At 37.2% G+C, this 144,179-nt stretch overlaps 2 protein-coding genes across 4 annotated transcripts in view; both read right to left on the bottom strand.

Annotated features, from left to right (window-relative positions):
• Positions 1–11,783, bottom strand: part of GPR37 (G protein-coupled receptor 37) — a 13,349-nt gene extending 1,566 nt beyond the window's left edge. Inside the window, exon 1 of the mRNA XM_013199198.3 lies at positions 10,540–11,783. Coding sequence (XP_013054652.3) covers positions 10,540–11,193 — 654 coding nt within the window. The 5' untranslated portion in view covers positions 11,194–11,783. The remainder of the gene's footprint in view (positions 1–10,539) is intronic.
• Positions 11,784–52,199: 40,416 nt separating this feature from the next.
• POT1 (protection of telomeres 1) lies at positions 52,200–125,712 on the bottom strand. Of its 3 annotated transcripts, none has more exons than XM_048080819.2 (20): positions 125,594–125,712; positions 117,265–117,398; positions 112,953–113,025; positions 111,408–111,493; positions 106,032–106,142; positions 105,188–105,235; positions 103,873–103,987; positions 93,901–94,031; positions 82,849–83,139; positions 78,820–78,975; positions 71,453–71,613; positions 70,637–70,725; positions 69,691–69,729; positions 69,143–69,299; positions 64,752–64,957; positions 61,761–61,896; positions 59,956–60,050; positions 58,345–58,436; positions 54,858–54,963; positions 52,200–53,878 (listed from the first exon to the last, which is right to left on the bottom strand). In XM_048080819.2, the coding sequence occupies exons 2-20, from the start codon at positions 117,385–117,387 to the stop codon at positions 53,766–53,768; spliced, it is 2,328 nt and encodes a 775-aa protein (XP_047936776.1). In that variant the 5' UTR covers positions 117,388–117,398; positions 125,594–125,712; the 3' UTR covers positions 52,200–53,765. The 3 variants fall into 3 exon arrangements, with proteins under 3 accessions (XP_047936776.1, XP_013054658.3, XP_047936777.2); XM_013199204.3 differs by lacking the exon at positions 125,594–125,712 and adding an exon at positions 118,190–118,367; XM_048080820.2 differs by lacking the exons at positions 52,200–53,878; positions 54,858–54,963; positions 58,345–58,436; ... (1 more) ...; positions 61,761–61,896; positions 125,594–125,712 and adding exons at positions 61,903–63,875; positions 118,190–118,865.
• Between the last annotated feature and the right edge of the window lie 18,467 nt (positions 125,713–144,179).

Genomic DNA, 144,179 nt, shown 5'->3' with positions numbered 1-144,179 from the left:
GTTAGTCAAGCATGCAGGGGATCATAATGTCAAAACCTTAAATATTTCCAAAGTTTAGGAACACTGTGGATTAAGCATTCACTGAATGGAAGAGCGCCCCACAACTGCTGTTGTGGACTTGGGTTCTTAAGTGAAATTTTGATCGGGTATAGGTACATAAAGCCATCCTGGGATCTCAGTTCTAAAAGATGATATTTGAAATCTTCAGACTTCCAAAACCGGTACAAAACTAATCTTGTCTACAGTAGTTAGGCTTTAATAATTTATCTTCAACATTTCACCTAGAAAAATTTTCAGGAAAATCTAGGCCAAATTTCTTAGTAGACATCCTGTGCAAGAATATATTGCAGGCTAGGAAAAATGGCAGAATTTCTGATGTTTATATGATTTAAAGGTGGATTGGACAGAGCTCTCAATTATATACTGTAAGGAGCAAGTACAGAACAATGCGTGTGTCTTCTAGCTTTAATAAACATAATTCTATGCATGAATAGAAATCTTGTACTGTCATGAAATATAATTTCCTATCATTTTATCCTGTTTATAATTAAATTTCCTAAAAACAAATTTGCAAGAAGACTATATACATTTTGGACTAATCCTATTTCCATTAAATTCAACTTCAGTTCAAATTCAAAGCAGAACTCCCATTAACTTCAATCAGAGAAAGATTAGGCGCTCTGTTGCATTCTAATTCATTTATTTTCTTGGGTTTGTATGCTTCTGTTATGCTGGAAATGTGTTGAAGCAAAAGACAAGAAACTGTTAAATAATATTCCTAATAAATTTAAAGAATGCTTACTTTTATCATGCGTAAGCCACACATCTGTGCAATTAACTGGGAGATCTAGGGTAACATTAGGCAGTTTGCTATAATTTTTGCTTACTTAAATTTGATGCTTACTTAAATTTCATATTGGTTTATTTCAAAATACACTCTAATTTCTAACATAATTTTGAATTATTCCTGTTTATGCATCTGTTGTATAAAGTTCTACAAAGATAGACAGTGCAATTATGCACAAATATATAAACTTATTGTTAATTTTGGCCTTTTATATTTAATGGTCATATCAGATTGCTAAAATTGAATGTCACTGAACAGTATTAGGCATTTGGTATTACAACTGTTGGACATTGCCTTAGTTGGGTAATTTTTTGAAACAGCTTCCTAAAAGATAGAATGCAATCTTTTATTAATTAACCTGCAATGGCAGGAATAGTTAATGGTGACAAAGCAGTACTGTAAACATTTTTAATAGGCAAACCTATTGATTCAGGGAGTTAAAATGTCGGACAACATTCAAAGAAAGCTTGGTAAATACCAGTAAAACATAAAAACAGCTAAAGACAGATTACAGTTATAGGGAAATCTTAATGAACAGTGAGCATTAGCAAATGAAAGATAATTTCCATGTATCACTGCTGAGAGTCAAATTTCCAAATCTAAGACCAGTGACTTTGTTTGCAAAACATTTCAGTGTGTGTGTGCAGTCTTCAAATTCCTTAGAGTGACAGCAAAACCTTTAGCCAGAACATCCAACTTGAATAACAAAAGGGTTGGGTCTGAGTTCTCTACAATTACAGGAGACAGAGAAATCATTGAGACTCAGAATTGAATAGGGATTGAAATAAAAGTCAGCAGAACAGATGAAAATCTGAGTTTTTGTACATTAATGTTTTCCTTCTCAGCTCTTGTTCTAATGAGGCAATGTGAGCATCTCCCCCCTGCTCTCCAGCACACACACGCTTTTATTGTTTTAGCACTCCATTACAAACAGGCTGTTATACAGTAGCTAAGACATTAAAACTCTGCAGCTGTTAAGGTTGGTCTAATGAAAGAAGACATGTCTACCATGAACAAACGTAACCTACGGGGCTCCTGTCACATTAATTGACCAGCAACTTGGAGGCTTGAGACAGTGAAATAGAGCAAGAGGAAACAACTAAAACAGTGGAAGTCAGCTTTGAAAATTCTCCCATGGATTCACTGATCAAGCAAGATTAAAAAAGCAAGTGCTTCTCTGGAACAGGCAATGGTTTCCTATTTTCTGTAGATTAATGAAGTTAATGATGCCATGGAAAAGCCTACAAAAAACAACCAAACAGAAAAACAATTCCAAGCAGATGAACAGGGATTCATTCCTGCTGACTTGTTTAAAGGAAGGGTAGCAATTCAAGGGTCTGACTATTTGCCCTCCTTTATTTCTCCCACATTGTAGAGTATGAGTAATAGACCACAAAATCAATGGGTGCTGCTCGTAAATTATGTGGGCAAGAACTGGGACATGCATTCTGCATGTACATACAATTCCAGTTTGTGGGTGTTTCTTCCTACCAGTCATACTAAGAATTAGATTGAAGATGAAAATGTGAAAGAAGCCAGAGAAGTTTCCCTTTTATAATCTGCTTCATTGCTCTGGTATAAATAACCACAGAATGAGTGCGAGTAGATAAAGGACAAATTATCCCTTTTTGAAGTAGTGTAAAGCTGCCTGTAGTTTAATGGTGCTCTTCTTGTTGTAACAGCCGAGTTTCCAATACACATTTGCACTCAATTCCAACAACCTAGCAGGAAATGAGGCAAGGCAAGGGTGAATAAGGCTCAGTAGTTTTTGATGATCACTTAGTTGTCTGATGTATTTCTGTATGTTCCCTATGAAGAGCCTCCTTCAGCCTCTAAACATTGGGGTGACACCAGTTTATTTTTCTCTTACTAGATTATATTAGAAAGACACAGATATCTAACTGAAAGACCCTTAATCTACCTGGAGCACATAGGTGGGAAGTAACCTCAACTGAGCTGGACAGAGAACAGCTATGTAAGGGATTACCTGCATACACATACAAAAGAAGGCATTGTTGTTACAAGAGAGTCTCTTAATACTGTTGCTCCTTTAAAAGAATTGACAGGGATGTTACCAGGCACAGTGGTGTTCCTTCAAGACACTGTGTTAACCTTCAGCATTAGCTCATCAGCTGTTAGTCAACTGTGTCAAAACTTATTTGGGGAACTAAGGCCACTGAAGGCAACAGTAACTCATGAAATGCTCAGCTTAATTGCATCAGTTCTCCTCTCCATCCCTCCAACATACCCGTTCCCCTTTCATGAGCTTTAACAATTACCAAAAGGTTCCCAGGCCTTCCCTGGCCTGTCCTACTTCTCTTCCTGGCTGTGGTCCCACAGTGCTTGGCCCCAGCCCCTAGGAGCAGAGCCTCCAGCTGGCCAGGGAAGCAGTGCAGGTTTAGTAGGGTAAGCAACAGCAGTGCAAATAAGACTGAATTCTCAAACACTAATACCTGTTTGGCAAGATCAAGGGAATGAAAACAAAAAGAAAAACAAAACAAAACAAAAACACAGAAAGAAGATCAGCAAAAGGTCACAGGTGAAAAAGTCAATGAAAAACCAATTCTGCGAGCTAATGACAAAGTGAGGTTGGGTCACTCAGTCCAGCAAGATGAAGACCAAGAAATGATATTGCTGCTGTCTACAAATAAGTCTATGTTGAGCTGTAAATGTTGTTTAAGCTGAAGGACAATGAATATAGCAGAATATACCAATCGGCCATGAGCAACTTGAGGAAATGAGAGGTACCATTAATCATCCAAAGCATGATGTTGTGGAGCACACCTTCTGATGGAAAAGTGAGGGGAAAATGTTAAAATAAAGAGAGATGTAAAGAAGTGGCTACTTCTACCAGCTGAACTGGATTTTCTTTGTTACAAGACAGGAAAAGTGTCTAAACATTTCCCTGTAGGAAACAGGAAAGCTAAACTACAGAAAAGTTTGATGACTACCACCAGCCCAAATGTCTCTGAGCTCTCAGTGACAGCCCCCCTAAACTCTTTCTACCCATTTCTGTCATACCATATATATATATATATATATATATATCTTTTTTTTTTTTTTTTTCCCTGAATCATTACAGTCTATGGTCTTATTATTGCTGTTCTATACCCACACCAAATTTCATAGCTTTAGGACATGTTATGCAACAAACCACAGTGACTCTTTCAAACTTTTCAGTTTTACATAAGATAAACAAAGCTAGTACAGACTGAAATATTTGTCTTGTGCTACTCTACACTTACAGTAGAAAGTCCAGTAATAAGATTGGGCTGGTAAAAATAAAAGGCCATCCTATTGCAAACAAATATTTAATTGTTTAATATAATCTAGATTTCTGGGTTTTGTTTCTTCATTTAGGGAAAAAAAAAAAAAGGAAAAAAAAAACAGACACATAACGCCAAGAATGACAATCGTTACTACAAAAGAACAAAAATACATAAATATAATCTCTTTATATTTCTTATATGAAGTTCTATGAAATATTCATAGTTTCATAGTATTCATATTTGTTTTAAAAATAGGGAAGGGTCACTCAACTAGTTAAAATACTGATGTGGTGTGGCAGAAGTAATCCAGGAGCTAAGGAGTACTGGGGCTGGGATACCTCTCTGACATTAGTATTTAGCTTAAGCATCCTGGAGGAAAAGACACCTAAAGATAGTTAAGGTGACGTAACTATCTGAAAAGCTAAATGGTAATTCAGGAAACTACTATCATGGAGATGTTCCACACACACAGAACAATGGGTACAATACAGCTGTTTCCTTTGTAGTACTTTTGACATTCACATCAGGGAGATATAAAGCATGTATGCTCTGCGTGTTTCCTATCCTTCTATATATTGTAAGAGTAAGAATGTTCAGAATTAACTTCTAAGAGCAGCTCTTGAATTCTGTTTGAAGCAAAAGCCAACCAGATTATCAGGGCACTGGAACTACTCATTATAGTACAAGACATGTTTATTCAGAAAACTGGAAAATCACAGAACACAAAGGGCTTTAATTTTTGTCCATTTTCCTATTTGAAATCTACCATGCCACCTTACAAGTAAATTAAATTTACATTTTTTTTCTTTAAGAAAAAAATGAGCACTGTTCTCCACTAACGATCACAGTCTCATCACTCTACACATGTGACTCCTGCAATAACTCTTCATATTAACATGGAACTATTGCTAAAAATCTGCCCCTTCCTTCTTTGTTGGAAAAATCTGGTCATATGGAGAAATGACAGCCCTGTGCTCATACTAGAGTCAACGGTGCTGGGATGGCAGATGTTGCTTTATTCTCTCTACACATATGTAACTTAAATATTACTGACCTAATTTTAAACCTAGTCTGACACAAATTCATTTCCATGCTGAAACGCCAAAGTTTAAGCCAAAAGCAATTTTTTTATGGACAATTTATAGCCCCTTAAGGGTTTGCAGAGGAAAGAAAGATTGACAGAACAGCAAACATGGCAGCTACTATCACCATGCTGTTAATACCTAAAGGGCAGAGACATATTAGCACTTCTGTTTAAAAAATATATATATATCTATTGTGTGATAAGTACTGAAGGTATTTTGCTCAGTAAAAGACACATGCAGCCATTGCCCTAGAAAACTTCCCGTATGAAGCTTTGAAATTGCAAACTTCTCTGAGGATCTTTGTCTATGATCCAGAGGGCTTTCTGGAGGTTCAGGAGGCTAACTCTGACTAGCGTTAAAGAAGAAACATAAAGAAGATACAGAACAACAAATGACTCAGACAAGACAGATTATACATAGCTTTTAAAAAGTCCCATAAAATATATATTTCATTTGCTAAAGTGAAACTTAAAATAAGGATGTCTTCTGACAGCTTTGGAACAGGCAGAGAATAGCCACTTCCATTGTGCTGCTGACTTGCCCCTACCAAGCAAAAGAAAGGGGAAACAGCCTTACCTCAGGATTGCCCTGGAAGGGTCAGCTCCAAGAAAGAAAAAAAAAAAAAAAAAAAGTAATTCATATTCCAGACCAAAACAAATAAATCCTTACACTTTCCACTAAGAATACTAATGTACTAATTGTGATAGCTTTCCTGAGATGGAAGTTACCTACCAGACCAGGGTGATGCCACAGATTGACTACTAAAAGCATAAGCAGGGACTAGGCACTGGATTTCAGAGACTTCCACAGTTAGCTTGCTCCAGAGTCAGGCCACTCTCTTAAGCACAATATGGTCTAGATGAAGGCATCTCAAACTTTCTCCTTCTCTCTCTCTCTCTCTTTTTTTTTTTTTTTTGGTTGGGGGGATGTGAGAAAGGCAGAAGACCTCACTCTGGGTGCACAGCTGAGTACCATGACTGGACTTGGAAATTTTCTGCTCTGTGCTGGACTGCATGAGACCATAAATTAGCCTCTGCAAACCCTTTTTCCAAACCCTTCCCCAGACCTAAATCCTTATTCCCTCACAGGTAGCTTGTCTCAGTCTGCCAACACAGAAGTGATGTCTACTTCCAACTACTGCCCCCAACTCATCGAGTTCCTCTAAGAGCAGAATGCACACAATTCAAACAAGCTTCTTTTTAAAGCCTGAAAGACAGCTTGTAGTCCCAGGTAACACAATCCATTTGTCATCTTAGCAAGCTGCTCCAAGCTTTAGGCAACTTACTTAACCTCTTCACTATTGGCTTCCAGCATTAAAATAAATAAATAAATAAAAAGCTACTTCACAGGACTGCTATGTTTAATAGCTGTGAAATATTTAGAAGCATAGTAAAGCTGTTTGTCTATATCCACACTTCTTTCTATTCAGGCTTAATTTAGAGTTGAGAAAAATGCAAACCATAAATATATAAGTAGGTGAACAGAAACTATATTGTCCTATTATTTGTTTTCTTTTTTCTTTTTTTTTTTTTCTTTTTCTTTTTTCCCAGTTCTTTTTCTGAAAAGACTGGGTATGCTTAAAGAAGGAGCTGCAACGGATTGGCAGGCCTGTGGAAAGAGAAGTAGCCAAAGCCGTTGTTTTTTGTATTGTTGTTTACCCTGTATCTCCTGATCCTGAGCAATGTTGACAAAAGTATATGGAAGGCAACATACACACAGACACGGCATGCAGATAAACACTTCAGACATGGTTGCCCAAAGCTTAACTTCTAAAAAATCTTTAGAAAAGTGGCAAAATCTGAAGAACTGAGCAGAGGACTAAAATGCAAAGGAGAAGCACATCTCCACACATCCTTATGGGTAAGTAGTTGCCCCAGTTTGTTCTAATTCCCTTTCCAGTGAGTGGACTCAGATCTACTCTGCCAGGACAGTGCCATCACCATAGTCTAGCAAAGTTCTTGGTGGAGATAATTTAATCCATAGGAGAATGAATTCACTCAGTTTCTTCCTTGGTCATGCATACAGCATTCCATATGCAAGTGGAACCATGACAGTTTTACAAGGTAGGTACAAGTTACCGAACTGTGATACAATATGTGACTGAAATGTCTGCTTAATATACTTGGTCACCGAATATCTTTATTAGGTATGGGAAAAATACCCTTTAAATAAATACTGTAAAGATTTTCCACTACTGGAAGCTCAACATTTACCTATTCAAACGTACCTGAAGGTATCATAAAACGTTTTCCCCAGAGTGTGTGCATATGTGTTATCACTGGCAACAGATGCTTTGTTGAAATTCTGCACAATACCCATTAAACAGCACAAATAAAAAACAATTGGCCACAGGAGGCTAAACAAAGAAAGCTCAAGGTTCCTTATTTGGATTACCTGAAACCTTTGAGCGTAACACAAAGCATGCTTGAGTTACACTCAAATGATGTGATCACTACATCAGTTCCTCTGGATACTCAGATGTTGCCCACTCCCTAGTCCTGTGCAGTTCTCAGAGTACAGGTTAGTATGACAAGAGAGCTCAGGCCAATAAGGCTCCTTGATGCTTGAAAGTGAGATGATATATCTGGATCTACAGCTCTGGGGGAGACAAGCAGGTCCATAAACAGCATATGAGGAGAGTTGGCATGCAAGAATGCGGTGCAGAGCATGAAACAGAGATAACTAAAGAACAAAACATGGGGTAAACTTATAGAAAACAGTGACAACAGGTTAAAATTTGTAACAGGTAAAATTCTTCAGGACGCTTCTGTTTCTATTCCATAAAGGTCTGGAAACCTCTCCTGAAGGTAGCTATCTACAACTTTGCAAGGAGCTAAGATTTCATTCTTCTCTCTTGTGTGAGAAGGGGATGAGCTGCTCAGGTGAATTACAAGGGAGAAGGCAGTGTCATTCAGCTGTTAGATGAGCACACTACTCACTGCTGTGAATAACCCTTGCAAGACCACAGAGCGTTGGCTGCTCATAGAGCAGATTTCGTGACATGCTCCACATCCTCAATGTTCCTGGTGGTGTCAGTGTCACTGGATAATGCCCGTGAGGTTAGGACTGCAGTCAGAAAGTGGCAAACTTTTGCTCTAACTCCCTACTCTGTCTCAGCAGGGTCAAATTCTGATTTCCAGGACAGAGCCCTTCTCACGAAACTCAAGGCAAGCCGGGAGGCACAATTCAGTATTGGTGCTCAATATGTGTCACTCATGCCTACAGCTCTTACAAGGAGGGGGAAATCCAGCCTTTAATTTACTGCTCCCCGGGTGATGAATATATTTTACATTCATGAGTAGGGTAGTTAATGGGTGATTAATATACTGTACATTCATGAGTATTATGTTTAATACCTATTGAGTGAAAAGTATCAATTCTGGGACCAACATGGTATCCCCCAAGGCTATCTCTCTTCGGATGTGTACCTCAGACACAAATCAATTAAATTTCCCCAGGAAAGAAGATAATTCTTTACTTTTAGACCCCAGTGATAATTCAAGATAAGACAGGCACCATTCTGTCGGTCCATTGTGATTAGATTGGTGCCAGTTCTTGAAAAAAGGTTCAACTGTAGGTATCTGACGAACTTTAAAGTGAAAAAATAAGGTGTCTTTAAAGTATAAAGGGGGATTGGCACCAGCTGAATGTTTTCAAGATTACAGTTTTGAATTTTGGCTACTACATATCAGCTCAGCTTCTTTCAGTTTAATTCAGTGATGAAAGTGTAAAATCCAGAGCATGTGTATATTGGGCAGTCCTGACAACATACCCCTTTTTGACAAGGCTAAAATATTTCCAGACTAACAACATGAAAATAAAACATGTTTATGTGATTCTAGAAGATTATATCTGTTTCTTACACATTTAAGTTAGTGATAACTTCATTATAATATGAAACTTTATGCATTTTTCTTCCAGTCATGAAGTGGCAAACTCTTTATTGCCCAAAGCTGAGCAGCATAAGGAACTAATTTTGAAAAAATGGTATGGCCATGCAAATTATTTCAGTTATTGACCTTTAATTAGAATCATTATTATGAAGAATTACTCCTATCCTGTATCTGGATGCACCAAAAAAGGCTAGAAAGTGTGAAATGTCACTAGAGGAAAATCCTGAAATACTTAAACTACACTAGATGTGTCCATTGAAATGGTTACCCTTTAACTGAAACACTAACTACTTATTTTGTTGGATAATACAGTATCGCCAGACCTGGATTCAGAAAATTTAAAAGCACCTAGCCAAGGCTATTATCAGTGAGTATTTTCAACGAATACATATTTCTTCTTTATTTCTTTCCAAACACAAATTAAGTATACTCTGAGTTTTACAAATCACAAAAAGTGTTATACTATTGGTCTTGAATTCTTGTTAATGTAGCACAGCTCCACCCTTTGTCCAATACGACCAGTAATAAAGTGTATCACACATGAAAGAAGTAATGGCAAGGTAGTGGCTACACACCTCACACATCTTTCTAAAGACCTTATTGAAAATATTGGTTGGCAGTTGTACCGATATGCTATGGAAACTGGTATTCTGTGTATTAACAAGATAATACCCCATCCCCAGTATCTAATTCTTAGGACAAGAGAATCAACAGTTATTTCCTCAGCTTTCAGTTACAGAATAAAGCTGAGCAGGAGGCTTTGGGAACATAGGAGAGCCAGCCAGCATTACGGGCTACCACCCCACCACCAAGCCTCTCCGTTCAGTTCCAGTAAATAAATAAAGCGGGCAACCTGAACGCTGCCGGCAGGACTCCAGCCAGCTGGCTGACAGCTTCTTTGACAGAGTCTCTGAACAATTGCCAAGAAGCTGTGATTTAAATGGAACTGGGGTCATTTTTTATTTTTTTTTTTAAGATAAACCAAATAAATAACTGTGAGATTTGAATGCTGAATTATAAATTAAAAGCACATATATCACATTGATGCTTATTTTTGCAATCACCTGCTTACAACCTATGCCAAGTCCCCCCTTCTGCTTTCCTGAATCGCTTCACTTTAGAGAAAAGGAAAAAAAAAAAAAAAAAAGAGAAAAAACACCACACTTGAAATCAAATTTTGAGAGGATTCTTTGCCTTTCGGGATGACTGGGAGGAGTGAAACTTCGGCAGAACTCTCACCAATGGAAGAGCTAGATACTCTCAGTTTGAGGCTGTGGGAATACCAGTGCTGCTGGACCCGAGTCGCGGAGTCCCTGCGGGGCTCTCCACCAGCAGTGCCCAGGAAACCTGAACCGGGCAGGGAGCAATGAGGGAGGCACAGAAGGGGTACCCGGAGGGCTTTGCAGAGGCAGCCAGGCCCACGCACAACCACCCACCACCATTACCTCGATGTACGGGACGATTTTGCAAGAGAAGTCTTCTAGGAGCCACTTCTTGGTGAGCTCCTGGAAGATGACCAGCGGCAGGCAGAAGAAGACGATGAGGAAGTCCCAGAAGGCCAGGTTGGCCAGCAGGGAGTTGGAGATGCTCCGCATGTAGTAGTTGTGGCAGACGATGCACATCACTGCCATGTTGCCCATGATGCCGATGCCGAAGATCACCACGGAGAGGCACATCACGGCGTAGGCTCCGTACGACTCCTCGGTCAGCGGGTAGAAGGGGTTGCGGAGCCGGGCGCGGCGCCCGGTGCCGTTACCACGACCCCCCGCGCCCCCGTCTCCTCCTCGGCCCGAGCCGTTCAGGGGCAGCCACCGGGGGCCCCCCGCCGCCCCCAGGCCGGCCCCGCTGCTCCGCGCCCGCCTCCGCCCGGGCCCCGCAGCCCCGCAGGTGCCCCCGGGCCCCGCCGGGGGGGCTCCGCGCCCGCGGAGAGCAGCGGCAGCCCGGCTTCCAGGGCCGGGGGGCGCCGTGGCCGGCGGAGATGGGGGGCGATGAGGGTTTTCTTGCAGCCCGGAGCCCGCAGCGGGGAGCAGGGCGCAGGCGGCCCATGAGCCCAGCACCTGGCACAGCAGCAGGGCGAGGGGAGCGCCGAGGGGCCGCATGGCCGGGGAAGGCGGGGGGGGGGGGGGGGGGTGGGGGGGGTCGCCTGTTCGCCTTTCAGAGGAGGCGGCCCCCCCTCTGAGCGGGGCTGGGGGCAGCCCGCATGGCTGCCCGGCCGCGGGATGCTCTCTGCTCGCCGCCTCCCGGGGCAGAGCCGGAAAGTTGTGGCGCCGTCTCCGCCGCGCCGAGTTAATAATGTAGCGGCTGCGGAGCCGGGAGGACCCCCCCCGGCGCTCCGCCCTTTCCCGGGACCGCTGCCTCCTCGCCCCGTGCCGCCTCTTTACAGCCCGCCGCCGCTGCGGGCAGCCGCCGGCTCCATTGGCGAGGAGAGGTCTCCGGTGGGAGACACCTCCCCTCTCCCCGGGTGATCGCCAGCGCTAATTCCTCCTCCTCCGGCAGCCTCGGGGGAAAAACAGGTTGCTGCACGGGGCTCGGGCTGTTCAGCGGCTTTGATAAAACTCCGGCCGAGATAAATCACGCAAACGCTCGCACGGCGGCGAAGTTGCTGTCGGTGGTGCCGGGCTCCGGGGGGCACAGCCCGGGGAGAGACTCCTTGGGATGCTCCCAGCCGGCAGCAGCTCCCGTCTGGCCAAGCTCTGCCCGGCTCGGTTCGGCTCTGCCCGGCTCGGTTCGGCTCGGTTCAGCCCGGCTCGGCTGCCGGCTATGCGGGCGCGGCGATCCCGCAGTGCTCAAGCGCCGCCCGGCGGTGCTGCGGGTGCGGTCCGGCCGCGGGGGGACAACGGGACCCAAGGAGGGGAACCCTCGGGAAGGCAGCAGGCTCCTGACTCCCCGAGAGCATCTTGCTGGGGGGCAGAGGGCGGCTTTCCCCCCGGGGAACCAAGCGCAGGGGTTGCCACTGATGGAGACGGTGCTGGAAACATCACCCCCGCGGCTGAGCGGCATCAGAAGCGGCCCCGGTTATTTTCAGTGCCTGGAGAGGATGCTCCGTGTTTCTTTCCCGTTCCACGTGTTTTTAAATGGTCTCTTTTCTTGTTTTTGTACTGTCTGGTAAACTTTGCAGCACTTTCTTCTTGCTGCTCTGATTTTTGTTTAATTCGGGTGACTTCATAGCTTAACAGATTTGGATGCACAAAACATTTTGTTGTAAGTAGCCTTAAGAATCCTCTGTCACTCTAGTTTCTATTTTAAGAGGCTTTGTGTAGCTTATTCCCAACAGGTTTAAAAGTTTAAAACTTTCCCCATAAAGCAGTTTGAGAAGCATTCATCTATATCTTTTTATTATTATTATTTTATTTTTTTTCCCAGCTTAAGCCATTTGATTTAGAGATCACAAACTTACACAAAGCTGCCAGAGCTCTGCGTTTCAGGGCCTGAAATCAGGACTGTGCATATAATAGTCCTCTAAACTCTTCTCTTGTGGGCCAGTCTTTAAAGTCTTTAGATCCCAAGCATGTGGGATGTGCTTGCAGGTTAGTGCTCTGACTTTTTGTGGTGATGATCAACAAAGAAAACCACGTGAATCTGCAGTAGTAGAAAATACACTTCATGTACACACTGAAGCCAACCTGTCAGATGCAATAAAAGAGACAAGACTGCTGCCACTTTTTCTCAGTGGGGTAGAGTCAAACTGTAGTGTCGAAAGGATCCTTTCGTATGAATTGTTTGTTCTTGTTTGTACAGACACAGCTGCACAACGTCACCCAACTGGCAGAAGGGTAGGCTTTGGGTAGAGTACTCACTAGGTTGACCTTGCCATCAGCAGAGAGAGAAAAGTGCCATCCTGAGATCCTTTATCCCTCAGTAACGTCAAACATGTGTGGTATAAACTGATGTCTGGAGATGCCACTCGTGCACTGTCCAACCTAGAAGGGACTTAGAAAATTATTTTTGTTTGAAAAATGGACCTTTCTGTGTCTAAAATTAGTGAGTCCTGTCCACTCAAACCCAGGTGTCATGCCATTCCACGGGGGTATGACGGTTGCACAAAACACTCGGGACACAAAGGTCTTCCTATTCCTGAAACTGTTCTCTCGCACATGGAGCTGGGTGTAATTGTGGGAAGCTTAGGGTGTTTCTAAGCGTACGAGAACAAGTGTAATAAATTTGGCACTGCTGTGCTGAACGTTCCTTAAAGTAAGTTAAGCAATTTTATTCTTGTTCTTCCTTAGCAATGTAAGTGTCGTCTCATGCAGTTAAATAGTCAAGCTAATTTTCAGGCTTCCTAATAAATAATATTTTTCGTCTAACAAAAATTTCTATAAAAAAAAAAAGCAGGAAAATAAGAGAATGGTAAATGGTTTTTTTTTATTATATTTTATTTTTTTTTCCGTATTTTTTCCTCCCATTTGATTCTTTGGAGCTCAGCTGGTCTATAAAAGGAGTTAATGATGATAATGAGCTTACATTTACTGCGCCTTTCTTCCTGAAGAGTCCCAAAGGGCATTACAAACAGATATGATAAATTCACTGCTTGTTCTTAAAGGATACTGAGGAATATTGCTTCTGGCTTTTATATGGAAGGAGCAGACAGCAGTTAGCAGACATATTGCCCTTCTGCATACTCCTGGAAGAAATATGGATCCTGAAGAAGAAGGTTAAGCAGTGTTTGGTTTACGTCACTGATCCTTTAATGGTGAGATAAGAACTGAGTCCTGCATAGGTTTTCCAGTGTCAGCATTCTATCTGCCTTATAAGAGAAATTGATTTCTGAACACAAAAAAGGCCTCATAAATTATTGTTCTCTGCTTACTATTTTGTCACATTTCTCTTACTTCATTAATATTTGGGTTGTTACAAAGAACAGCACATGCAAAAAAAGATTTGGGTTTTGTAGCCTGTAGCCATATAACCCTGCCTGAAATGGAGGATCTTGTCGTATTTGTATAGGAGTGATGGAAGTGTTCTTCTGGGCTTTTGTCTTGTTAAAACATTTACATAAAAGGGAGTCAGAGGAATGATATTCCCTAGAGGTTTCTTATCTCATCGAGGCATAGTTTTGTGTAGAGTTAAGATTGACACACTGTCTCTGCACCTTACCATAATTACTTAATTCTGCCAGTCTAGAAAGGCCCTCTTTTGATGGCTTTAAGAAGAATTACTTTGCTGTTATGATAATCCCCTGCTTATTATTGCTGCCCTGTAAGATGCTGAAAGTTAGCATATGAAGGTTTGGCTTTCCCAGTTTCTTTGATCTCAAATATTTAACTAAAAAATTGCTGCAATCTCTATAATTTCCAGTTTGTTTGCTTGTATTTTTGTTTGTTTGTTTGTTTTGCATATGTCCTGTGTCTTTCAAATCAGCTAGTTATTTCTTATGATAAGACATTCCTTTAGGATAAAGCTCGTGCTCTGTCATATTGTGGTGCTGCCTCCAGTTCAGTCAGGCTTTCACGACTCGTAGTGTGCTCTTCTTCTGAAGGAGTTATACATGTTTTGACAATCTTTCTACCAATTCATGCATCAGCCTAGAAATAGTCTCATGAACCACAAGCAGACAATTATATTTATATTAAAAAACAACAACAATATTTTTTCACTGCTAGATGAGGGAACTAAAACTAAAATTTGGAGATGTTTTTGCAGCCAAAAGCTATAATAAGAAATCTGATAAACATGTTCCTACATTAAAAAAAAAAAAAAAAAAAAAAAAAAGGAATTGGAAAGGTTTCCAAGCATTCATTCTTCTCTGTTGGTGTTCTACAACATTTCAGCTATGATAAAGAAATCAATATGCTTTCAATGCTTGCAGTGTGGGGTGCTGGTTGTTTTTTTTTGGCACTTCCAATACTCATTAACAAAATGAGTGATACTCCTTGCCTGAATATGTTACTGAGCTGCAGTAAGAAGGGATTAGTGTTGCCCTTTCTAGCCCTCCTCAGGGTTCATGTTCAACAGTTTATCAATGAAGAAGGCAAAGAGCAAATTACCAAAAATAGTTTTTGTTCTTTCATTTTAAACTACAATATGCTCAGACGCCTTACACTACACTCTCCTTCCTCATTTAGGCAAGTGTAGTAGGATAACTTTTTTCCTTGCTTTTGATAAATTGATCTGTTGACACTGTCCTCTTACATCTCACTGGGTTTTGATGTGTATCACTTTGTCAGAAACATCAGTATTCAGAGATAATTTATTTCTGTGATCCAGTATCATTGGGACTTTTTTTCAGACAGACCAAAATCCCCTAATCAATGAAAGGCTTTTGTTGTTGAACTCAGTTGCTTATATGGCCGAACCAGACTCAGTGATAGTGAATAAATGTTGAAAACTTTAAAGTTGAAATTCAAAAAGGAATTTAAAGTTTAAAGATAATATTGGGTATTTCTTGTAATTACTGGTGTGATTCTGTATTTACTGAGGTCCTTTAGGAAAACTTTTGATGACTCTTGGGTATAGATTGCTATTTCTTTCTAGTTCCACATTTTAAATTATAATACTCTTCCTTTTAGCCTTTCTCTTCCTCTGAAGCTTGAATTTTGTTTTAAAAGTTAAGCATCAGATGCTCATATCACATAGTACAAATAGATTTATTTTTAAGGTTATTCTTGTTTTAAGACATGATTACCAGCAACTTTTCTGTTATTGTTAGCAATTGTTAGCAATAAAAAGAAAAGTGATCTATATTACATGGAAAACTAAAGTGTGATTGGTACTTGAATTACTGATTTTCAGTCCTATTTTATTCAAATGACAGAACAATATACAGAATATCTAACAACATTCATTGTTGGAGACAGGTGAAGTCAATAATATTTTAAAGGTGAATTACTTGGAGAACAGGTTATATTTATATAATCTGAAGTCAGGGGAAAAGAGTATCTAATAGTGGTGAATATCCTTGATAGACCATGAGGGTGAAACCATGAGTCGTGTCCATCCGCATCTAATCATTCAGTTTCAGGCTCTCATGTTTAGCATCATGCCTTTCACCTGTGATCATCTTCACAAGTTTCTGTGCAGGAAGTATTCAAACAGATAAAAGATCAGTAATCTACAGTACTAGAGGTGAGATGTGAAGACTTTTTTTTTTCTTTGCCTAGCTATGAAATTCAAATTCTTTTCAGAACAAAAACTTTCCTTTTTTAGAGTTTATTCAAGATTTTTGTTCTGCAATTGACAAATGATGTAGAGAGGTGATAAAAGTCTTATGAGTACAGGTTGAACCCTTATGGATTTATTATTATTTTTTAATAGCAGCTGGTGTCAGCTTTCAATATAGCAGATTTTCTACAATATCCACCATACTGAAATTCTTTTGATTATCGTATTCTAGAGAATTCATAGAAGTTTTTGCTTGTTTTGCTAGTTGCTTTATATAAAATGAATTTTCCTATTCTTTCCAGTCTTTTTACTTTCCTCATGCAGAAAAATGGCCACGGTTCTCCTCACATTCTTGGTCTCCAAGTCTGAATATTTCAACTCATTTGGATTTGAATCATAAGCCCTCAAAACCACAACCTGGCATTCATGTCTTCAAGTCACTCTGCCCTTGTGATACAGATAATCATCAGTTAGGTTAGTCACTATTGCATTGGTTTATTATTTAATATAAACGTGAAGTTCAAAGGAAATTAAAAGTCATGAACTGTGTGAACTTCTAAGCTGTGCTCCATAAATTAAAAAAAAGAGATGTGAAGCCATAATAAATGTTTCAGAGCTGGTCTGGGAAACCCAATGGAAGAATGAAAGCTCCACCATTTCCAGTCAAACTGGAAAGTCCAAGGAAGGAGTAGTTCATAGGCCCAAAAGGTTTTGGAAGCACTGCTGTCCTTGGGATGGCCCAGGTGGCCCAGTGCTTCTTCCACCACCATGTGCGTTCCAGCCCAGATGGTGGTAGCAGTGGTTATCTCTTTCATTAGCTATGTGTAGTAAAGAAGAGATGGCACGTTGTTATCAAGCATGTGAAATCATTTTCTTCATTTAGTTCTCATTTTTTTTTATTGTCTTCAGTGCATTTCACATAGAGACCATTCTTCTGATGGTTCTGATGTAGCAGTGATTGCATTAGCTAATTAGCAAGAGAGTGAGAAGAGAGAGAGAGAATGGGTAAAGAACTGTACAGTGTGAATGCAGGTTGGAGTAAGAGAAAAGGAGGCATGATAGGCAGTGTGCGTGTGGCAGTTGGTGGTGGGGTCAAGGAATATATATGTCTCAGGGTGGCAGAGGCAGTTGAATTACATCAATGTGTTGGCTTTGAACAGCCAGTGCAGCTATAAAGAGAAATGAAGAAAGTGAGGGGAAGAGGTACAGGAGTCAAGGAGGCTCCGGAAAAAAAAAATAAAAAAAAAAAAAATCATCATCAGTGAGGAAGAAGGAATTCTCTGGAGAGAATATGAGGAAAAGAAAGACAGTTTAAGGAATAAAATGGAGCAGGAGGACTTACAGAGATGGTGTAGAAGCAACCTCATCCCTGGAGAGCATGGAGGAGACAATCTGTTGTTACCTTCCAGTGCTGTGGTCTTCTTCTCTCCCTCCTTTGTGGCCCTTGAGCTTTTTCTCAAGTTTGAAATGCTAAAATGTATTTGATTGTAAACACTTTAAACATTATGTTTGCTCCATGCATTGAGGGTTTTCTTCCTTCCTGTTGCACATAAGGCTACTAAATATGCAGCCCAAGCATACATTAGGTTTTGTGTCTAACAAAGTGCACTCCAAACCCTCATATGTATGCTGCCTTTCTTTCCTAAAGGTGAGTTTAGGTCACTGTTTTGCCTATGCAAGATATTTGGCTTTCTGTTGTGGCCTTGTCACTAATGCAGTAGCTTAGTAGCTTGATGCTGTCTTTTTAGGGTTTTTTCTTTCTCTCTCTCTCTTTTTTTTTTTTTTTTTTTTTTTTAGACCTCAGTTTGTTATTTTCTGCCTGTGGTTTTTTGAATTTTTTTTTTTTTTGCCAGTTTAGAGTTGCTCCAACTGTAGTTTCATCTGCACAGATCATTTACACGTTATTTACCTTTCCTTCCAGCTTTTTAATGAAGTCATTAGAACAAGAAACAACTTTATACCTTGCAGGAGACCCACTGCCTATCTCCCCACAATTTAGTGCAATCCACCGCCCTTTCTCATCAGCCTGTGTTTGTGATCCTTCAACCTGTTTTCAATTTACATGACAGTGCTTATGTCCAAAGCAATTTTAATTCATTTTGGGAGATTTAGTGAGACACTGTATTAAATCCTTTATTAAAATCATGCTGTGTATCTTTCATCCAGGATTTCTGCAGTTCTATCAAAAAAGCAATCACGTTTCCTTGGCACAACATGTTCCTTATGAACCCATGCTGCTTATTGCTTATTGTTCTATTATCCTTTGAATGTTTAGTGAAGTTTTTTTTGTTTTGTTTTCTTTATTTTTCTTTTTCCCCTAAGCACTTGTTCTGTTCTTTCGCATAACAGAATATACTTGAAATTAGACTCTTGTTTAATAAACCACTCTTCTTTCCTTTATTGATGTTTGAGGTTATACTTGCTATGCTATGTAACTTTTTAGAAATAATTTTCAAGGGCTTAGTATTTTCAGTGTGTACTCAGGGGTGCCTTTAACCTAGGCTATTTGGCAAGATGTTACTGTTTTCCTTACTTCTGTGCTACTTACAGCATATTTTTTATTACTGATTTTCTATCAAAACTTCTGCTTTCAGTAAGGACAAATAATAAGTACATGTATCTGGGAATCACGATTTTTCCTTGCCTCACTTCTATCAAATTAGCCCTACTTTCAGACTATGTTTGCATTTATTTTATACGTTTTAACAATTCTCTTGGGTATCATTAACTTCCTGGCTTTGTCCTGAAAGCCACTGAGCACTTTGGCGATGCTCTAACAAAATGTGTAAGAATGTATTTACTTTCCATCACCAAAAACATTTGACTTTGAATGACAAAAAGTATTCTCAATGAATGATTCTTTGGGAATGACTCTTTGGGAATATTTATAGATCCGGGTTCAACACAAGATTTTATGCTTTGCTCTTGCTCATACGAATTCTCTTCTCCAGTTCTTCTTTTCCTGAATACCAGCATACTCTGTATATTTTGCTTACTTTCTTCTTTATAAGTAAATACTTTGCCTTGGGGAGAAGAGTTATTTAAAACTCTATGATAGATTTCATACGCATTCTCCCTTTTGTGTCATCTTTTTTCAAAGTTATGCACAGATCCAAAGTCTGTTAAAGACAGAGAGATTATTCTTAATCACTGCAATGAATTTGGATCAGGCCCTTAGTTGTCAAATCTCATATTTTTTTTAGTTTGGGGTCCTCTTTTCTATTCTTTTCATTTTTCTCTTTTTTTTTTTTCTTCCTTACTCTCCTGCTTTTATATCCCATTGTAAATTGATATCGTCTGAAGGTTTACAATTACTACTACAGATCTACTAAGTGCATCTCAGCAGCTGGAATGTTATTTTTAGTGAATTTTCATGTTTTTCCCTTATGAGGGACTATTACCTCTTTTAGATGTAGCTTGATTTTCTATATTTGCATAATTTTCTGTATTTGTTTTACAGGCTGAAATTCTTGCCTTCTATAGCATTGTTCCAATTTGCCAGCATCTGTTAATGAGGACATAGTATAAAGCCACCTGTAATGTCAGAAGGTCATTGAGGAGAAGAGGCTGTCAGGGACGCCAGCTCTTCTGCCACTGGTCTTATGAATCACAGATGTCCTGGACCACACAAGGCTTCTGAGAGCATTGGTAAATGCTGCTTGTGCTCATGTTATATTAAGCTGTGCTTTTTTCTACCTAAATAGCATCAGCACTATTTCTGCTTAGGTGGAAACCTCAGCCTGCTGCATGGGCTAATATATTCTTCCCTTAAAATTGTCAGTGAATACCCTACTTTAAGCACACACCATCTCTGTCAAATGAAGTATAATCAGAAGGCACCTGTTACCTGTGCCCATTAATAGATTGCAGGATGCTTTTTTACAAGACAGGATATCTTCACATTGAGAGTGCTGTCATCCTCCATACCAGAAATATCTTCACTTGAGTGAACGACCAGTAAAATGGGCCAAATTTTTGACTGTAGCTGTTCTATGCTAATTAAGCCAAAGACACAGGGATGGAGTAAAAGCAATCTGCCTTTTAACTACTTTGATTCTAAAGCTTCTAAACACTGCTTTTTGATTCAGGGATGCTCACACAAGTGTGCTGTGTACCAGTATCTGCAGCCCTCTTTCCTCCTGGGGGGTGTCACAGAGCCATCCCAAATAGTGTTTGGCAATCAACAATTTTCTTAAATCAAGAAAATCTCACTTCTCTTGTTTTATCTGCTTTTTAATATATACTTCATGGTATAAAGGGACCAGGAAAACAAGGACAAAGATCTGGTTTGGTGGCTATAAAGAGCATTAGAAATGCATTACTGACCTCCCAAAGAACTTAATTCCATTGGAGCATGAAGAACCTATTCCTCTGGCTGGAAGAAGAAGCGGCTGGAAGAAGTGTTTAAAATTGCCTTAAAATGATAAGCCAAAATCCATCAAATAATCTAAAATCCCTTATATATATATATATATATATTTATATATATATTATATATATAAAACTATGATTCAAAAGAAAGCTAATAGCATTTATATTTTTCTCTAGTTTTCCTTGCAGGGTGTAAGTTAAGAATTATTTTAGTTTAATTTATGAAACAAACATTATCTGTTGATATGCTCATTTTTTGCTCTTAGCAGCCACTGTCAAACTGTATTTCATCTGGGTGCTGGCAAAAAAAAAGGCAAAGGAGAACTAGCTTGCTGCAGAGTCAAACACATATGCATGTGCATACTTGCATCATATATCTTCAGCCTGGCTGACTTGTACTTTACTGTGAGTGAAGATTTCTGTCTTGTCCCCTCTGACATTAAAAAAGTAATGGACATCAGGAGTGGTTTATGTGAAGAACTTAAAAAATATATTTAATGAATATTTTAGACTGGCAAGGGCTGTGCATTTGTGTTTGTGAGGATTCTGACGCTTTTTTTTTTTCTTTTTTTTTTTTTTCGATACAGCCTCATAGGTTAGCTCAAGCCACCCACTTGAGCATTGCTTAAAAGAAGGAGTTGCTCTTTCTTAACCACTGGCAGGGAAGGCTTTAGCTGGAGCCAGGAAGCAGAGCACAACCCAAACTGCCAGCTTGTTAGCAGGAGGAGCCTGCCTTCATTGAAGGCTTTGGATTAATGACTTCAGACAGACAGATGTGAGACTCTTAGGCCATGTGTGGGGGAGAGGGGTTCTCTTTGGAGGGCTCTGGAGTACTCTTGGTGGCAATATTCCCTGAAAAATGCAAGGCAGTAACAGAGCAGCTGTGAAGGGAGGCTGGTAAAATGGAAGGAAGAATATAAATATTGCAGATGTCTGTGTGGGGATGTAATGCACAGCAGCTACTCTGAGTCCATCCAAAAACCCTGCGCTTTCTTTATGTTTGCTGTACAAATTTTGAGCTAAAATGGGTCTCCAACATCTGCGTACAGTAACGTTACCAATGTATGGTTGTTGACGGCAGTGATCTGAGTTTCCCACGAGCCTTCGCTGCAGGAGAATGGATATCTTTGGGGTAGAAAATTTTATAAAACACCAGATCTGTCACAGCAAATCCGTCAGGATTATTTCCTGCACACTAGCTTTCCTGCTAAGCTATCAAAAATAAATAATATAAAGTAAAATCTAAACATCTTCATTAAGCACTTATAAATTAGGGGATACCCTCCGGGGCACAAGTGACAGTATGTGCATTTTATAATAAAATATTTACATATTCTGGGACAGCTGTATAGTAGAAGAAAGTATGATATTAAACAGCATTTGGAATGTAATTGTGCACATAGAAGAGCAAATAGAAATGGTACAGAGTATTTCATAGTGTGGTTATAAAAATATTATGGGAATATAAAAATGCATAACACTAACATCCTGAAATCTAGTCATGGATTTTCTCTTTTACAGATTGCATAGTCCAAATTAATATTCATTTTATTTGTGTAATAATGTATGTTGTAAATACATGTATGCACATATACTGTTCTACACAAACACATGCTAAGCCATACATTTGCTAAAGTATATTTATCACACTTTATTTTGTGTTGTATATTACCATTAAAATCAAGAAAGTAGAGTCATATTTTCCCTCTAAATTCATAACTCCAGAAATGGATAAATGGGAACAGATGTGATGTAGAAGGAATTTTATTCTGGAAGACTGTCATAACAGTATTAAGCTCTCCAGCTGACTTCATATTCAATGGTAGAAACTTTGAACAGTGGGTGGTGTATGAGCACAGAGGCACACCAGTTTAGAGCACAGCAAGTAGTTCTTAAATATAGCCAAAGTAAAGCCTGGTGGAAGATTTAGAAAAAATAAGCAGCAGCTGATGCAATAAATAAATAAATAAATAAAAATGCTGGCTGGACATAATGTGTCACAACAGCCCATCACATTGAGATAATGTACAGCTGCAATGACGTCAACTGCCCTGTGAAGAGTCCTGTGATGGGGTCTTAGAATAATTCAACTGAATCAAAATAATAAAACAGGCTCTGTTAGCATATGCAGCATGGTGATAGGCTAGGATTTTTGAGTATCTTTTCAAGGTAGATGACTTCTGCCAAGAGCATGGGTCTGCTCACGTTTTGGGGATGAATAACTGCTGATTCATTCAGTTAGCAGTGTCTTTCAAAATTTCCCATAGAGCAAGCCCTGCATCTACAAGGCCAGAAGAATACATCCTGCTTCATCAGCATAATGATGATTTTCCATCCTCTGTATAGTAATGTTCTCACTAAGAGATTTTGTATTTTAAGTATGAGAAGTAGCAAAGAGAGAGAGCCTTGAAAGGTGCCACATTTCAGATTCTTTTACCCTGACACATAATTACCCAGAAAAGCCAGTTATCCGCCCCCGTTTTTTAGACAGCTAGAAAAGGATGATCTTGTGGTTAAGGCCTTGGGAGATACAAGCTCAGTAACTTGTTCTGAGAAAACATTTTAGTGTGCCCTTAAGCAAACTCTTCTACTGGCCAGTCTTCAGTACCCCTTACTGATAAATCACTGTTAATGGTCTTCTAATTGGCTTGATATTTCTAGGCTCTTTGGGTTGTTAGTAGGCTTCAGCAGAACACCTATAAAGTGTCAAACACTTGATGTTCCAATGCTATTTGGGCCTTTGTGCATTACTAAACTGCACATAACAAACAGTGAGTTAGGCCACTGGAGAACAGCTTTGGAAACACCAGCAATTTCCTCTGGTTACTAAAATGAAATATTATTAGTTAGAAATATTATTTATTTTTAAAATTCCAGCCAAATCAAAGCAATATTAAACTTTTCTAGGGACAACGCAGGTAATGTCATCTGTAATTAATGCTGCCCTTAACTTTCATTTGAGGTTTTCATGTTCCTAGAAATTGGCCAACTGGGATTCAGATTCAGGCTGATTTTTTAGGCTGTTTTCTTAGAAAATTTCTAGGTAGAGTAAGTAAACAATCTATTGTTTTAATCATTATGAAGTGCTGACACCTGTTTCCTTTGGAAGCTTTCAAGCAAAAGCTTGAAACACATCGAAGAAAGGCAGAGAAAGAGGAGGTCCCTTTCTCTTGTTTCCCCAAAATGCTATTCCACTCAAGCTGTGTTTTATCTCTGTAAGATGCCTGGTGCACATCTTATTTTCACTGCAGATGCTCCAGCACTCTGACCAAGCCATACATGTGCCAACACCAGTGTTTGTGCATTGAACCTGAGAGAACAGCATCAGAAAAGTTTGGAGTGCAGGACTTTTGCAGGAAAAGCACCTAGAAGTGGGGGAACTGAGTGGAAGGGGACAGGAATGAGGATAAGGCTGAGAAAATGACAACTCATGAGTCTGGAGAAGGGGGACATGGGGCTGAAGACTGGGATCTGACAGAGAAAAGAGGGTATGTAGAAAACATGGATGGGATGGAGGAAGACTGGGAAGAGGCTGGGCAGAGGCTCCTAGGATCTGGAGCAGAGCTCAGAAATCCTGAATCTCAGCAGCCCTTTGCCGTTCATAATGTTGCCCTCAAACCCCCTTTTAACTGGAAAGCGTTATGGAGGATAATGGCTTTCTACTATTGCTTCAAAGCCAGAGAACTGTGCCAGGAGCATTATTATCTCCAGTCAAGGGTCTGTCAGTGGAATTCACCTTCCCCACTCTGAGTATTTTGGTCTCAGAAATATTGTGGATAGTATTCAGAGAATGTATAGGTCACATGCTCAGAAAGTATCTGAATGAAGGCTACTTTCTCACTCTTAACCACCTACAGCCTGTGAATTATTGAGCTGCTTAATGTATTTACAGAGCAGGGAGTAAAACTAACCTGGTTTATTTTGGCATCAACCTTCTGCATTTCTTAAACACTCAAACTTATAGATTTGAAAAGATTCTTTCCGAATTGGGTCCACACCCAAATGTGCACTTCCAAAAATAACTACCTACCTAAATGATGACTAACCATCCATGGGTTTACCCAGCCATATGTTCCAACAGTCCATTTCTTATGGTATGCCATTTCTGGAGCTCTGAAGAGGAATCCTGACCTTTCTAAAAGAGGTCCCACTTCGGATATGGGGCCAATTTATAGCACTCACAAAATATTGCTATTTGTGAGATTTCTGATCAGGAATTGCTGGGATCATAAGTTTTCAGACTTGCTTAAATCAAAACCTGTTCAACTGATTTTTCTTCAGCTTTCCAGACTCCCTGTGAGACAGAGCATGCAGAACAGAAGCCCCAAGGGAGCTTGAGAGAGAGTTCTGAGCAGTGCAGGTGACAGGCTTGAACAAAAGCCACCTGTCGCAGTTAAGAAGAAAAATCATTACAACATACACAGTATGGTACAGCTCAAATGCAAAGTGAAGTGGAGAGGTGCACACACCTATGCTGAATGGCAATATGTTCAGGAGGAAGGTATGGTGGTGTAATTCATCACTTGCCTCTCACAGACAAGGAAATCATCCGATGATGGCAAAGAAGTGGGGCCTGGTTGTCACTTCTCAGTCCCCAGCCGCATGTTAAAAGGGAGATGGGACACCAGGCATAGAGGAGAAGTAAAAATAGAAAAAAAAAAAAAAGAAAAAAAAAAAAAGATCTGCTGCAGTCCTATGCAAAACTTATACCAAGCTACAAGGGACAAAGAGGAGCTCCTAAGCCTTAACCCATCCTTGTACCTATGTGGTGACGCTGTATCCTCCTTCTCTAGTCAGCTCTATGAATTACACAAAAAAGGCTCAAGCATTTATGTTAGAAAGGTTCACACAAAATATGCTGCATTTAGAAATATTTCAGCCAGAAATATCATTTTCAGCCCTGCACAAACACAGAAGTATTCCAGAGGTGAATCTCCTTTTATTTTGCATTACTTATCATACCGTCATAGGACGGTTTAGGTTGGAAGGGACCTTAAAGATCACCTAGTTCTGACCCCCCGAGTTGGAACTATCAGTGTATCATTGGCAAAAGCCTGGCCCAGGCTCCTACTGCACAGCAGGGGCGAGAGGAGCAGGAAGAGCTCTTGCCCTGAGACCTTTTGGGCCACGAGCAGCAACCCCCCTGGACCCAGGAAGAGCTGTCTCAGAGTACCAGTTAAACCTGAAGGACTACAGCAGTGCTGAGGGACCACTGTCATTAGAGCCATGCGTGTACTGCAAAGGCAGCCTGGGCTCTTCTCTCTGGCTGGTGTTAGGGCAGGACCTTGAGGCACTGCGGGCTCCTCCCGGCAGGGCTGCGTTTTGAGTCCTCCCCTTGTGCACGCAGACATGCACCCAGACACAGACATGCTGTCTTGGGCAACCTGTCCCTGATGTACCCTGTTGGGAAATTACACTGTATGTCTGCTGTTAGAAAGAGCAAAAAATATCCATCATCTAATTTAGGGCAGGGCTGTGAAGGCTCGATTAGCGGCTTCCCCCAAAGGACTAGCAGCTCTCTGCCCCCATGCCTGCTGCATACAGCAAATACACACCAAAATAGCTTGTGAGCCATTGAAACGTGAGATCTTGCCCCTTCTAAGCAAAATGCCCTCCCATCTTGTCAATATACATTGCTAAAGATCTTTTTCTTCTGTCTCTCTGATTGGTATTCACAGGGAGAAAGAGAGGGGTATGTCAGCACGAAGGAGAAACAGCAGGACCTTGGCAGCAGTGAGAGCTGGTTAAAAATCCGAGTGCTAACATCTCCTGCAGCCCCTCCATGGGGTGATTTGTTGGATAAAATACCAGGGGACCTGCTGTTATTTCAGACACTAGCCTGTTAAATGAGTGACCACCTTATCAATCTAATTCATTATTGTGTCTGAGCATCTCTTTTTGATATATTTCCATCCACATGTTCTAGAATGCCTTTTATATCAGACTGACATAGACTAATAGCTTGGTAGATTATCCGAGCAAGCAGACAACAACTGAGAAAATTATTGGTGCCTATTAATGTGAGAATGCTCACTATTATGCTAATTGTATATTCACAAAAGAGCCAGGGGGCAAATACACTGTACCTTCACTTCACAAAGTGTTTCAGCTGACGATATTACTGATTAAATTTGAATTCACACTCTTCAAAATACTTCTGCTTGACAACAAATTTCTAAAAATATATTTGGTGATGCATCTTGGTACCAACTCTTTGTGGTCTGCAGTAATTTTTTATCCTACAGAGTCATTGTCAAGTTGGATGACCCAGCTCAGTGTGGCAGGACTTTGAGGAATGGTAATGTCATTTCATTAACATGTGCTCTAGTGTTTTATTTTTAAGGACAATGATGACCACACACAAATACACACATACACACACACAAATATGAATGCTGCATTGCCCCTGTAGAAATATGTCAATCATATTTCTGCAACTGGAACATTTTGTGTCACTCATGGGTTCTGGTACATAGCTCTGTATAACTGAGACACCAAGTTCCTAGTTTTTCTTGCTGTTTTTCCCTGCTGTATATAATCGCAAGAAGTGTAGGAGTGCCCTTTTTAATAAAGTATTGCTATTTCTGATATCTTAACATACAGATGATGTAAGGAAAGAGCAGACAAAAAAGTCTTGTCCTAAGCTGCCACGTTGGGATACCAGTGTAGCATCTTCTCTAGAGCAGAGGGCTGGAGAAAGACCTTCAGAAAACCTCTAATTCATTCTCCAGCAATGAGGTGAGATAAATATTTGTTGTGTCCACTAGACACTTGTGTAGCTCATTTCTAAAATGCTTCAGCAAAGATCCCCAGCCTGTGTGGGAGCAACCTCAGAAAACACAGGATTCTTGTTTTATATTAATAAGTCAAAGGAACCTGTGCTGGGTGGCTTGGAGATAAAGACAAAGTAAGGAGAGCAGTCCTGAGGCAAGATAATATGCCTGCAGAAAATTCTTTCTACCTTACATGCTTTTTTTTCTGAGGCTACAATAAGTTGGAAGGAGATATGATCACTTTCTTAACAAGCAACCAAGGATGTTCAAATGCTATTGGAAGATGCTCCCACTTGCTGATCATTCTGCTAAATTTTCTACCTGATATGATTAGGCAGGGCTGAAAAAAAAAATAGTAAAACTAAAGCCTGATGTAAAATTATTATTAAAATGGGAAAGGGGGGCAACGCATTCTTCTCTTTCCCTGGGATCATTGCAATTAATTCACAAGGGTTTTATAAATCCCCCAACAGCTTAGTCAGAATAAGAGTGAAATTTTTTAGCCATTTCTGCTGAGATGTACTTTAAAAAGAGAAATGATGTTTCATGAGATACTTTGGCAGTTCTAAAAAAAATATACTCACCTCATTGTGAGATTAATGAAGTTGGAGTACCATTAGGAATAACCATCTCTGAATATCCTCTAAGGATGTTACTGTTATTACATTGAACACTCAGCAATCCTGCTGTAGCAGCATAAAAATTAAACTGATGAGCTGCAACTTAAGTATTTAACAATAAGATATCTAGTGAACTATTCAAATATGCTGCAGTTTAGCAATTCACAGCTGTAACTAACAGAGAATGCAACAAGAAGTATGAGAGAGATTAGTGAGAAGCATGCAGTGTGAATGCTGGGGAGGGCATAATAGATGGCAGAAGAACTGAAGAAGCAAAGATAGATAATTACTGAAGGGACAAGAGACTGTAGTAGCTCTGAAGTTGACAGGTAGCAAAGCATTAAATGTCCGATCCAAAACCATTGAACTTGATGATACTGTATCCATAGCAGCCAATTTTCCTGTTATCTTCTAACAGCTAAGGTGCTTGCCCAGGAAGATGACTGTCCTCAGCCCAGTGCAGATTTTTTCTTCCTTCTTGTAGTCAGGAATGTAGAAGCTACAGGCACAAAACAAAGGGAGGAGAGAGCAGCTCCAGAACTAAGAGCTTAGATGCTCACCTTTTCCATAACAGGTTAGGGCCACGTACCTTCCACCAGGAAATAACAACCCTCATTCAGTTCCCTCCAGAGTCTCTCGGACACCTAACTCCTGCCTATGCCTCATCCTAGGGCAAGGACTCACCTGGGAAGCAAACAGGCACAGACGCCTTCTCTGCTCCCCAGGGAATTTTTTCACATTGCATTGCCCAATCACTAAGAAATAATCCTGGGCAGCCTGTGCTGTAGAAGCCTGCTGGGAACCGAGCAGAAGTTGAGCAGCTTGCTGCCCACCCATCCTTTAGGAAGATGAAGTGCCTTTTGAGCATAATTTGTAATAGGAATCTTTATGTGGGTGGAAAAGGAAAATTATTTGTGACAGAGCATATGAGATGCTTTAGAAGCTGCACCCCAGAATGTGGAGCTGCAATTCTGTCTCAAGGGCTCCATTCAAAGATTAAGGTATTTGGTTTTGGCTTGAACTCAGTCCAGTACCTTTTCATTATAAATGGGCATTTCAAAAAGCCAGAAAACAACAACAACAAGCAAACAAAACAACAACAAACATCAGAAATGAGAAAAGCATCTGACTGATCAGACACTTGATCTGACACTTGTTGATACTATTTTTCATTGCCTCCAGGCTATTTTCCCTATTTTCACTCAGGGAAATAACTGTGAGTGAAATCAGAATCAATCTGTTCAAGTTTAGCCAACAGGGTGTTTTTTTGCCATCATATTTAATTACTTGTCCATCTTCTGGAACCCCCAGACTGATGTATGCATATGATTATGTATCATATTGCTTTGACTGACAGGAGGAATAAACAGAACTTCATATCAAGATCAAAAAAAAAAAAAGGGCCTAAACATACGTATTGGATAGCTTTGAAGCTCCTGAAGCTCCTTTTTTCTCGGTCAGTAAAAATCACAACAAAAAAGTAAAATGCAAAAAAGTTTATTATAATGTATTTGTCATAAAAATAAGTAAATTATTGCAATATCGAAGAAAGTGTACTGTGCCAAGAATGGCACATAAATATCACTTTTAAAATGCAAATATTGAACATGAATCTCTTTATTATTATTATTATTATTTACTTATTTTTAACTCAGGAAAGCCCTTAAAATGCAAGGCTATATCAAAAATGTTTGTATATAAGTAATAAATAGTTTTAGAATGGTTAATAACATTAAGTTCCTAGACAAGAGCAAAGGACAGCTATTTTTCTAGCCTGAAGATCCTCTCTGTGTAATAATGAGCACAATTCTCATGTTTTTCTCCAACATCAATGTGTTTGCTATAGACACAAACTGAGCTTTAAAGAGGATTTTGCAGACAATTTATACTGTAGCTGGTTTTTGCAGAAGAATTTGAACGGAAATAAGGTCTATTAACATCCATAAGTACAATTGCCCAAGACAGAAAAAAACATAAAGAAGAGGAAGATGCCATTCAAAATGATGACAATCACTGTAAAAATTGTTCCTTCTCTGTTTTCTATAACAACCATCAGTTGGTATGAAAGTGATTTGTCTTCTTTATTACAATTATTTTGATCTATTTTGTGTCCATATTGGTTTGTTGAGATAAATTGGTGGACTTCTGGCACTTCCCTTCAGAAAGTAAGGGAAAAAAAAAAAAGAAAGAAAAAAAAAAGACAAGATTTTTTAAATTACGTGAATATTACAGAGAGTAAAAAAAAAAAAAAAAAAAAAGAGAGAACAGGGGAAGTTACCTTTTAGTCCTGCCAATTTCAGCAATGTTTTCCTGATTTGAAATTGCAGTGGTTCTATAAACCTCGGTCATGCTTGATTTTTTGCTTGACCTTTTGTATGAAGAGTCAGGTGAGAGGGAATCATCAGTCCCTATGAAAGTGTTAGACTAATGAACACAATTTTGGGAAGGGAAAGCAAGGGTGTGAAGGGTGCTCTAAATTTAAGAATTTATTTTTCCATTCCCTTGACTCCCATCCAGCGGGTGTTCAGTGCTTTTTACAATGTTCAGCCAATACAATCTATCCTATTGTGGTTTTCAATTTACAGTGCAAATGATTGACTCATGTTGCTAGTTAATGTAGTGAATATGTTTCCACATGTTTCATCTGTGTGCTTTAGGCTGCATTGAAATCCCATCAGCTTGCAGTGCTGACTGTTATGCAGCATAAATAGAAGCTGCACAGAAATTTGAATTGGAAACTAAATGAAAGGGGGAAGAGACGATTTCAGCTGTCAATATCAATATTTACATTTTTATTTTTATGCATACTTCTCACATTTTAAGTGCTAGTTTGGGTCTACATATGAATAAAAGAGGAAACCATTTTTTGACTCAGATGTTGCTTCTCTGGGTACAGTACAAGCGGACAGACTGATGGAGACAGTCAGTGCTCAACCAGCATTGCCCACTTTCTGACCTGCACAGAAGGCATGTGCTGTCTGCCCTGACCAAAGAGTCATGTGCTACTGGTCCTACAGATGAAGACACTACCAATAATACAGACAACTTCTTCACCACTTTGTGACTTTCCAACTCATAGTTTAAGGGTCCCTAGTACAGTCTCCTGTGGGGAATCACCCCCTAACAGGACAAAAATCTGGGATAGAAACCTTTTACCAGATGCCAACAAATAGTGACCATTTGGTAGAAGAATTACATTTATTTCATTAATTACATTGCATTGCATTTGTATTGGCAGAAGATGTTTGTGGCATTACCACTATCATATGTATGCAGACACATTTATCTATAAACAGTCTGGAAGGCTCAGCTAAATACTCCTGTCTCAGTAGATGACGTAGGGATGTAGAGGCAAAGAGAGTGGTTGGAATATGCTGTTAGGCTGAAAATCTGCAGGAAAGAGCATTTCCTCTGTTCTTATCTCTATTTTTCTGTTTTATTCTTGAAGGCAGAAAAAGACACAATATATATTTCATAAGTATCCTTAGCGTATCCTGCATAGCTGCACTTGCTGTGTGGCTCTCTTTAGCACACTAAATGCTTTCACACATCCACATCTTAAAATATGTAGGGAATAGCTCCCTCCCCTGCAAAATAGAAGGCATTACTGCAAGCCAGACAGAATCAATCTACTACCTATTCCTTAAGTGTTGAATGAAAAACGACAACAACAACAACAACAACAACAACAAAACCACCAGGGACCTGTTTAATTGGTCTACAGCAACAAACTGCACTTACTGATCCATTTGCACTGTATTTGCTATGTTAATGGCATGTAATTATAGTCAGACATCTAGGTTGTAACTTCATTTACAAATACAATAGGAGTGTTGAAGATGTACGATAAAAAGAGCTCATTAAGGAAATTCTTCACTAAGAATAAACAAACATTGCGCCTCTTAGACTTCTCTGGTCAGAGGGCTGATATGTTTTTCCAATAAAAAGGAGATAAAATAAATATCTCTTTCATAGCATGTAGAGAGAACAATGATGTAAGAATACAAAATCTACAAGAACTACAGATGCTGGACCAGTCCACCTATCACACACCTATTTTGTCTCAAAAAGTATTTGATGTTCAATGCTTCAAGAACAGTGTAAGACAAGCATATTCAGAGAGAGATCTTTTCCTAAAAGGCCCACTTCCCTGTAAAATCAGGGCTTGATATTTTAGAATTAATTTTGATGAATTCTAACACTTGTGTTTGCAAGAATACATATGAAGTAGTTTAACAGATTATGCACCCTCTGTAAGAGGTATGTCCTGTGGTCTTTCCTAAGAAGTAAAATAATTAATTTTTTCACCAAAGATGAGAAAAAGCATTTTAGAGATTATTTTCTGTTTACATTTGCTCAACTGGTGTTTGGAAATATTCAAAGATATTGAGACCCCTGCAATACAAATAATAAATATAATGTGAGCATTGACCAAAGTCTCCCTTCCTCCCTAGTGTTAAGATTGTAAGTATGAAACTATGAGAAACACTGGAATGTATTTCAAATAAATTAAAATAATATCTACAATAATAAACTCTATAATTATCTGGCAGACTTATAAAGGTATTTTAACGTTCAGCTAATGGTGCCAAGGCAGGCTAAGACCAACAGCTGAGAGGAGGTTCTTATCAAAGTTATGATCTACAGGACCTGGCAGTTTTTTCTTTCTGTCCCATAGGTCACAACATAATTCAACATCTGTTCTTTTAAGGTACATCTGATCTTGGACTGCTGCAGATGTTAACAGGCATAGCATTCAGAGCCCATTTCTCCTCCCACAAGTCCTGATTACACAAGTAGCCCACGGCTAAGTTCAGGTCCTCAGCGTGCTGTCTGAAGTGGCCAAGAACAATCTTGTGAGGTGCTACCAAACCACTTACCTAAAACCATTCTGTTCCAGTTGTTTTCTGCATCCAAGCTTAGTCCCTCATATCAGAGACCTTCACAGAATCAGGAATTAAACCAGAAGTCTATAATTTTGAACATACTCCACTGATATCTAGGGAAGTTTTGCCATTAACTTCAAATAATGCCAGGATTAGATCCCAAACAACCAGAGCTCTGCTGTAAAAGGGCAGATCCATCTGTGTGGCATGCAAATCTGTTCACATGAGAATCAAAATGCTTCCCTTCTGCTGCAGGGTGGGTAGAAGGAGTGAGACACTCAGATTTTAAAACTGAACAGAAAAGTTTATATGTTAACCTTAGTTAAAATTAATATTATATTAGTTTGCCTGATCCTATGCATTTTGCCAACCCACATTTGTAGAACAGACTATTAACCTTGCTGTATAGTACCTACTGAAGGACCCATTATTTTTATTCCCATTATGTTTCTTTTGATATTGACAGTGTGATTGCAAAGGAGCGTTTTCTTACCCTTAGAAATTTAAACACTGGTTCTCAAAACATCCTCCCTGGAGTTACACAAATGGGAATTGAGTCTGCTTTATTGGAAACAGTTAATAAATGCCAATTTCAGGCCCTTTTGCTTGATTTTCCTAAGTGAATCTTCATAATGTTTATACACATCATTCTCAACATATGCTTAATATAAATGAGCAATCCACTAGTACCAAAAAAGTAAATCCAGACATATGCTGTTTTAATAAGAAGCTATTAAATCTGTCTGACAAAAGTGAATGTCAATCATTTTCCAGCATCTGATTTGCAGGATACCAAGGCGTGTTTATAGAAAAAGCATACTGCTAAGCTTCTGGGTTTCAACCATGATTTATGGCCCAAGACTAGTAAACAGGAAATCTTCACTCTTGCAATTAGTAAAGCATATGAATTTATGAAGACGTTGGCAGGAAAAAAATGATTTAAAAAAAAAAAAAAAGAAAAACCTATAAAAAGTTGATGATGAACAGGTTTCATCTCTATTATCATTTTCCTTAGAACTGGACAGTAGGCAGGGCACAAGATATAAAGCAGTTTAGGTCTCCATCTGTCACTGCTGGTACATAATATTTGCTGATACTTCTCTTTCTTCCCAAAGAACTTTTTCCAGATGACAAAGATGCACCAGAAATTAAGATCCGTCTGCAATCATTACCAAATTGTCACTGCCATAAGAGACGTACCCCTTCCTCTGCAAATTCTAATGGCAGAATTAGTAACATGGAATTGTTGATGCACTTTTCTTTCTTCCCTTTTCCGTTTTTATCCAGCAAATATTTTAAAATACACAATTACTTTTTGGTGTCCTTGTACAACTGGTGGGTTGCACATCATATTTATGGAGTTTAAATTGTCAGCCACAATAAGGGGTGTAGCCTTACTTAGACTGATTATGCTGTCTCAGTTTCTTTCAAATGATGAACTGGCTGAGGGCACAATATATATGTATATCTTCCAGTGCTGCACATCTGATTTTTCAGATATACCCCTTTAGCAAAAACAAAATAATGAGAATAGTTATTGATACAAGACGCCAAACCCATTTTACAATACAAAGGCAGGATTTATTAGGAAGATTGAAAAGATGGATGACAATTTGGGTAATTAACAGATGAATAAATATACTACAGTCTTGTAAAACAATTAGACAATAATGTCTCATTAAGAATATTATCTTCTTTTGCATTATAAGACCCCATAGTAAACTATAATGGGATATGCAGAGACATTGTAAGCAATGTGAGCTAAAAGAATAGTTTGTTCAGTCATCACAAATTTACAAAGGGAATTTTAAACACTATTTTTTTTTTAAGTTTTGCTCCAGATATAAATGCAAGAGAATTTCAAGTCAATTAACTGTAAAATCCGATAAGATATAGCCTTGTCTCTTCCATCTGATGGAAGTTGAGGAGTATAAGAAACAGCAATGATGAAAAATCTCATTTGATGTGCCTTAGTGGTCCTGTGCCAGAGAGTTCATATTTACAATTTGTCAAGAATAGCCTGGAAGTAGAAACTGCTAAGCAATTTACTGAAGGCATAAATCCCACCAGGAGTCAAGCACAGGCAAACTTTTAGTGAAATCCAACACTTCTCGAAATTAATAGGAAAACATACCTCTTGATTTCAGCAGGTCCAGGAATGTGTTGACTGTATCATTCACCGGTTCATCAACCATTTTTTCCCTGATCTGTTGCTTTTTTTCATCCTGAATGTATCCACTATGAAACCTGCTTCCCGTTTCATGCTAGAAAGAGATATGAAAAGAGGCTGTTTCAATTCAGAAGAGCAAAATGTTAAGAGTTTCATCTGATGGCCTACAACCGTGGTTTGATCCATCTAGTGTCTATGGCAGTGAGGTGAAGTGATTGCAGTGGGAAGACACCAGTCTTGGCTGCAAAGCAATCTTCATTCCTTGTGGTCTTTGGAAATGAAAAAAGGCAAAACCAAAAGCAACAGGGTGAACAATACACTTGTGGTGCACTGCTTGATAAATCCTTCTCAGTGGACACTGACAACTGAGGACTCTGTGCTGGGAACAGAAGGACTGGTGGGCTTGTATCATGACCACATTCAACTAAAAGTCATGTTTTAGTTGTTTTGTTGTTGACAACATCCAGAAAATCTCTAAATGTTTAAAGGGAAATATGTTATGGATTTGCAGTCTTTACTCAAGAAAGAGTTATGCGCAACATTAAACTTAAATTGATTTTTGGTGTTTGAGCACTAGCCTGGATAGTGGGCCTAATTATTATCTGCAGTTACTTAAATAACAATATTGAATGCCTGGGTTGTAACAGTTCCCATCTTTGTTTAGAATTATGTTTTGTGATGGAAACTCTTCTTGCACTTCTGAGAGATGCAGTTACTGGGGAATTGCAAACATCCAAGAAAATTCACTTTTGTTATTTAATCTGTGGTAGTTTTGCCTGCATACCCAGTTTAGAAACAAGTGAGGAAAACAGAATCTGAGCCATGGAGAAACCCATTGCTGATAAACACTTCTAATGGGAACATAAATCCTTGTTCATAAAGAGCTTAAACTTACCACCATCTTCTGATAATAAAGCTGGTCTTTGGTTACCTTTTCCACTAGCTTTGCACAAAACAGCCTGGAAACTGACCTGAACTGAGGCCCATCAGGAAATGCAAATCCACTACAGTCTAAATCACACCATTCTCCATCCTTTGTACAGAAGGTATTTTGGGACAGAAAATTTGCTCAGATGGAGCCTGGGAGGGCTATGGATCTATGCTTTATGTTCATTCAAGGAAACAGACCCACATATTAAAACATCGGTCAAATCAGAGAAGAAAAGTGTCTGTTTTACCCTGTCCAGCACTCCCTTGCTATCCTGAGAGTTGTTTGGCTACTACTTACGTTTAGGAAAAAATGTGCTTGGTTATTATATGCTTACTTCCTTTCAGAGTAAGGAAAAATAGACATAACTATGTGTGGCAGACTTCTCACCTAATCCTTCGCTTCTGAGTACCTCAAGTTCCCACTGAAGGCACACAAAACATTCTCCTCACAAATGCATCTAAGAAAATATTCAGGGGTTGTGTGTTCAACAGAAGCATTGACAGAATTTGGGTAAGGGTGCATCACATTTTCCTTACATTGTTGTGGTAGAATTTACTTTCTGAATGAGTCTCATTTAGATTTTTTTTTTCTTTCCAAAAAGCATTATGGATTTATAATAGCAGAAAAGGGTATAATTTCAGCCTCTGTGCTCTGAGTGATGTTCCTCTAATTTGCAATCACTTAATTAAGGTCTGACATCGCTCAGCTATTCTTTACACTTATGGTGGTTGGCCATCTGGGCTTCACTAATAAATAAGCACTTTAATGGCTGAACCACTTAATAAACTTTCAGTGAGAGAAGAGGGAAATTAAGTCAATTCTTTCATTATGAAAATATGCTATGCCATCTAATTGTTCAAAAGCAGATGTCACTCATATTCAATTAAGCTGTTTAATGATCTGCATGCTTATTACTAACTTGACTAAAGGTTTGACACAATTAAATATAAATGCTTGGTAAGAGTTTAGCTGTTCATGTTTCTGATTTTCACTATTTCCCCAAACTATCCACTTCAATCTGTGGGTTTTTACATTACAAATTTGTACTTTCTCATCTGAAATCGGGGTTTTTGAAAATAGTTAGCAAACATATTTTTCTTATTTTAACTTCCAAATGTATAGTTTTAGTCTCACAAAGAAAGTGTCAAATAATTAAAATGTGAGGCAATCAGCAATGATGTTGGTTAGACAGAGAGAAAAGTTCCCCAAGCAAGATATTTGTTTAGCGATTTAGGTTTTTTCATTAGTGACAGATTGGAAGAGATATTAAGGCTGCTTTTTTTTTCTTCCTTTTTTTTTTTTTCTAAACAACTTCTTTTAATAGGCCAAGTTTTATAACATGTGAGTGAAATCTACTTATATATATAAATTCCTCCTGATTACTTAAGAAAGAAAAAAAAAGGAAAAAAAAATAAAAAGACATGCAATGCATGGAATATGCACTGATTATTAAAATACTATTCATCACATCATTTTTTTTTATAATGTGCTTCCCTCTGTCTTGTTCCTCTCATCCTCCTGACTTCTTCAATTAGCTAATTAGTACTTATTATTTACACAAAATTCAGCATGGATTATCTCAATTATGAACTTAAATCAGAGTTGCAGATTTCATGGACATAAATGCATTGTGAAGTGGCTCTCACAGTGTTTCCTGGCAGAAATAATGAAATTGTATTGATTAGCTGTAGGTGATCCTGGCTATGAAGTCGTACAGACTTTATGAATGAAAGAAACTTTATGAATGTTGTGCCTCCCACAACAATGTGTGCATGATAATTACTGCCATTCTGCATAACTTAACCTCACAGTATTCAGTGTCCAAATCCTTTTCTTAACCTTGCCATGGGCACTAAGGTCATTTATAGGCGGTCTAAACAAACATTTGTAGGAATGGTCTAGACATAGTCTAGGTATGGTCTAGGCTGGTCCTGCCTGGGGTAGAAGGACTAGAAGGCCTTTTAAAATCTGACTTGCCATTGGATTCACAGTAGCCATCTATTTATTGTAAGCAAATTAAATTTTTCAGAGGTGCTGAAAATTTCAAAATGGTTACTTAAAAAAAAAAAAAAAGAAACATTTCATCCCTAATGCAGATGTCATGGGTGGAGGGCTTCTTGATAAGGGGTGGGAGGCCGAGCCCTGAGATATTCATCGTCAGTGATCTCTTTATTTCCAGACTCCATGATGGGAAGCAGATAATCTGGGAGCCGTGGAGGCCCAGAGCCACCCACATGGTAATGCAGCCCTAGAGCTTTAAACCCTGAAAGCTCAGGCACTTCATCATCTGGTACTTCAGCCAGCTGGCAAGCCTCCAGCTGAACACTGTCTGTGCTCCAGCAGGCAGCCTTCAATGGGATGAGTTTCTGCAAAATATTTGTGTTTAGATATAATTGTCATTTCCATTTTACTAAGGAATTTTTAGCCTGCTCTTGCCACATCAGAGCCTATTTTTTGTGCTGGGTCAACAGCCCACAGCAGCACTTCTTCTGCCCATTTCTCTGTCTCTGTGGGAGTGTGAGGCTACCTGTAACGTGCTGCTCTAGCCTCTAATTGTTAGATGTGTCTGTGTGTTTCAGAAATAGTCAAAGGTACCCTTTGAGTAAGGGTTTTGCCATATGGGTTTTCAAGGCCACTGCATTCATTTTTGGAACCATCTGTAAACAGTTTAGACTGGAACTCACCTCACCTGTCCTCTTCCACGTTCAGAAGTCATCCATCTCTGTTGGGAAGTAGGCACATTTATTTTCCTATCCATCAACTAAAAATAAACTTGTAATTGTGAGGATTTTACAGTTCAGACAGGGCTAAAATCTGTGATGTAGAAAATATTTTAGGTTGCTCTGGAGGAAAATACAGATATATTAATTCAGATACATATGAAAGAACATAGCCAATCTCAACTCACTGACAACTAAGCTTTTTTGGAAGCTGAAACACAAACAAGTTTTATCCACTTGTAATGTTGTTCTCTTTTCTTCCATCTCCTCTCCTTTCTCTATTGCGTACAACTTTCAGTTAGGTTCACTGCGGATTAGTCAATACAATCCTATTGGATTATTCTAGTGCACTTCTTAATGCTTCTTAAGAAAGTCGCTTTTCTTTCCTCCCTCATCTGGGACTCATCTGGGTGAAATCTCACTCTGCCTTCTTCAGAGTACACTAAGTACAACAAGGGTCTTTTCAAAGGGCAAAGGGCTACCCACATCTTTAAAAGGATGAAGCTCTCTGCACTAAGTGCTGCAACTACTCATCAGAGGAATCAGTCTTTCACTTGTGTTGTTTCATAGGAACGGGTAAGCTTGTCCTGCTCGCACTCAGTGCTGAACATCCATGTCAGTGTGGTCAGTACAGTTCGGGGCTTGGTATGGTGATTCACTGTGCTAACATTGTCCTGTAGCTTTTGGCCCACTCAGAGAATAGGTGGTATATAGCCTGTGAAGTTCTGTAAAACACTGTGTTTTTTCAATCTGAAGAGAAGGGCTGATATTATCTAAGAATCTTATTTCTGAAAACCACTCTGAAATTAAGAAAGACAATTTTGAAACTTGAGCAGATCTCCAAACTTCCTCTAATACAACAGATCCGAAGAACTAATCACAAGTCGAAACAGAAAGTAAGTACAAATATTTGTGGTACCTTACCCAAGGCTTGCCCTGCCCATTTGGTCTTTCTAGCCATGGCTACCTGTCACCGTATGTTCATCAGTGAATCCAGTTTAAGAGGTGACATCCCCCATTTCCACCAGTTAGTTATTACTGTTACTCCTTCTTAGTCCTGGTAAAACAATGTTTTGTGTGACTGTTCCCACAGCTGCACTTGTGGGAACACAGACTAAAGTGATCACATTTTATTTCTTTTTAAGGAAATTTTGTTTTAAGCCAAGCCATTTAAAAATTTTTTTGGAGAATGGCCATGATCAAATCCAGAAGAGACAATTTTTTTTGAGAGGGAATGTAGGGGAACACAGCGGAGTACAAATGTAACTATGGAAGTGAATTTTCTGCCACAGAAATATCTGTTTGTGTGGAGAGAGGGTTGTTCCTCCCCCCCCCCCCGCAGCAATCCACTGAAATTTAAAAATTGAAATATTGCACTTAAGCTCTCTTTTTATCAGTTTTTCTTTTAATGGGCAAATTCTAAAAAAATCAGAAAAATTCGCAGAACAGGACAGGAAGTAAGAACTGTAAGGCACTTGGCTTCTGGAAGCAAGAAATAATCTACAAAGCTTATTTCTGAGCTACATCAGGGAGCTGATCAGCCAGATCATGCAACCCTACTGCTACCAACATGACGGAGGGCTTGGGAACTTATGACCAGGACTGATTTTGGTGGCAGCATGGACTTCCTTGGGCTTCAATGATTTATGGAATTGCATCTTTAAAAATAATTGTATCTGTGCAAAGCCTAATGCCTAGGCCTTCCAGGGAGAGATTAGAGAGAGCATCAGTTGTTTTTAGGGTCCAGTGGTGACAACTCAGGGTATCAGCAGTGATGTGTGAGAGCACAGAAGCAAACTGGATTCACAGAACCCTGAGGAAATTTGGAGGAACTACCATCTAACACTAAGCATCAACTAAGCACTGTATGTATGGGATCCTTGAGTCTACTTCCCAGACCAGGAAGTCTGCTACACTTCCACAAAATCAGTTCTCAGGGTAGGGAAGCATTTCAGAATGCAGTGAGATAAGCAGAGGCAGCTCCACTGAGTTTAATATCAAACCAGAGTTGTCAGCTCCTCTTGCATTCAGGTGCACCAATTCCATCTAGGTTCTTTGTTACAGATGAAGGAATTTCAAATGAATTTCTGGAGGAGCACTAAACCTATTAAATATATGCACACAAACACCTTTTTCCCAAATAGGTAGAATGTAATGGATAGCTTATTGGCTAAGGGTAAAGTATGGAAGAGGATTTAGAGAAATTCTTTTCTGTGTACCAAACCAATGCACAATAAATTAGAGAGTTTGATATATAATAATTGCTTTTCCATACTGGAAAGAACTGAGCTCTAGCCCCTTGGCAATTAAATAAGTTTGAAAGGAATTTTGTCCATACTCATATAATATCCTTACTTGCTTTCCTATGATGGTTTCGGTGACTGTGACTCTCTAAAAAGATTAACATCGTAATCATTCAAGTTTTTCTCTGTGTTCACATGAAATTTTGTTGCTACGGCCAAATGTCTAATCAGCAATCAGCTGGAACATTCTGAAGCCAACATTAAATCTTCACTATTAAGTGCAGTAGTTTTAAGTCTTCATTCTATTATCTAGAAAGAACCATACATGGTGAACTGATTCACAAGTTATCTGACCTATCTGTAGTGTAATTGCTTTGTAATCATCATAATTATACAGGGGATGAATAAGGCCCATTGAGTTTTAAGAAGCAAAAAGAAGACTGATTTCCGTATTTCCAGAGATAAAATGTTCAAGACAGTGATCATTCATCAGGATTCAAAGGGCTATGTCAATCTCAACTCAAATGCTATGAGTGCTGGCTTAAAAACATCTTTAATTTGCTTGAAAATGAAGAACAGCACTGGAAACCTTGGGCAAACTTCCAAAAATTGATTCCTGCTTGACTTGGATGTACACAAAGCATGATCAAAAAGTTGTAAAAATTCAGTTCTTAGTTGCTTCTCAGACCCACAGAGCATTATGCACAATATCGAGACTTTTGTATATAACCCCAGAATGTAAGAGCTCGAGGATCACCTTCAACTTCTAAGGAAGTCAGAAGACTTTGCAGGTAGTGAGTTTATGTCACATTTTCTATTAGATAATAGGCTAAAGTCTCAGACTAATATATTCGTATGATCATGTCAATGTAAAAGGTGATCACAAATAGCAGCTACCACCAATACACTATTCATGACAGTTCGAGTCACTATGCTTCAAATTGTTGAACAGTAATCTTCTGCCTGAATTTGAACAAATTCTGACAGTGGCACAATGTATTTTATTCAGAAATCTGGATCCTGGTCTTTCCTTATAGGCATTAAGTGCAAATGTACAGTTAATTGAATCCATGAATTGCAGTAACACTGAAGACTCAAGTACATATTCATACACATTTAAACAAACGAACAGAAAAAAAAACAAGCCAGCAGAAAGACCTGTAGTTATTTATCTTCAGAAGCTGAAGTGCTGAGGTTAAACAGATTGTTAACATTCGTATACCACCTGCCATCTTAACAGACTTAGCCCATAATTGGATGCAAGACTTAGTATGAATTGCTGTTGTATCTGATCCCATAAAACTCAAATTTGTGTGGCACTCGGACATAAGCAATAAAAGCTTGATTCTTCAAGGTAAGCAAAATCAGTCTGACCCAGAAAAGACAGAATATGCTTAACATCTTTCTTGAACTAGGCCCAGTGTCTGACTTTGTTAAATCTGAAGGAAACCACCTTTTGATGTACTTATATATGGAGTTTTAAATCAACATCTCTTTTTTATTATGTATTTTAACACTGCATTTTTTACATTGCATTTCTGCATAAGTATTACTGGGTAATTCTCATGCAAAAAGCTACCTACTGCAAACTTAAAGCAATATCTAGTAGCTTAACACAATTTGGAAATGTTTTTGAAATTAAAAAGGATGTACATATAGTGTTTTTAAAATGATATTTAACATATGTCATAGCCATGAGTTTTTTCTATTTCTCTCAGAAGTGTTAAGTGATGAACATAAATTAGACTTGTTTTTCTCCACACACATGAACTTTCCTGGTATAGTTTTAACACAAAGGAAAGGTCTATTTCATGCTGTGTGTATGATGTTAATTGCTTTGAGCCTGTTTCCTTAGGAAAAGGAATAACTCAGTAATGCTTTGGAGCGCTGAATGAAAGCTTCTAACAAATTAATGGTGCAACACCCCAGCCAGCTTTCCAGAAGACAAGCTGAACAGCTCTCCAAAGAGTGCTTCAAGAATGCAGTTACTTTCTTAAGTGGCAGATGAGCAATATTTGAAATCTTGACTATCTACCTTTAGCAAAACTAAGAACAGAAAACAGATCTCTTGCAATCAGTGGACTTGAGATGCAATGCTGCCCCTTCAGGGAAAACGAGCACAGTGAGCTGGCCTGTAGCAACGCAAGTTTGTTAATTATACTGTTATCTTGACATCCTTTCTTTCACATCCCTCCCTTTCATCTGTTTCATTTATGTGTTGTATCCGATCATAAACATGCACAATCTATGACAAGGATTGTCTCCATATGGCTGTCTGTGAGGGGCATAACACAAAGGATTCACAACTCTGGCTGTGGTCCCTGGCTTGACTACCTTAAAAAAATAATGTGTATTAGATGTTTTCTGTCCATGGAGATCAAATAGCAAATATTTCAGATGCACTTCTAACAAGATAACATGATTGTTTAGGCTGAGGTCTTACTCTTTTAAGTAAATTACAATGAAATATGTACTGATTGTCTAAAGGGAATTTTTATGACTAAGCCTTGTTCCCTTACAGCTCGTTGTGTCAGAATTTATTTTTTCATTCTTATTCTGTGTGTGATCTTCTCAGCTAAGTCTGAAGTATGAATATAGCGAATTAAAGTGCTCTTCTACCACTGCGATGATGCTAGTAAAAACAAAACAAAACAAACAGAGCTGTGAATGTCTATTTCAGATATTCGCAATTTCTTCAGATACTGAGAAACAGTAACTGAAACCTGACCACTCATTTAATTCATCTGTTCTAAACAAATATCTGAATTTACTGATACATCTTGAAGCTAAGAAGCTCACTGGTTCACAAAGCTCTATCTCAAGTGGCTGCAAAAGATAATAATTGAATAAAAAGGACTGGACTGTCCAGATGTTAGACACTGCCTCAAGAAATATAGGCTTTGACTTTGGATTTTACCTAGGTGGACAGATAGCTAGCCAAATGAATGAGCCCATGGCAAAACTTAAAATATATGTTGTAGTTTTGTTGGATGATTACACAGAAGAATTCCATGAAGTCTTACTGGGACTGTATCTATCTGCAAATAATGATAAAATCCAGGTTAAGAGAAAGCGGTGGAGAATTTTCTAATGAATTCTTTAGCACATTTCTAAATGAAATATTTCATTTCAGTGAGTATATATAACTTCGGGTCTGTGATAGTTTCAGTACCACTAAAAGAAGAAATGTGATAATCATTTGCTCAATTATTTGAAACCCTTTCCTTCCACTAGCACATTGCCTAGTAGTAGATGAGTTAGCAGATAATAGTGCCACTGCACAAAGTACAGCTGGGTAGAAGTGGCAACAGATTGTCTAATTTCTAAGGGCTTGATTTAGCCTTAAAAATATCACTCTGGTTCTGCACTGTACAAGACAGATGGGTTATTTGCACAATTAGGCCTTAAGTGTTAAGTTCTTCTCTTGATTAAAATGTCCCAGTCCTTCATTGCCAACTACCATTTAAGTTGTGTGCGTCTATTACAGGGAAGGATAAACTTTTAAGTATTTAATAATGTGTTTTTCAGCTGATAAAAAAGAGTAGGGTAGAAAATTGCACATTTCTGTCCCACATTATTTCTGCACTTAATTTGAGAAATCAAGCCCTTTATGGATCATGACCAAATATATTTCTGTTTACTGAAACCTCATTTCTCATTAAGAGTCTGGCTCTGCTCTATCAGTGAACAGACTAGAATTTTTGAATTAACAGCTTTCTAACATTATTTATTACACTGTCAATTTTCATGCAGTTCTCTTTAACTAAAATCAGAACATCTGAGCCAGCAATAGCAAGATGTCAGTATCTTATCAGCTTGGGAGCCTGGGCTCTGCCTGTGTCAAACCCTTTCTACACTGCCAGAGGTACAGAAGGGAACATATGGATGAAAAAGAAAATTACATCCATCAGCCTTTAATACCCTTGGTCACCTGCATCCCTAAGGATGAGTAAATAGGCTTCACAGACTGCCTGTGAGCTTGCTCCTATGGCTACAGAGTTTAGACAGCGTGTTGTGCTGTGTGTGCATGCCCAGGTGCTAGCAGCAGGGCTGCCAGGCTCCTATGTAAGGATATACCCTGTCCGCCACTCTAGTCTGCAATGAAATACAATGGGATACTGGGTATGCTTCTTGAAAATAATTCTACTACCTTTGATCCCACCCATTACAGCACCTCTTTCTCTGCTGTCGTCTAAAAAAAATTAGCTTATCTACACTGAAACAGTGCCAGGTGGCAATTGTTTTCCTCTACTCCCTATGCAAAGATCAGAAATATAATTTTTAAATCAAGATTTTTTTTTGTTTTTATTTAACTCAGAATAAATTTCTTTTACAACCAAATAAAACCTGGAACTAAGCACAAATTGTAAAGGAAGAACTTAAGGGGCTATATTGCCACATTGCCACCTGGCATTATGCATATTTGTCAACGCATATTTTGGAGAAGAGACTGTTATTGTAAACCAAGATTCAATATACTGCCTTTATTTTGAACTTTTCAAGTGCTCTTCATTAGATCATGACCAACAGTTGCATTTTTTTTTTTTAATATTCCACCTTGCTGAATGGATTTAAGGAAAAACAGTGGAGTACTGGTATGTTCTAAGAGCAATGGTGTTTTGCACCAAGGAGGTGCTACTTCTTTCAGGATCTCGGTATGAAAGGCACCAACACTCAAAGCTGGTTACATGGTTTATTGAGCTAAGAATGGAAATTGCAGAAATGATTACAGCAATCTGAAGTCCCTCCTGAAACTGGCAAGCCCAGAACTACAGAATCAGACAAGCCCCTCCTGGTGGACCATGGCATGCTGCAGAGATCGTGTCTTTGGTGAGGTTCATCAGCTGTTCTTCAGTCTTGCTCACAAGATGCAGCTTGCTTCTCTTCTTTTCTGTAAAGAATAGAATGAAATTACCTAAAAACCAGTGTTAAAAATAAACCCAGGGCACAGGATGGGAGGTGCAGGGCAGTCCCTTTGGCCGAGGGGCAGCCTTTCTCTCTGGCAAGCCAAATGGCCCGTGGTAGCCAGCCCCAGAGAAGGGGCCCTCAGCCCCCCCAACCCTCCTCCTTGTCCACATGAGGGCATCTTCCAGGCCGTTCCCAACACAGCTGCCTTTGACCACGTATGGGCCACCCCATCACAGAGGCTTGCTGAGGTCACACTGGCCACCACTGCCCCGCCTTTGCTGCGGGCCCTATAAAACAGGACCCCTGCAGCTGTTCCACCATTTGCTGAGCATCTAGGCCCTCTGACTGCCAGCTTGTGTGGCAGGAAGGAGACTAGAAGCAGCAAGGCGAGCGGCAGGCCTCCTTGGTGTGCGAAGACAGCAATGCAGTCCGGTGAAGCACCGAGAAGGAATGAACCCAAGCAGAAGGAGATGTGTTGTGGGTGGAGGGATAGTGCCGGTGGCACAAGAGACACCAGTGCCCAACAGACCTCTGGCGCCCAGCCCACAGACAGATACAGGTGGTATCATTGGCACCGCAACGATGCGGGGAACAGGCCGGCCCCTCAAACACCCAGCAATAGGGGGCCTAGGCCTTACCATAGGAGCAACAGTGAGGTGGGGCGAAGGCAGGAACATCAGGCAGACAGCCGCAGGGAGCAGAGGCGTGCCCATAGTCTGGGGCACAGTGCGGGACCCAGTAATGGCCGTAAACCAGATGGCAGCGTCGGACCCACGCATGAAAATCAAGCTGACAGTGGCATGGGACCAAGGCGTGGAACTGGACGACCCCCTGGTTCAGCACACTGGCCTGAAAACATTCTTGATGGAAGGCATCCCGTTTGGGCAGTTCTGGGCAAAGACTGGCTTAGCCTTCTGCCCAGCACTGTGGAGCCCATGGAGCTGGATCCACCAGATGTGGAGGAACAGATGGAAGTGGATCCACCTCGGTCAGAAGAGAGCTGGGACTACTGTGGCATGTCTTTGTGCTCTGCCATCCGAGAGCACCAACAGCATCGCAGGGGTGCCCAGCGAGCCCCCTACTCGTTGCTCAGGCTCCATCACAAGCATTAGCTTGGAGCCACCAAACACCACAGACATCCTGCAGGCTTACCTGCAAGATGTCCTGGCAATAAACAGCTCTTAAACAGCTCTTGCCAATTCTCAGGGGTTGTGTGAGTGCTTTTTTTTTTTGGTTTGGTTTGGTTTTTTTTGGAGGGGGGGGTGGTGGTGGGTGGAGAATGGAATGGGCTAAAGTTGCGCCAGGGGAGGTTTAGGTTGGATATTAGGAAAAACTTCTTTTCCAAAAGGGTTGTTAGGAATGGGCTGCCCAGGGAAGTGGTTGAGTCTTGAGGTCTTGAAAAGACGTTTAGATGTAGAGCTTAGTGATATGGTTTAGTGGAGGACTTGTTAGTGTTAGGTCAGAGGCTGGACTAGGTAATCTTGGAGGTCTCTTCCAACCTAGGTGATTCTGTAATGATGCAAAAAGCACTGAGGGCTGCTGCGTTTGGAATCCAGACCTCATTTTGAAGAGTCCCTTGGACAGTACATTCCAGTGCTCTCACCTCAGTAAAGGTATAGTTCCCAGACAGGTGCATATAGTATTTGAAGTACACAAGACAATGCAGTATACATACATTTATTGAATACATATTGAATACATGCAAGTTGGTTACTTATGCATTGATTAAGCATACCCTGATTAATAATACTGTTGTATAGAGCAAGTTGCACGGCATCCATGGTACAGAGGCATACACCAGAGTAATCATGGATCACTCTGCTGATAAGCACTCACAGGCTATTCGGGGTGCACCTACGTACATGGGAAGGCAGCAAGCATGCATATCATTAACTCCTTGTACAACAGTTCCAGCTGCATCACTACAGATAGGAAAAACTGCATGGAGTAGTTGTTAATGAATATTGGTGGCTTTTCTTATTACCTGATGTGGTCAGGATCCCAAAGCGATTACAGTCTCCAGTTCTTTGCTGACGCAGATAGCTAGACTTCAGTTCCTATAAAATAACTAGCTGACAGCCTTGCTGGATAGACTAAGCTGGAAAATCCAAATGTTGGTTGGACTGGATTGGGAACCTAAATAAACTGACTGCCAGAAGAAATGCCTAAAGAATGAAACATTTAGGGAAGACAAGTCAATTTTCAATAAGAAAACAGCAATTTTCAGTGCAGTGTCTCTTGTGGGCTCTCTAATCTAAGTAGTTTCATTATGCTTTTTGTCATAGTGAATTTTTATTTGTTATTTGGTTTAAGTTTCAGACCAGAATTCTCTACCAAAGCTGAATTACCAAAAGCAGAATATATCACTGTCACATTTCCCTCTGCTTTAGTTTTCCTTGTGTCAGATTCAATTGGAATTGATTTCCAATTCTGATTTGCTCTGCTGCATTTGCTCTTGACAGGAGTATTTGGTACAGCTCTATGCTTTCCTGACACATATTAGCCAATGACCTCTATTTAAAATGAGGTTATGAGTAGTTTTGCTGTAGCCACTAAGAAATGAGTTAAGAATTCCCTGCCCTATCACATCAGATCAGCCACCTCTTTACCCAGATTGAAAAGTAGGCCAAAGACATTCCCGTTTTTCCAGGTCTTAAAGAAAAGATAAATGAGCTTTGAAAACTATTGCTATTTTTACAATGCTTTGGTAAGCTTGCTGTGACAAGGTACACTTCGTATCATTGTATAATTGCCAGAAAAAAATGATCTGATGTGAGCAGGCCCCTGTGCTTGGAGAACTGTATCTAGTTAATAAGGGATTGGTATTTTTGCAAGATTTTTTCTCCCATTCGGTTTTTAAAAGAAAAACAAACTGATCTCTCCCAGGTCAAATAGAAACAATTTCCAGGAACTGGATCCAGAGGCATTGAACAAGTTTGCAAATAAGACAGTGAAATAGTAGTCTAGTTAATCACTTGCATGCAGATTGGAATAATATTCCAAAAGTTAATCATTACCAAAATCATACAGCTCATGGCAGGCAACAGCTCTCTGCATCAAGATTTTTCAAGTTGCATTATCTGATTTTTTTTTTAAAAGTGCATTGTTAGATAATTAATGGACACTCCTTGATCTTAACTGTCCTTCAAGGTTTCATGAACAACTTCTGACTTTTCCCACGCCCTCAAACAAAACTTTTCAAGATTCCTTTTTTTTTTTTTTTTTTTTTTTCCAAGCAAGGACCCAAGCAGCAGCACAATGCCAATAAATGGATGACCTTGGTGGAAAATCATGCTGCACCCTTCTCCTTTACCTGTGTATCACTAGTTGCTTTACCTTCTGTTGCCCACCTTGACAAAACACAGCACACAGTGGAAGAGTAATTGAAGCCAAACGCCTTACCTTTAAGACAACCGTAGCTTTATGAGCAGCATGACCTTACGCACATCACTACACATATGTGCTAGGGCACCCGAGCACAGTGAGACCACAGGCGGTATGTCAAGATGATCTTTGACATCTCTTTAAGTTGTGCGCTTACGTCAAACTCAATCACTGCAACTCCTCCAACTTCTTATGGGGCTTTGCACCTTTAGCACAGTAAATGGTGACAGAAGTTTCCTTCAAGCTGGGGTATCGTATTAAAGTACATTTATACCAGGGTAATAGCATTAGATGCTGCTCTCTGGTGCACACCCTTTATCCCTCCCCATTACAAGAAATAACCCCCCGCCCAACTAATACACACCCTGCCTGTGACTAGTCATATTTGTCACTTGAAACATTGATTCAGAGCAGCTCTGAGTTGCTTAAGGAGCCATTTGCAGAGAAAAGGAAGAAATAAAGACTGTACTTAAGTCTGTTTTATCAGCAGATTTTATTGTTCATTTCTGCTGCTCTTCTAGTCACAAAATTCAAGCAACATTTCTAACCTGCCATCATTCACAGAATTCATTTCAATAAAGTAACACCATAATTCAGATTCATAACTCCATAATTCAAGTCTACCTGATAGTCTTTGAGCCAGTCTTCAGAAATGTGGACTGCATTGTGAAGATGTAGCCGGCACCTGACAAAACTGTATTTTAATCAGTGGTAGTTCACGTGCTGTACACACACAGAAGGTATGGAACAAATTTCTGCTCAAAACTTTGCATATGTAATATAACAGTTATGAGATAAAATATTCACACACACACACCTAGAGTGTCTATTTCCATACTAATCATATTTCCCCCTAGTTTACTAACAAAATTCAAATTAAAGCAAGTATCTACTAAATGGAGATTTATTCCTAGACTTTCACTTTGCTGGGTTTATGAAGATGACAAATTGCAGATAGGGCAGCAGTGTTATGGAGTTACCATATATTGAAGTTTTATCAGAAAAAAAAAGGAAAAATACATTATAATGTCTTTCTGGGGTGCAGGAAGTTCTGTATTCCAATCATGTCTTTGCTGTAGATAGGCTCATTAATTATAACATAATTCTGCCCTACTTTTATAAAGCACTTAAGACCTGGTAATCCTTCATCAGGTGGATGTTTCCACAAACTGCATTTCTTTCTGGAAATTTCATATGTAAGAAATGATGTGAACAGGGTCTGTAGCAATCAGTCTCGTAAAGCCTCCTTACCATCACTTCTTGCCTTTGCTGCTGTCCTCTAAAACTTTCCTTTTCTTCCCCATTGCTGCTGAATGTTTCCAATCCTTATATTTCCAATTCATTGTTCAGTACACTTGCAACAATGCTTATTTGAAGAAAATTTCAAGCAAGCATTAACTTCAATGCTCCTCCCATTCTACCCTGACCTGAATTTAAACATACCATTTAAAAAAATATTTTTATTTAACTACTCCATGCTCCTTGTTGCAGTATCACAGTTCATGCTGGCCTCACATATTTTAACACGATAAATCTACCGTGATGTAAAACACTGTGGTTCAATGAAGAGCTAAGCACTCATCTCTGCTAAAACAAACTCTCTTCCTTCTGTTGCAAACCTAAGGCTCTTAGCTTGGGCTCCACTGCTTTTTTTTTTTTTTTTCTCCAATCCCACTTCCTGCTGCTCTGTAGCCAAAGGATTAGCATTAAGCACGACATTTCAAAGTCTTGTCTGTGAATCTCTGTATCCCATAACAGCAGAAGCTGATGAGAAAGTTCAGTCACCACTGAGCAGCAGGATCACTTACCAGAAATGCATTCTTCTTTCTGTAATGTATGTTGTTATTGTACATTCTTTTTAGTTGGAGTTTCAAAATTTAATTAACTAAATTGAACTGACTGGAAAGACTTCCAACCATAAGTGTTTAAAACACCTCAAAACAAGGACTTCAGGAGTCAAGCATATGGGAATCCCTCAAAATACTGTTCCACATTTATTTTGCTTTCTTGCCTTTTTTCCCCCCCCTGAAGTCTCTCCTTACTTACAATTTTATCATTTCTATATACTCACCTGTGCAATTAATTGGTGGTGGTGAGGGGTGATGAGTTCATGTTTCCTTAGTGCTTTTTTGTATTTTTCTTATTTTCTTTCATACTTCCTCCAAAGACATTCTTTGCACTTGCCAGTGGTGATGTTGCTGTGTGATACATACTTTGTTTTCCGTGCATATTTGTCATTTACTCCACACTTCTAGCAAAAAAAACCTAATGTTTTGATGCAGTTACCCTGTATGCTGTGATGTGCAATAGGTGGAGGAAGATGAGACATAAGAAAGATATGCCTGGACTGTTTCACTGGTTCTGAGTGCACAGATACTAACCTGATCTGTTGTTTCAATTCTGGAGTGTTTTTGAATATATATAAAAAAATACTGGAACAGGTCAGAAACTATTAAAAACAGACATGGTATTTTAGTAATATTTTAGAAACTTAAATCACATAGTTAAGAAATCGACCATGGGAAATGTGACTTTTACTTCTATTACAGAAGGTTGCTAATGGCTAAGAGTAACTTGCTCTCTGAAATGCACAGCTTCCAGAAACCTCTCTCTGTTGATGTTCAAAGTCCAGGACACAGCAATCTCAAGATTTTCAACCATTCACAGGTCTCAGTGTTGATGAGAACAGGTAAACTAAAGGTCAGTGTCCCATCTCAATGACTTCCATCACTCCATATTAAAGGCTACCAATGAAGCAGACATTTTCAACTCTGTGCACGAATTCTTTTTTCTATACAGTGATCTCTAGTATTGTAAAACACATTAATGTTTCACTACTAATTAAAATTATTTCTATGAATTATATTTGGAAAGAGAATTAAATGTACATGTTTCAATCAACAAACTATACAAACAATGCATTTTGTTGGAGGAAGGCTATTCATGACTAAGTTTTCACTGTCTTATGAACTAGGAACTAGAATTCAAATACAAAAAACACAGTATTTGGAAAAATCTTTAATAAACGTTTTAATACAATATTCAACAGCAGAAAAGCGTCAGTTTTCTGACAGGCATCTCAGACACGGGATGTGATGAAAAGACTTATTTACAATAAAATGTAAATTATCAATATCTGTTATCAGTTGTTAACAAAAATCTAAAAATCAAAATATCTTCAAAAGTTTTCATGCACTATATACAAGAAAAGCAAAAAAGATTGCCTTCAATTTAAATCCTAACTTCTGAAATCACTGGGATCCTGCCAGTGTCTAAAGTTTTATAATATCCTTTATAATTATTTTTTCTTCTTATGTGTCTGTTCACAGATTCGGGCAATGTTTGATAAGTCAGTACTGCTCTTTGTAAACTGCTAGCCCCATTCCAAAGTTGAGTTTTTCCCTAGCTTTTAAAGTAAATATGCAATAACCACCCCCTTTAATATTCGTTCTCCCCATACACTGATCAATAAAGAACACATTCTCCAGATTTATGGCACGTAAACTCACTATAAATTTTTAGAGTATCAGAAAATATGTAGACTAAATTTTAAATTGACAAATTGTATAATCTAGTAAGCATCCCATAAAAATTAAAAAAGAAAGTGTCATCTACTATCAAAATAATAATCTACTTACAAGTATTGCATCTTGCTTCTGAACTCCCTTAAAAAACAGCTGTTGTAAATATTAAGTGATTTTTCTCTGATGGGAAGCATTTGATTTGACAGGGATTTCTACATTAATTATCACTGAAGAAACATGTCCCGAATTTGTCCTATGTACTTCTGAATGCAAAGTAAAACCATCAAGTAATTTTCCTACTCGAGCAGTATTTTCAAGCCATGACGTCACTATATTGGTTTGGTTTCTCTAAATTTAGTTATACAACCTCATTATGAAAGATAGAAAAGTCAGATACGGGCAGTGTAATGTGACAGAAAATTTACCCTGATATGTGAGAGCCTTTGAAAACAGCCAGGTAATAAACATGATAACAACTCTGGTCCCCAATAGGGCCACCTTAAAAAATCATTACAATCTAGTGAATACCAATATTCAGTTTACAATTTTCCTTCAGCTTACTTTCATGACTTGACTTTAACTTTAGTGATAATCATTACATGACCATATTTGTTACGCCACCAAAACACTTGTAGAAAATAGTTTGAAAGTTTACTGAACAGCTCCTTTTCTGTATCTCTACTGACAATGCTTATTTTAATATAGAAATGAACTACGCAGCATCATTCTGACTGCATTTTCTAAGTAAAATTCACCAGTTTAAAGTAACCTCATCACTGCCTTTTTGAAAGATAGCAGGATACTAGATTGCTTCCAATTGCTTACCACCTCCAACTGCACTCAGATCACAAGGCTGTGTGCCAGGAATATAGTAAATACATCAAAACAAAATTCCCATTCACCTTAACTCAATACAGAAACTAAAACTTAATGCACACAGGCTCAATTCCTAAGAAAGGAACATAGGTTTTATTATACAGTCTCCAATCCAAAAAAAAAAAAAAAAGATTCTTACAGAATTACTTTCTACCAGTAACACATTACTATACAACATCTTCAGCAACCGTAGTGTCAAAAATTTGGTAATAAACTTGCTGTTTCTTCCCATCTGTGATGTTATAGGACTTGATGAAGCATTCCAGCCATGGCAAGTCATCTACAAATCAAAACCAAATTATGATTTAATATTCATTTCTAACTTTTATAGAAGTAGAACTTAACTAGGATCTAAACATGTAAAATATTTAAAGAGAATAAAAATCAATTACTAATTTGAAATTAAAATTCATAACTAGTATTCCAATTTGTGTTAAAATTTACTGCACCATCTGAAATGGTATTCAGTGACAATCAGCCTCCAAGACCACTCCCACCCCCATACCACTTGGTTGTATTTGTACAACAGTGTAGCATAAAGACCTCCCAATAATAAAAACTCATCTCAGTGATACTAAGACTAATGAAATTGGTCTCAAAAGGGAATCCTTTACACCCTTTACAGTAGGACAGTCTTTTAAAAGTAAAGACTCTGGTATGGTTGTCATTGATATCCATGTACTTCGTGGAGTATGCTCCTGAGGTTGAAGCTGTGGCTACCTTGGATGTGCGTGGTTTGGGCATAGAGAATTTCTGCCACAGCAGAAATACTGTATGAAAATCTCTTTGACTGAATCTGGATTGAAGCTTTTTTGCTTAATTTCCATGGATGTTTCCTGTAGCAAGGGATGCTCTAAATCAGTATGTGCATTCAGAAGAATCTCTCACACAGCACGAACAATACACTGAATTCCCTTTCAGTTTACCCTAATGTGCTGTGACATTCAGTACAGTTCCAGCAAACTTCTGTATGAATACAATCAACATGTTAGTGCATACCTAAACATGACTGTATTCACACAGCACTGCATGCCACATGAAAATTTACTGAACCATTACTTTTCTCGCTCAAAAGGGTCTTCTACTATTGAAGAAATACATAAAAGCAAATTAAATGGAACTCCCCTTAAAGACTCCCTGAATTTCTTGGTTCTGAGTTTTACCCATGCATAAGTTCAATTCTAAGACTTCGCATACGTAATAGCAGACAGAAAGACCCTTTCCCTTCTCACCCCCCTTTAAAATAACATCAACCTAACCTAATTTTCTTCCTGGAGGACAAAGTGTATTCATGGTCATCTGCATCTTTTGCTGAAGAAAATTATTACTTAAAATTTCAGAGGCAGGAATTTGGAAAAACTTCTCCTGAAAGAGAACAGAAATCATAAAGGGTTGGAAGAAGGGTAAGAAACCATTAGCCAGAATCCTGACTGCTTGTCCTTTTAAAGAACTTAAATTATCCAGAGAGTTAACAGAAGAAAAATATGATTTTTAACAGGAAGACAACAAACTGTCAGAAAAAATAGTAGCCTGTGTTTCAGTACTCCTTAGTATTCAGGGACTACAGCCACCCAGAAAACACTATATATATTACTAACACACCTGCATACATAAGTGTGTACATGCAATTGGCAAGTATCTCTCATAAATCTCCATTATCAGACAACGTTAAGGCGAGAGAGGACAGTCAGCCCTTTGAAAACAAGGGGGCACTGCAATTTGGCTTCATACTTTCACACTTGAAAGGGAGTTCAAGTGGAATTCTCTTCCACTTTTTGAAAGTTTAAAAACAATGGAGAAGAGCTCATGATGCAGGATGCGTTTCTGCATGGAAGAATAAAATACAAATGGAGCAAGGAAATGTTAGGTAAACCTCTTTGTATTTTTTTTTTAAACTATATACAGTAACATCACTGACAAAGCTCCCATTTATTCTTTCCAAGCTTGTTACCTAATCTTGTATCTCTCAGGGCTATTCACCTTATAGCTTTCAAAGTGAGTTCAAATTTTTGATGGCAATTTCTCCTTTAAAAAAAATAAACAGAGAATAATCTACCTTTTGTGTAATTTTTGTATAAGACATTTAACAGAACTGATTGGTAGTTAGCAGGTAATCCCGTAGCAAAACTGACACACACACAACTACTTTTTCCTCTCACTCCAAGTTCTTCTGACTATTCACTTTTCAATGTTTTCCTTCAATGATTACATAAAGAAGAAAAAGAACTGAGAGCATTTCTATAAAAGTGTGACCGGAAGCTGGTGTAAAGTTGTACTTCAAAGTAGCTCAGTTCCATCTCAGGTGATGCTAAAGGACCAAAGTTCAGGCTTGGAACGTATTGGTTGCCTTTGAAGTTACCACCAGCAGGAATGGCAGCTGGCACTTCAGAAAAAACTGTTGTTTCTTTTTCCTGCAGCTGAGCTATAGTACTGAGCAATACCTGATAAGAATCCAGGCTACTCTGAAGTAAAGATTTCTGGAATTCTGAATCAAGAGTTGGTTTAAAATCTTTTTCCCCACCTCCCTTTGCAGTTTAGTTTCTGTATATGAAAAGACAATGGACAGTAGGAGGAGAAGATGACTAGTTCAAATGAGGATTGCAGTCTTTGACATCCTTTGCTGCTAATACACTGTGGTATTTAAGAAAACATTTTTTTCCATTATTATTTTTACTTAAGAGTCTTAAAATTAAACAAGGAAAATCATTCTCTTCAAAGTCACATTCAACATCGTTTAGTAAAACAATATATAAATTTAGTTCAATAGATATCTAATAGCATTTAACAGTACTGTGTATTAAACTGCAGGGGAAAAAAATCCCACTGTTTCTCTGTAACATTTTGAAGAAAACTGTAAGTCCTAAGTGGCACTACGCTGACTCATTTCCACTTGGGCAGATGTATTACTCCAGTTGTGTATTCTGAGATCCTAATATTCCCAGCTATGAATTACTGGAATAAGAAAACACACAGATGCACTTATATAAAGACAAAGTTAGAATGTAATGCCAAGTTCTTCTCCCTTCGTTACCAAATTCTTCTCACTTTTTGGATTGCTTTCCCTTTTCAAAATGGTCAATCTACCATCTCAAAATCTATGCCAATACCTAAAATGTGTGTGCATGTGTATGTTTAAAAAAAAGTATAGATTGACATATATTTTTGTTGCACAGAACAATATATTTAAAGGAGCAAATTCACTAAGGCAGATTGCTAGACTAATATCATCTTCTGCCCTAGACTGGAGATGTAAGAAGCAATGACAATCTCTTCAGTCAGAAATCCTTCACCTTCAGTTCTACAGAAAATTCTTACTCAAACCATCTTTGTGCATCAAACTGGTAATCTAATAATAAAGCTTATGAATTAGGGTAAAAGGAGAGCAACAACAAAAAATTGTGAAGAGTTATTGGTAGTTTACTGTCAAAACGGGAGATCATCTGCGGTGGATTATGCAGTGGACTGTCCTAAGTCTGGTGCTTTTGACGATTTTTCATGTGACATGCTTTATGGAATAACAGATAGGTCTACTATGTTTACAGGAAAAACAAAGCTGAGGGAACTGCAAGTATACAGGAGGGAAGAATTATTTTTTTTTTCACAAACTGGAAGGGCATTAAGACAGAAACAAAACAACAACAAAAACACTTTTCGCTACATACTTATATAAAATACTGGATTTAAGCAAGTCGAATCAACTGCACAAAGAATGCAAAATAATTTCTTAAAGCTGAGGTTCTGCTCAGAAAGGAAGGGAGTATACCAAGCATGAATCAGGAAGCAAGAAATTCAATGATCGCCATTATAGTTACAGACAGAAGCATTATCTGACAATGACTCATGCTAGGGTACTGGGTTAGCACTTCAGGGAAAATGTGGGCCAGCTGAAAAGAACCCAGAACAACACTGAGAATGATCAGAGTTTACAAAGAACTCTGATATAGCAAAAAAAAAAAAAAAAAAAAAAAGGATAAAAACTCTTATGTTTGTGTTTTATATGTGCATAACACCATTATGTGTGTTTTTTCAGTATTCAGAAGGAAAACTCATTCAGTGTGTAGTGACAAGAAAAGTATGTGTTCTTCACTGCCTCAGTGGCCTTTAGTTGCTTCAGAGAAGACTGAAAGATTAATTAGGTTAGCAAAGGTTACTTAAGGTTAGCAAAGCAGTGGAATAAACTGCTTCAGGAATCAAAGACTTAGCTGTATGGCTATAGCTACAGCCTAGGATCAGGGGAAGGAAGGCCTCTTCTACTTCATACGGAAAAAAAACAAACCAGGAATTACTAAATGGATAACTAATACTAGATTCTACTAGGAGTTAAAGAAGTCACGAGATTTTGAACTAACTGGAAGCTACCTGTGCAAATCCTGAAACTCATTCACACAGCATTCAGGCTCCATAATTTAACACCGCCAATAAAAGTGAAATTATGCCATGTATAAAGGTCTATGGAAAGATAAAATTATCTCCTAGCTCCAGCTTTGTCGTTATACTTTGATATTCTATACTTTAATATTTTATTGAAAAATTACTAAAAATTGCATTCTGTGCATCTTCATTGATGCACAGTACCAATAACATTATAACACTTGTAATGGTCACCATAAAACAATGCAGGTAACTTAGAACAAATACTTCTATATATACGCATTTGCTATATATATACGCATTTGCTATTCTAGTAACAAATAAACTCCAAATGCACGTGATCCATATAGTCTGCCTTTACCAAGGTTTACTTACATAATCAAAAAGGTATGCATTTAGTGCTCCTGTTCCATCAACCAGTGTAAACTTCATAATAAACACATACTGGAGTGGTTCAATACCTAAAACTGAAGAAAAAAATGGAGCTGTTTTATGTAGTGAATATGCAAGACAAACCATAACAACTGGAACTGACGCTATCCCTCCTTTAATGGTAACTTACTTTGAATACTGTAATTAAAAGCATAAGTCAATAGGCCAAAAAATAAAGGCTCTCTGTTCATACTTTGAGAGCACATTGCAATTTGCCTGGAAACTTTAACAAGTGAGGCTCTACAAATACAGAGACGTTTTAGAATACTCTTACCCCAGTAAAAGAAAAGATAATATTTGCTTAGATCAGGGATCCTATCTTTTGGTAGGGTCCTCCTACTCTTATTCATGGAAGATTAAGAGAGTTGCTCTTAATTCAGTGGTAAAACAGTATTCCACCTGAAAACATATCTTCTGAAGAAAATGCTTTTTTTTATATGACATAGTAAAAGTTACCAGGTAAACCCTTACTCAGAAGGATTTTACTGGCAGTTCTGAAAATAATCCATTATAAGTAAGTGACTATATTCATTATCTCGCTGGTAACAGCAACCATTATCCTGCAAGCACCTTAAACTTACAAAGTTACTGCAACTCAGCATCAATCTTTTCTGGGCACATTTACTTAAATTGGCTAGCCATTTTAGGTTTTATCTGATATATTTGTTGGTTATCATTTAGTCTGAAAATACAGATGATGAAAGAATAATATACATAAAATAATGTAAATGCTGCAAAGCATTTAATTAACAATGCTTTCATTTTGAGGATTGCATGTCAGTCATAGCTGCTGCAACAGTTTGCTACGTATTTACATTTATTTAACCGAATGACAGTTTAAGATAAACACTGTATTGCTTGAATACTTTCTTCTTTTATGAAGTATTTATCCAGCTTAGATACTGCTAGACATTCCAACTTAATATATAAGAACATGAATTAATAAGCATGAAAACATGCTTTTATTTTTCCTTAATGTGTTATGAAGTTTTAAGCTCCATTTTCCCTTCAGCATTTTTATGTGTTGACTACATGAAGTAACAGAGGGAAAACACAAAGCAAGAACACACAGATTATTGTATATTTCCTCTTATCTATTACTTCTTTCAGACTCTGCAATATGCTTAGCATGACATGGCTTGCAGATGAAAAGTTTAACTTCATTAATCATTAAATAAGATTTGCTTTAGTCAGATCACAAAAATTGCACGTTACTAATTTCTAATACTGCAAGCATGTACACAGCTTAAAAAATGACATCTGTATTGATGCAACCAAAGATTAATTACATCTGCACTATGACAAGCTTTACTAGTGACAACTATGGTAGAATAAACTATTCAACATATAGGATATTTAATTCATACTAGAAAAAAAGGAAATATTTAATTTCAGTTTGTAAAAGGTGAATAAATTTTACAGCTTTGTACTCAAAGGTAGCCATAATTTACATTCCTTCTATACAAAACTGCAACCTGCAAACCAAGCTATTTTGTATACACATTTAAGAATCAGGACACAAAACACTTTTAGGACAGTATCACATCAGCTGACCTTGTGCTATTTCGGTTGGTTCCCATGACGGTCGTGGTTCTGCTGCCAGGGAACTTAGATTCTTAATAGGCTTTGGAGTTGAACACTGCTTGCACCTAGCATTTAAAACGAGATGGTAAGACCAACCAAGCACAGAAAGGTTAATACTAGAGGCTTTCTGCACAGATCAGAAGTCATTCAGATTTCCTTACTCAATGGGAGCACAAAAGTATTTCTATTGCTGCTTTCAACAACTATTTCACTGGACACACAAGCTTTAGACTACATCAAAATCCTTAATGCTGCTTTTGAATCATCCCTGAAAAGAAATATCACCACTGAGTTATTCAGCAATTCAAACAACATCTCTTTTTGTAATAGCAAGAATTAATCTGAACTTACAGCATCCTCTAAAAACACAACAGAGTTAGAAGAGAAACTTGGCTTTACCTATGTTCAAACATTAATTGAGCTATTAAAGCTATCTCTTGCTTTTACTGCTGACATATTTACATATCATTATGAATTTTACAAAATGTGACATAGTAAGTAAATGCTGCAAGTAGATGAAAATACTGAAAAATTTCCAAAAGTTCTTCTCATTTTCCTCAAGAAGCAAAATAACAGAATAGCTATTTTTTCCAAATTAAGCTTCTGTGCTAGCATGTTACAGTTAGAAATCAAATTAAACATGCATTATCTATTTGAGCTACATGTCAAAAGTCAACAGGCCTAATTCCATCCAAGGGATATGAAGCCAAGCTCAATGAAGTTCAATGAAGTTAATTTTATTTATTTCAAAAAGTTGTGAACAGCCACATTTGGAAAGGTCAAAACAATATATGGTAAATGGCATCTGTATTCATTTTATCAGGCCCCATTAGGGTTCACATAAAATATGCGATATTTCTGCATAGATTTTTTTAAATTTATTTTTTACTGCCTACAGGCCTGAAGTAGTGCAACACAGAGCTCTGCTTGAAGTTATTAGGATTGCCAAGAAGGAGGACTTAGTAGCTTGCATGAGGTAAACTGGTATTTCTGAGTTTTCTGACCTGTATGCTGCTGTGCAGTACTGGGAAAACATACTGCTGCTAGCACTCATTGAACAGGAATAAAGTATTCCAAGTCACAGCACAGACAGCAGACCTAGATGAGCATACCACATTCCACAGCTCTGGGAACTGTGGAATTCAGACACCTGTTGAAGTTGTTCCTACAGCTACTGTCATCCACAAATAGGCAAGGTATTTTGCAGTGTTGTGGATCTCAATATACAGCAAATGGTGAGAAAAGGTTGTCCAAAAATCAAGCTTTCCCAGCACTAGGAATTAGACAGAGAACAAGACTTGGATCGACAGCCTGAATTCATTTTCTGGGGTCTGTGTTATCTATGTGGAAAAAAAAAAACAGCTTACAATTTTAAAGCAACATATGTTTTGATCTTAGTCTACTGAGTAAGACCAGAAAATGGTATTTGACTGTCCAGAAAATAGGAGATTTGGACTCAAAAGGAAGATTTAGGCATTCTGCAGCCTGAAGAGGCTTATATGCACATTTCTGTCTATGTAGTCAACACTGTAAACACAGACCGAAGGCAAGACTGAAGCTGGGTTGCTGTGTAATTAAAGGTGTATGTTTTATACTGCAAGTGAGCAAGATACCCAACTACAGTTCAGTCAAAAGGATGCTTTTATACATCCTTTGTATCAAAGATTCTTTGGAAACATTATTCCTTGAGCACTGTCATGTGAATTACTGAAGGAAATGATCTCCATTTAATACTGCAACTCTTAATGTATTAATAAATACACCTTTAAACCTACCCATAATATTTTACTTTTCCTTGTAAAAGAAAAGGAGCTGAAAGATCTAATAATTCAAGATCATTCTTTGTGGATCTCACAGGAATAACACATTTAAATCTTCTTGTAAGCTTCCAGATTTCTTTTGATGTTCCACCTATTAAAAACAGAAAAATGTTTTCTTAAACTGTAATCAAGAATAAATTGAACAAGTTGTGTTTCCTGGCTGCCTGGATGTTCATTTCAGGACTTCCACTAAAAACTGAAACCCATTATGGGAAAAAAAAAAATGAAAAAAGGTCCATTATCTTCTCACTACCTCAACATCAAACTCAATAAAAAAAATCAAAGATGGATTTATTAGAGCAGATGTCTTAATATCTTCCTTAGAGTTATCATGGTAACCATGAAGCTCTATTTAGTTAAAATCACTTCCATATCATTTCTACTATGATTTTACTAGTAATTGTCTTAAAAAAAAAAGAATAAAGAAAATGTGCAACTTCATCTTAGTAACTGGTTTTCCAGCTTCTACGTGGCAAAAACCTATTAATTTTCAATCATCAGTTTATGAAAAAGTACCAATTTAAACACATCACATTTGACAGGAGGCCTGACCAGCACAGAACAGTGAACAAACCCTTCCCTCAACTGGCTAGCAATGCTGTGCCTGATGCGCTCCAGTGTACGGTTGGCCCTTCTGGCTGCCAGGCGATGCTGCTAGCTTATATTCAACTTGTTGTCAACCAAAAACCCTAGATCCCTATCTGTGGGATCTGATCTAGTAAAGAGATCTCTCCAGAATCTTGTGCCCCAGTCTGTGTGTGTACCAAGACTCCTCCACCCCAGATGCAGAATCTAACACTCGCTCTTTTTAAACTTTATGCAGTTGGTGACTGCCCAGCCCTCTAGTCTGTAAAGATCTCTCTGCAAGGCCTCTCTACACTTGAGGGAGTCAGCAGTTTCTCCTTATTTATTTGGAAATAGCAGTTCAATAAAAATATACTATTTAATCAACTACCAAACAACACATAATAAAAAAAAGTGAGCAAACAAATATTTTCTACAACTGTTGTTTATCACTAACTCTAATTAAGGCCTTTCAAAGATTTTATGACAAGCAATTATGGCACCGGGATGTAAAATATTTAGTGTATATATTTGTAACTTGTATTTCAGATATAACTAGAGAAGAAATCAATAAAGGTGCATATCAATAAAGGTGCGCTGGTGATACAAAAATGCACAATAACACAAAACATCCTCAATGAGCAACTGATAAAAAAAGTTTAAGGAAAACAGACAGATATATCTGAAATAGCTTCTCCAAAGGTCCTCCAAGTCCAGTGATGTAGTTAAAGCCTCTCATATGCAGCCTAACTCTCATCAAAGGAATAAATATACTGAAAAAGGAATAAATATACTGAATTCAGGGTAGTTTTAACTATGGCATTGCTAAAAGGCCTCCCAACTTTCAACTTTGCTCTAATATGAAGTTGCATCTAGTGAATGTATTCTGGCTCCTACGAGACTAGCATAAAACATACAGAATTACCAGGGGTTATATGAAATCACTGTGATTCATATCATTAAAAATAATGAGAATATGCAAGGAGCAATAATCTACGTGTTAACTAACATTTCACTCTTCAGTTCAACTGATCTGCAGCAATAGTCATAGATTTCCCTCACTCCCTACGAAGGCTCACCTAGAAGTTCTGTCCATTATCCAACTATTTCCTCAATCCCAGTGCAATAGGTGCCAAACACAAGACAAGAAGTTCTTGCTTCAGTATAATGATCATAGGGAAGAATAGAGTCTCATGTTAAGACAAGAGAAATTTGCTTGTGTTTAACGAGCAAACAGAAACTTGACCGTGCCTGTCTATTAATTGTCATAATGCATTTGGCCTTGGAGTTTGGTCTGTATCTGGAGAAGTATTAGGAAGATTTCTAGGGAGACTTCAAAATCTTAACCTCCAAAAACGTATAAGATGAAAGTGAAACTAGCATGTGGCTTGGAAAGGGTTCATGATCAACATCCTGGGAAAAAAAGGAGCTAAAATACTGCCTATGTTCCAACATGAAGCAGGTATTTCCACATGCACAGATACTTAGTTGCTGTCATTTTAAAATCTGAAAAAGAACAAGTCATGTTTTAGTTATTTTAAAAGAACGCAGTAGAAATATTTCATTATTTCTTTTTTTCCCTGCAAAGATATGGTTGGATTACACACACACGCACAAATCCAGTTTGGAACATGTCAGAGGCATAAGCCTGCTATCAGAATTAGTCAAACATAAAACAACAGGAAACAGAAGTGGTCTGCTATTGACTCTGATGCAAAGGACCACCTGACTCACATTTACTTATTCACATCAATACTTCGGGAAAATTAAGGACTTTGTTTTGTACTGAGAATTTATTATTCTTATTCTATCAAAAATATTCCTTATTTGGATTCTTGCTAAATTGCTTTATTTAAACTTTAGTGGATATTTCTCTTCCCTGAAGCAAATCTGATTTAAAAAAACCAACATGCTACGAGAAGCTCTATTTGTCTGAAACAACACTGACATCCAGAGGCTGACAAAGTTAAATGTAAGCTTGTATCATACGACTTCCATACCTTTACAATATCAAGACTAAAAATTATTTTTAGAAGGCTCAACCAGACTTCAAATGTGAACCAAAAAATCAGTAAGCACAGCTGGAAAACAACATAGCCAGATATTAATTTCAGGAGAAGCACCAACAAGCTTACTGGTATAGCTTAGAATAGGTAGAAGAAGCACCTGACCAATCTTATGAGCCTTCAAAGATTACATTTTCCTCTGTGTCTACAACATTAACAAAGTTCCAGCTGAGTTCTCCTTTCTTTAGAAAATGCCTTTATGATTATTACTACTTACACTGAATGTAAATTGAACGTATCTTAACTTTAATTATTTATATACACACCCAGAGCAATCACTGTGCCATAAGAAGTGATATATTTTTATTTATCTTACCTTCTATCATAAGCAAGGTATCTTCAGGATATAGAAGCATTTCATCGTGCTTTACAAAATGAATAGTTATTTTCCTTTGTTTCTGGTCTTGTGTAGTCCACATTACGGATTCATACCAGGACGTACTGTGTAATTCTGGGTTTGGGGGAGTAACTGCAGAGCCTTGCAAAATTAAGTCAAAGGTATCTCCATCTGGAACTTCTTGCCTAAAACCATTTCCAAAATTAGTATGTAAATGCTAACAGCAATCTAGCAACAAGGAAGACAGAACTCTGAATAAATATTAAAAGTCATGAGACTTAAAGTATATACAGGAAAAAAAATATATATATATTTACATCAATTTAGGCATTAAGAGCTATACAACAAATTATATTAAGAAAATTCATTTCCATTTCCAACAAATATATGGAGTAATGTAAGCTTACCTATGAGCAAAGGCAGCCTAGTGCCTTTGTTCACATATGTAAATCCACGGAAAAACAAATAAGAGATTTAAGGGATTTCAGTTGGGCCTTAAAAAAGCCACACAATTGCATACCGCTTTAGAGGAATTAAAAGACCTTACAAGCTCATACAAATTCCAGCTTTATGTTCCTGCCTATTTTACTTTGTGTATTTTGGAGAAAGAAAAAAAAAAGTGCAAAAGAAGAATTGCTTCACATATGCATTGTAAAAGCAAAATCTGCAACTCTGTGTCACAGAGGTTTTGTTTTTTTTTTCTGTTGCATTAGAGAGCATCATTCATACATTTCCAGTTGTCACCCACAGGGAAATAACGCAAGGAATTCAAATTTTAACAGCATTGCCAACAGGAAAAGAGCCAAGAGGTGGTACAGAAAGAAAAAAAACACATTAGGATGTTTTCTCTTAAGCAAGACAGACCTGCCTGGGCAGGGCTTGGGCTATTTGATAAAATATTGGAAGAAAGTAGATAGAAACCTTCAGAGCAGGGTTAAAGAGAATATACCAACAACTCCTGCAGCTTACTTTGATGATTTAACTTTCAAACCCAAGAGCAGCTTGCTTTAACCAGTGAATAGAACAATTCCTGCCTATAAAGCCCAAACTTTGATATTCTTCTGCTGTAACTATAAAATTGATACACAAAAGTCTTGTTGAATCTGAACTTTCTTTTCATGAGCACACTGCTGCTGTTCATGTGAACTCTTTCTGTTTGTGTTGCTGGATAACTATTTTAAATGGAAAATTAAACTTCTGGCCTCTATAGCCTGTAGATTTCCTGCACAGGCAGGAATGGAACAAATTGGTTTTGGGAAAATGAAACCTGAAGGTTGTAATCTCTTTAGTGTGGGTATACAAATAAAACTATTTCTATTTATATCAATAACAGAAAAAGGGAACATTACTCCCATCTACAAAAAAGGGCAAAGAGGAGACGGGGAACTAAGGGCTGTACAGCCTCATCTCTATCCCTGGGAAAAAGATGGAGCAGATAATCCCAGAAACCATTTCCAGGTACATGAAGGGCAAGAAAATCATCAGTGCTAGACAGCATGGATTCACCAACGGGAAATCATGCTTGACCAAATTTATAAGTTTCTATGATGAAATGACCAGTCTGGTAGATGAGGGAAGAGCCGCAGATGTTGTCCACCTGAACTTTAGTAAGACTTTTGACAATAAATCCCATAATATCTTCATAGATGAGCTGTTGATGAGTAGGCTGAATGGGCAGACAGTGAGGTGACTTGGAAACAGCTGGGCCCAGAGGATGGTGATCAGTGGTGCAAAGAGTGCCACGTGTAACTGGAGGCCAGTAACTAGCCGAGTACCCCAGGGGTCAATATGGGATCCAGTCCTGTTTAACACCTTCACTAGTTATCTGAATGATGAGTGCAGCAAGTTTGCTGACGACTGGAGAGGGTGGCAGATACACCAGAGGGTCATGCTGTCATCCAAGAGAACCTCAACAGGTTGAAGAAATGGTCTGACAGGGAGGTTCACAGGGACCTTGGGGAAGTATAAAGTCTTGCATAGGGGGAGGAACAAGCCCACGCACCAGTATATGCTGGGGGCTACCCAGCTCAAAAGCAGCTCTGCAGAAAAGGATCCGGGGGTCCCAGTAGACACTAAGTTGAAAATGAGTCAGCAGTGCGCCCTCAGCACAAACAGGGTTAATGGCAGCCTGGGCTGCATTAGGCAAAGTATTGCCAGCAGGTTGAGGGAAGTTATCCTTACCTTCTACCCCGCAGAGGTGAGGCCACAGCTGGAGTACTGTGTCCAGTTCTGGGCTCCCCAGTAAACAAGAAATACTTGGACATAACATAGTCCAACAAAGGACCACAAAAATGATTAAGGGACTGGAGTATCTCTCTTATAAGCAAAGGCTGAGAGAGATTTATTTATTTATTTTTAATCCTGGAGAAGAGAAGGCTCAGGGGGGATCTCATCAATGCATATAAATACCCGAGGGGCAGAGAGGACAAAGCCAGACTCTTTTCAGTGGTGTCCAGCAGCAGGACGAGGTAAAGGGCACAAACTGAAACACAACAGGTTCTGTCTGAACATCAGGAAACACTTTGGTGGCTGAGCAATGGAACAGGTTGCCTAGAAAGGTTGCGGAGTCTCCCTCCTTGGAAATATTCACAAGCCACGTGGACATAGTCTAGGTGGTCATGCTTGAGCAGGGAGGCTGGACCAGATGACCTCCAGAAGATCCTTCCAATCTCAATCATTCTGAGAATATTTTGCTATTTAGAGGGAATCTTTCAAAGTCTGATAAAACAAAAATACACCTCTCACTAGGACTTCATGTATGAAGAATTATAAGCATCTTACTGCAGAAAGTTAAAGGTTCAAATTCACATTGAACTTTGTTCAGTCAAGCTCTTCAGTACGTGCTAAAACAGGAAACAACTTCTTTGCCACGGCAGAATATGTAAGAATCATATTTCCTTCTCTGGCCTTTTAATTCACTCAACTCAAGCTGCAGTATTGTATTTCACTGATTCCTTTCACCTGACATACAATGTTGAGAACAGAGAAGCTAAATTTCTGGAAAAATCACTGCAAGTAGTCCCATCACTGCTGCAGGATGGTAGCAGTAGCAGTAGTAAGAAATACTCTAACTGAAGCCTTGCAAATCTTTCTGGTTGAAAGCCTGCCCTAATTATGAGGCAAAAAGATGGCAGCAATACGTGAAAGAGCAGGAGACTCAAACAGGAATGGGGAATCTAACAAGTCAAGAATTTATATAAAGTCAAGTAAAATTGTGGGATAAGGATAAAGCTCAAAAGGAACAAACAAAATGCTACCAATTCTACAGGCTTGTACAGAGTTGGCAAATATATCTAAAAAAGTGGCAGAGAGAGTTGGTAATTATTTCCTTTTTATACTTGGTAATAAAGATCAAGTACTTCTATGTTTTGAAGATGATGAAGCACTACTTCTTACATTAGCAACCAAGATAATAATATAACAACATCTGGCGAGAAATACTGTTAAAGGAGCAAGCGTATTACTTTGCACCCAAAAGCACCAGGAAAAGCTAGTATGGGCATTTTCTTGCCTCAGTGACTTTCATTTATAATAAATTTTGATTATATAAAAAAATCCAAAAGGATAGGAGAATGCTAACATGCCATCACTTAAAGAAGGAAACAGTTTACATCAGTTTAACATAAAGCTGTTTGCTCAGGACTGATGCGAGGCTAACCCACGCAAGAAAAAAAAAAGGTGATACAGGATTCAGATAATCATGAATAGCACTAAAATGCATGTCGCTTTATATTTTAATTGAAAATAGGCTGTGTCAAACAAACTTTCCCCCATTTTAGAGAGATTACAGTAGAAATGTCTGTTTTTAGGTGAGATCATTTAATCAAACATTATTTGATACGATGAGAAACCACATTACAAGGGAAATAACAATCATAAAATTGGTGAGTAAATTGACTTGAGTCAGAAAAAAGACAAAAATAGTGAGATGAATGTTATTTCCCTGGTATTTTTGGATCAAGAAAAGATGGCTCCTCTGGAAGATTCACTTTATCCAAAGACATATTAATGCTGACCATAATTTAGAGACTATGATCCTATGACTATCACACCCTTTTGCACATCCTATTTTAAATCTGCAAGACAGAACCAAGTACTTAAATACAACGTCAGTGTAAGAAATGCTCACTGTCAAATTTGAAAGTAAAGAAAAATTGTTTTGAAAGTGCAAAAAGGATCCTGTAACTGTAACCCATCTGATGATTTCAAATTTTCTTATTACCAGTGAGCTTCAAATCTTTGCTCAAAATGAAATACATTTAAATTCAGCTCATTTTACACAAAAAGAAGATAAAAATACACTGAAAATCTAGACATCCTAAAACACATAGAACAATTTCTAAATTACTTTTACTGTGTAAAGCACTTACAAAGAATTGCATTTGGAACAATGAAGTTTAATAGACTGATAGAGCTTCTGGGGTTTAAAAGTTCTCAGCTTTGCTCTAATGCGATACTGTTGAGGAGCTCTGCTGTTCCGAATAGTTTTCAGTACAGTGTTACTCAAATCCTGATGATCTGTCAATACTGCAAAACAACAAAAAAAAGCCACACATACCTATTAAACAACATAGTATTCGGAATATGCGGAATGGCCACTGCAGGTATGCATTTTCTCTTAATTCTCTCCTTATCTTTCCCCTCGAAGTTGCAGCCTCAGATTTATTAATACAACATGCTACGGCAGCCTTTAAGATAAGGCTGTGGGACCACGGTGTAGAAACTCTACATATGGAAATAAAATACCTACTTGTTTTATTCCTTTATAAATAAAAACAATTCATAAACTCAGAATCTTATAATAGTTCTTACTGTAATAAGCAATGGACATTACTTCAATATTTGAGCTGATGTCTCAAAAACAGCTTTTGTTCTTTAGTAGAAATAAACTTTATTTTGTCATCAAAATGTTCCTTACCTGTAACAGATAATTGCTGACATCTCTGTGATTCGAGATCTGAAATCAAGAAAAATTTCCTAATTATTTTCCTTCCTTTTCTTCTTTACCATGTGGACATACAAAACCAGATAGACAGACAAATACACAACAAAAAGTCAAACACATAAAATTAACTCTTTCTGATTTTTCATAGCGTATAAAATGAATGATAATTACTGATATAAACTGTATTTATCCCTCTACAATCTTTCTGGACAAGAATCCAGACATTATTCTAAAAAAAATATGGACTGCCTGGTCCCTCCTCTGAACAGCCTCTACTACACATACACAGTGCAGTAAATCCGTTCAAAATTCTAAGTATTTTACTAATGGCTAAGTAACGTAGGATTTTAAAAGCCAGAAGCAAAGATGCAGACTGTATCCAACCAGCTTCAGAGTTTAATCAACTTTTAGTTATTTTTATTCTAAGATAAAAATACCATTAAAAGAATTAATATAGGATCTGGAGAACTGTCCGTAAGATACTACTTTTCCATGGCACCACACTTTGCAACTCTTCCACTAACATAACTTTTCCACTCGAGGGATTTGGAAAGTCTCCTCAGCAAGCAGCTGTGTAGTGGCGTTTCCAGTGTCTGTCTTTAACAAACCTTCTGTTAGAGAGAGGGATTTATTATGACACTCGACTTTATGACCTAATATAGTACGATTAAGAACACAGCCTGTGTTTAATAATTTATTCACTACCTTCTATGAAAATATTTTTCAATGTATGTGAAAGGCTTCTACTATGAGATAGGACAGCGTAAGGTCAATTTCCAGTCTAATAAATCAAAAGAATTCTTTAACACTTTGTATGTGAAAGTAATATCACACATTTAGAGAAGCAATAACTGTAACCTTATCTTGATCACATATATATATTAGAAGAAAGAGGAAATCAGTTTTCAGTTATTCTTACCTGCAATATTGTTAGAAGTGCTATCTAATTCCAGCGAAGACATGCTATCCATACTCTGACTGTCTGCCAGTTCCACAGATTCTAAGAATCTAAAAATAAATGGCTACATATATTATAATCTAGTAGTCTCTCATGTGTGTATATATATATATACAGATATAGATATATGAATAAGAGACTATATATATGAAACTTACTGTTTATCAGTACACAGGTATAATGTTCAGACATAAATTCTCCAGCAGAGATATAAAACTCAATTGAATCATAAGTTGCAGGACTGCATATTAATGATGCAGGTGACACTCCTTTCCAAAGCACTTCTGGAACTTTAAACACAACACAGTGCCAAAAGAAATTCTATATTCCTGATAAAGGAACAGGGACTTTGGTTACTTAGCTTTTCCTTGTGTATAAACTTGGTTCAGAAAAGTTTTATATTACATGCTTCATTTTAAACATCTTTTAAGACTCACTATTTGCAACTAACACATATGCATATGCTTAAAGTGTCCTAAAGCCAGTTGCTTAACTATGGCTTTTATCTCTAAAAATACGTCACTATAAAACAGAGTAAGTATGTTAGAGTTGCCGATTCATTACAGCACTATAAAATACAAATCTTAATTTTCCAATTTAAAAAAAATACCTTTCATTTACTTATCCTCCCAAATACCTATTCTTCACATTAGCAGTGCTAAAGGCATATTCTGTTCCAGAGTTTCTGGTTCTTACATCCATTTACAATTCTAAACTGGTATAGTTGGAATGCTGTTTTCCAGAATCACCTAGGAAAAAAAAAAAAGTAGAACTTACGTTTTTAGTTCTTTAACATCTGGGTGACTTTCTGGTAACACTCCTATTCCTCGACCATAACAGGTGCCACCATGAAGATGGAATTCTACATGTGAAACATCTTCATTTTCAGCACTTGCTTGTTTTGTATGAATACTGTAAATTCTCAGAAAACTTCCAATCTTAAAAAAAGGAAAAGATTTGGTAACACAAAGTTAGCTATTTACTTGGAAAAATGTAGGCCTCATAAAGCCCTCTCCCTGTTTTTACAGAATCACAGAATAGCTAAGCTTGGCAGGGACCTCTGGACATCATCTCACCAATCACCCTGCTCAAAGCAGAGCAGATTGCTCGGGGCCTGTCCAGCTGGGTTTTGAATATTTTCAAAGATGGATACTCCAAAACCTCTTGGGGTGACCTATGCGTTTTGCTTTATCAGACTTTACTGGCAGCAAAGGCTGCATTCAGAACCAGCATAAGTCTTCTTACAAAATCTGATTCTCGAGCAGTCTTAAGAATACAGATCAAGGGAGCCAATGTATTCCTTTCCCGAGGGCACAGTTTGTCTTCTATATTCTCTATGCAACCCTCAAGAGACTGACGTGCTGCAACTTTGCCATGTATGATCATCCTCAGCAATTCACAGTGTCCATCAACATGCATGGCATGTTATCTCTTCATGTATACAAATACATCTGCTTACACAGGTTTCTCTACTGTATCTCAATTTTACTTTACAGATAACATTTTTTCTATGCCAGAAGAAAAGGAAATGCATTAGAAATTCAAAGATTTTGAGACACGGATTCCAAAATCTCCCAGATTTCCAGGGAGTACATGGAGTGTGTACTTCCTGTTTTGCTTATTTTGTGTTCTCTGAAAGTTTGGTCAAGCTACACAAATGGACTTACAGAAGTCCCTATTCAGAAAGAAGTTACAGAGTGGCAACCACTGAACATATCTTTACAACTTTGTTTTTATTTCAGAATTTTACTCCCTTTATCCCTCTCTATCACCAACTCCGTCCAAAAAACCCCAAACCAATGTTCTAGAGTAGATAATCTCGAGACTTCATTATATTGTTAATTTCCCTATGATGTGTCTTAAAGGCCTTTGAATCAAATTTACTAGCACCTAAATAATTTTTTTAAAGTCTAACCTAAGATTCAGTTGATAAATGGTAAGCTACATATATTCAATAACCTGGATTTATATTCACCCTAAGTATCTTTTAAATAGCACTATATAAATGATAAATTATTTTAAATGGAATTCCATTAACATTAATATTACAGCAGCCAGTCTGTTAAGCCTTATTTCAGCTTTAGCTCTAATTTTAGATACACTGACAGCCAGTGACAGAGTAACTTTAAACTGTAGAAACTCAAAAAAAATCACGGAATCACAGAATGGCTGACCATCTAGTTCCAATCCCCCTGCCATAAGCAGGGACACCTCCCACTGTACCAGGCTGCTCAAAGCGCCATCTAACCTGGCCTTGAAAACTTCCAGGGATAGGGCATCCACAGCTTCTCTGGGCAACTTGTGCCAGTGCCTCACCACCCTCTGAGTGAAGAATTTCCTCCTAATATCTGATCTACATCTCCCCTCTTTTAGTTTAAAACCTTTCCCCTTTGTCCTATCACTATCTGCCTGTGTAAAGAAAGTGTACCTGTGAGACTGGATTGGCCAGGTCTTAAGACTACACGTAGATAAACATCTGGATGCACAAAAGGACATAGAGCAGCACCTTGATTCTGGAATCCTTCTGGAATCTGTATCAAGGAACAGCCTACAACTATATAATGCTGGTATCAAACTGCTTCTTTAAACAATAATAATGTATGAAAAAGGCAGCATATTTTCAAATTCAGGCACTTAGGACATAAAGTTGCACTTCAGCCAGCACCTATTTTGCTTCTGCCATAGAGCTCCTACCAGAGTTTTAATTATCTGTATATTAGGGGCTGCTCATTTTGTCCATTGAAAGCATCTCACTCGTTTTACACAACTTACCATATGTGGTTACTGGCAATAACTAGTATCATCACTCTTTATATTTGCGCAACCACTGAAATTACTGGTGATGGACTGTCAGTTGCTAGCAGGCTAGAAATGAGGTGCTTCTGAAGGTTTCATGTTGTTTCACACTCGACAGACAAAAACAGCTAACATTTAGATTATAAAGCAAGCAGCGTAACATCGGTTTACTGCTCTTTTATTGTATGTTTCCTCTAAATAAATGCTTCAAAAGCATTGCACCTAGGTTACATCGGTATTCCTATCTTTACCTTCTGTAAGAGATAGTTCACTTTTTAGATCTGGAAGGAGATTTTCCCCCCTTAAGGAGATCCGCCCATCTGCTCTAAATCCAGTTAAGAACCTTAAGCCCATAAGCATTCTGCAGGGAAGAAGTACTGGACATAACATATATATGATACTGAATAATATATATATCATAGTATCACCACTTGCATTAACTGAATCCGTATCTAACCATAAATTCATAGCAACAAAATGCTTTCTGGAACAGGACTCAGTTATGGTAATGAACATCCTTTGCAGCTTTTTTTTTTCCCCACCCCCAGAAGAGGAGCATTCCTTACAGCTGTATCAATACAATAATGTACAGCATCTCTGTCAATATACTAGAATGGCACTTCGGGAAAAACTCCCTGAATTTTTTTTAGGTCCTCCTTTCCTTTCTATTGCCCATCTCCAGCAGAACCAAACAAGCATGCAAGAAGGCCCACTGATACAAACAGGACAACTTGCACATTTAGATCATGGCTTATCTGAAGCATTTTTATTTATGTATTTATTCTCTTTTCAGATGCTAAATTTCATTTAAGTATGTTCAATAAACAAAAATGCAAGGGACAGACATTATAAAACTAAACAGATAACTATGACAAATGCTTTTGGACAAACAGCCTTTTAAGTTCTTAACTAAGTTCTGCCTATCAAATAACCTTATGTCAATATATTATTGTCAACCTACCTTTTTTTTTTTTTTCCCCCAAGAGCAATTTGTATATGAGCAGGAAAAATTCTATTAGAATTGAAGTGGGTTTTGTTTTCTTTCAAAAACACTGTATGAAAAAAATAAGTATTTAATGTTGCTAACGTGGTAGAGGAGAGCCAAGAAGGCAAGAATGTAAAATGTTGATTTTGCCTTCTAAAATTGTGTGCTGAAATTCATGCAAAAAGTCGAATGAATTACGTATTTCAGTGCAACACTCAACTTCCTCAAATTTATGATCAGTAAAAAAAAAAATTGCTTTCTCCATATGCATTTTATTAGATCACTTCTGAAAACGCTATTATTTTTATATATTTTAATATCACTCATAACTGTACTACAGAGATGCATTATAATCAGCATTGCCAAATACTGAAAACATCAGGAAGATATAAATGTCAACATAAAATAACAGATCTGATTGTGCAAGACAGACTTGCAATTTCCATGAATTCCTTTGGGAGGCAGCATTGCTTACTCTTTACAGTGAAAAACTGCTGTGGGTGTTAAGGCTAAATATGTTACTGTATTTCTGTTGTTTACTGAATGCCTGTAGATCAAGTATACATTATATACTTGACTGAGACAAAATTATAATCTACATTAAAGCAAAAAAACATGATTTACAGAGCCATTATTCAAATTTAGTACAAAAGCAACTCTTGACAGAATTTTATTTATGAACTACCTACCTACCTCATTCAAAGCAAATTTATTTAAAATGAAATTAAAACAATAACAACACATTGCTGGCAACACTATAAAATACACTAACATCCTAATTGCAGTACAATTCAAATATGCCTATTTTAAAAACAGATAAAGCCAAAAAAATTTTAAGACGTCACAGTTTCCTGTAACTTGACAACTTCAAAATAAAACAACAACACTTTTTAGTATAGCAAATTCTTATAATTACTTCAAAACATAATGGGTTGCATTCATATTTAATACACTGATTATTTCTGAAAAGTCTTTTGTCAAGGTAGTTAAATATTTACGTTTGGACACAAAGACACTTGTGACAAGAGCTTGTCTTTATCTACAGGAATCACTTAACCAAATCAATCTATGCTGACTTTTATGCCTATTTTATGGCTAATAATATTCAAAGTGATTTCTTTGTGATCATTTTCATATCAGCACTCAAATTTTACTAAGTAAATTGTGCGCAACTTTTTGCAAGTGACAAGAAGCACATACACAGTATTTAGGTATGGTCCCAAGGACCTCGGGAATAATAAAAGGAAGGAATTCCACCAAGGAATAATAAAAAAAAAAAAGCAACTTAAATCCATTAAACAGGTTGTGGGGTTGTTTTTTGTTCTTTTTAATTAATACAAGTGAAGAAAATACCACACAGGTCAAAGGAATACTACCCAAGCCTGAAAAGTATGAAACTAGATAATACAGCCAAGCAACTCGAAGTTACAGGTTAGAAATGTGACTCAGACAGACACTAGCACCATCAAAAAAGACTTGAGATTGTATACAGCTGGAACAACAACAGAAAATATTCAAATTTTGCACCTGAAGACATATAACAATAGTAAACGTCGAGACACTAAAGACTAGGACCTTGAGCGTGATCACACTTAACTATTTTGATTATACTAACTAGAAAATACATGGCAAAAAAAAAAAAGATTATATTAACCCATGAGGGGAATGCACAGTACCACATATCCACTGAATAACTGTATATGAAGGAAATCTCTAACCAGATGTGGACAGCTGGACTCCTACTGTGCACTGATGGACCTCTGATGCTCATCGTGGCATTCAGTATCAAGCAAAACACCCCAGATGGAGAAATCCATGTCACAGACTTTTTTTTTTTTTTTTTTTTTTTGAGTTGTATAGTAAGGTTTGAGTGAATCCTGAGGACCTCTGGGAAATCTGGAAGAAGTGTGGGTAACAACAAACTGCAACCTACAGGGATCAACTGTACTCTGGAGAGCTAGCTGCATGCTGGGGTTCCTACAAAAACAGGAAAGCCTCATGTACCAAGGCTAGTCAAAGGAAGAGGGAAATTCTGCAAAAATGAAGTGAACACCACTGTCTCTGCTTAGCTGTACTTCTGTTTATGTTTCTATGCCCCAGGAAATAATCTATTTCAGAGATGAGATTTCTGAAAATTCTGTGTTCTGCTAAGGCAGCAAATGCTGAAAAGACATTTTTTACCAGGGGAAGAAGGCCAGCAAATATAGGTTGCAAAAAGTCTATTTGCAGTATCAGCTGCAGCATCCCTTTGAAATTACAAAGTTCTCTTCATTGAGATTTGTAAATATTATTTGACTGGTGAAAAGGGATAAAATGCTCACATCTTCAATGTTCTCTGGACAGACAACACAAACAAGGAGCTTTTAACAAATGCCTGCAGCACAGGCTAGGATTTGCTATCAATTGACTGTAATAAGTCACACAGTTTCTCTAGACCGTGTAGTGGTTACTCAGAGCTTCCCTGTGTGAGCATTTACCTACAGATACAATTATAAATAAGATTTTTATTTTATTATTATTTTTTTTTCAGTCTGCCCTTCTTGGTATCAAGGCTGCATAAAGCAGATTGTTCCTACATAAAACATCATTTCAGAGCTGCAACTGTCATTGCAAATAATACATGACAACATGGGAGTGTAACCTAACAGCTCCTCAACAATTTACAATAACAAGGCAATTCCAAGCTCCTTTCAAATGCAGAAGAGATGGCTCAAAAATAGTGTGCTTTTATTGTTTCTGAAACCATAAACTGGCAGATCATTTAGTACACAGTTTCTGTCCACACTGTTCTTGTGATTACACTCAGGAAGGTGCACAAGCATACACTCAATTCCCTCCAGTTTAATACGTCCACATAGATTATTTTTTTAAATATTTGCATAACAAGACCCTGTATGAAATAAAAAATATGCAGATTAATACGCAGTATTTTAATTAATTTTCTTAGTGTGAGATGATCTCCACTAGTATTTAAAAATAAACCTTTTATTAAAGCTTCAATTTTATAAGGAGTCCCAAAAATCTAATTATCTTTAGATTTTTCTGTGAAACAAAATTAATTGCACAAATTGCAATGTAAACTCAATAAATCTTTCTGAAGTCTAATTGCTAGGGTATCAGCATTTTTTCTTCAATAACTCTAAGACAATTCACTAAAAAGTGAGAGAAAAAAATTTAAAACTTGTACAGTTTAAATGACTGAAAATATCGCAACTTTGGACACAGCCAGAAGGAGAAAAACACAACCTGTGCTGCTCAGTAGGTCAAGACAGGTTTCTAAACAGTTTCCTTTGACATTAGAACCTCTGCTACGCAACGCAATATCCAACAAATGCACAGATGCTTTACAGGTAAGTAAGAAAGGGCATACAGAAGGAAAGAAATGGGAAGAACTGATGAAGACATCCCATGTAGCACATATTCAACAGGAATTCCTGAATATATATGGGATTCATTATTTTTTAATTTCATCAATTTTAATTAATATTCATTATTTCCCCCCCTTAATTTCCAAAACATAATGCTTCATTGGAACATCAGCATTTATGCTTTTTGATAGATGAGAACAGTTAGCAAAAGAAAAATTCTGGAAGATAACCTGTAAGTAATGAAATAATTCTGTAAGTTTTGTTATGAATTCTTACTTGAAGGAAAGTTACTTTGCTTTCTGTCATTTACTTATGACTGGGCACTATGCATTAAATCGATTTCATATCTGCTGATAGCTCCAGACAACAAATGTCTACCATTTGCACTTATTTGCTTGTAAGCAATATCTTAAAAACAATGCTTGGATACAGAAGTAAAGACATAAAATGAAAGATGTGATTTTTGCTAATTTACTGTATTTAGAAGCAAGATGGCAGTATTGCTGAAGATCAAATGTTTAATTACGTTGTTTTCTCTAAGCATAATCAACATTACTGACCCACTAAATGAAGATAGCATTGCAAATTGCAGAAGTTTATAGAACAGATAAAATCCTTTATTGACTTCAGAATTACAGGCCTTTATAATGGGACTACAAGTTTAACCCCACTTTATATCATTTAAAAAATACTTCTGAAGCACAGAATACATTTTCTGAATGCATTATGTCCACAGGATTATATACGACACTACAATGTCTGTAAAGAACTGCTTAATTGGAAGATTTTTTTTTCATGGAAATTTTAGGGTAATGAGGCTATTTTACACACAAAGGAATTTTGCATTCAACTCAAAGGTATGGGGAATACACTGAAAGATAAAGAATAATATCTGAAACTAATTTAGAGCAGAACTGAAGTGATACATTCTCTGAAGTGAGTTTAAGCATAAAATAGGCCACAAAATGACAGCTAGAAACACCGAACTACATTACCTTGAGTGATTTTGCCAGTTGTACGTGGTTGTCATAAACTAGAATATCCACTGTTAGATTTCGCAGCCGATGAAGAAGAACTTTTTCTCCTTCCAGGTCTCTTGCTTCTATAGGTACCCTCCACGTTGGGTAGGGACATTTTGTGCCATCCCACACCTGCAATGAAAGTCAACCATTTCAGTATGCTCAAAAGATTTTAGATTGAGCATTTTAAATAATGTTTAGCTTTTTTTTCACTCAAACAACAGATTAAAAAAAAAAAGAGTCTAACAATAAGAAATCTTAACTCGAGTATATGTTCTAAAGTTCTTAAATGACTGAAATTAAATTTTATGGGACTTTTTTTTTTTTCTCCTTTACAGAGTATAATATAACCTCCACACAGAACACAATTAAATGTTAAAAACCTGGTTTTCTTAAAATTAAAAAAAAAAGTGCTAGCAAAACCTCAACTGTTTATCCAGCAAATACAACCATTAGAATTTACTGCATAACTGCCTATATTTAATATTTTAATCATTGCTGGTTTTTTTGAGCACTCCAGCTCCAGAATGTGAAACCTCAGTACACAGCACATGCTCCATTAATTACTAATGATTTCCTACATCAGTCTACACTGCTAGTTATGCAGAACAGATCAGAAAAGCATCACTATTTAACATATACCTAATAACTAGGATTCTAAAAATTGGTTCCCTAAAGCTAAGTTCATGACATACACTTAAGTAGTGAAATATCAATAGAATTATATTTGAGCTACCAAAATTATGAAAAAGAAAGATTACCAACAAACAGGTAATAACAGACTTAGCACTTTGCAACCATAATCTTACTACTTAACATTAAACTTTCAGTGCTGGCCCCTTACAATATATTCTGTAAGCTATAGTTTAGAATTCCTAAAGACACACTCTTCTCAAAGGCAACAGCAGAAATAATGCTCTGAAATATTAGTACAGAAAAAATAATAATCTAGAAGCATTTGAGATTGTGAGACCAAATTCATTTCATAGGAACTTATGCATATTGGTTCAACAGAAGCTAATTTTCAGATAGTTCATGATACCACCTCTTTGGTATCATGAAAAAAGCACTGTGAGTGAGAAGGGGATAAGGAGGGGTAAGGCGAAGACACCAAAGGTTAATTTTTAAAGGGTTTCTACCCCTTTCTGAATGCTTAACTGCTGTGGATCAAAGGACCCACAGGAAAAGATCTAAGCAATAGCAAAGCCATGTGTAAATGCACCGAGAATAACTCATGGCTGAAACCTCATCCCAAATCAAGAGATAAAAGGGAAAACTGTTTACAGCAAAAATGACCCATAACATCAAATTAATGTTCTGATATAAGAGTGTATTCTGAAGGACCCTGATAATGAGGTGGTACATGCTGCCACAGATTTAAAAGGGAAAAAAAAAAAGCCTATTATTTTCTGATCCTGTACCATGAAATATTTAAAACCACCTTTGAATGAGATGCTACCCGTTGCTTGAATTAGCCAGGCTTTCCTAAAGCTGAGCTAGAGAAATACAGATTTAGTGTTTATGAAATTTAGTATTTATATTTAGTATTTATGAAAATAGTCACTTTGACAGAATGAAGAACTTTAAGTTTGTCAAGTTTCCTATTTTTCGACTGGCTTTATTTGACATACTTGTAGTTTTACACTTAACAGATGGGATCTTACAAAATGATTGAAATAACTTCAATGCGCCTCATCAGGTCCAAGGTCGACTTATTTAGCTTTAGTCCTTTGCAAGAGGAACTAATGCATCTGGTGTCAGGGCGTTTTTGGGAAGAATTTCTAAGCCCGTAGACTCTCTTGACAAAAAAAGTCCTTAGATAGGTATGTGGTTTTGTCTTTTTAATTACACAAATAAGAGCACAGATATGTCAGGAGCTTACCAGCTTCACTCTACTTAAATTGTGGATGAAAATACAGTAGCTATGACTTCCTGTTAATTTCTCTGTATCTGCTAATGCCACAGTTATGAACAGCTATCCTTGTGCCTTCATTCTTTCCAACAATAATCAGATGAACTCTGGATAAGAAACAGCAAATGGTTCCATTACCAGCCATAAACAGACTGGTATTACAGAATAGTTAGTGATGACCTCTGATCACCATGCAAGATGCTGAAATCAGAGAGATACGATGAAGCCTGCTGTCCTGACTCATTAAGTCTCTTCAGCTGAATATGCTAATTGTATGACTTAGCTTAACACAGACAACTGACAGACAGAAGAAAAGAAGAATAGTAAAACTCTTATGAAAGGTATAAATGACTGCAGAATTTCCAGCATGAGGTTTCCATTGGTTTGAAAACAAAATTCTCAGAAAGAGGTAAGCACCTCCTTCCTACCTTTGTAAGGTAAGTTATTCAGTCTTCATGCTACATCAGACTGAGGTGCTGTGCTATGTCATTTACCAAGTGTAATATTAAAGGTTATGCTATGGGTGATGCACAAAATCACTCAAAGTCATTTTAGTTACATTTGAAACAATACCACACTACTTATTTCAGTTCAACGATTAAAATCCTCATTACACTTTACTGTATTACGAACCACTAAAATAAGTGATACACTTGGAATGACGTTGCAAATTTAAATCAGTTATAAAAACTAAGAACAGAAATTTAACAGTAAATAATATTTAATGATCAATCCACTTGAGCCGGTGGTGTTTTGTTTCTTTGTTTAGTGGATCAACAAAATAACCAGACTTCTGTCTACAAGTTTTATAAAAGGCTTCTCTTACAGCACGACCAACATTTGATATATAAGGAAAGGACTCTGACCTGTTTGAAGGGAGCAAAAGCATATCAATGTTCATCTACCTTAGTTTTTTGTGATGTATTTTAATGCAGATTTAAGTATTTAACATTTTCATGTGCTAAAAAAAAAAAAAAAGACACTGACAAGGAATCAGAGAAACTGAACTAGTGCTATTGGATTTCATTAAGCTTTTACTGTCCTGTCTAGACAATCCCCAGCCCTCAAGTTATTCTCATTACTATAAAAAATTGACAAAATAGACTTTAGAGCTTACAGCACACAAAAAAAGGTAAATAAATATTAATAACTTAAGAAAGCACTTGCCTCTGTCCTTGCAAAGGGTCCTTCAGTGCTGAATATATACTTATTAATGAATGACAATTAGTCCACAAAGTTCTGAAATTTTACTGAGTATCATGACAACCATTTCACAAGAGACAGTTAAATGGAAATACTTTTAACAGCTGCAAAACATGTTACAGGATGACACTTAAGGTTTCTTTCTGCGTAGTGCATTCATTGGTCTGCATGAGAAAAAACTTTCCTGCTTTAGTAAAGGAAAAATGCAATGTGCTGTTTCTAAAAATATTGTAGCAACATTTAATGCAGCAGTACCAAGGACTAATGTTATTTTCCATTTTATGACTTTATAATAGTCTGTTCATCACTCACATTTTAACAATCAACTGAAAATACTGAGAAGAAATACAGAGGTGTTTCAGAATAACATCAGGCTGATGCATAGGGAGCTAAGCCAGGAAAAATATGGAGACCTAGTTTATATTTAGCTGATGTTAAGGATCACTCCATGGAAGGTACTTTCCAGTTGTGGGGCATTTCAACATTTTGTACTTTCATTAGGCACTGGTCCCCGAAGTGCTTATACATAACTAAAAGAAGTTACCTAGAGCTCTAGAAAATGCTACATATTGCATTAATTATATCCTGTAGATCTAGAAAAACTAGCAATAATTGCTACTGACTAAAAGACAAGGTTCGAATTCAAAACTAACAGTATTATTCAACTTTAAGAAATCCTACAATATTTACCTACGTGTCTGTGAAAACTACCATACGTATCGATGCACCTTAAAACACTCTCTGAAGAAATAAATTATATGAGCAACTTTAAAAAGAACTGGGATTTGTTTTGTTTTCATAGAAATGGAAGGGTAAAGGATCATACATTTCCTTAGCCTCTACATATTTATCCACATAACATTATAACAAATTCAAGAAAATAAATCTACCTTTAGAAGAAAAGAAGATCCATCCACTTGTGCCTTCCCCACCAGCTGGCAAGTGAGATCAAAGAACAGCATTGGTCGAACACCAGACAGTTTTGCTGCTGGTCCAGAGATGGAAAGATTACTGGCTGCCCAAATACGTAATTCTTCTACTGTTTTTTCTTCTTCATCCATGAAAGTATATACTTTACTAGAGGTTCGAGGAACTACTGGTGCTCCTACAGTTCCATCAAACGTCAAGGATGCAAATCCTGCACTGGTAATTCCCTGCATCTGTCCATTGTATTCTCTGATCTAGAACAAAACACGAAGAAAAAATGGTCATAATTCACTGTAATATTCTTATGCTTCTATTTTATCATGTGTATAAAGATTAGATTATTGATCATTTTTGTTCCTGTAGGAATCAAAAATTTTCAAAAATGGAAACATTTTTGCTTCCAGTAGGAAAAAGGAGTCAAAATAAAAACAAAAAAGCAAATAAACACTAACAAGAAAACAGTGTATAAGCCAAAAATAAAATCTAACACTAACAACTTTTAAAGAGAGAGACTAATACCTCAACCTGTAAATATTAAGCATCAGTGCAAAGCGTTTTATTCATAAATCTCAAAATCTTTGTGTAAGAACACATTAGTATTGCTTTTACTGGCAGGGAAACTGAGGCATGAGAACAAATAATTTTTAAAGGTCTCACAGCAGAGCAATGACAGAGCAAAGGTATTACAGATTCCTGTTTTCTACCTCTCACAATAGATCCTGTTTCCTGATACTAAAAAATAGACAGAGAGCAGTTTTTATCCCTTTAATTATGGGTATAGCTTTCACAATTGCTCTGATGTCTACTGCTTTGCACATGGCAGGTCTCTTGTATCCTGCTGGTTTAGCTGTGTATCTGCTGCCATATCAACCACGGTGTTCAAAGTCTGAAGCATTTCTTCAAGGATCTAGTCCAGTATTACTGTTCCCTGCACTTAAAAAAATATAAACATATATTTACAAAATGTATGTTATCACAGCCCTGCATGATTTAGTATCGAGAAATCTCAAACCTCGATTTTCAACCGGCTGTTTTGATCCACACTTTTTTAATTAAAATTACCTGACAAAAAAACAACAAAAAACAGCAAAGCTTTTTTTTTTTAATATAGCATTTATGAGACAAACTAGTTTGTCTCTACCACTCAATTTTCAAATGGTTGAAAATCCTACTGATTTAAAAATGCAGAATGTGAAAGCTAACAAAAGTTCTGAACACTGCCAATGATTTAGGCCTAAATTTTATAACACACTGAGATTTAAAAAGCATGCAAATAAAACAAACATTGGGAATCCACAAGCAAAGAAGTTCAAGTTTGGTAACAGGAACTCTAATCTCTGCTGCTTTGACATAAAATTTGTCTAGAGGCATAAATGCAGTAAGAATCATCTCAGGCCTGACCAATGGAGCACATCAATTCATAGCTTTTCCTTAATTGTAACTCTGTAAAGATTAGTCTTTTAACCTTTAGGTTTAAATACTGAAAGTACAAGAAAGGTCAGGAATCAGGACAAAAGTCAGGACTAATTAGAAAAGCACACAGTTTCATAACCAGTTCCTTCCAAGAATGAATTACCCAAGATCTGGAAAAAAAAAAAAGTTCCACTATAATACAAATCTGCCACATTATCTGAGGCAAATTCATAGATCTACTTTAGTTGCTGCCACTGGCATTATACTCTATAGCTTCTCAAAATAGGTAATATCCAGAGGGGAAGAAAGCTCTCTTTCATCAATTTTACTCATTCATCCGTTATCAAATGATACTTCAAGCATATTATTAAGTATCTCGTCTGACATGTCAAATGTTTCTCAAAGTGTTTTTACTTCCAATTTACCTACTTCATTAATTTATTTAATTTCATCATTAATTCATTTCAATCATCATAAAAATATCTTGACTTTTTTCTTAGAAAAAATTCTGTCCTGGACCGCTAGCCTATACATTTATGAAGGTTCTAAACCTTCCAGAAAAACATCTCAAGAAACTACTTTGTCTCCCTTGGCTTCCGTAATACTTTACCATACACTATTTTCCCCATTTTCCAAATATTTTAGCTCATGTTTTAAGCATTCCTGGGGCTGTTTGAACATACTGTACTTCTGACATCTCCTAGTACCTTCGTTTAATTGCTTTGATATCAGCCGTAATGTTAAGGAAGTTATAAAACAAGAAAGGAAATAAAATATTTAAGAAGGCAAATGTGAAGTGCCATGATGAGAAAATTACCGATGATTTAAAGCGAAACCAAATGTACTTAGGTATGGGTACATGGAAAAGACACTGAGTGGCCTCAAAGATAAAGAGCATTCAACAACATTACTTAGTGAACAACAGAAGAAACAAAAGAGTAAATGTCAAATGTGTTAGAAAGTACTTCAAAGCTAGGAAATTGTCAGACCCACAGAACAGTTGATTGTCAACAGAAATTCTCTGAACTTGTCCTTTAAAAATTAATCATTGTGAAAGTGATGAGAAATCACTGGAGTGCAGATGAACAAAATTCATAGACAAATATTGATTCATTATGGCACTCCAAGTAAATTTCAGATCAAGTTAAGCAGTGATACTGTTAATGAGTTATATTTTCCACACACAATTTTCAAATGAGTTTAACTTAGGGAACAGAAATAATCTGAGACTTTTGTATAAAACGACAATTCCCCCCCAGTAGGTACTGTACAATTTCTAGGTACTGTGTAATTTCTAGAAGCCTTTAGGATTTATTTTTTCAAAGATGGGATGGGGCAGAAAGATATCACTTAAAAAGTTCCATGAGATTGATGGCAGCAGTAAATAAAGTTTGCTAAACAAAAGTGTCTTCTGAGACAGTAACAGAGCTGATAGGATGTATTTGACAGGGATGTTTATAACCTGTCTCCTCTCAACTGCACAATCACAGTTTATGTGAGATACTAGTGAAAGAGAAAGTGAGTAAGGTCTCCTATGCACAATATACCTGCAAGAATTACAGTTGCTGTGGTGAGCAACTTAGTGCCCTCAGTTAAACACATGTATATATGCATATGCTATTGTGTGACGCAAACAGGAGTCTGCTGACATATAAGGAAGATAACTTACACAAATAAGCACTGACAAAAGAAAACACGACACCTTCTCAGAGTCAAATCACAAACCTTCAGCAGCAAAAGCTTTATGAAGGTCGACACGGGACTACAGATGGCTATACTGAAAAGACCATGGATACTGTCCAAGCACACTCCAGTCACAGAAACAGAAATTTTGGTTGGAAAGGACCTCAGGGACCAACAAGTCCCACCTTTTTCCCAGGTCAGGGCCACTGTCAGCACTGTGTTGAGTCAGGCTTTGGCTAGTTGAGTCTTGAAAAATTTCAGGCATGGAGATTCCACAGTCTCCCTTGGACACCTGTCCTCCCTAGCCTCCCTAGATCACTCTCTTAGTCAGCAATCATCCTTCAAAACACTCCCTTTGCCATCCTAGGACTTGAAAACTCAAGATCTGTAAAGTTTTCCAGCACGGATTATGATATATTTTGACTGTATTGAATGTTTAAAAAGATCTGTAGGAATTTGGGAAAAAAACACCTGTACATGGATTACATTTCAAGTGAAACTCCATACAAAAAAAAAAAGAGACGAGACTTTGGGATATGTGTACAAGGAGAACCACAAAATCCCAATTTGTTCTTAATAAATGATGGCTATGAAAAAGGATTTCTTTCTAGAGATATATAAAAATTTTACCTTATGTCAAGTACTGAAGGTGCCAAGTCCCAAATGGATGACACACTTCAATTCCCCCCATCCACTCACCACTTTACATAAAGTTTGAGATCACTGCACTTAAACTCGAAAAATGGTTTAGAACAGCTGGAGCATAGACTTGATGGAAAAGCAAACAAGAAAAATATATAGCTTCCATTGTGTCACAAAAAAAAAGTTACTTCACTTATGTATTTAGCCTATTTATAGAATTATAGAATAGCTCAGGTTGGAAAAGACCTCTAAGATGATCTAATGCAACCTTTAACCTAGTACTGAAGTCTACCACTAAACCATGCTACTAAGTTTCAAATTTACATCTTTCTTGAAGACCTCCAGGGATGGTGACTCAACCACTTCCCCGGGCAGCCTACTCCAATGCTGCATAACCCTTTCAGTAAAGAAGTTTCTTCAAATTCCCAACCTAAACCTCCCCTGACGCAACTTGAGGCCACTTCCCCTCATCTTATCACTTGGTGCTTGGGAGAAAAGCCCAATACCCACCTTGCTATAGCCTCCTTTAAGGCAACTGTAGAGCATAATAAAGTCTCCCTTGAGAATCCTTTTCTCTAGTCTAACCAACCCCAGCTACTCATAAAACTTGTTCTCTAGACCCTTCACCAGCTTTGTTGCCCTTCTTTGGATGTTTCCCTCCACGTTAATAAAGGATGGAGATTCTTTAGGGCTCCTTTTCTTGTTTATTTATTAAAATCCATTTACTTCTATTTTCAGCTGCACAAGTAGCCAACACAGACTGGAATGGCATCTAAGAGCCATTGGCCCAAGATTAACACAGGTTCCAGACCTGTTTGAATTCAACTACAGGGTTCATCCAATGAGTACTGCTTCCCACGTGACCAGTGATGGGTTATAAACAAAGGTTGCTTTCTCCTGTTAAATGTTATTATCTTATCTGTAGTTCTAAATCCCAAAAGATTTTTCTTAAAGTCTTTTAGGGTATGAATAGCCTCAACAATTTAATTCCGAAACTGGCTTTCTATTAAATGTGAGTTACTCCCTTGTACTATGGACTTCTTAGACAAAAATCAACATCTTGGATCTATGACGATCTGTCAATCTCAAAGACTGTAACCACAGAGTACAAGACATCATATGTCCAGCACCACCTACAAGGATATTGATAACTAATCCCATCAATTTGTTCCTGTTCTAAAACTGCTGAAATTCTTGAGCTTTATTAGGAATTGCAAAGGGCAAGAAGAGTCTAAAAATTTAGCATATGACCTTTGGACATGTTTCTCACTAGCCCACTTCAGACTTGGGAACATCAGAATGACTTCGGTCCTACAATTTTTAAAACTTATCTGTAAATTTAAGCTTAAAATTAACCTGGAAGCATGAAATATTTGCTTTCCATTCTGAGACTCATGCAGTGCATAACAATGGGATGGGATGGAGTAGGAAAAACATGAGCACACTCATGGAAGACATACTTCCAAGCTCCAACAAAGTTCCAGATTGAGCATTTGAATGATATATAAATCCCACACTGGAACATGCAAATAGGTATGTACTACAAAACCAAAAAAATAACAATTCCTTGAAATTGTTACTAATTTAATAACTTACTACTCAAGAACATACTAGACAACTGAACCTGCATCTTAACATCAAATCAGATCCAGAGATTAATTTCTTTGTAAAAATTTTCAAGTGGTCATTGATTCTGTTTATATGAAAAACGTGTCCTGTCCGAGAGGCACACAAATGAATTTTGAGTATTTCCTTATATTTTGTAATGGTTTTCTCACATTAAGCGCAGTCATCACAGTCTAAACAAGTTTGGATAATATGGTGTGTTGATTACATTTTCTCATATTTTAATAACATAATTCTAGTACACATGTACCTCCAGTTGTATTGAGAGAGAGGTAGCAATAGAACAGAATCAATTTGAAGTAACTCAATAAATAACCTGTATGTTCATTTAAATTAAACCAGCTTGAACATGTTTAAACGTAATAACAAGAAAATGAGTTACAAAAACTGAAGGCACAGTCCGATGAGAACTGAGGCAAGTCATACGGAAGCAAAATAAATTTTAATGAAGATATGAAAAATACACAGATATTAGGATCATAGAATTGTAATCCTAATATCCTAATTATATAAACATAATTATGATTATGATTAACCAAAATTTCTGCAGTAATGTAACACAAATTAAAGAAAACAATTAACAATAATTTGTACGTTTCATTTACCAGTTCACATGTACACGTTATAATAATTTTTGTGAACAAAAATTGTATACACAAAGAATATATATTGAAACTAGCTGAAATATTTTCTGTTTTGATAATTAAAAAAAATCAGGCATTGTGATACTGTTTTAGAAATATTCCTCACAGAAAGTGATACAGCATATTTGAGAAAACTCTGGTAAAGTAAGAAATTAATGTACTTGGGAAAATTTCCTACATACTTAAGATATGATTAAGTAACTTGAAAAAAAATTAGAAAACATGCAAAATTCTAAGACATCTAATTGTTGAAGAACTCTATCACTGTCTACAGTCAATACTTCTTGACGTTATTTACTATAGCACAAATACTTGGTTTTTAATTTAACCTTCAACAAAACTTCAAAGTGAATTGAATGCTTTACATAATTTTTGAAAGAAAGCAAGAATAATACTGATATTTCCAAGAAAATCTTCATTTTCCAGTGTTAAAAAATAAATTCACAATCGCTTACTAAAAATGTAAATTATTGCCACTCTTCAGAGCAAGAATTTGATAACTGGATGTCACTGTCTCAAGCAATATGTTCTTCAACACATACTTTTTAGCAAAACGTCTCATATCTAACTTTGTCAAAATTTATGTATTTGAACAGTATTTCCTCAGAAGGCATTAAGAGTCTGGCAGCAAAATTCTCCCTAAGTTTAACATTCACTATGTTCTACACCTAAGCTTCAGATTTTCCTCTGTCATTATATTTATCAACCTGGCAGCTATGGCCAGAGCCATCTAGGAACAAGGACAGAGCATGTAACTGTGCCCCTCTGTCAGTGCTTTCCATATTGTACCAGATAGCAAGAGAAAGAACTAACTTTAACGGGGCAAACTAAATTAAACTAAAGGAAGGAATGCTTTGAGACATGGAAACCTCTAGCTAAGCACAGAGGTGAGACTGCTCCTGGAAATAATGGCAGACTGGTTTAAAAAAAAAGGGCAAGTAACAGAGACAGGACAGAACCAGTAGGGATAATAATAAAAATAAAATAAAAAATGTGATCAATCCTTCTGTATTTATAAAGCCAAGCCTTAGATGCTTGATATTCAGATTCCCAAGTATAACTCTACTGTGGACAGGCAGATAGCTTAGAAACTCACTAGCAAAACATACATCTTACTCTTGTAAACTCACTGGCCAACACAGAGGGAATAAACACCTATAGATGATGGCTATAAAGTACTCTTTCTCAAAGGAGCAATATGCTTATATTGTAAATCTAAATAGTCTAGAACAGCTGAATATGCATTTGATCACAAGGATTTTTTTTTCTTGCAGTTTTTCTTCATCTAACTGCAAAGTTAGACCATTAAAATTATAAACCATAAGCATTTCAAAGTCCTGGAATGACACAGTTACCATTGTCTGTGCAAACACAATTCAGCTCATGGTGCACTTATTATGATACCACATTCCATTACCCTATTTTTCTACAGGACATTTTCCTATGCAGTGCATGACTTGATAAGTGCGGTGGTGATGAATTAGTGCTGTGTAATGAAGAAGCTGCCATCCTTAAAACTCCTTTGTTGCAGCAACTGGAGCCTAGGTACAAAACAAGCCAAGGCATGAAAGTAAAAGAAGATAACAGTAGCAATACTATGACAAAAAGTAGAAAATTAAGACTTTGATCTTTGTAATTGCATTGCTACAGTGATTGCATTATGCTAAGGAAGGCACATAAGGAAAGTCTATAATGAAAGGTCACTTATTTGGTGTTCATCTTCCAAGCATTCAACTTGAATCACACAGACTCTGAGTAGTAGAAGCACTGTGCACTGACTGCTGAATTAGATGTCAATGAATACAGTGTTTTGAAAACGTGAGGTGCTCAACAACGGTCTGTGTTCTGGAAGAAGTATCAGCAGAACACATCCCAGACAGCAACTCCATGGGACAACTGAAGCAGAGTAAACTGAACAAGATGAACACCTAAACAAGAATATGCTTCGTTTCAATCTCACTTTTGTACAATCCACAAACATTAAATTAGAAGTAAAGTATCAATTCACTTCACTAGGAGTGTAGAAATAAATTCTTATTTGAGAATCACTCAGAGGTAATAAGCAATACTAGAGAAAAGTCAAAGAGGAAATGAACAATTCTATCATCATGGCAGGGTTTGTCTAATACAGAGAAGGCAGAACACAAGCCAAAACTCCAAGTCAAGTGAGGAGAGGAACTAGACAATTAGTTCACAGGTCTCAGTTTTATAGTAGAGGGCAAAACAAATCCCCAGACTGTCATCTCTGCAGAGCACTGACTGTAGTTGAAGGCCCAAATATAGTACTGTAATTCAATAAGTATTACAATTCACAAGACAGCATCGTAAGAGGTCACAAAAATGCATTTCAAGAAATATTAACAGAAATGTAATTAAAACTGGAAAATTAATCCTGTTACCAAGACACTTTAAATTTTTCATTGTATGGAACAAATACTGAGCAAATAAAATGAGACTCTACCCACAGTAGTCCCAACAGAATATTCTCCTTTAAGTTATTAGCTCTGAACCATAGGACCTTGCCAACACCTGTGTTACTATGAAAAGAAGTTATACATTCGCAGCTGAGAGTGTAGCAGGGAGCAGTCATTTTTAAGATGTGTTTGCTATCCATATCAACTGCTTGGGAGTCTCTTAAAGCATATCTGGGACACAGAAATGTGAATACACACTGTAAGGACTATATATATATATTTTTTTATATACATATATATATATATGTCGTCACTGGTAAGCACAGTTCTGACAGACTATGGCCTCTGGTACCCTCGATTGCTTTTCATTCAGCAAACTAAGAGAGGGTGATAAAGCTTGAAGACAAATGAAGAAAGTGAATGAGGAATTGCAGACATTGTACTTAGAGCTCTAATTAGAGTTCTTTTTTTTTTTAATTGAAAACTGTGTTACACAGCAATCACACTTCCAGTTACACTAACTCCTTCCACTTCACTCTCAACACCAGGCACCAAGCTTCTGCGGCAGCTTTTTACCTGCTCAGATCAGGTAACAGAACTTGCAAAGTAACTGTTAGTCTGGTGTAGTCAACCCTCTCCAGAAAAAGACACCTATTTAAATTAAATGACTGCTGATTAAGATCATTTTAAGTTAGAAAGTAGTCAGACAATCTGTCTGTCAGCTTATGCATCTGAGGGGATATGGATTGTAGGCAGCTAGAAGTGTTAGGGCTGGCAATCACTTAAACATCTCAGCTACAATGGAAAAGAAATGCGGGGGGAACATTAACTGACCTTGGAACATATCTTTAAATATTAAAACAGTCTTGAAGAATGATGAAGTACAAGTTGAAAAGCATTTTAGAATGATCCTCAAAATTTTGTTCCTAAATCAGGTAAACAGTGATGCTCTCTCTTACATCCACTTTATCAATAGCTTGTATTAGGAAGTTTACATGAAAGATAAATAGTGGAGCTGAGACACTATTAGCCTTCCATAACAGAGATGCATTCAGAACTTCCCTGAAGGTGGAAGTTTTTAACCTGTAGTCCCCACATCTCAAAAACAATCCATTATTAACCTACCACACATGTGCAACTTTTCAATTCTTTTAAGCAGCCTCCTTTCTACTTTCTCCTTTTTTCCATATATATATATATATATATTTTTTTTAAACGTGTCTTGATTTCAGAAGCAAGAAACACATTTCTACCTCCCCTGAGTTTCAGAAACCAGTACGTCTTTGTAACGTTTATCCTATGGGATTCAGAAAGAATTTGAAATTAACTTTAACACTTTTCTGTCTGAAGTCAAATCAATGAACTTCCAAGACTGGCAACACACCTTAAGTACTGGATAAGCAACACAAGGTTCAAAATCTAAATGTAGCTTAATTCCACTCTAATTATATACAAACATGACTTTAAGGAAGGTTAATACTAACCCAGAAGGGGTTAGCTAGTTTCTCTCTCAATTTTAAGTATTTATGATATACATTAATAACGAAGTGTCATAATTGAAGACTGTTTCTGAAACTTAGCAAGCTCTTTCTAATAATGTCAGTGGCACAAATCTCCATCACTGGATAAACCTTGCCACTTTTTAAGTTTATTCTACAGCACATCAAAACTCACATACGGGTACTATTGATCTTTATCCCTTTCATCATTATTTTGTACAGTCCTAAATTGCCTCTAGAGTGTTTGAAAATGTGTTGTTTTTTTTTTTAAAAGATCTTTTTCAGGACATTTACTCCTTTCTGATTCATTTTAAGTACAACAAAAAAGATAATTATGTATGGTTATCTTGCAATTTAGTATGTAACATGATAAAATAATTTCTTTGCTATTACTCGTCACCTTTTTACTAAGTATGGTCCAGCATTACAAGACTAGCAGTCAGTGTCTCTGTACTGCAGTTCCTCTTTATAGACATAAGAAAAACATCCATCAGAAGCAGTATCAGGGCTATTGACACAGTTTTCTTCAGGGACACTGATACAGATAAATACCAGGTAAAGCACATAAACATCAAAGAACCAGCTGGAACTGGGACACTACATCCCACTTACTTATATTACACTTACTTAACTTCCACAGCTTGTCTAAAAACTGTTCCATGAGAGAAGCTCTGAAGTAATCTCTCAAATAATTCCATAATTTGAAGAGAAGTGAATTGTACATGTTTATGTCAGTTAAATTCTATTCATCTCCAAGTATTGCCACTTAATTTTTGCCAACTAGCTAAACAAATATTCAAACAAAAAGAATATTATTTTGGAGTTGACATAACCACCTCTAGCAATTTTTTTTAAAAAAAAAAGAGGGATACCAGATTAGTGCTTCTTTGTTGTTGCTGTTCTTCTAAAATTTGACAGTGGATTTCCAGTTTTTGTCCCTACCATAACCACAGCTCAGTTTTTACCATTTAACTGTTTCATCCAGTATCTCCATATGTGAAGTTCAGTATATGAAGAACTAAAATATCCCTGGAGCCCCGTAACTACAAAAAAACAAGTACATTAGAAACAACAACAAAAAAAATAGTACCTACCTTTATTCTATGAAATCGAACAATATCTCCGATTTTGTAAATTTTTGGTAGAGAATCCAGATTTCCATTAAAAAGAGTACATGTTAATTTCACATTTGATTGGTCCACAAGCGTTACCACTGAGCAATAATCTGTAAAATATAGAAGAGTTTGAATGAGTAACAGACATGATGGAAGTTATTAGTACACTGATGTTAAAGTTGGGATGAGCAACCATATGGCCAAATTTTTTCTGCTATGATATGTATAACTCTTCCGAAGTCAATATAGTTAAAGCCATGTAACAACTGAAGTGTGGCCCATTTGGAAAAAAAATTAGCCCAAATATCTGAAAATGAAATGGGTGATTAAGGACAGGTTTTTGAGCCAGGAAAACAGAAAGCTTTTTCTCTGTCTTCAAAAAACATGCTGTTTTTTTCAGATTTCAATTAAAAAACAAGGTATGACAAAACATGTCAGAGCAAAACTGCCCAGAATAGGTCAGAATTTGCAGGTGACATAAAACAAAACTCCATTTCAGGTTACAGAAGCATGTGTGTTTCGATATTTCACAAATGTAAAATGAAGTGAGAGTGCAATTGATTTTCCATGGTACAGTGGCTGGTTAATCTTCCTGAGAACTTTTCAAACAACCAATATCAACTCAGTTGTATGTTCAGAACCCCAAACATCAATAAATCTGGTCCTAGTTAATCAAGACAACAAGGTGTTTTTCTTTTGGATACTTAGTATACTAGCATTTACTGAAACTTACAGTTCAGGGCTAAAACACAACTTGTAAAGCAGATAAATAGAGCAATGACATCATAGCCTACTATTTTTAACTTGATGTCAACTATTAACTATACATTTAGGTACACATAATTTTGGCTTGAAGAAAGTTAGCACAGATACTCAAGTAAAAATCACAATTTTTAGGCATTAAATTAACACTACTCAGACATTACAAAAACTTCTACAGTTTGAACTCTAAATTTTGAAATGAAAGGGGAGTGGAGACAAGGAAGGGAAAAGGAGATGTGTCTGGAGTGAAGCTGAGCCTGGGAAAGATGGAGGAAAGATGTTTTCCATAAATGTTTAAATGTCTTCTTTCTTCTTCAACACCTGAATTGGTAATTAAATGTTTATGTTAATTGGTAATGAATTAAATTCCTCAAGTGAAGCTTGTTTTGCCCACAACTCTAAAACATGAAAAAAAAGGCAAACAAACAACTCCCCTTAGCTATAATTCTACGAGGCAGTTAGCAATTATGACACCAGAGTTTGCTTGTTCAGGAACTGAACAAAGACGTTGTAACATTAAAACAAAGTTGACAAAATCTCCATTGTTTATTTTGTACAGGCACAGAAATGTAAATAATTGTTACTAGACAGCTTTGGAAAAGAGAATACTATCAGTCTACTAAAACTGACAGAATTGTATTATCTAAAAAGTATAGCAAGGCACAATTGCCATATGTAAACTCACAGTGAAAGATTCTCCAAACCTGATGATGATGGATCTGTTAGACTAGATTAGAATACATGCTTGCATGTACACTGACTATGCCTTCAAAAGAAACATACTGCTGTTTCCAGCAAACATATCATTAAATCTTACTATCATTTAAACTTAAAAGTTTAAATTCTGTAACGATTTGAACGGCAGAAATGTTCAAAAAAAAAAAAGAAATGCAGTGAAGGATTACTAAGAAAATACAAAATGATTTTCCTACAGAAATAAAAACTGTAGTATTTCCAAAAAATTGATGTTTCTTCCTCTGAAATATTTTTACACACTTGATAAATTCTAATCTGTTGCACTTCAAATATGCTAAGCATCATTCTTTTTCACACTACCACAAAAGACACAAGGTCAGTTTCATGTATCACCTAATCTGACATGCTGTGCTAGGATAAGCAGATATGAATAAAGTATACTCAACAGCTGACATGAAACTGCAAGCATGTACTACTGCAATACAAAGAGGGATTGTTTTGTTTCTCTGGGTAATAACTGTTCAGATACACAGCGATAGGGGCAAAATAAAGAAGAAAAACATATTCACAGATTTACAACTCTGCGAAGACACGGGATAACACATTACGGTGCATTGATATAATCCAACGTAGAAATTTGAAGTAACCTAAAACCACATTGAAATTGTTGTTGCTCTTTGCTGCTGTGATTATATAACCTAGTCAGCTTCATACATGTGCCAATTTAAGGGCGAAAAGGTCACACTTGTTGTATTTTCTGCGCAATTAGCATACTCAGACGACCAACATTATTCCTACCCAAAGTATTATAAAGTATTATACTTTACACCTTCTACATAATACAGGCTCTCTACTTCTGTGATTACAGAATTCCTTTCTTAACTATGACCTCAAAACATCACTTCTACAATAAACCTTATTAAAATAAAGGTCTCCAAAAACAAAGCATAAGATGGATTTTCTTTTAAGGAAATCCTCATCCAGCAAGTCCTTCTTGAAGGTGAAAAAATAAAAAGTCACCTGTCTTTCCTTTTCCAGCAGGAATGTGAATATTACTTTCTGCTTTCCAAAGCAGAATTATAGTTCAGTGATTGAATTCACTTTTCTGCACAAATAGTAAGTCAAACTCGAAACAGAACTGCTGAATTTAAATCATGTCCCAGTGTCAGAGGAAACAATCTAAGAAATGTCATTCTTTATTTTTTCCCTACAATATACCTTCTAACGAAGAAAAATCCCTCAGTTACCAAACTACAAAAAAACATTAATGGAAGTTTACATACTGGGGACAATTTTCTTTTATTAGACAAATGTACTCGACTGATAACTTCTCTTAAGAGGGAAATTATCCATCAGTATCTTTTATTTTATCTTAATTTGGTTTAAAAACATGACACTCAAGGGAGGTGAAAAGCAAAGTGCACGGTGACCTCCTCCAGCCGCTCAGGCCCAGGACCATCTCGTCCAAATGATGGGGCCCAGCCCGGTGCCCAGGGACCCGGGGTCACTGCCCAGGCTGGGGGATATAGCAACTACTTTCCTCTTTGTGGGTCTGGCTGATAGCAAAGCTGAGCACCTATCCCAGAGACACACAGACAGACAAAGAGACCCCCCCCTTCCTTCTCTCCAGCTGGTAAAGACAGAAAGAAGTTCACTAGAGAAGGCTCACACACAGCACTCTCCTGGTTAACAACCCCCCACACACATTCGTGGATCCCTGAGTACTGGCATAACCCCTTTTATACCAGCCCTTTTCTACCAATCCCCCACCTCTTTATTCCTCCTGCTCCCCTCTTCCCCTGTACCCCTCATGGCTTTGCAGAGCTCTGCGGTTTCTGCACCCTCCCAGTCCAGGGCTCCTTGGTTCACAATCTTAGCAGCTGCAAGGTTCATCCTTCCTGGAAGTGACACCTGTAGCTTGTAAGCCCACCAATTACTGTGACTGGGAGGTTTGTTTCCTGTGATTTTGTCCCAGCTTAGAAATCCTCAATCAGAATATGGTATAAATATAATATAAATAAATAAATATTCCTGTATTCTCACATGCTTTCATAAATTAATGTGACTGACCAGACTTCACTGCCTCCTTTCCTTATTACCCCTTGTTGCTTTACAAAAAGGCCCTAGACAAGATACCCTTAAAGGAGGGGACACTCTCCTTCTACATACCCTTACAGACACAATAGATGTAAAGTTCAGCACATTTATCTACTATAAAAGAAAGTTTTTACACTTTAAAATGCTTTATCTTGCTTGATAAAACACCTCCCTATTTGGAGATATTTAAAAGCCATCCGGAGATGGTCCTGGGCAAGCAGATTCAGGTGGTCCTGCTTGAGCGGAAGTGTTGGACAAGATAAACTCCAGAGGTCCCTTTCCACCCCCGCCATTCCAGGATTCTTGAAGAACTCTCTTAACCATGAAAGGGAATATTGAATAATTCAGTTAATTTCTTCAGTATGATTAAGTGCTAACTGGCTTGGAGTTTCATGATAAAAACAAAAAATTCTAGTACTTCTGACTAAAGTCCTTAATGAAAAAAAGCCACATATACCTAAGATCAGATACACTAACTTTATATAGGATTAAGCATGAATGCCTTCTCTCTGTAATTATAAGAATCATTGAAGAGCCAAAATCTCCTCAACTGTTATGAGAACTCAGGGTCGCTCTTCAGATTCTAGTTTTCTTTTTATAAAATGCCTTAGTATTTGCACTCTTCTTTGGACTGCTACATTAGTCATGAGAATGCTCAGAAAGTCAGCACCTCTGGACAGAGTATACATATCAGAACAAAAATGAAGCTTCACTTACAGTTTTTTCAGTCATCATAAGAAAACCAGAATTGCTGCAAAAGCTTTGCAGATTAATAGCTACTTACATGATAGGAAAGCATTCAGTACTTATTGATTAAATACTCTTATTTTGGTTTTATTTAGGACTTCAGCAGTTCACAACAAATATGCTTGTAGAAACAATTTTTAACATAGAAAGCACTGACTAAATTACAAATCCCATCTTGGGCCATCGCATATGCATGCATTATCTTTTAAGTTAAAAAAAGAAGCCGCTATCCTGGATCAATAACTTCCTCCCACAGAGAGATAAAAAAAAAAAAGTTGTTGGCAAGGAAGGACTTCAGAGATTGCCTTCTGCTTCTTACATCGCAATACTTAAAGATTTTAGTAGCAAACTACTCTCTTCAAAACTACACCAATCATTAATACTGTTTTCAAGTATTACTAAGGCCAATCAATACACAAAAGTCTTTGTACTAAAACTAAGAAGCTGAACCAGCTAATTTACCAAATATGTTCAACAAAACACAGGGAGGAAAATAAGGCATTCAAATGTACACACACCTGGGTTCGTGTAGATACATATGTACGTACGATGTATACATACAGGTATTACAGAAGTCCAAACAAACTCTAAATTATCAAACTGAAGATATTTTAACACAGCTTGTTATTTCTAACATGGCAATGCACTTAAGAGTTACTCACAAACGTATAGCAACTATGAGATACATCTGGCTAAACAGATGCTTTAATGGGAGCATTTGCAAACTGTAGATCAAAGTAACTATCTTGAGATTTCTTTCTATTAACTATTTTTGCAACTGTTTAGTTTTTGATTTCATTTTTAACACTTCATTTAAAAAAATTTACTTTTAATTTTATAGAAGAAATAGTGATTATTAAAAAAAAGAAATGCATACAAAACAATGTGAACAGAAAGGAAGACTATTACTCTCAATTTGGACTCCAGAAGTGAAATTAATTTATTTATCTTTACAACAGTTTTCATTCTGTTCTGAAAAAATTATACACATCCTGAAAAAAATTGATTTGGAAAAAAACCCAACACAATACTTTAGAGTAAATAACAAAATTATTGCAGATTTAACTCTGAATCTCCTTCCCCACAAATTGACCATCAGATACCACAATAGTCTCTGATTCATTCGCAATAACGGCAATCAATATCACAAACATTTAATTACAGTCATATAAAATGACAATATAAAATGACAAGACTGAATTGGCTACCACTTGCTTTCCGTGGGAACAAAAAGCGAAGTTTCAGCTTTAGGCTTTAATACATGTAAGAAAAAATATCTCATATCTAGGGGAATATCTATGTAGTGAATAAATATAATATATGAATAAAGGAGAGTGGCTCCACTACCCATACTTCCAGCCAGGACCAGCTTAAAGCTATGTAATTCCATTAACACTGTGTCAGAAATAGAAGGTATTAGTGCAGGACTGTGCCAGATCTAATGCAACTAGAGAATTTTCTGACAAGAGCCATTTCATGCCCTGGCAACTCAGAGTAATCATCAAGCATTCTGCACCCTCTCAAGTAGGCACGACCCCAGACCGTGTAAAAAAATAAATAAATAAATAGTGAAATATTTAACTGAGTAGTGAATATTTTTACACTAAAACTGTTTTAAAGATTTTCATGATAAAGTAGCAAATGAATCACAACTGCAGCAAAAAATGACAGTAAGAAAAGCAGTTTACAAAACACTAGGGAAGAACCTTAAAGAGAAGTTCATTAAAAACTTGCATCAATGCATGAAAAAATCCACCAGCACTCTAAGCTACCTGGCAATGCATGTAAAATATCAGCTATTACCACTCACTGAGAACCAAAGTCAAAGCTAAGCAGAAGCCCTGAGTTGTTTCTCCTGTTCACGGCACACTGGTAGCTACCACTATTAGACTTACTCCACTCAGTGGTAGTTGCGACTATTGGCGAGACTGTGTGCAATGCCATTCCCCTCTCCTGCTGGCTTTTACTGCCCAGTAGCATCCATTCCCAGATTGCATACAAGTTAAGTTTCTACGCTTTCATGAGGATGTGAAAGGATTCCAGAAAGATTATAAAAAATTCATAATTTTATATAGCAGACTCTCTATATATCAGCTATTTTTTCTCATGGTAGTTCTCTATCTTGGTTTCTGGAAGTTTAGCAACAGCAGAGTATGTTTTATCCCTTGAATCTAACTTATCACTAAATCATATTTAAAAACCCTGTATCAGCACTTCAAAAACACCCACACCTTCCAGGTGGTCTGATGGAACAATTCCTGAGAGGAATCTGTATTGTCAAACAAATCACTAAGCATAGTTAAAGGTTCACTGGAAAAGACAGTCATGTACTTTCCAGTGATAACTGAACTAAGTTTTCCTCTTGGCAAAGCAGGCAAGGTAATTGCTCTGTTCCATAAAGGAAGACTGACAGTCTTGTTTTAATTCTCCCAGCTACCAGTAGCTGATGGGATATCTGTGATAGCACGGTGGAACGCTTCAACTGCTTTTTGCCTTGAACATGGAGCAACTCTTAAAAGGTAAATATAAACTCCACAGACCTCTTTGATGAAGATTTCTCATGGACTACTACAGGAACCAGCACCTCACAGGCAAGCTGGAACACAATGCTCCTGGAGAAAGGACTTCCCCCAACAGCACACACATTTTTCTCCTTTTGGCTCACGTATACTTGGAAAAACAGTTTGGGTTTTAATGCTCCAAGTGTGCTCCTCCTGCCCCAATAATTTGTCTCAAACTGAAGTATACACATAAAACAAATTCAGTAACATGAGATGCTTTGTGTGGGAAGATAGCAGCCTGAATTTATTATTTGAAGTTATTTTATTTCATTTGCCTTAGAGAGCTATGCTTTCAAAGGACAGCATAATGTCTTACAAAGTCCCTTTAAAACAATCTTTCAGCTCTGTTTTTAAGTAAATCTACTGTGCTCATTTTACAGAGGCACCGCCTTACAATAATTTTGTCCAGCAACCACTAAGAAACACTACAAAAAAAAAAGCTGGCCTTTCAGTTGGTTTGCTGAGCTGAACAATTACTTAGATGTAGATATCAGAAAAGAAAAATTAGGAGGTTTAAGAGAAGAGGGGAGGGAACCTGCCACAGACGGTACTGTAAATAAAACAAAATCATGAAAAAATCCAAGATGTACATAATACTGTTTCTCAAACAGTGCAAGCATGTAGCTCGCAGCTCAAACAGCTGAATTTAATCAGACTGGGGGGCAAAGAGGAAAGTCTATTTTGTAAGGTTAGACTGCACCCATCTACCACTCAGCAAATGAAAACTACCTACATACAGGTCATAAATCTGAAAAAAAATAACCATTGAATTAAAATGAACATTAAGATGTTTAAATGTAGTTTAGATTGAACAGAGATTCCTGTTTTCTAGATACATAATATAAAAAAATTATACAGATCTGTATTAATACTTCTTAATGTTGTGCAACCCACTATTGAGAGATTAGTCTCCAAATGCTTTCCTCCTTCCCTGCTACATGCCCCCCCCCCCCCAACAGGATGAAATATAAAGTCATCAGAAGACAACATGGTAGAATATTTTTTCTCATAGGCACTGCAAGGGATGATTTTAGAAGTGATAAAACAGCAAAACATGAAAGTATTTGCTTCTTCCTATACAAATCAAAACTCAACTTTCATCTGAAAGATTTGCAATGTATTGCTTAGTATAATAACTTTAGTGTATCGATAACAATGTATAATATGATAATCTTCATTTTTATTCAGTCTCAAGAGGAAAAAAATACATGCAGTATATTTGCTATAAAACAGATGGACCATTACTTGTTCAGTTCCCAACTTAATGACTACATCTATTTTTAAATGTTAATGTTTAAATTAGATTGTCCTATGTTCTTTGGATTTGTTTTTCTGTTTGTTTCACAGTTATTTTGGGAAATACTAGTACCTTTTTAACATTTACTAAGAATGCCGAGCAGAGCTGTTTTCTAGGAGCAAGTCTTGTCATCTGTTATAACAAGCAATGGGAATACATTTCAAAAAATAAATGTATCCGAAGCAAAGCATTGCTCCTCTTCAGACACCAGAGCATTGAGACAAATGCTACAAATGTTATTGCTTCTCCTGACATGGTCAATGGAATGTAAAAATGCAGCTCCATTCCCAAATGCTATTCATTAGCTTGTGGACCCAGACAATCCAACATATTCTTGAAAAAAAAAATAACTGTGTTACTCTGCATAACTTAATTATGACTGCTGACTGGTCCAGTGGCTGCCTTTAATACAGCCGACGCTCTGTGTAAGATAACCCAAAGAGCAGCACACACCTTTCTACATCTCCTATCCATTCTATGCACAAGATTAGGCCACACTTCAGCTACAAGCACACTGAGCGTGCAAATTTCCTGTCAACAGGGTCAGATTATGTTTACTTAGAAGAATACTACATGCACCAAATGGAAGTAGTTAAGCTAAGCCCACAATACAGACTATCAGAGTAGGTAAATTGAACATACTGAAACCAGCATACATACACTGGCACAGATCTCCCAGTTATTCCTCCCACTGAAAAACACTGAAAAACAAACAAAGGCTGCAAGTTATTTAGCTTTCAAAAAGTGTGGCCATTAGTTGAACCTCAGCTGGACTTGGACCTTGCCTTTTAGGTGTGTGACCATGTTTGCATAGCCTTCAGTAATTCCACTTATGTTTCAAACGTCCTAACTGTAAGCAAACCTCTTTCTGGAAGCCATGGTACTGCTGGTATAGCACTGTACTCCCAAAAAGGGATTTAGTACCTTAGCCTGAGTGCTGCTGGCAGCTATTGAGCAAGGAAGGTCACACGGATCACTTTGCAAAAGGTTTTGCAGACAAGCCACCAACTCTTGTTTCTGATTTTATGCTTACTTCTTAAATTTCTGTATTTAGGAGCCAAAAATCAAGGCTATTGACATGATTCAAGAAACTATTGCATGCAAAATTAAGACAATGAAAATCAACAGTCATGATCATAAACAGCTCTTTTTTGTTCAATTAGAAATATTTAGAGGAAAAAGACTCTTTAAAGTGCACAGTAGAATTATAATAAGCAGAAAATACTTGGATCAATTCTTAATCAATTAATAAATTCTATTGCTTAATCAAATTCAACAAGAATATCACCTAACTGTATTTACTAAGCACCTAGCAAAATGTTACAATCTTTTAGCACAACTAGAACAATCAGTTAAGCGTTCACCTTGCAAAGAGGAATAATGATTCAGTTGTTGCACAGCCTCTACAAGTAACAAATATGGTGTCAACATATTTATAGCATATCATAACTGTCAAAATCTAGAGGAAAAATTGTACAGTTACACAACAATCCTTTGGCACAAAGACAGGTGCAAGGTTTTTGTATTTTCAGGTCCTTTTCACTGTTTTGTACTGTTACAATGAGCTTGATAAGTATCTTCCTTATTTGCTATCCACACCAGTCTGCCTAAACTGACTCAGATATCCCTTACCTATTTGTTATTCCATTCCCTTGATGTCAGCTGAGAACCCTGGTTAAAGGATCACCAGGATCTGTTGTTCCAGTTCAATTTTAACAGAATTAACTATTTTATGAGAAAACAGTTCTGTTTGAAGGAAGAGACTTTACATCTTTTGAATGTAGTACATACCTGTTCCTTTGCTTACATATGGAGGCTTGAAGAATTTCACAATACCATACAAATTCACTATAGTTCCATCTTTAAGATGATCCAGAGGAGTATACACGTATTTTGGTGCAACAGACTAGAAAGGCATGATAAAATTAAGGGACAGAAGAAAAAATGTTATTGAAACATTCATCCAGAATTCTGTCTTCTAACACCATTCAGCCTTAAGTATGTTTTTAACTTGTCTTAATAAATAAAGGTTTTTTCTACCTTACTCACTTTAGACCTTCTAAATTTTATTTATTCATTCACAGGCAATGAAGCATACAAGACCTATATTTCCATTTCTTTTGTGATTGCATCTTTCTCACAGTAAACTAGCCAGTCAGTCAGTTCAAGCAAGCTCCAACATATGAAATAGGTGAATAGGTAAATGAAAGTCATTACAATAAAGCACTCTGGAAAGCAATTTTTTATTGATTGATCTTAACGCATCCATCCAAAGGATGTTTTAAAGCATGCACATCAATCTCTTTTTAATTTTTATTAGCAGTGTCTCTGCACAGAATCACTGATTTGGGGATCTCACCTCTCACAGCAGTTGCATAAGTTTCTATTGTAACAGTCCATTTCTTGAAGGATTAAAGAAATTAAGGACTACTTTTTACTATTTAACTCTCCTCTCATCTTAAGATTAGAGAATACGATGATTAGCCTCATTTAAAAAACATAAGTTCTCCCAAACTGACTGAAAACTGTGTTTTTCATTCACTGTATCGTGGACAAAAAAATCTCAGACAATTAAGACAAAACCAAGATGTGTTATCTTCAGCACTAAATCTTTAACCTTATGATAAAGGACAATTAAGTTTCATATACCAAAATTTATGCCTTTTAATATACTACTTCCTGAAGAATTTTAATTTAGATAGGCAAAGACTTGTTCCAAATAGTAATCAAAATAAATGTTAAAAACACAAAGTCTGATTTTAAAGCAAAGGAAGATACACTTTTTTTTTTTTTTTTTTTTTTTTAAAAAAAAGGAGTAGCATACAAACTGTTTTGGAAAGGAAGGTACCTTTCTAACTCGTATTTCCTAAACCAACATGCAGCCTATTTTTAGATCTGGATGGAAACTATACCGCGGAAGTACTACTTTTCCATATTTGATCTCTTTTTCCAGGCATAATATTTGCAAAATTAAAAGCTAAACAAATGACTCCTAGGACGGAAGTATGGATGTCAAATAAACAGGAAAGAAAAAGAATTCTACACATCCTTATCTACATGCAGTTTGTCTTACGTGGGTTAAAAAAAATCCCAAATATAAACTCACCGCAGATGCAGTTTCTGAAGCAGTAGTTGTGCTTGGCTGAGCATAAATCTGAGGAGAAAAAACAGCAAACTCACTGATTACAGAAGTGAAGAGAGCACAAATATTGTAACAAGATTCGATATTGCTACAGCAAAGACTTAGAAAACAATACTAAAACCACTTTTCCTATTGGAATTACCTCTGAAGCTAGCAAAATTTGATCCTACAAAAAAAAAAACCTGTTCTGATTACACTTAGACAACACCTACTTTAAATAATACACACAGTTTCTCAAGTAGAAAACATTCTTGCACCCTTTACCTTGTGTGCATCATTGCACTGTATTATGGGCAAGAATGGTTTAAACAGCTCTAAGAAGGCCAAATTTCTGCACTCAGAAAGTAGAATTTTACCTCAGAGGCCAGAGATAATTTGGGTCTGGCACCTCACTGGATCACTTCAGCATCATATTTTGACACAGTGCACTTCTCAGACATACTCTGTAATCTCAGTGTTATCTACTGCAAAACATTCTTCTCTACTGCAGGCTATTCTGCAGAGTATTATCAGGAGGGACAGAACTCCCATCAAGGCCTTTCAGAATCTTGGGCAGAAAGGAGAACACTCATTCCCACACATCAGCGAGATAACACAGATGTTTTTTTCAGCTACACTACTTTCACAAAATGGATGGAGTCAGGTATTATAAAATTGTGCACACATGAATGTGTCCTGTCTGGTTCCTGATGGACATGCTACAATAATCTGCAGTACTTCAAATTCTAACAAATATTTTCTCTATTGTAAAGCAAAATTCTAATGAAGGTGTTTATTAAAAAATAAAAAAAATTGGGCACCCACGTACATAAATGGCTGATCCAGCTTCTTCTGACACCTCCAGGTGACAACCATGTCTACCATCTTCTCTTGCTGTAGGTGACTTTGCCAACTTAAATCCAGCAACTATACAGGTGTCCTATGGAGACAGGGTGATTAACAGATGTTAAGTGCTGTACATCCTCTTTTAAAAGAGGATGTGATGTCTTATTTCACTCTAAAATCTTAAGGCTTACAATAACAAGATTTAAACAAATTCCAAATGCTGCCTTTAAGTTTCTCTATTAAGTTCTTCTACGCATGAAATTCATATTTCTAACCAACCTCAGCTAGCATTTTTTTTTTTTTTAATTCTGCTAAAATATTTGAATTTTTCATGCTACTATTACTGGCAAAAGCTAGAGGGGAAGAGTCATATTGAGTAAAGCAAGAAAATGGTTACCCTTTAAATATACCGAAGTCTGACTCCTTGCATAAGATTAACTAAACTAAAAAAGTAGTCACATTTCTGACTAATACTGAAAAGACATTCCTTTCTTGGTTGTTGTTACTGCATTACAGCTGCACTTTGAAGAGATTCTCCTTAAAAATATTTTCAAATTGGTTGAATTGACATCTTTCAATTTAATTCTTAAGGGTCAACTAAGTGAGTAAATCACTAGATTGCTGATAGGAAAAGAGACACAAACTGCTCTGGTGTCACTCTTGAGCTTCCAGCACAAGCAGCAGTTTCATTTTTTGCTGCTTGTGTATAAAATATCTTAGACACCACTAAGTAAAGAAGAACAGGGAGGATTTAAGCACCTGTAGCAGATCACCTTTAGTAGTAACTTCACCCCAAAAATAAAAGGGAGAAGAAGGATGAAGGAAAACACATTTAGGAAGTAGACATGCTAAGAAAGGTATTTGAGCAAGAAAAAATACAATGCTGGGAACTCTTACACAACATAAAGCTCTTTTAAAGTCAGCTGCTTATGTACCAAAACAGGATGGAAGGGTTGTTCGTACATGATCCATTCCCATAAACCCTTTCCATGCTCATGCAAACACACCTGAGAACAATCATATTAGACTTGAAGCCCTTTTCCTATTTGACCTTCTACCAAAAGCACTTTCAGCAGTTTTTAATGAATGACTTTTGTTTGTGTGTTTATTTGATTATAACAAATAAAAGAGTTTTCTGATTAACGCTGACAGTTTTTGCCGAATATTGCACTATGATGTCTCTTTTTGCTATTTCAGCAATCTGATAATGCTACTCTGAATGATTTAAGATCCAAAGCATTAAAATTTTCTGCAAAAAAAAGAAAGGCTGCTGGTTTAAGTGATACTAATATATTTAGTTATTAAAGGATTTGGAAAAAAAATGCAAGAAAAATAAGCTTGAACAGAGCATTTAATATACAGCAAAACTACATAGGGCATGGTGATTTTCTGGTAGTGTCATAAATGGGTACAGAATGTGTATTTTGACTAGAAGATAATATGCAAGTCACCTAACTGTAAGGTGTACTCAGAGCTGAGAATCATAGAATCATTAAGGTTGGAAGAGACCTCCAAGATCATCTGGTCCAACCATCACCCTACTACCAATGTCACTCACTAACCCATGTCCCTAAGCACCAGGTCCAACTAAATGAGTCAAAACAATTAGATGACTTAATATTCCCTGCACCCGAAACATGCCACCCTGCAAACATACATTAAAGTTGTTTCATTCTTTTCAGATACAGATAAAAACATAGAAACACAACCTTCAGCTCAGCTACTTTACAGAAAACACGTGCAGTACACATCTTCCCCTCTCTACTGCTGATGCTATTCATGGTGTTCCTTCAACAGTGGAATCAACCTTCAAATAAAAAGCTATCCATTATTCCTGCTTCAGCATTTTATTAGATTACAGGCTGCACCAGATTCGGAAACTTAGCTGCTGAGTCAGGACTGGAGAGCTGACTTTACTTCTCTTGTACTTCTTTCTCAGAAGGAACTTTAGATTTACACAGACTCAAGTGTTTACACAGGCTGATAATAGAAACTTTCCTGTGAATAACAGAGATTACCGGTGATGGCAGCTCTTACATAACACGCAATGCAAAACATGACATTCAATAAATACCTATGAAAGGTCTGTAATTTCAAAAGAAGTAGTAAAACAGCACTAACCTCAAAATCTAGTTTTAAGGATAAAAAGAACAGATGTATTCTCAGATTTGTCATTAATTCTTGGTCAAGTCTGACAGGCTGTGAATTGCAGTTTCTAAACATGAACAAAATTTACATAAGCCTTGCACAGTATTTTGAAATTTAGGATTGTATGCAGTGTGAAGGTTCAGGTTATCGGGGAAGACCACTGATTTTAGTGATTTTAGTGCTGGCTTTCTAAGGGTTGCTGCCTCCGGGTTGGGGTTTTCTATTCAGCTCTCTGCGACTGATCTAATTGTTACTCAAGGCTTTGCTCATGATTTGTATTTTAATCAGGACAATAAAAATCATTAGTTCTTTATATTTAAAATCATTCTGCAAATTGTATATTTAGCAAATTAATTCAAGAACTTCCCATCCTGGTATGAAGACTGACACTTCTTACTTCATACATATCTGAGGTTTGTAAAAGTAGGACTTTCTGTCTCAAACCAACTGAACTGATTTTGCTGATATTCAAGGCACATTTCTCTCTTCTGCATGGCATATGACAAACAGTAAAACAAGGCTTTGATTCACAGCAGAATCTGATTTAGAATTGAACGCTCTCTGACCTGCACACATTACCCAAGCCCCTTGGTATTGTTTCCTCAAACTCACACAAGTCTGAAATTGGCCATGCATCAATTTCAAGGTCAAATTAATAGCACAATATCTGTACAGGTTCCACTAAAAGAATCTAGGTAATTTTTATTCCTTACTGTTAGATTGATATGAAAGAATTCTATTTGTGAAATCTCTCATTCATGACCACTGTGTTCCTGACTTTTCCTTCATATAACCTATTGTGACTGGCAAGATACTAGCCGCAAACAGAGGAAGATGTCCTCTAGATTTATTTCTTTTTTGCTCTTCCCCAGACTTTCTATTAAATAGATTACACAGTACAGATAACATGTACTTCCCAAGACCCACTGCCATGCTATCTGTCAGAACAAGCACCTTTTGCTGGAAAATATTTCTTAGACTCAGCAATTTCTTAAAAACAAAGCTTTATCCCATTCAGTTCATGACAAGACCAATTACCTGCTGATGGAAACCACATGGTAAATTATGCCAGAAAAAAACCTTGAAGTGCAAGGAATTGCATTGTTGATTAAAACTTCTGAAGAATTTTAGAGATTCATTAAAAATACAATAAGCATTTTTGAATATTTTAACTCATATATTATGTGACTGAAAACAAGACAAGGTCAGAATGACAGAGAAAAAGAAGGATCGACAAATATGTATGCCAGCATCATTCATTTCCAAGGGAAGATTTCACCTATATTTCACACCTACTTACTAAACATTCATAATACTGGTATTTTTGAGAGCCAGCCTTTTCATAGACTATGTCAGTCTCTCTTACACGTTCTGTAACTTTCAAACCTCCTTCGTGACTTCAGCTCATTTATCAAAAGTTTGAAAAGTCTCAAAAAGACTCTTTTGAAAAAAAAGGGCAATACTAAACTTTTTCTTGGGTAAGGTACTTTTGTTTTTTTCATTGAAAAACAAATTCATTTGAAAAAGTAGTCAATGTATAACATCGCCTACATTTGAGGATCGTCTAAGCAATAACTAAATGCTTAGTTCCTTCTCTCTAAACTATATGTATTTACAGCAAAACAACTAAAAAAATCCTTATTATTATTAAGCTATATTAATTTAGTAAGATTAACACAGAGGAAAAAACAAGTTTCAGAAGTTTTCACTGTCTGAAAGTATACAAGCATCTAATTATAGAAAAAAATACTATAGGTTACTACATAGTATATAAACACATCAGCTCTAATTATAGGTGTAGTTCTTGAAATTTGCAGCATCAGTCCCATGTGCCTCCAGAGCTGACATATGCATCTTTGAAGCCAATACAATTCAGAGTGCAAGCTACTATCCAAAAACAGAAAGATCACTCCAAAGGAATACAAATCGATCTTTCCTTCTCCAAAAAAAAAAAGATAAGAAAAGAAAAAGAAGAAAAAAAGAGCTGAGAAACGAGCAAAAATCATTATTTATCCTTAGGTAGAATTACATGAAAAGAGCAGGCTTTTCTCTGAACTGAAATTAAAAGATCCCATAAATTCAAAGCAACTTGGACTTTCGATGATATTTTGATGTAGGGCCCTAACATCTGAATGTTTTATCTTTCAGCATATAGATTAACAGAATTCAGGTGTACTAGACTGGATATTAGGAAAAAAGCTCTTCACTGAGAGGGTGGTCAGGCACTGGAACAAGCTCCCCAGGGAAGCGGTCTTAACACCAGGTATGCCATTCAAGAAGCATTTGGACAACGCCCTCAGACATATGGTCTGATTTTTGAGTGATCCTGTGTAAAGCCAGGAGTTGGACTCGATGGTCCTCATGGGTCCCTTCCAACTCAGGATATCACAGTTCTATGATCTGAACTGAAAAGCCTAGACAGAATTTTAACTAAGCAATTTCTATTTCCATGTTTGAGAAGGCTTTTAAATTTTGCTCATAAAAATATATCTAAAAACCTGAAAACAACACTCAATTTTCTTCACTAAATAATTCTCCATTTTCAGTGTGAATTTATATAACAATAAAGCACTCACATGAGTTTATAATGTACTGTATACTTTAAGTCGATATCTGGCTAATATTGAAATGTCAGCAAACTGACAGGCAATCTAATCAAAATTATTAACTTGAGGTAATTGTTTTCAGCTTCTTTTCCCTCTTTAGTTGCAGCACTCTCTCACTGAAACTCATAGGCTGACTTGCCAACGTCCCTTACACTGCAGCTATCAAACCAAGATGCATCTCTAACGAAGCAAGATGCCAGCACCCAGACAATAAAGAAAACTATGCAGTTTTGAGTTATTTAAAAAAAAGTTTTTAGTGTAATTATCTTAAATCAATTTAATTTTAAGGTCTACCTTTTCAAATTACAATAGACTTTTAACTTATGAACATAAAAGGATAGCTTCTCTATCATCCACATTCATGATCCTTTACTTGTTAAGTAAAGGAAACAGCACTGAAAAACAAGAAGAACTGCTTTATTTCAATGTTATTGTCCAAACGAATTTACACAAGCAAATACTTTTTTCTAGTTTGTATTTATAGATTTTAACTGACTAAACAGACTATTTCTAATTTTGGTGATAGCTATACAAAGAGAAAATAAGAAAGCAACATACATCTGTGGAAAACAAACTCTAAAATAAGAAAAATAAATATATTTTACCCCATTACGTATAACTTTTGCACAATCATCTGCCATTTTTCCATATATCAAAATATTGATACTGTCAATCCTTGCACACGAGTTATCTAGAGAAAAAAAAAAAAGAAAAAATCCAATTACCATAAATTCTTCAAAGCAAAACTGTAACAGGAAGATGTTTCCAAAATAAATTCATCTTCAGAGCTTAACACTTCATTCCAATTTATTTACAAGCAGCAAATCATTTAAAATAGCTGTTAAACTGTTTTTGTGTGCTAACTGTAGGTAAATCTGCAAAATATTCTTTAATAGATAACCATTTTATATGGGCACATACTCTGCATCAGTGTACATTAAGCAGAAATGACACAGATTTCCACTTGAACAATTCAGTGCATAATATTAGAAAGGAAATATTAACTAGTCACATTTGATTTTTTTGCATTAACACAGAACTACAGAACTAGATTAAATAGAGATAATCCTCCAGGACACATGCATATCAAGTAAGTAGTCTTCCAGGAGGACCAAAGCAGAAATCAAGTTGTTATTTTAGAAGATTTTCCTAGCTGCTATTGTTACAGAAATAACACTAATGATTTAGATGTGCAAATTTATTTTTTGATGCTCTGGAGAACATGCAGAAGCTCTCAGTCTTCTTGTACAGTCATTTGAAATTAACACGACACATGAAGTTTTGCTTCTATCCTTGGGAACTCTCAAGCCAGCAGGGAGCCAGCCCTCCAGCCCCATCAACGTCATTCACCTCTGGTGACACAAATCACAAGCGGCACTGCCAGGTAGGATCTGCACCCCCTAGCCTGCAGTTTGGCCATAGTCACAGAATTTGTAGGATCATGAAGGTTCAAAAGGGGCAAGTGATGATTCCCTAACAAGTGTAAGGAAGGAGTTGAGAAAAATGGTGAAAGAAATGGGAAGTCCAACATTAATTTGGACTCCCAACTAATGACATCCTTCTACTTCCTGGTAGGAAGGAAAGATAAGCTTTGGACTTAAGAAGGAGAGATTTTTCTTAAACTACCATTTATTACATGATAAACAACTTCAGTCTTCCAACACAGCAATGTGTCTATTGATATTTGAATACCTGAGTAATGAGCTGAAAATCTTTCTTTGAACCGCTTAGTTTAAAACAATACAATACATATGTCTTACTGCTAACCAACATACTGACCTATATTAAACGTGCACTGACATAGTATATACTGGGCAACTAAGTGTATATGTTTCTTAGTCCTTCTGTATGATAAGAAGCTTAAAAATACTCTATTAAAACTGTACCCATAGCTAATGAATTTCCAGAACAGTATTTTAAAAGATTCTGCAACAAGAAGTCTACTAAAAAATACAGAGACCATGTTGCTCACAGGTAGTTTACCCGGTGTTAAGTTTAAAATAATCCAGTTGTGGGGGGAATGAACATTTCTAGACATTATTTCAAGTCTAAACATTTTCTGAACACAAAGCAGGTACTAGTGGTCTAATAGCATTATGTCAAAAAAAAAGTGTGAGAAGTCCAGGGAAAAAAAAAAGCAACTGGAGTACCTTGAAGAACAATCTTGAAAAAGTCTGTCCCATCTCCAAGTTTTGTTAGTGGATAGGAAAGAATAACAACTCCCTAAAAAATAAAAACAAATATATATATACACACATATATATATAAACTAGGACTATATACCTATATGTTACTGAAACGCTGATAACAACTGAAATCTCTATGAGCTACAACAAGAAAAGGTAGAATTAAAATAAGAGCAAAATACCATCTGAATTCTTAAAAAAAATAAAAAATAAATAGAACTTGCTCAAGAAGAGCAATATTCTTGGGATATACAGGAAATTCCATGCATGAAATAGTATAGGTCAAAACTACTTAGATGCTACAGGCTACATGGTAAGCTTAGACTGCACAATGAAATAATAGATATGAAGGTACATTTTACTACTTACACCACAAAGGCTAAAATGTAGCTAAAATGGGTCGGGCGATCAAAATCTTAAAAGATGAAGCAATTCCTCAAAAATCACTGGCAAAAGGTTACAACATAAACATATACAGAAAAATATAGTTGAGAGATAAAAGACACACAAGAAGATAAATAAACTGTGGAAATAAAAAAAAATGTACATCTGGGATTACAAAACAGCATCACAAAGCCTGGAAACTGCAGCAATATAAAAATTCATCAATAGTATGCTCTGAAAGATTCAAAGGTTCTACTAAATACATAAAATATATTTTATTATATGTATGATACATATTAATGTATTATTATAATGAAGTTCCAAGTTACACTGAAGCAAAATCGCTGCAATTTTACATAGGTTAACATCTCCTTGGAACAATTTTGGTTTGTCTGTTTTCAGAAACATGGCATCTCATCAGTAAAGCTTCTTCTTCAATGTTAACAAAAATGTTAGTCCAATGTGTTCCTACTCAGTAAAGCACGTAAAAAAACTGTAATTTTCAGGGATAAAAGCATAGAAATTGGTTCAATAAAGAAAAACACAGGAATTTGAAAACTGAGTCTATGAACCATTTAAGAGAACTATAAAACAGCACAGTAAAAATAAATAATTAAAAGGGCTCTTATAAAGACACAGCAGAGGCAATCATCTATAAATGCACAAAAGCAACATTAAGAGGACAATCAGGTAAATCACTGTGATGTTATAACACACACATTCTTTACAAAACTTGATTTAAATGTTAGTAAACACCTCTTAAACCAAATTAGGATAAAATATAGAGCACTGAATTGTTATTGTAGATGCTTTTCAGAGCAAAATTAGTCCTACAACAACATATTAACAGAGAAGGAATCCAAATAAAAGTGAACTTTTTACTGCTTTATAAAGAATTACTTAACATCCATAAATCCTCCTTTTCCAACCTGAAGCATAGTTTAATTTTATTGCACTAAGAAAAAGCTATATTGAATTGTATTTAATATTTACTATATTTATTACTTCCAAGACAATAGTAATATTTCATTTAGATCAAAACAAAGGTCAAAAATCTATGACTACGTTTTTTTAAGCAGTTAAACTCCTATTTGAGACTGAAGTATCAAATACATATTTTAACAATCAGCATCTGTAGAATAATGTTTTGAGACCTGTCAGCGAATACACAGATTTTCCACTCATTCACAAAAATCACAACTTTGTTTAAAATCTCAAGTAGTATATGTATTTTTTCTTGAGACTGTTTGTCTTGAACTGTATTCACAAGAAAAACAAATTCTATAGATTTGCTCTTATAATTAATTCTTTGTAATAAAGCAGTCACCTCAGGAACACTATATTCACCTCTATTTTTTCTTATTAAAGAAATTTCAATCCACACAAATACAATTTGAAGAACACGCTACATTTATGAGATAGGGACTCTGCTTTCTGACCATTTTTACTTTCCATGTTTCCTTCTGCATCCCACTACCTTCAAATGATTTCTCAGATTTTGGGACCCCAACCTTCACTAGAATTAACATGGCCCCACTACTTTCCTTGGTATCCCAAACACCTACTCTCTAATCCTCTTTCTCATACTCATTGTTTCTCAATATACCTAAAACTCTTGGGCTCCGAATTTTCGCAAAACCTGCTCCAAGTCACTTTTTTCCCCACAAATCCTGCACTGCACACCAAGACCATGGACATACTTCTTCCAAAAGCCTCCCCATTCCATCTACCACTAGACTAACCCTCAAACTGTCTTTGTGCAATTCATCTAGTGAATCTGGCTCCCTCCTTGCCAGTCTAGTTCCTCAGTCTGGTCCAAGAGCTGATTTGGCAGTAGCAACAGTGCTCTGGGATATCACAGCACATTTTTCAGGTTTGGTTCAGCTGCCAAAGTCCAAAGGATAATGAAATAACAGGAGGTGACATCAGGTTCATTCAGGGTACAGCCTGACTAAGGATGTATGGACTTTCATTGTGCTGTGTTCCCACATTTAATGGGGAACATAAATTTAAATTAAACTTTATATTCTTCAGAGGGATGCTAGAAACAAAAAAATTCCAGAAGAACAAAAGGAAAACATTTCATAAAATCCTCCTTTGCCCTTCCTTCTTTCTCAAAGCATGACCTGACTTTTGGCAGCACTGGAATAACAGCATGCCACCACTAAGATAACCTAACATCAGTGCAGTCTAACATTTCCTTCAAGCTCTGTCTGCGGAACTGGATTCTCCAACATATTTAATGGTGCATTAGCACAAGCTTTATCAGCTCTCCAGTTGTACTGGTTTTATGCCAAGCTGTTTTAGTCACCTACTAATCCATATTGGCAGCAGCATGAAGTTTTCTTAATATAAGGCAAAATTCTGAGAAAGATTCTGTACACTTTCTCTTTCAGCAATTAGCTATAAAACCACACGTATGCTTTAAATCATAGTATGTTAATAATCATCCTGCTTTCCTACTGGAAACATTTGCTTCGGCAGAAACCTTTTCTAATTCAGAATCTGCTTCCGTCTGCTTCAGCATTTCCTTTGTGAACAAGAATCCCTGTTCTTCAGTGTCAGAGGGTGCTTGCAGAAATAGCTCTTTAAAAGCAGAAAAGCCTACATACCCTGCAGGTGCATGGGGACAGAAAGCTACACCCTGAGGAATAAAAACCCTGCTTATAAGCACCACTGGATATTGATAATTCCATTTGTTCATTTACAAGACCTAAGGGGTCATTCTCCCTCATTTATGTCGTCAAATCACCTCCTATCACACTCTAGTCTACTTCCAAAAAGGGCAGATTTGCTCCTTTATGCTTTACTTCTGGCATCTCCTTGACACCAGAATGAACCAGTCCAGGGAAGAAGAGCGGCTGAAAACTACCCTGGTAATATGGATAGTTTCCCACCAGTTTATTTCTCTCAACTGAGTCATCGCAGAGTCAGATAAGCACTAACGCTAGAACTGGGAATATACAGGTGGGGAAGCAAAATGTTCTTTTTGGATGCAGAAAATCATTATGTCACTTCTGTTCATACTTTTAAAACATTTGCATCATTTTTTAAGGATGCAAGCCACCTAAGGTTTTCTCCAGAATTTGCTTTTATTTTTAACAGTCAGAAAGCAAGCCTGGGATGATGCTGATTTCTAGCTTCTTAAATGCCAAGGATGGTAAACAGGATTTTCAGCACCATGCACACAAAAAAATTAAACAGGTTAAAAAAAGAAAACCCTCAAGAATCAGCACTGCATTTTACAGAGTATATGTGGTTTAGGAATGAAAAAATATATTGCTGCATTATACTAGCACACTGGGACTGTACTTCGAATATATACCTAAATATATTTGGGAGTACTGGAGAATATATAATGCGCAATTGATAATGATTAAAAAAATTAATCACGTCTTGATGTATATAGTTGCCAGAGATCTCTTTTCATAAAACTGGCTACTGAATTGCTTCATACAAGAAAGAAAAACTTTCAAAATACATCACTGAGAAATCTGATCTTTAGCAGGATGGTGGTGCTTATTACTATTTAAAAAAATAAATAACCTCCCTCAAACCTTTAATTTTCAGCACAGTCTTCTGCATACTGAAGTATTTTTATATGGGTACATAAAGAAAAATATATCAAAGAAATATATTTATATAAGAAAACCTCTTACAAAATTTAAACCTGCTCATGTAAGAGGAAGGGGCAGAAATGCAGACCAATGGAATCAATAGCAACAATGCAACTAAATCCAATAGTGTCATAATTCTGCATTACCTATAGCTATGCAACAGATGTACATAAACATACAGCACCAGTAAGTCACAAACTGAGTCAAAATACGTAGATCCCTTATAAATAAAGCAGGAACTATTTCAAAGCAAAATTTGTTTGTCAGTAAGTTACCTGGAAGTATTTGTTGGTATGATCCAAGCCTGCGTGCAAATGTTTTAAATCCTCCCTCTGCAAGTGGCTTGGAAGTGGAGGCTCATATTTTCCTTTAATGATCTTCAGCAGCTGAACAGGCATGGTTGCTTTATCTAAACAAAAGTGAGAAACAGACTCCTGAAGCTACTCAGCTTGTTCAAACTAAGAGTTACTAGAAGATGCAATTTATTCGGAAGGGGAAAATCTATTTCATAACATAAGAGTTTTATTATACAAGACTAAAAATCTTCAGAGGGATTGGCCTCATCTCTCAGTACCATGAACATCAGGAAGAGAGAACATAACATTTGCTTGGTGATAGACCTCCACTGTAACTCTTTTATTTGGAAAACATTTCATTGTGCTGGAAATGGCAACAAAATACTACTTTATACATGATTAAAAACAACTGGTGAATGTAAAAGATAAACAGTATGAATGCTTTTTGTACAGAAATACACATTAGAAAACAAAGATGGACTTTGAATGGCAAAACCAAAGCAGAATGTTGTTGCCAAGTGAAAAGCAGAAGTGCAACTACAGCTGGATCAGCAACAGTACATCAGCAATATGGAGAAGAAGATGCACAGGAGACGCATTATGTTTGCATGACTGATTTTCAAAGCAGTTTGTGCAACTGGCAAGATTTCCTTGTCCCTCAACCCCCTCCTAAAATTAAAACAAACATCCCAGAAGATTTAAGATCAGAAAATAGCTAAGTCATTGCATGTTATGCTTACCAAGCTCTTCATAGCAAGCACACAAGACTACCTGAAGGAGTAAAAGGTCCTTGTAAGAATGGGGAGCTGTTAACAGTAGTCACGCAACAGATCCCTGAGCTGACAACTCCTATCCATGTTGCTGCCCAAATCACAGATAGGCTGCCTCGACAGCTGTTACCTACACTGACTCCAACATGTGAAGCAACGATCAGTGGCATTAATTGTATCAGCCTCCTCAGGTGTCCAGAACCACACCTGGTGCTCTTGGAAGGCACCAGCAACACATGGGATAACAGTTCCTAAGGGAAGAATATAGTCAAAGCAGTCATGTAAGCCAGCCTCCATACCTTCTGAAATAAGACTCATCTTACATTAAAAACTTCTGCCTTGTATGTGGCTTATCATATGGGCCAACATATATTAATCTCTTCATAATAAAGAGACCCCTTCCTCAGCACAGGTTGTAGGTAAACAGTCACTACATTCTGTACAAGACACTTTCGACTGCTTCAAAATGAAGCATCTGTTCAACCTAAGGTAAACATAATATGCTTATGTAGACTTTACTCGATACATTGAACATTTTTTAAAGAAAAAATAGTAAGAAAATAAGATGGGCCTCTACAAATGCTAAACACTACACCGCAAGAAAAAAGCTAAGAAACGTATGACTTCAGCTTCTATTGTTTGTCTTCACTGTGCTTGAAGTCGATGATACAAACTCTTGGTGATGTTATTATTATGATAATAAGAATGGGAGAGAGGGAGAAGAGTCTATTGTAGCAAAGTTACACATACAAAAAGATACAAAAATGATATAGCAATAAGTAGTTTTTGCTATGTTTTCTCATTACGTGGTCATCTCATTCTTTTTGACTTAGGGTATTTGTTGGTTTTGTTGTAGTTGTTGTTTTTTTCCTGTTGTAAATTTCCTGTTTAAAGTGTTATCTGCAGAAAAGTCACGGCACTTTCAATCTTCAATTTTCAGTAAGTTTTAATAAACTACGCGAGAATACTTTCTGTTTTCTAAAAAACCCATTTGGCAAGATTATAGCCATAATCCTTACTTCAGACAGTTTTAGCAATCTTTATATGACAGTGAATAACACAAAAGAAGTATTTCCTGCTTTGGAAGGAACACAAAACTTGGTGTGCTACTAACTAAAAGCTTAAAATATGTTATCCTTTCAGTTCAGAAGCGCTTATTCAATGCTAAGCAGACTGAATTCTTACAACGTATTCCCTTAAAATTAAATGGAAATGGGATGCCATTGCCCAAACAATTCCTAACATTTCCTGAGGGGAAAGACCAGTAGACAGTAAGTTATAAACATAAGCCAATGAACACAGGAGCAAACACCCAGAAATATTACAGATATTCTTTAAAATAAACAAACAAACAAAAAAAACCAGGTTCTTCACCTCACTGTCACTCCAGTACCCAAAGCTATCTGATTCCACTTACTGACTGTTTCTCTGGTACTGAACGGCTCCATTCTTTCTCCTTCCTGAGGAAACTCTCCAGCAGCCTATTCTTGTCTAATAGACAATTTGTGAACAGTAGTTAACCCTTCAGTAGCAACATTGGCTTTTTTCTTAACATTTAAGAAAGCAGTAATAACAAAACAGCCTCTGGTTTCCTCTGGTTTCCTATTGCATCTAGGAAACCAAGTATGCATTTAAAAGCAAAATACATCGCAGAGAGTCTGAAAACTATGGTATCTCATGGGGAAAACACTAGTGTCTGACTTGAGTGTCTAATTTAAATCCGTAGCTTAGACTTTGAAAACCAGTCCCACATCTACTTCAGACAACTAAGCATCCACTTGAAATCAGGAGACTCAGTAACAGGAGAGTAACAAGGCCACAGTGCCGTGCATCTCACTCGCTCACAATATATATTCCCCTACTTTGCAACTTCTTTCTCTGTAGCTTCCTCCCCAGTGCCCACGAAACAAGGAGGCTTTGTATCATTCAGAAGATGACAACAGAGGCTCATTACAAGGCCACCAGGTACAGCACCAGATTCAGGTTTCAGTTCCTACTTGAGCCAAAGGAGGGGAAAAACCCAGGTGCAAAGAGGCGCACGCGCTGCCCGCTCTGTAGACTGCTTTAACTATGGAGCTACGAGGGTTTACAAGTCCTGTGCAACACCTCCGATGCCTTTATCTGTATGTTTTCAAACACGAACCAAGAGAACATTGTCATTACCTGACTAGGATTTTAAGCCTCTAGTGAAAACGGCAACTAAAACTCTTATGAAGCTTTTCAGTCAAAAGTATCTACTTCACACTACGTTCTAGCAGCCTGAGAGGCCGATCTATTTCATCTAGAAACAGTCAACTTCAAAGTTAATCAGCGATGTTGCTCTTCATCAAGCAACATCAGAATGAGCTAGGGAGACGTACAACATAATGAATTAACACTTCTTAAATTTCTCTCTGTTACAGTACTTGAGCAATTACATAGATGTTTCCCTGTTGTTGTTTTCCCAGAGACATATAAAAGCAAGACATGTTTTGTTACAATACAAAGACCACTGTTAAGTCAAAATAAAGTAAGGTATTCAGGTTTAAAAACTCAACTCTCTCTACCCTCAAATTCTACAGCCCCCTTACTTTCATTTAAAAAAAAAAAAAGCCTTCACCATTTATTTCAATGGGATGAATATTCTGCACGTCTTCAGTATTATGAAGGAAAATTTCCGAAAAAGAGACGTATACAAGCTGATGCAGTGGGACATGCCCATATTATTTACACTACTTTCTTAACATATACTCCCACAATTAGGTAATTCATGTAAATAACATACAAATAGAAAACAAGTTGTTGGTTTTTTCCAGACCTTAAGTTTCTATACATATAAAAATAAGGTCACGTATTTTATGTGCTAAACACTGAAGTTCCCAGATTTTTGTTCTCTGCAATTAAAACACAAAGACGTAGGTGTATATGTACACACACACTGCAGCTCCAAGAGCTACAAAAGCAAGTTTTCAACACAGAAGCGATGCAAGCCCTGGCTTCCCAAATCTAGGTGCAAATATCTTTAGTGCTGTCCTTGGCATTCAGAGCTATTGTGAATATCAGCTAAGTGAAAATAAGTCTGTTGAGTATCTCTATTGCTCTCAAAAGGCTGTCTGCATAACACCGACAAGAATCACTCAAATTTGAATCTGCTGCTCAAGAATTCTCTAAGTGGCATAAGCAGAGCTACTCATAAGGAAGGGGGCGAGGAGGATGTAAGAAAGGTAGACAGCATCACGGGACACTCTTTGAACAGCAGAAAAACAGGATGGCTGCAAAACGCACACAAAGAGGAAAGTAGGCAGTGAACTAAAAACACCTATTGCCTTCCAATAGCTAAAAGTGACAAAAATACAGAGATAAAGCGACCAAAAAGCTTAATAATTTTAATATTCAAAGAACTATTTAAAAGGTTACATCTTGCATGCAAACCCAGAAAAAGTGGTAACTATCACTTTTTTAAGCAACTGAAAAGTAACTGAGGATAGCTATGGGCTCAACATACATGTGCTGCTCTGCCCTATAATTAATTTTCTACCTACTAATTTTCTAGACTTTACATTTGTGACAGGAGAGCAGACTACTCCACTACTACAACCCACTAGTTCCATCTTAATCATCTAGGGAATATTAACATGCATTCCAAAAGCATAAAGAAAATAACGTGGTACACCATAAAACAATTGCCTAGTAGAAGCAGCTTTGAACAAAGGTTACTCTTCAACAAAAACAGACAGTTATTCTAGAAATTTGTTCTTCTGGAATGAGGACATATTCCACCAAAATACTGCAATCACAGCATGCCTCTACCTCGAGGTCCAGAAAGAAGAGAAAGAAATTCCTATATTTTAATACTATTAATACTAATATCAAGAAAACTAACTCATTCCTCTCACTTGCAGCCTAAGACTGTAAAGATCTAAGACGTGAATTAGGGAGCTAAGAAATTGTCTGGTGTACAACAAAAGCTGTCAGGTTCAGTCTTTTCATAGGTTCAGACAGAAATCAAAATAATTAGCTTTTCCTTTTAGTTGCAGCACACCCCAGAAACAAGCTTAAAATTAAAAAAGAAAAAAAATATCTTTAATTTGTATTTGGAAAACTCAAACCAGAACTGAAACTCTCAGATTAGCTGTATCATCCCTTAATGCACATTGAAAATCATTAAAACACCACAAGCTGCAGCTGCAATTGTAGTTAACACCATACAACCACAAACAATACAGAACTGCTGACCTGAACGCCAGCACAACATGAGTGAGACACAGGAACAACAGAAAAGTAAGAAATGTTTTTTCTAAGAAAGGCACATACGAAAGGCAAGTTTGTTCTTACAATCAAGATAATTCATCACCATTTCTCCCCTTCTTCCACACCTCTTTAAGCAACATGAAACAGCAAATTTTGGACTGTAATTATCATAATAAAGGGGTAGAAAGTTTCTACAAGTTTTCAGCACAAAAAGCTGTAGGTCACAAGCTCAGTACACAAAAATGTTCTCATACGCTGTCAACGTTAAATTAAAGGTACCAACATGCCTTAATAGTCAAAAGCCCCAGGGAACATTCTACCACTGCAAAACATCTTATTAGCAGTGACAGACAGGTCAAGTCAACCTCCTGTTACAAGCAGGAATCACTCCACGTACATTCTGGATATACAAGTTGCTGAATTCTTTTGTACAATTCTTTTTGAGCAAGGAGAATCCCTCGGATTCAATGAAGATCAACTGAATTTTCACAGATGATAGCAAGTCAGAAATAACATAGTTCACCAGTAATGGAATGATGACCCACTGACCTCATATCTCTAAGTAAATACAAGGAACAAGTAATGTAAAGGAAATAAAGACAGTCACAGTTAACGTCCTATTTCTTTACCCCAGATCAAGAGAAACAAGCATTTCCTGCAAGAGGAGGCAAAGAGACCACAAAGCAAGACTTTTCCCCATTGCATTTATTTCCTGAATGGGTCCAACATATTTGTCTTTCATGTCTAGTTCTCTGAAATATCACAATTCTGTTATTCCCTTCAAAGGGGGATTCAAAACACATACTTAAACAGAAAAACTAAGCCCCTAATAGGATCCTAAATTATAAATAATAAGATGTAAAACAAACTTTATCACTTTTTATTCATACTGTAAAGTCATAAACCATAAATATCCTGAGCTGGAAGGGACCCACAAGAATCATTGAGTTCAACTCCTGGCTCCACACAGGACCACCCAAAAATCAGACCCTGTGTCTGAGAGCACTGTCCAAACACTTCTTGAGCTCCAGCAGGCTCGGTTCTGTGACCACTGCCCTGGGGAGCCCGTCCCAGTGCCCAACCACCTCTGGGTGCAGAACCTTTCCCTAACACCCAGCCTGACCCTCCCTGTCCCAGCTCCATGCCGTTCCCTCGGGTCCTGTCGCTGTCCCCAGAGAGCAGAGCTCAGCGCCTGCCCCTCCGCTCCCCTCGTGAGGGAGCTGCAGGCCGCCATGAGGCCTCCCCTCAGCCTGCTCTGCTCTGGGCTGAACACACCAAGGGACCTCAGACGCTCCTCATGTGTCTTCCCCTCTAGACCCTTCAAAATCTTTGTAGTCCTCCTTTGCACAATCTCTAATAGTTTTATGTTCTTCTTATATTGTGTCTCCCAGAACTGCACACAGCACTAGAGGTGAGGCCGCCCAGCGCAGAGCAGAGCAGGACAATCCCTTCCCTCACCCGGCTGGCAGTGCTGGGCCTGATGCACCCCAGGGTGCGGTTGGCCCTCCTGGCTGCCAGGGCACACTGCTGGCTCAGCTTCAACTTTGGAGTCAACAGCTCCTCGCAATTTAGTGTCACCCGCAAACTTACTTAGCGTACTTTCAAGTACCTCCTGTACAAAATTCAGAAATGACATACCAGAGACAATACAACTACACTCTAAACACCGCAAGTCTGAAGAATTCAATTGCCATTAATCCTGAAAAGACCAAGACTGAAAATTAAATACATTAATATTCTCCATCTTGACTCCAGAATTAACTTCCTGAGGGAGGAAATTGAAGCTGGATCTGTTTTACCATACATAATAGTACATCAATCCAGTTCACTGGATAGTACGCAATTACTTTTTTTCCTGGATTACACAGATACACCTAATATTCAACCTTTGTTCAAGCCAAACATATGCAGTACTGGCTCCTAACTTCGGCTATCTCTAAAACTTACGGATTGTTCCTATGTACCCTCCTCAAGTACACAATTTTTCTTCCAGAACTAGTAAGAGATTAGCTCTGGAGGAGAAAAAAAAGAAATCCCAAGAAGCAAGACGTAACTTAGAAAGATTATTTCTTTCTCTATAACCAGGAAATATTTCACTGACATATGAAAACGCCATAAAGAGAATTAATGTTTTGGGATAAGGAAGCTGCAGCAAAGGCATGAGGAGATTTATTATTTATTAAAGCATATGCTACTTGCAGTGAGGTACTGAAAGTCATTCTCCAAATCAGAGAATAAACACATGGTTGTGCCGATCTGGGGAGGAAATCTCCCCAAAATGTCTTAAAGAATGAAGGAACAACCATGAACACCAGGATCTAATTGATGTGGACAGTTAAAATGCCACTATAAACACTCAGGAAGATGAAAATATGTAGCTTGGACATTTTTTAACACAGTCTAGTAACTTGTAATGTCACTGACAGTTTCTTGAGGGAAAAAATATAACAACTAACTAAAACAAAAGGAAAAAGTCAGAACTGTGACACACTTTATCCCCTTGGCCATCAGACTTCAGCTTGATGCTGGTACAGGTTCTCAGGTGCAAGTCTCTGGCAGTAAGTCCTAGGTCATTTTTACTCTAACAGAGCTGGTGTTTGCCATCACTAGCATACAACTAGAGTTCTTAAAAATAAATAAGTATTAACTCCTTTACTTCATTCACATCAGATTATAAAGTACCAATCAGATTGTTTAAAAATAGCAACAAACAAATGTGACCTGAGGAAAACGGATTCTTATGCTGCCTACGTTTTACCTAAAAAACACTGCAGCTCTAGAAAGCAGCCACTCGCTGCAATATGAACAGACCTCAAGAAAACAGGGCAGCAGGTCCATTCCCGATGTGACCCGTAATTATTTCAGAGGCAATCCAGCAAGTGCAAGAAGCCGAGATGTTTAAAAGCAAGAGCTTAGTATTAGATTAGATGCGTTAGGAACTAAAACTTTGTTTTCTGTGCACTCAGTGCTTAAGTAGTTTAAGTAGTACTAGGAGAAGATAAAAGAGAATATATTTATTATATATAAAACATATATATAATACTATATATATATATATACATAGTACGCATACACAGTATATGTGTATATATATATATACACACTGTTAAGCCCTAAAGCACCGGGTTTGTCAAAGCGGGGGCTGAATTTCCGCAGCAGAGACGGGGAGCGGGTATGTCGGGGGGGGAAGCTGCGCACGGTAACGGCCGGTGCCGCACCGGGCAGCGGAGCCCCCGCGATGCCCTCCTGGCGCCGCCCGCCGCCCTCCCCCTGCTCCCGCGGAGCCCCGCTCCGCGCCCCACTGGTACCTGCCCGCCGGCGCGGCGCGGCACCTTCCGCCGCCAACACCACTTCCGCCCGGCCCGCCGCAAACACTTCCGCCCGGCTTTCTCGCCTGCTCGCCCTGAGCGCATGCGTAGAATATCGCGCGTGCGCACTGGTAGCGCTGAGCGGCGGTGCGAGTATGCGCTGTGTGGAGGAGTGAAGGCATTGCCCTCAGCTGGTGCCCGCGAGGGGGCGGGTAGGGCGGGAAGGTTGGCGGGGGGATTTGAGCTTTCTCCACAGTGAGGGAGAGGTGGCCTTGGCTCCCTTCCCTCCGCTTCCTCGCCGGGGAGGGCAGTGCTGTGTGCCTCCACTGCTGTCCTTCGGTTGTTTCTCCTCGTGTAGTGATTCAGGAAGTCCCACAATAAAACATTTTATCCTTTCCCTACGTTTGAATCTTTTCCTCCACAGCATCCTCACCCTTTCCCTTTTGGATCCGTTTTTAGTCAAGCCACCTGAAGTATTATAGTTACACTTTACAAGATGTTTCAAAAATTGGAACTTAAATCCCTCCATATTCAAGAATCTCTGCAGGGGGAATCACTACCATTTATGTTTAATACTCATTGCTGACAACCTGTTCTGAAACATTTTTTTTTTCCTTTGGTCATCACTGTTCTCCATAAATTTTAATCCTATACCTTCCACTGGACATTAATGTAACGTGCTTGGTTATAAGCAAAAATACTATTTGGACCTTGCCATTACAGGATTGATTATTTTCATTGATTATTTTTACTATGTGGAAAAAAATAGCAAATAGTGTGCTCAATGGTGCTAAGTCTTTCCTGGCTATTTATAGTCCTCTGATTTTACCCAGTTACTTCTAAAATGAAAACACTTTCTGGTGACTGTGTATGGCAAATTGGAGCTGACTGGATGAAGAATTTCCATAATAACTTTTTATGTCCCAGTTCACATACGGACAGCCAAAAACTCCAACTTTTTGTATGCATTTTGGTGCAAAGTAAACAAAATAGGTTCTCCATCTCTTTGTCTGGTGAGCTAAACTGTTATCTTGCAAACAGTGTGGAAAGCAGTCAGAGCTAAGGTGGAGCTGGGAATTTAAACATGACTGATTGCCTGGAGGATGAACGATCTGGGCATTTGAAAAGCCTGTCACAGCAAAGTTGATAGGCTGAGATCAGAGTCACTTGCTCAAGTCTCTTGTTTCTATCAAAAGTTTTGGAGAAATCAACTCTGTTCTTTAGACTATTAAGTTCTGTCGAGCAAGCATTTCTGGTGGAATACTTTATGCTTTATGACCTCTATTCTGAAATTTACATATTCAAAACAACACTTTTGATCATAATTAAAAATGCATTAGCAAAAAAACTTGCTAAAACACTGAAAGATACAATCAAGAATAGAACATTTTTAAAGCTCCTTATTGGTGAGACAAAAAGCATCTGGAAACTGAAAATGCAAAGTGAGGGAATTCTGTTTTAACCTGCTGTTGTACTTCTCATTGCTGTTGTGTTTCTGTTTTCATGTCTGTAAAAGATCTGCTTAGCAATTACAATCATTGTGAAGTGAAAGAGTGGAAAGTGTATATATTACAGATAAACTAAAATCATTTGAAAGCATTGAGTTGTATTCCTGAGTAATTTAAATCATTATTTATCTTCTTTTAATTCTTTCATCTTTTACTGCTTCTGTTCCTAGCTACCTTTTCTACATTTGCTATTACTTTTTTTTAACAAAGTCACCTCAAACCTGAGGAATCTGAGTTTTGTGTGTGCTGTCCTGCACACAATCAAAGGAGAAAAATGAAGGAGAAGCTGTACGTAACCACAGTTTTGATGAAATAAGTTAGATCCCGACAGTATGTGTCAACAAAATAGTTTCTGGGTCTGTCACAGGGTTATCCTGAAATCTGATTTCTAATACTGTTTTGTCAGTGATAAGCATCTTACTCTTCAGTTATTCATTTGTCTTCAAGAAATTACCCAGTTTCTGCAGTAGAATATTACAGTCAATATGAGAAGCTAGATGAACACTATATTTAATTACATTAAATCAGAATGTGATTTTTAATGTTCTAGTAAGTATATGCAGTATGTTCTTGTGTTACTTGAAGTAATCATGAAATGTTCTGCAATTTATATGTATCATAGTAGCAAATAATACCTCTGCAGAGGAAAAAGTAAAGTAAGAATTCTGTTCATGGTGTGACTTTGAGTAAATCATGTTCAAAGCTTTCACTACTAAATGAAAATTCATAAATGGCATGGCAGCCGTATCATTCTTGATCTTGTGTATTGAAAGGTGGGATTGCTAAGAGTCTACAGGTAACTGGTGCCCATGCTCATAACAAGTTCAGGAATTCTTGAAAGCCCCCAAAACAACTGAAATGCTAATCCAACCGAAAATAATGAAAACTTTCCATTCAATTCAGCAAGATCAAAACTTCACCCTGTGCATCCGAAAGAGGTGTAGCACAAGACATTAAATCAAACATTTCAGAAGTAGAAGCCTTAAATTCATACCTAGTTACAGAAGATCCTGGAGACTGTTCTATTAACAAGATGAAAAACTAAGTATGGATTTAGCAAACTGGCCTCAAGCTTATATATATATATATTTTTTTTCAAATTTTTGGAGCCAGTTGAAAATGATGGGCAATGTTTTCAAATGTGTTTTTAAACACATGTTGCAATGACAGTCAAGTCCATAAGCAATATTGAAAATGCTACCTGTCCAACTTTACTTTGTTCCAATGTCTTGTAATACAATAGCGGGAGAATTGTGCTATAGGAATACAGGCTCTCTCAATTATAGCAGCGGTCTCTGTATGTTTTTGAAGTTGAGCATGAGACATTTCATAGGCTGCCGATACAGTGTTAAACGTGAAGTATATACTCAGATTATAAATAATGCAGCTCTCAAAAAGGATCAGCTTTCATTTCATTTGAGAGCTACTGTAAAAGAGCAGAATAATCAAAACTGTTTCTATATGCTTCCATAGCTAAATGGAGCCCATTTCTGCTCCTCTAACTCTTGCTTTTGACGGCAGCACTTGATTTTGTAGTAGATTTTTATGGACATAAGCCAAATTGTGACAGTTACGGGCCACAGATCATTTGTAGTACATCTGAAATTATATGTTAAAAGTTAGAGTTGATAGGCTAATAGAGGTTAAAAATTCAGATTTATTAAAATGACTAAGCTGATGACTGTATAAGTATTTAATAATTTCTAGTGATTTCCAAGAAAGCATTTTGACTAATCGCATCTTTATAAACATTGTTCATGTGCAATGAATCAATAAGGAATCATGATTCTCATTACAAAGTGCTGTGTTTTAATGATTTTCCTTGTCTAAAGGCCAGTCAGATCCATGAGTTTTTATTATCACTGCTGGCAAGCCTGAAATGCAAAGTCCAGAATTAGAGAGTGTTTTGAAATAAGTATATGAAAAGTATTAAAATAAGTAATTCTTCATTATTTGTATTATACTACTGTTCTGTGTAATTTAAGCTCACTTTTATTGTAGTTTATGTGGAAATAATAATAATAATAAAAAACAACATATATATAATGGGTATTTAATGGTTACGTTATGGTAATTTAAGAAATAAGATTTGCAGAGAAAAGATAATCGCTTTTATTAAACCAAATGCTATAGGGTAGGGATTGATATGTCATTAGATAGCAATGAAACACTTTCAGAGATTACTGCTGGCATTTCAGCAGCTGTCTCACAGTGCGAAATCATGACTAACTCCCTGGGCAAAAGAAGCCAGCTTCAAATAATTCACTGATGAAGCACTGGGTGAAGAGACTCATTCTGGGCAGGAGATAGTTTTCTCCTATATTGACAGAGTAAGAGAAAGAAATGGGAGATGATCCAGGAAACAGCAAGAGACTGAATGTGAGCAGGAATGTGAGGAAGGTCTCCATTATTGTGATTCTGGAGACATCTCTGCCTGTTGACAATTCCATGGTTCAGCAACTCTAAAAAAGTCTGAAAATCTCCAAGTTTTCCTGTAAAGAAGGTGGTATATGATATATGGAGTCTCAGAAAGGAATGGTTCTTGTGCCTCCTGGCTACTTCAAAACTTAAGGAGGTTTTGAGCGTTAAAAAGACAGATGGTAATAGCATATGAAGAGTTATTGTAGTTGGTGTAAATTTTGGAACCTGACCCAAAGCCGTTTGAAGTTAATGTTAGTCTTTCTATTGATTTCAAAGTTTTTCTATCCATTGAATAATTAGAGATACTGCAAATTAGACTTTTGTTTGCCAGTATTAAATCTGCTTCTTGGTTTGAAATTAGGCATTTTTCTTTTCTAAATTTAATACACTCATTAAGTGTGTTTGCACTGTGGCTGTGTTCTTAGCTAATTTGCTTAGCAATAGGATTTTATTTTCTAATGAGGCAGCTTTCTGTAGAAATGAACAATAATGGATATTTGTTATCTCTTTGCATAGTAGCCGTTCTATATTTAAGTTAAATGTCCCCTAGCTCAAAGAATGTTGGAATATTGCTCTTTATTTTAACATCTCACCTGTTTGACTAGCTCTAGAGGTTTGTGCGTTCTTCACTGATGCTTAAAGGTTTATGCTGGCTAAGAAGGCTACTGCAAAAGTAATTTAATTTATATATTTTACTACTGAGTTGATGTGTTAGTATAACACATATCCTTGGACTGAGATAATGAACGGAAACCCCAACATTTTAAAAACATAGGATCTTCTTTATTGCAAACGCAGGAATAAAGATACGAATATCTGTATAACAGAATAAAACCGAAAAATGCAATGTTCCTACATGCAAGGTAATGAAAATGAAGATGGTATCACTGAAGTGTTAAAAATTTTAAGTGCTAGTGCTTAATACCACAGCATTTTTTCTATGTACATTTATTGTGTGTGAATTTTGTTAAGTGTGCTTCAGATGTAGACAACAGCAGATGGGAACCTAGGCATATATTTCCAAGAAAGTCATTAAAAGAGCTTATTAAAGGGTGCAGTTGTGTGAGCACAGCTAAATAGAATTATTTCTACAAGAGCTATTTAAGTATTGCCTGTAAAATAGTAAAATGTTTCTTGCTCTGTTATTTTCATTAACTGATGCAATTGCTTTCCTATGATATACACTAAACCCTGAGAATTATTATTTTTTGAAGTAGAATTCTTTATGAACTTTTTTTTTTTTTTTTTTTTTTTTAATCCAAGCTCTTCAGTTTCAGGGACGAGTGTCTAACTATGGTTATTATGCAGGCATCATTGTCTTCACTGTGAAAATCTATGAAGTAGAATACTTCCATGTTTAGCAATGCAACAGAGAACAAAAGAGCCAGTCTCCATCCCAACAGGTTTACAGTCAAAATAAAATGAGACTATTAGAACTGGAGTTAATTTATAATGTGTTGAGATACTTATTTTAAAATGAAATTATACATCAGGAAGGAAGAGGAGACGGCAAGAGATGTTGCTGGGAAGCCTATTCCTGTTACGTAAATTACTTAGCTTTCACAGGTGTGATGGTGGTGCTGATTTTCTAGACATCACTGCATTCTCCAGCCTAGAAAAAAAATTGAATATAAATGAATTGTAATTTAAGAAAACCCATATATATCAAATAACCCGAAAGTCCAAAAAGACATTCGTTCCTTTTCTTCAAAAATCTTTAGCTCTGGGGGCTCAATTCTGATTCTTCTAACTTCATGGATTATACTGGGATTATTCAAAATATATATCCCATTTTTTTTCCTACTTTTTTCATGTTTAATTCTTACTTCACCTTTGCATACCTGTTTTTTAAAAATGTGGGCTTTTTGGCTTTAAGTAAGAAAAATAGTAAAAGGAAAAGTAAGATCAAAATTAAGTAAATAAAGGAGAAAAAAGATCTGTAGTTTAAACAGAATGACTTTATCACTAGTCATGTTTACCTCCTTTGCTGAGGTATCCTGAATACTTTCTAAGATATCGTTAATTCAGTGTTTATCTCAAACAGCCCTAAGTGGTTATGGATAGCCTGAAACTAGAGCATCTAGCATCCGGTGTTGTTAACCTTTTTAGTTTCAGTGTTCTGTGGAAAACTGAACAGAAGTTGTTCTATGATGAATGACTGACCTTATTTTAAAGTTTTTGTAACTTTAAAGATGTTTGTCTTATTTTTCAAATTATTTTCATCTGTTTATTTTCTTAGGCTAATTTTTGAAGCTTCTGTATTATTGAAAAACAGAAAGAGCATTTTCCAAAATGTGGTAAGCACAAACTTTTTTTTTTCTTTTTAATACATTTGGAAATAGCCAAAGTATTCAAACTGAGGCCTTTTGGTTTTTGATTCTCATTGAAATGAAAAAATGCTCCTCAACAAAGAAGTGCAGGAAGGACTTCTGACCTCTATGATAACATATGATATAGCAATTTAGGGATGATCTTGCATTCATCTGTACTTCTAGAGTTTGCTTAATTTAGGAGTGTTTGTGATTTCATCCATTACTGGCCACATTTTTTTTTAAGTAGGCCTGTGTGGTCCTCAGTGTTTACTAGGCACTTAGCAAGACTTAAATCTACCTGGAATTTTGTGGAAATAAGGATTCTTCAGCTGTGTTAAGATCTTTTCTACCAGACTACTGAAGGTTGAGAGGTACTGCAACTCAATTTCCATAACAGTGTCAGACAGATATTGAGGACATCTAGAATTATGAGAACGCACTAGTATGTTCTGACAGGCTTGGCAATAGAGTTGTTGCTGTGGTCTCCAAAATACAACACACCTGAGAAGCATGGTAAGCTGAAGAAAGACTCTCAAATAATATCATATCTTGAGGGTGTTGAGTCCTTGTTGCAGTAGAAAAGCATTTTGTCAATTTGAAGAAAATGATTTGAAAAAATAAGATGCAGTCAACAGAGACAAAGATAGTCCAAAAGATAGTGCACTTAAGCAAAAATAGTCAACTGCATAAATACATGTGGGTAAACAGCCAGCTAAGTGGCAGCTCTTTAGAGAAAAAAAAGAGTGAATCACAAGCTGAGAGTGAGTCAGCCATGTCATTCTGTTCCAAAAAATAACAAATGACATAAACAACCTGTAAGAGACATAGAGTAACCTTTCTGTTCCAGACCTCTGATAAGCTGAAGTAATGTGTTCAATTTCTGTCATAAAACTTTAAGAAAAACGTAGGTCAGTTGGAGAAAGTTTAGAGGACCCCAGCGAGAATGATGAAAGGCTTAGAAAACATGACCTCCAAAGATGGATGGAAAGACCTGGGGTTATTTAGCTTAAAGTCAAGGGAACTTTTTTTCTAATGTGGAGGTATGTGGTATACAAAAAATAGAAACAGAAGAAATAATTGTTTCTGTGTGTCCATGGTACATAGGAGAGGAAGTAATAAGCTTAAATTCCAAAATGAATGATCCATATTAAATAGTCAGGTAGACTTTCTGACAAAAAAAAAAAAAAGTGTTGAGGCATAGAATAATTTTCCCAAAATCTGCATTAATGATGGATTTTTTTGGACCACGTTAATAAAGTATTTAGTTTAAATAGCTGATCTGTCTCATAGTAGATGTATGGATAAGGTATTTTCTTAAGGTCACTTCAACTCTACTTTTTTATGGTTCTCTAAGATGTGATATGAAACTTTTCAAATTTATTCACTTTTTAAATCTGTATTTTTCTCAAATAGCTTTATTCTAAGCTGTTTGTGTGAACCCAAAGAAGAAAAGGTCAGAAGTCTTTTCCTATGCAGACTGTGAAATAAATATTTAGAATTAGTTGCCTTTTGAGGCTTAGTATGTGTTCATTGCATTTGTTCGGATGTGGTTAATACATGCTTAAAAGCTGTCATTTAGCTTTATTTTACACAATCTTGCATGATTGTTCATTGCCACATTTTCATGCCACATTGGTTCTTTGTTCTTTTTTGTATATTGACAGTGTCATTCAGTTTCACATCTTGTGTGTTTTAATGTTATTGGTTTAATTGTTGTCTTTTTGTATCCCATAAAAATCTAGGAAGAAATGCTAAGTGGTTTCAAAAATAAATTTTCAAATTTATTTGATAATTGAATTTGTAGCAAAAAGAAATAACTATTGTAAACAGTGTTTTCTGATATATCATAATTACACCTGTGTTCATCTGAATTGACTAAAACTAGGTGCTCAACCAAGCATCTAATTATTTTGAAAAATTACAGTTGGATGCTGCATTTGCACTGAATATGGACAAGTGTTCGCGATACTGATTTTTACATCTTTAAGGAAGCAGTCAAGCCTGAAGAAGCATAATAGAATACTAAATTTGGGGCTTGCAACCCTTGCCAACACAAATAGTCTTTTCTTAGAGGAAAAGGTTGATTTATTTGCATATAATTATTAATGTTGATATAATTTATAGCTCTAGAGGTTATGTTCAGGGTGATCTAGATATATTTTAAGAGACATTTCTTCAGGAATGCCCATTAGGAAGAGTCGTGTAGGTCACACTTGTCTGAATGAAGTGGTGAATATGAGGTTTTATTTGCTTTTTTCATGTGAATATTTTCTGTGATTCTGTTCACAGGACAACATTATAATTGATCAAACACTACATGTCTAAATATGTCTTATCACATGCCAAGCTATTTCTAAAATACCTAGAACAGTGAATATTGTGGGAGTTTTGCCTACTCCGAGACCTAGGTGGATTCTTCAAAACAAAGTTAATTTCTTAAGAACAGGGACTGCTGAAGATGTCAGCAACATTACCAAAAAAAAATAACTACCAAAAAAGACTGTGGTGAGTTGGCCCCAGCTGGCAGCCAAGCACCCACCCAGCCACTCACTGATTCTCCCCACCCTCAGCCTGAAAGGGGGAGAAAATGGAAAGAACAGGAGCAAGGCAGCTCGTGGGTCAAGATAAAGACACGGAGATAGATCACGTACCAGTTACTGTGCTGGGCAACACAGACTTGATTCATTGCCAGTTAATGTAAATATTTAATTACTGTTTCTAGGATTGTGAAATCAAAATAAGAAGCATGCATTTAAACAGTTATTGAGAACACACCCCTCCTTTTCTCCGGCTTGACTTCACAGCGGAGACCTCTCCTTCCCCCTGGTTGTTGCTGCAGGTTATGCTCAGTATATCCACTGAGGCAATGAAGGGTACAGAAAGGATTGCAGTCAATGTATAGTGGTTTGTTACTCCTTCCTTCTTGCTCTTCTCCTGTGCTCTAGTGTGGGTCTCCATCCCTTCAGAAATATATTTTCTCTAGGGAACCTGCTTTGGCAGAGGGGTTGGACCCAATGATCTCTCGAGGTCCCTTCCAACCCCTACAATTCTGTTTCTAATATCCGTGCCACCAGGAAGTACCTCCTGCCCCTCTGACCTTGGTGTTCTCGTCCTGCTCCCCTTTGATTTCTCCTCCTTTCTCTCTTCCCTCATTCTCTCCTCATCTCTCTGGCATGTTCTGCACTTTCTTAAATATGTTTTCACAGAGGTACCATCAACTTCACTGATGGGCTCAGCTTTGGCCTCTGTGGCTTTTAATTTAAATAAATAATATATTAAATATTTATTATATTAGTCTGATTTACCTGATATTCAACAGACCTTGCTACACATTAACAAAGATAATTTATCATTTGTATTGACATCCAGCTCTAAATCTCTCTCTATTTGGGCAAATTTTATTATTATGTTTATTACTGTAGCAAATAAGAACTAAAACCACATTGTGCTGAAGAGAACAACAGCTACTGACAGGCTTTCAACCTGTAGAAGACAAGAGAAGAATGTGGGCAGAATAAGAACGGCAGTGATGTAAAATGATCAGCCCGATGAGATGTAATTTTAAAACAGCAGCAAATAAAACATTGCCAAGGTTGCTGGTCCAATTTCTTAGTGAGTCATCTGTCCATTTTCCTGTTGGTCTGACAAAAACCAGTCTCCACATATGACAAAAAGTCAGGAGGGAAAAAAAAGCCAGAAGGCATGAACTGTGGTAGACAAGATTGAAAAAAAAAAAAAAATAAGGAAGTGTAAGTCATTAACTTCATTGGAGAAATGTCCAGTAACCATTCCAGAGGATTCAAATTTCCTGCAGATAGATAGTGTATTTGGCTAAATGATATTGGAAATCACAAAATGAGATCGTTTCAGGGGAAAAAAAAAAAAAAAAGAAAAAGAATGCAGTAGTGATTAAAGATAATTACTCTGTAAATGTCTTCAGGCTCTGAAAATGCCAACCCTGCCTATGAACTTTGCCTTTTAACTCACCTAACTCTCTTCGTAGTAGTTTCAAGAAACTCTTGGGATCAGAAGAAAAAAACCACTGAGACAAGGGATTCTGTATTCTGTGGGTAAGTGCCACGGCCTCAATGGAAAGGGCTTTCTGCATTTTGGCACATCTCATGGGGGGAGGATGCAGAAATGAGAATCATGAAGATCATAGGCAAGATGATAGTGACATTGATGAATTGGTAGTCTGTTTTCTACCACAATTTTACTCTAAACATAATAATCACTGGAATATAGAGTGATTTTCCACATGATGCGCTTGCAAAACAAAGTATCACTCACTGTTCAGAATATTAAAAATCTTCCTTTCATACAGATGTCAGAAATCAGATTGCTTTGGAAATGTTTATTTTATCAGTACCACCTAAGATGATGACCTATGGCAGAGCACAGCTTCCACTGATGCAGCAGTGTTGAGCATAAGCATCTGAGAACAGATTTAGGCCCTCTATATAAAGTGACATTTCAGAAATTAATGGATATTTATGGAAAGTCATGAGCAGTCCTTATATGAATTACTTAACTGTCATATGCATGTCTACATAGAAATCCAGGCAAAGGTAATATGAAGAAATTAAATGGAAAATGGTATGGACAATGAATAGGGAAAAAAAAAAAAAAAGCAGCTATGAAAAGCAGTAAAAGAGACATTTAACATTTTACTCTCCCTAAGGGCATAAACTAAGATGATTAAGAACATGCAGAAAGGGGAGACTAACAATTAGGTCTTAGGTTTATTGATTACTTAAGCAGAACTGTCCCCCAGTAGATGTTAATATTTTATAAGGCTCACATAAAAGCCAAAGGATGTCATCTATTGGTGGGTCTTGTGAGACATCAGAGTTCGTGTAGTGAGGCTATGAATCTAACATAATGTTTTTCCTTTAAATCAATGGAAAGATAATGATATTCTTTTTAATACTGTTGAAAATTGTTCATGATTTTCCTTCAGGATTTTAAAGTGCATAGATGTAACATACGCGGTAAAGCTTACCAAGTCTGCATATGCTGGTCTGAGTCCTAACTTCCTTTTTATTTTTTCCCATGCAGACATGGAAAGGAAAGAAAGGTGAAATTTGTCTCTGCGGTTTTAAACTGTGTGTGCTTAAGGAGATTTATAATTATGCTGAGCAATACTTAACTGTTCTTATTTGTTTCCAGGAAGACTTGGAGGCTGTAATTACTTTTAAGTTTGAAATTGAGTATATAAACTTGAGTTATGAATTTAGATGTTGACCTCAGTTATTTCACTCCTGCCATGCTGAAATATCAGCTGAGCTTATTGGCTTATTGGCTGAGCCAGTAAGTTGGCTGAAATATTTCCTGGGAAATTTCCTGGAAAAGGAAGCCTTGGTGACATACAGCTGGTATAGATAGCTTGATGTTTCTCTTTGAATATCAATCCCTCTGAATAAAAATGGCCACTGAAAGAGAAGCCCTACTGGGAAAGCTAAAGCCCACTTGGAGTTGAACCTGGCAAGAGACATGAGGGGCAACAAGAAAGACTTCTATGGATAAGTGAGCAGCAAAAGTGAGACTAAGGAAAATGAAGGCCTGTTGCTGAATGGGACAGGAGTAACAAAAGACAGAGAAATGGCTTAGGTACTCAATGCCTCCTTTATTGGTCTTTATTGGTGAGAACTACCTTTAGGAACTCCAGGTCCTGAGACGAGTGAGACCAGAAAGTCTGGAGCAAGGAAGACCTGCCCTTAGTGGTAGAGGACTGCTGGCCATGTGCTCCATGGGATCTGGTGGGATGCACCTATGAGTGCTGAGGTAGGATGGAGGTGGAGCAAATCCTGCTGGAAAACATTTCCAAACATGTAAAGGACGAAAGGGTCGTTCAGAATAGTTAGCATGGATTTTTGAAGGGGGAAATTGTACTTAACCAGCCTGATAACCTTCTATGATGGATGACTTGCTTGCTTGCTGAATGAGCAGAGAGAAGTTTATCTTGACTTTAGTAGGGCTACCACCTCTATTTCTCATAACATTTTCAGAGACAACAGATTAAGTACAGGCTAGATAAGTGGACTAAAGTACAGCTGAGTACCTGAGTACAAGAAGAGGATTGTTATCAGCAAGACAAAGTCCTGCTGGAGGACAGTTGTTAGCGGTGTACCCCAGGAATTCATAGTGGTTCCAGTGCAGTGTAACACCTTCATTAATGGCCTGGACAACAACATAGAGTGCACCCTCAGTAAATTTGAATATACCACAAAAACTGGGAGGAGTGGCTGTGTGTTGTCTCTCCTTCAGAGAGACCTTCACAGGCTAGAGAAATGGGCCAACAAGAACCCAAGCGACAAGCAAGTGAATTCACGAAAGGAGCTTCACCTGTGATATCGGAACTAGTCCATGAGAGAGCCTGTCCCTTACCATTGGATGTGAAAGAAGCCTACATAGTTCAGGCTCTTATGCCTGAAGTTGCACTTTGCGAATCTGCATCTTTTAAGTGGTCAGCTTCTAGAGTCCTAGCACATAAAATCAATCTGACAGGAAGGATGATTTCTTGAGTTGATCCTATGACAACTGGTTCTCAAGAAATGGAAAACAACTGAAATGACGTTTCCTCACCATTGTCGCTGTTTCTCTTCTCTGTAGCACTACCCGGTGCTTGTCCAACCAATGTCCTGACAGCTTGTCAAATGTCTCCTTGGAAATAGCTTTCACACAATTTACTTCATCAAACAATCTGTCTTTATGTTCCAGTTCAAGCTTGACAAATATTTCAGTTTCTCCCATCTTTTCACAGTTCATAAAGTCAACATTTCTGTGAAGCAACCAATTCTGAGAGACCTTCAAGGAAATCCCTGGTGATTGCTTCAAGTGTGACTAATTTAGAAATAGTGCAAGTTATTTTTAAAGCTTAACAAAAGAAAGGAGCTTGGGAGGTAGCAGGAGGGCTTCATTAATAATTATCTAACAACAGTTGCCATGCAGCAAAGATTTATTTCAGACAATCTCACTGGTCTAGGAAAAGTGATTCAGGAAGCTTCCCTTGAGGAAGTGTTTGGTCCATGTTTGTAAGCTCTTACAATGTGTGTTAGAAAAATTAAGAGAATACAATCTTTCTCTTTAAACACTTGGACAAGCAAGAACAAAACAAAACAAAACAAAACCCAACACCAACACTTGTTTTGCTGACTGGATAAACAATTTGAGTCCTGCATTACTCAAGTATTGTTATCCTTCTGAAGATGTGTGTGCAGAGAAGTTTTCAACTTAATAGCTTTCATTATATTTTTTTCCCTACAGCAGAGAACAGGGTATTAAACTGTTGCAATACACAGAGCAGTAAGGCAAGAAAAGGTAGGTTAGATCTTAAAAGTTCTCTCTCCTGCTTTATGTTCATATGTGATTTATGTTATTTTAGTCAAATTGGTTTTTCCAATGTTTTAACTGTTGCCAAGTTATAAGAAGCAAAACTATCTAAATTACCAGGCAAAAAGAGGAGGAAGAATAAAAATGCAAACACATAAAACAATTCTGATTGTATTTTGGAGTTCCAAAGTAGAGTTAAGTTTCATTGACATCATTAAGCTTTATCAAATGATATAGCCTATTAACAGTAGCGCTGCATGATGTGACGTAGAAATTTAGAGGGATTCCTTTTTTTTTTTTTTTTCTATTTTCTGTATGGATTTAATCTCTTGCATGAAGTGGAGAGATTAGTTTAGCTTTTTGAAAACTGCATTGGCTTTTTTTTTTTTTTTGGAATAACAATAACAGACTGAACAAAGACAAAGCAGATTTGTTGCTTAGCAGAGCAACATATATGGTGTCCCTTCAGAGAACAAGAAGTGGTCTTTCAGTGCTGGCCAAAGCAGCAGGACTCTTTCAGTTGTTGGCAGAAGTATGAGCTTTAGATTACTTGGACATGTGGGCAGGAATGTGTAATTGATATTCACAAAGTCACAAAAGTCCTTGAAGGATTTATGGAACAAACAGGACTAGAAATGTGACTTTCAATCTTTTACAGAATTGCTTCTGCATCACAGCCTAGGCACTAACCAGCATGCTTGGCTCTGCTGTGGCAGTTATATGTCAGAGAGCCCAGGGTAATAACAAAATCCTTTTGTTCTTGCTACATGCATGCAAACATTACTGCAGGTAGTTTGATTTGTGCTACCACACCTGACATTTTCTCTGTCAGCAGAGAGAACTACCAAATTTGACAAATCGAACCACTCTTGATCAAAACACTTTTCTGGAAATCATTTTGACTGTTTCACCTGGCAGGCTTGTAAATTCCCAAAGCCTGATGTTCTTTGAGATGAAAAATGCTGCAAAATATGAGGACGATTTTTGACTTTCTTTGGGTCCTAGATACTTGTTCCAGCCTGCAATTTGCGAAACAGTTTGTTCACAAAGCCTTCAATGATTTCTTGTACCTTGAGACAAAGTTCACTCTGTTAATCACCTGAAAATTGCTACAGGAAATGACCATTGCCAGTTTTAACCAACAAGAGCCATGCCATTCTCCTTCTCTATTTTCTGTTACCAAGAAAGAGGAGTATGAAAGATCCAATTTACTTTTTCTGAATGCAGTCTTAGTAACACTGGGTCGTAAGAGATCAGATGGATTTTTACTGAGATCTAGTAAAACTAAGGGAAAAGGAAGATGAGATACCTGACAATTATGCTAGTAAATTACATTTGCTGAGAATATTCCTGGTTCCTGAGTCCAGCTGGCACAGAAAAGCCTGCTCCTAACCAGTGTTATCCTGAGAAATAGGCTGGCTGCATGCAAACTACCTATTGGCAGCCCTCACTGGAACTTCCTAATTCCAGAAACATACCCAGAAAGTATTCAGTGAGTGGCACATGACAAAATCATGTGAAAAACACCCTAAAAGCTTGCTAGCATAGGCAGTTGTGTTCCTCCACTGAGAAAAAGCACTACATGTTGCATGAAGAGCTAGCAGTGTGTCTCTAATATCACGATAGCATGAAATATACATTTATAAATATATAAATATATTTAAAAATGTATATAATACTATATATAAATAAAATGCATAAAATAAATAAACATATGAAAAAGCAATACCGTAATGGCCACATAAGGTGGCAACAGCTCTTGTGGCTTCCTGTGTACACTGCAGTCTCAAACTCTGTTTGTTCTAGAGAGTGGTTCATCTTAATTCAATTTTACATCATGCCATTACAATGAGTTAATCATGACCACAAAATAAAAATTGAAGTAAGGGTCAACTCTCTTAAAAGGAAGTTGTGAGTTGGGCTTCTCTGTTCCAGTGGAAGTTCATCTAAGAAAGAACTATCCCCCCCACCTCCAAATTTTCCTCAGGTTTAAAAAATGTAATTTATGGACTTCCATGCTGTAAAATTGTGATTTTCCTCGAGGAAAAACATCACAATTTTATTAAGGAGCTGCAGTGAATTATTACAAGCCCTTCTGGCGAGCCTACTTTTTTTTGTTTGTTTGTTTGTTTTCTTTTGTTTTCTTTTTTCTAAACTAGATTTTGTGCCCAAAAAGTAATTGGCAGGTGTTCATCATAAAAATGGATCCAGCTCAAAACATCCAGAGCGACAACTAGCTACTGAAATGGAAGAACCTATTCTTTTCCCTTGGGATTTCACTATTTAAAAAAAACTCCATATAGCTATATTAAAAAATAGTCAGACACTACACTAAGATCAATGAGTAGCTATATGAACCCAAACAGCTTCCCTTTATTTCTGGCGAACGATGCTCAAAGACAAATTTATGTTTCTATGACCCTTGAAAGCCAGGAGCCAGTTCAGCTTCTCTTATGAGTAAGAGTATCTTGAGGTTATCCAAATTTACACAGCAAATCCACTACTCCAGCACTCAACCTGTTTTGCCAATACTATGATTGCTCTTGGGACCTTGTTTCACTGTTGGTGGTACCATTGTAGCTGTGGTATTGTAAAGGTAAATGACATATAGTACAAATTCAGAGTACCAATAGTTGTATAATTGAAATAACTGGTAGAGTTGGAGGAAAGAGGATTATTTTAAATGTTAATCTGTTATTGGGCAGCTATTAGCATATTTCTGCCACAGACTGGAGAAAAGTTGGGGGAGGGCAGAGAAAAGGAAGCAGAACAGATAAACAGAAAAATCTCACTACATAGCTTGCATTGTCATGAATTTTTGTCTGCTGAAGCTCTACCACAGCTATTTGCAACACTTCAGTGCTATATGGATATCAAGTGAAGCTGTTAATCCTGATCAGGCCATTTATTTAGCTTGTTTAACACCATTCAGAGTGGTTCAATGATGTTTCTGAGAACACTGCAATGATCCATCTCAGCCCCACGGGATGTGACACTGTTTACTTATCAGTTGTGTAATATTCTTTCATTCTCAATTCATGGATTCAATGAAGAATAAGTATCTATCATTTATTTATTTATATTGCATAACTTGTTACTGCCAGTAATAAAATTAATCATTTTCTTTTTAAAATCCAGCAGGTACATTTAATTCTAAGACCTGACAATTGCACATCCTGAATGCAGGGTATGCAAAAAATAGCCTGGAGTTGTCTTCCAAACAAACAAAGAAACATACATACAAAAAAACACGGTGATAGCAAAAACACTAATTATTTCAAATGCCAAGCTTTGTCATTTATGAATTGGATTATAGAACAGAAAGCAAGGGGCTAGAATCAGTAAGCAAAAAGATCTCTTTTAGCTACACTTCTAGGTTTTTATGCCTTCTAAATTTAACTAACACTAATCATGGGTGAAACAGGCGGGTTGGGCAGTGGTGGTGTATCAGGAGGGAAATGCGAAATGTATGGTTTGTGTACTTTATATCTTCCAGGAACTGGTTGGCATTGTAATCCAAGTACTATTTTTTACAATACCGGGATCAATACTGAAAATGGGAGAAGTAATAAGCAGCTTCCCATAAAGTCAGAACACCATCTACCAAATAATAAATAGGCTCAACCAGTGTTGTGTTTTCTGGAATGCTACTAATCCACAAGGATCTATTAAATTATTTCTTTGGTTTTATGGGTCTATCTACAGTCATTTACTTTTCCTTCACAGTCAGTTACCCAAGGTAATTCTAACTCTAATGAGACTGAGATGTTTTGCTAAAGAAGTAGGAGGACAACTTAGAGGCCCTGCTGAGAGTGTTTTCCTCTTGCTAGCAGTGAAAATTTTTTCTGCTGAGGCTCCTGAACTCCTTCGTGAAATGGCTGTCAGGGCCCAGAGGGCACTTTTTAGGCCTTAGTGCCCTGACAGTCCTCACCTGGGTCTCCCACCCACCCATCCTCTACATGGCCCCATTTCACCTCAGCCCTGGGCCCCTAGTCCTCATCCCTGCTGGACTATTCATCTACCTCTCTCCATTCCTGTTCACTGCTGTTCCTGAGCTGTTGATTAGATTTCCTGGACTGATGTTACGCCTTTGTCTGGTCCATTGGACTGTGGGTGGGACTTCTTTCGATGCATCTCTCTGCTCTGCTCACCCTGCTCAGATACCGTGGGTCTGTGCCCTGATGGTGAGGACACTGTGATGCCTCACTGTGGTTAACCTCAGCTGTGGATTGCCCTCCCCGGCTGCCACTTGCTGCTCCCCGGCAGTAGTTTTGGCAAGGAGTGGGGCTTAGTCTTGGGGACCTTTGACAATCCAGTGGCTGTTTCAGTCATGTAAATCTAAATTCAATAGGTTGCATGGCCTACAGCATCCTTGGAGGTCTGCTCATATCCCCAGAGCACCTGGGCTCCCAGTGCACAGTTCAGCCACGTCACTGGGGCTTAGGGATCTGGACTGGAACAGTTCTCAAATCCCACTTCTGTCATTTCATTTTAAGATGAAAACCCTGCTGAATTCTAAGATGAAAACCCTGGTGAATTCTGTTCCAATGGCCTATTAATCCTGTGATTTACCGTTCCAAAATGATTTATCCTAATTATCAAATGCCTCAAAAAAGGCATCTATAGGACGTTAGCACCCACTAATATCAGTGACAAATCCCTGTGGTTTCAACAGGAACATAGGCTGATTTTTTTTATGCTTTTGGAGACTTCACCTGTGCTAGCAGTCATGTAATCTGTTAGTTTAAATGATCAACCAGATGGCAGCGGAAGCAGAGAGTTTTCTGAATAATCTGCCCTGAGTCTGCAGGAGAACCTTAATTTGGTTGGAATTAGTGTGAAGGTGAATGTGCACATGTATTCTTTAACCAAACTCTCTATGTGCAACAATATATGTAGCATGAGGGAAAAAAAAAAAAAGGACTTCAGCATGAAAGCTAAGCATGGAGTCATCCTTCAACAGAGCTATTTTTAGAAGATAAAATCAAACAGGCAAAGCTAATGAAAGGAGCA

Source organism: Anser cygnoides, chromosome 1 (genome assembly GCF_040182565.1).
Source record: "Anser cygnoides isolate HZ-2024a breed goose chromosome 1, Taihu_goose_T2T_genome, whole genome shotgun sequence".
Taxonomy (NCBI): Eukaryota; Metazoa; Chordata; class Aves; order Anseriformes; family Anatidae; genus Anser; species Anser cygnoides.
This window is presented reverse-complemented; position numbering and strand designations above follow the sequence as displayed.

Coding starts and splice junctions, on each gene's coding strand:
- POT1 (XM_013199204.3), bottom strand. CDS start 118,352: ATGGAGGCTGGCTTACATGACTGCTTTGACTATATTCTTCCCTTAGGA. Junction 105,236..106,031: donor AAGCTGGATCAGCCATTTAT/GTACGTGGGTGC, acceptor TTTTCTCCTCAG/ATTTATGCTCAGCCAAGCAC. Junction 69,300..69,690: donor TCAGCAATTATCTGTTACAG/GTAAGGAACATT, acceptor GTTGTTTTGCAG/TATTGACAGATCATCAGGAT.